At 39.8% G+C, this 144,179-nt stretch overlaps 4 protein-coding genes across 5 annotated transcripts; 2 read left to right on the top strand and 2 right to left on the bottom strand.

Annotated features, from left to right (window-relative positions):
- Window positions 1-37,027: 37,027 nt before the first annotated feature.
- FAM169A (family with sequence similarity 169 member A) lies at window positions 37,028-75,868 on the top strand. Of its 2 annotated transcripts, none has more exons than XM_066569364.1 (13): window positions 37,028-37,100; window positions 51,728-51,865; window positions 53,260-53,359; window positions 54,444-54,529; window positions 55,851-56,022; window positions 57,945-58,124; window positions 59,555-59,683; window positions 64,087-64,193; window positions 67,086-67,140; window positions 67,474-67,612; window positions 69,717-69,882; window positions 70,741-70,947; window positions 71,709-75,868. In XM_066569364.1, exons 1-13 carry the CDS (start codon window positions 37,059-37,061, stop codon window positions 72,240-72,242), a joined length of 2,055 nt encoding a protein of 684 aa, XP_066425461.1. In that variant the 5' UTR covers window positions 37,028-37,058; the 3' UTR covers window positions 72,243-75,868. The 2 variants fall into 2 exon arrangements, with proteins under 2 accessions (XP_066425461.1, XP_066425462.1); XM_066569365.1 differs by having other exon boundaries at window positions 37,051-37,100; window positions 64,084-64,193.
- Window positions 75,869-87,863: 11,995 nt separating this feature from the next.
- On the bottom strand, window positions 87,864-93,589 carry NSA2 (NSA2 ribosome biogenesis factor). The gene is made up of 6 exons (XM_066569009.1): window positions 93,539-93,589; window positions 93,128-93,315; window positions 91,316-91,466; window positions 90,802-90,981; window positions 89,536-89,728; window positions 87,864-88,132 (listed from the first exon to the last, which is right to left on the bottom strand). The coding sequence occupies exons 1-6, from the start codon at window positions 93,539-93,541 to the stop codon at window positions 88,065-88,067; spliced, it is 783 nt and encodes a 260-aa protein (XP_066425106.1). The 5' UTR covers window positions 93,542-93,589; the 3' UTR covers window positions 87,864-88,064.
- A 293-nt stretch (window positions 93,590-93,882) lies between these two features.
- Window positions 93,883-111,863, top strand: GFM2 (GTP dependent ribosome recycling factor mitochondrial 2). The gene is made up of 22 exons (XM_066568794.1): window positions 93,883-94,135; window positions 94,330-94,421; window positions 94,717-94,806; window positions 95,352-95,436; window positions 96,444-96,489; window positions 97,451-97,548; window positions 98,604-98,729; window positions 99,129-99,217; window positions 101,519-101,607; window positions 101,835-101,895; window positions 101,997-102,182; window positions 103,855-103,935; window positions 104,652-104,800; window positions 105,337-105,477; window positions 105,558-105,657; window positions 106,147-106,336; window positions 107,493-107,569; window positions 108,080-108,218; window positions 108,337-108,522; window positions 109,946-110,061; window positions 110,303-110,485; window positions 110,949-111,863. Exons 3-22 carry the CDS (start codon window positions 94,744-94,746, stop codon window positions 111,075-111,077), a joined length of 2,334 nt encoding a protein of 777 aa, XP_066424891.1. The 5' UTR covers window positions 93,883-94,135; window positions 94,330-94,421; window positions 94,717-94,743; the 3' UTR covers window positions 111,078-111,863.
- Window positions 111,864-111,996: 133 nt separating this feature from the next.
- On the bottom strand, window positions 111,997-129,583 carry HEXB (hexosaminidase subunit beta). Its single transcript, XM_066568795.1, has 14 exons — window positions 129,272-129,583; window positions 129,021-129,178; window positions 125,620-125,685; window positions 124,794-124,840; window positions 124,485-124,595; window positions 121,875-121,976; window positions 120,183-120,312; window positions 119,303-119,483; window positions 118,193-118,279; window positions 117,540-117,612; window positions 116,707-116,881; window positions 115,807-115,897; window positions 115,475-115,579; window positions 111,997-112,181 (listed from the first exon to the last, which is right to left on the bottom strand). Exons 1-14 carry the CDS (start codon window positions 129,562-129,564, stop codon window positions 112,118-112,120), a joined length of 1,683 nt encoding a protein of 560 aa, XP_066424892.1. The 5' UTR covers window positions 129,565-129,583; the 3' UTR covers window positions 111,997-112,117.
- Between the last annotated feature and the right edge of the window lie 14,596 nt (window positions 129,584-144,179).

Raw genomic sequence — 144,179 nt, 5'->3', positions numbered from 1 at the left:
ATGAAAATTTAAAAGGGCAAAATAAATATATTAGATTATCACTGAGGCATTTGTATATCATGTCCTGTTCAAAGCCCAGGTTATTTGACAGAACATGAAACTTAAGCCTCGGTATGAATGTGAACAGTTCTGCCCGTGGAGATGTAACTACAAGTAGCAATCGACCTGCTGTGAATAGAAAGGATAAATGATTTTCCAGGCAAAAGTTTCACAGACCTATGTGTGAATGCTGCATGGAAAAAAATTACCCATAGTTGTCTTTGTTTTCCAACAGAATAGTTATCAGTAATATCAAAGGTATGGAGCCCTAATTTTGGACCAGTCTTTGATGTTAGAATTTATGCCAGCTGTTTTCAAGGTCCAAGAAAGTACTGAAACAAAGAATGGAAGTAAAAATTAGGACATATAAATTTTCAGCCGCCAGAACTTGCATATCTGTCTGATTGCAGAGTCATAAACTTCTAAAATGTATTTTGACTCTTTACAGGAAAAAAAGTTCACTATTATCTCATTCTCAGACAACTTCCAATGGGGAAAATATTAATTACTTGCAACACTTGAATATACTGAGTTTTTATTAAGGGCTGCAGTTGCAGCAACCTCCATGCTCAAATGAGTTCTGCATTTAGCAGCCTCCCTGGGGTGCTGTCTGACCTCTCCTGAAAGCTGTCATACTGACATTAATTAGTGAAAGAACAAGTACAACAAAATCTTCCTTGTTCAATGACCATTCAGTGAGAGGCCATTAAAGTGAGCTGCATGTGCCCCTTTGCTGGCTGACATCTCCAGTTTGTAAATATGAGTCACCTTGACTCATATTTATTGTGGTTTTGTAGCGAGCACACAGGAGGTGAAAATCAGACAGAGAGAGAAGGGATTTACCACACCTCAGCTTATGGCTCAGGGCACACACAGGGACAGAAGCAGCTCTGGAACATGACATGGTATGGCAGCACCTGCATTGCCAGGCCAGGCCTAGGAGAAAACACAGCAAGCTGTAGCCAAGTCAGAGAATGAAAGGGATCAGGCCAGAAAAATGGCATGGCCTCCTTTTAGTCTGTTCCAGATAACTGGGAAGCTGGGCTGGGGGGTGGAATTATACCCAGGAAAGGTCTGTGCAGAGCTTGTGCTATGCAAGTGGCAACACATCTCTTCCCAAAATCTCTAACAGCTGATGGTAAAGGAACATAAAGACTAACTGTCTACAATTCCTTCTTACTACCTCTTCCTTTCCAGGGTTCTCAACAACATGACCTTGGTCCAGCCCCAGCCTTTGTTTCTGATGTTGCCAGAGAAGCCTCAAGGCAGCTCTGCAGCAAAAATGCACAGCTGAACCTGCAGCACTGGTACTCCCAGGCATGGGGTGGGGAACATTTGTGCTCTCTGAAAGGAAAAAAAAAGTGAAATACATCTCTTGTGTTCAGGCATAAGAGAGAGTAATTTTGAGACTCTCTTCTCTATTCACATGACTGGTCAGAGGAGATGGAGGTATCTTCACAGTTCCGAGGCCATTTAGTTAAAGAGAAAGCTTAAATCTGCCTATTGTTATGAGTATTTTGTTTTGCTGGAGTTTTCATTTTGTCCCTATCTTCTGCAATTCAGGCCCACTGGCATTAGTACAGTAGGCTCAGTTAAAGTCTGTAGCTGAAGAGATGGCTGCATCCAGGAGAGCTGACCTCTATTTGCCTTCAAACTTTTTGGAGATACCCTGTATTGCACTGTGGTGTGAAACAGGGCAGTGAGCTCTGCCTCTGTCAACAAATACAACCTACTCACTAAATCAGGAAAAAAAGAAACCAAATCAAAACACCACTGAATAAGACAAATCAGAACACTTGGGATTACTGGATCCTATTTAGGCAGCTAGTCTCAGGCAGGCAGGTTTGTCCCTGTTCTCTCTCTTGGGAACATAGGCAGTAATTTTAGGAAGCTGGCTTTCCAACTTACCTAGACTTCAGGTGTGACTTCATTGTTTCTGTCAAACAGAGTAAAGCCTTCCCTGGAATCCAACAAAAAGTTGGTTTCTTCTGGCCATTAGCCAGATTAAAGTGTATTTAATGGATCTTCTGTACTGACTTGTGGATAAGACAATGCTCACTAACAACCAAGAAGAAAAGGAAATGAGAAAGAGACTGCAGTCTGGGATGGTTACTTCTTTTGACAGAAATGTCCTGGATACAAATTAGGTTCCTACTTAAATCATTTACAAGTAACTTCCTTTTACATGCCCTTGGGTGAGAATTGCATGCTCTGTGACACACTGTGGACTGGTATCATTACAACTTACTTTGTCACCTACGAATATGTGTGGTCTCTTTCCATCAGATTATGTCCAAGCCTAATGCTCAGTAAGTCTCAGGAGGGTTTCTCTACTTCTGATGTTTTACTATCCTCTTTCTTTTCTACTTTTTTAGAGTCCAAGATACAGAAATATTTGTCTTGGTCTGATTCTCAGTAGTTTCTGCATTGATACCAGTGAAACAGTATCATTATATGACATAAATATAAGATATATATATTATATATGTGTTATATGTTTTATGTATATATGAGATGATTATATTTTTGTAGATATATAGATATATAGAGATATAGATATATGGATATGTGATGGTCTCCAGTGAAGAGAGTAGCATCTCCTCTTGTGAGAATTACGTTGCAGCGATACTTCATTGCTTTTTGGTTATTTTTAATTTCCTGCTCACTGCTGAGCAGGATATGGTAACGTATAACTGGTGTGGGCAAAGTGGTTCAGAAGAGCTGGGAAAAGAAAGCAGATAGAACATGTGCAGGGCAGAAATTGCTGTTGTACATTTTGAGTTTTTTGGTAATTAGGACATTACATTTCTTTGACTCTTGCTACAAAAGCCACAAAGTTAGATTGTATTAAAAGGTTTCACACCATGTGAAAAAATGAAACTCAGAATTTTTCTGGGCATCAGGTCAACTGTATGGCCACATGCTGGGGGAGAACAAAATGCTCTACAGCTTCCCTACTTTACTTCTGAGTCTATGGGCAAACATTAGACAACATGTAACTTGATTAAGGAAACAAGCTTCATGTTTCTGCAGCACACAGACAAAAATCATACCAAATCAAACCAGTACCCATTTTCATACCCAGTTTTTACCTCCTGAAGAAAGCCAGCTTTCAGTATTCCTGAGGGCAGCAATGTTAAAAGGAAGGAATTTTCATAATTCATCAGGTTTCTTCTCTTCAGAAACTGGTTGGTCAGGTCTCTTTTTCCCCCAGGTCTTTCCCAGCCCTGGAGGAGAGGCTGCCCTATGAATGTGTGAGGTTTATGTGCTGTGCTTTGGGATTGACAAACAAAGCTCACTAACCCTGTTGTAATCTATAAATGCCATGCAGCTCAGCAGAAAAGAACAAAGCTGGTGACTCTCCTGGACTGATGTATTTGGCAGACAGGCAGGGCAGTAAACACCAAGCCTGTTTGGGGTTTTTGTCTCTTACTGTTGTATTCTGTTGACTCTAACAATCTGATCAGACAAACATTAACTACTGCTAAAAGAAAAAACAGGAGTTGAGCCTGATACGGTGAGAAGTCAACGTAGTTTGTAAAGAAGGAGCTCATCTGGAAGGTGAAAACTTTTCCAGCAGTAATTTTTTTCCTAAGGGGGGGAATACTTGAAGACATTCATACTTAATTGATGTTCACTTTTTCTAAAAAGACAGCAGGACAAGATAAAACCATGTTTTATTAGTTCTTTTCTTTTTCTCTCTGGTGTCTGTGTCCCTCATCATCAGGAGACTGGTGCAGAGTTTTCCAAGGCTGAGTATCTGTCTAAATCTTCCTTTTATTTCCTCCTCTCTCTGGGTAGTGATCTGGGAAACACATCTTGAACTTATATTACTGTTATTTTATATATGTTATTTGATCTCTGTGTGCATCTAGTCTAACTACCTCTATGACTAAGTTAAATGAAAAATAATTTGTTCTAACCAATTTTTTCTAACCAACTCCTTGCCTGCAGTAAAGTGCAGCATCTGGGAAATAATCAGCTTCAAAAGGCAGACATCTATCACTTGCACTAAAAAGGGGACCCATTAGCTGTGAGCAGCAGGGTGCTATAGCTGTTGAGATCAGGCAAGACAGAGACACAAGATCAAACACAAAGCTGGAATACAGCACTCTGCATTCAGAAATGTGGTTGTGGTTGTGAGAGCTGTGAAGCAGACCTGTTGAGTTCACTGAAGAGGCCTTCACTGAACCTGACAGAAACAAGATCTAGAAATATGAGCAAGAGGCAAGCACTAGTACTACAGTGGTTAAAATCAGCTTTAAAGTGTGTGTGAAACCGATTAAAGCAAATTTTCCTCTGAAATATTTGCTTCTTGATGACAGGCCTGTGAGGTTGGGTGGCCCCACCAGGGCAGAGAGGAACAGATGTGTGCTCTGCAGCAGCACCATCAGCCCTGCTCCTGCACAGGCAGCGCCCGTGGGTGCCCTGCCCTGGGACATGGTCAGCACGGGCAGCCACAGGGTTGGCACTGCATGGCTGGCTGCACCACAGCCCCAGCTTGAAAGGCACTCCAGTCATCTGGCTGCACAGCTCCTCTACCCCTACCTCATTTCAAGTAACAACATTTAAGAAGAGCAGATGGAGACAGAACTGCATCCATGGAGAAATTGCCTCTGAGTGTGGATACAGACTCTTCCCTCAGCTCATCACTGCAGGAGCTTGGGATGGTGATGATGCCAGGTAAGCCAAGGCTTGAGGCACAGTGATAGGCTAAGCCTATGCTTCTCATAGGGTGCAGTGCACAGTACAGGTGCACAAAGCCAGAGATCTTTATTGTTTGTGTATAAGGACTTGTTGGAATTGAAATGATCCTCTGATTTCAGTAGGATATTGTCAATGTTGCCCTTCCAAGGAATGTTTATGTTCTACTGGGACTTTGCCAAAGCATGCTTTAAGCTCCATTCCAGACTTCTGATTTGTTAAGTTGGTGTCTATATGCACAAGTTAGTTTGGTATTAGAACTTAAATGTACTTCTCTTTGAACGGCATATATGTACTGAGGTAGGTATAAGCAGCTCATCATTGTTGGCTGGAAAATTATCTTAGCCTAGATGAAACACCTTTCTACTTTTTTCCATTCATTTGATATTCACTTGGCATTTCTCAGGTCCACGCTGGGAAATTTTTTGTTTTAAATTCTAAATATGAAACCTCAAATTCGCAGTTAGAAGGTCAGACTCAACTGGCTGGATAATTTAATATTTAGTTTTGTTAGTGAAAGAGTAGTTGTTGGATAGCCCTCTGGGATGGATTGGGTGAAACCAGTATCTGGAAGACAGTGTTAGTGGTAGGAGGTGGCTAGCAAAGGAAACTGGAGAAGGGTTGGTACTAAGTCATAATGGGAGATATGGACAAAACTTTGTGGTCTGTATAAAATACCTTGGATGGGAAATGTCATAATGTCTGGTTTGGAATGCAAATGGAAGTAGACAAAGATAGTGCTTATGAACCTGTAATTGCCTTACGTTGTGTGTGTTAGGTTTTAATAAAACTCTAATCTTGCAGTGTTGTTGTGGTTTAACCCCAGCCAAAATTCTTTTACTGTGAAAGACATTAACCCTGCTCCAGCCAAAACCAGTACGAGTGTACTGTGCTTCATATTACAGGACCTTATTTTTGTTACTCCAACTATGATCCTTTCAGACCCACTATTTTTCCATTTGCTGCAATGCTGTTTTTCTTATTCAGAAAATACATGAATATTTTCTATGCCTTCTATGTTTTCTTTGCTCACCTATTCCTCTGAAATGAAGAAAAACTTGACATGCTTGAAAACTGCTCCTGCTGCAGAAGGCCATACACACTAAGCACGCAGTCGTGGCACTTTCTGCTCTATGTCTCTTATATCCCACAGGTCTCCTCCATCCCAAAGCACACATGTGGCATTTGTCAGTGCTATTGGAACCTGCTGTGGTCTACCCCAGAGCTGACTGCTTGTGACTGCCATTTTTCCTATAGGGGCAAAATTATGTGAGTTTATTTGACTGGCTATTTTTTCCCACATTAATTTCTATCTCCTGTGCCATGTGCCTGATGTGACTAGAAGTAGATGAGAGGTATTAATTATACAGCATGTTGTGAAAGAAATGCATATAGTCCTTTTGAGGGGCTTGCTCTCTTATGTAACACTGTGCTATATATTGTAAATACATAACTTGGTTTTGACCTTATTAGTAGCTTAGTTTTGTGTTCAGACAAATCAAATCCTTCTTAAGTATCTGCAAAAGAAATGCATAAATTGTTAAATAATTGGGTTTCCAACTGTCTTTCTAAATGTACGGAATATTTCAACTGTCTTGTCACATTATTGAAATTGCCTTTCATTGGACTCAGCAGAATGTATCTGGTCCAAACTTACAGCAGCTTAATATTAAAATGCCTTTGTGCCGACACTGTGATTTGCTGACTTTATGAATTATTAAGGCATCTGGGTGCAGGAATATATTTCAGAGACAGCTTTGCAAGCCTTTGCCATTAGCAATATTATGACAAAATAATCTGGGAGTTTTGGTACCTTGAGGAACACAGCCTGCTTGGAGAACCCAAATGTGTCCATTAGCTGAGCTGCAGTCAAGCCCTGAAAGACATACAGGAATAAGGTATGGAAATTATGTGAGGTTTTCAGATTTGTGCACCAACACTTGCAGTGTGCTAATGGAGGGCAGTTCATGATACATTTAGGAGAGAGTTGCTTCCAGCCCCTCGGCCCCTGGAGGTGACAAGTTCATCCAAACCTTCTTCTGCTCTGTCCAGCTGCTCCCCAGGACTAAGGGAAGCTGAGAGCCTCCAGGTCCCGACAAGATGAGAGGGTGTTCCCAAAGTGTGGAGATATGCAAGGTAAGGAAGGAGACAAGCAACACCCAGGGAAAGGGACACAGAAGGCAGCTCCCCAGCTGGGGGTCATGGGGCTTCCAGCAATTCTGAGGTGGTACAAGATCTTCTGATATTTAAGCTGTGGTTTGCAGCAGGATGTGTGTGCAAGAACACGTCATTGGCAGCATACAAGCAGGAGATGATTAAGATTTCTCAACAGAGCACAGCTGTTCCGAGGAGATTTGGATTTAAATCAGCCCAGAGCAGCTCATGCCAGGCAGCAACCTGCTGCTGGCTTGGCAGCAGCTTTGCTTTGCAGTGTCTCCCAAGCCAATTTTCAGCCACTGGGGGCCTGTGCCAGGTGTTGTAAATGCCAAAAGAGATACAGCAGCACATCTTCATCTGGGCTGTGGCCAAGCCTTCCTGTAGATTAAAACCATTTTGTCTGTTAAGATGTATGAAGGGAATTACAAACACCTGAGCAAAAACTGATACAGATCCTAAAAGAAAGACTCTGAGGTGGAAAATATTGAATGCTTTGTTTTCAGTTTCATATTTTGAAACATGATTCCATTAATATACTGATTAAATGGCACATTAGGTATTCTACTCCAATATTAAAATTTTAATTTTATCTAGATTAGGTATGGAAGATATTTAATTTCTAAATTTAGTATCTCTTCCCTGTCACACAACCCAGAAGGGATTGTAGATGTGATGTGCAAGTTGAATTTCCATCTTACTCTCTTACAATTGGACTATGTTTTGGAATGGTGCATGTAGTCAAGAAATATATCAGTGCAATGCAAAGGAAATAGATTTTTCCCTTTTGTATATAAAAAATAATGAAGTTAGATGGGATTTGAATAAAAGAGGCTGAATACCAGGAGGCTTGGAAAAGGATATGACAGTGAGAGTGTCTGTTCGCTGCAGGGCTAGGAAAATGGAGGAGGGAATGCAAGTGAGAGATGATATGCAATCAGACAAAAAATCCCCCAGAAAACAGAAAGCCAGTCAGATCCAGAGGGCATATTTTGTACTTTGGAGAGAAACGTCTCAATTTAAATATTAGCCAGAGAGTTATGAAAATCCCTCTGAATATGTAGTGCAGTAAGTTTGCTTTTTGTAGTAAGAGATACTTGCGCCTTTTTGTAATAAGACTATTTAGTATATTCCTATTGTTTCTGTTTTCCTCAGAGGTGATACTGGAAGATGCTTCACTAAGCAGCTGTCCAAGCAAATGTTCTACTTGTCCTGCGTCCAGAAGGCAACTACTGGCTCAGTGTAGATCATCACTAATTTTAAGAGGTATATTTGGTGACCCACAGTAAAAGGTAAGGTTCCTGGGTCTATTATCATTTTCTTTATGACTTGAACTAAAGCCTGTTGAAGTTACTGAGGTCCTATGATATCAGTAGAAATAAAAACTACAGGTTGGTTAACCTCCCCTTGATTCTTGGGATGGTGATAGAACAGATAGCTCTGGAAACCATTTTCAAGCACATGAAGAACAAGAAAATCATCAGAATGGATTCACCAAGGGAGTATTTACAAATTGAAACACAGGATTCACTATTCTTTCTGAATGTACCTGAACAGGAAACACATTTTTCCTGTGAAAGTGCCAGAGCACTATCAGAGGTTGCTCAGAAAGGTTGTGGAATTCCTATTCCTGAGCTCCTCGCTGTAGGTGGCCCTATTTGAGCAGAGGGTCTGGGCAAGATGACCTCAAAAGGCCCTTCCTGTTGGGTTTGTGGGGGTCCCCAGGAAGAAGTGAGAGATGAGAATCTGACTCCATGTTCTCAGAAGGCTGATTTATTATTTTATGATATTTATGTTATATTAAGGAATACTATACTAAAGAAAGAGAAAGGATACAGACAGAAGGTTTAAGAATGATAACGAAAACTCGTGACTGACGTCTCAGAGTCGACACAGCTGATGATGATTGGTCATTAAGTAAAAACAACTCACATGTTTGGATAAACAATCTCCAGACCACATTCCAGAGCAGCAAACAGGAGAAGCTGAAGCTTTTCATTTTCCCAGAAGAAGAAATCCTGGCGAAGGGATTTTTCAGAAAATATGACAGTGACACCCTCCCAGTCCCAATCATGCTGTCATTCTGTAAACCATGGAGCAATCCATCATAGGCAAAAACCAGCATGTCAGCATCTCAATGTGTTTATTTTTAAAATAAACACGTTACACACTTTGAGAGTTGTTGTGAGATTAGGAGTACCAAGATGCTGATAATCTATTCTGTGAGCTAGTAATATTAAACCAAAATGTCAGTGTGAGATTAAACCCTGTTGACTTTCACATGATTATGCTTCTGTTCCTTTTGGGTCATCTTTGGCAAGTATTAGGCAGTATCTAGAATTTTCTGGGAATGGACATAGTGGATGTCTGATAGTGTAGTTCTTCTGAGTGAATTACCTCATAAATGTGCTCGTGTGTGGCTGGCTCTGAGAGTCTCCTCTGATCTTGCACTCTTCTGTGATCTCCCTGGAGAGGGGGGAGGACCCTTGTGCCCTTCTCTCCCAATACATTCATATATCAGGTCAATGTCCTCCACTGAAAAAGGTGACATGCCCTTTCCACTAAACACATCCATAGATGTGATGGCCAGACAGAATGACCAGAATGACCTAGGGGACAGATATCTTTAAAAAGCCAGTATTTTGGCATTATTCCATAAGATAGGAGGAAGTGGCAGGTTGTCAGCCTGCAAAAATGAGTCAGAGACAAGGAGCTGGCTATCGGGAGCTGGACACTACATACAAACTACACTACTATACACTACACTACATACTGCAATGTGTCTGGGGACTCACTGCTGACCTGTCATTTGCTGATGCTCTGATTTACTGGCCCATTTTTTCAGATCTAGAGAAACTGCACACATGGAGACATCAGAAGCATTTGGGGGATTTATGGTCAGAACATAAGGTTTTCTGTAAGTCAGTAGGGTTTCTGTATCTAGATCTTTCATCTGGCTTTAAAATTCAATCCTGAAAGCTGTAAATGACTAGGGTAAAAGGAATTAGGTCCTTGGCAATTGTATTAGAAGGTCTGCAATTGTACCACTAAGAGGAAAAAACCACATAGATTGTCTGGATGTTTCTCCTCTGTTTGTTTTTTAGATTATTTTCATTAATTCAATTTCTCTTCTTCAAAAGTATGTGCAGAAGTGGTTCTTGAGCACAGATAACACAGCTGTGCTTTCTGAGCATGGATCCAATGTGATCTCAATGACCTTTGAATCACAATTTAACTGAATAAGCTTCATAAAGAGGTAAGTAATAATAAAATTTTAAGTCCATTTGAAATAGAGATAATACTCAACTATTGAAAAATGTTTAACAGAAGCCTGCCTTTTGTAGTCCTTGGAAATGAACAATTTTCACTATCTCACAAGAACTATTATTTAGACACTGGGACAGGCTGATCTCTATTGAATAATTACTCAAATCTTGAGTACATTAAAAAAATTAATTTTGAAACTGCAGAGAGGCAGAAAATGAGTCACATGCCTTTAAAGAGTCTATGTCAGGTTTCTAGGGAAATGAACTCTCTTCATAAGGAGATTTCATATGTTGGTTAATAAAAAAATGCAATAAAGACATGCAATGCAAGTCATGTGATAGAAAATAGATTAGCATTATCAAACTTGTCTAACAATTGGAGCAGGGTAAGGGTTTAACAGCCAGCTTGTAACAAGGGCTGAAATAACAAGGTCTGAAAGTGAACATCAAACATCTAGGAAGGAGGGGAGGAAAGAGGAGGGAGGACTGATGGCTTGCAGTTTAGTACAATTAACTGTTAAATGAACCTAATGTAATCCTTTTCTCTCCCCATGGAATTTTTTATGCCCATCTGTGAGCTTCAAACTGAGATGGGATATGCTTAGAAAAATATGCAATGATTTAGTGAGGAATGTTTGTGTTGTTAGCAATTTGTGGAACCCTGTATTGTAGAAGAGATCATATAATAATTTTTGAACCTGTGCTTTTGATTGACGTTTAGGATAAGAGTTTTAAAAATATAAAAAAAGTTTTGTTTTTCTTGGGTCCTGCCTAAAAATTTCACTGGTAAGGCCACCTGACATAAGTTTTGCCATGAAGGTAAAAGACAAAGATGAATTTTTTAAAAGAACTTTTCTATTGAGAGTTTGAATGGCTTTCAGACATTAGATGAGAAGATAGGAAATTTCAAGTAAAATTTTGGAAGCTGATGCAGAGGAAAACACAGAAAAAGGGGTGCATGAACCATTGTGATATGCCTGACTGTATCTCATACGTTAATGGGAGAGATTTTCTGTCAATTTTCTTCTGTGTAAGAAAATCAAAGCTTAAAGGAAAGCATATCTGGGCTTCACATACTCTTTATAGGCTAAAAATATCTTGAGATATTCCACTTAAAAATTTAAACACTTTTCTGACACTTCAAGACTTTTCTAGTATCATTCATACTATATTTATAATAAAGAAATAGTTGATAAATGAAATAGGTAACCCCAAAATAAACTTGAAAGAAAGCTGAGTTAGGATGAATGTTTCTTGTAAAATCATTATATTTAGGATTGAGTCTTTTACCACACTGATGGTCATTCTCTTTATTGATTTTTTAAGAGCAAGGCTTAATGGTTGACTCACATGCACAGTAAAATCTTCAGCACTATAACAAAGGAATGATGCTTCATTTATCAAATGAGATTGGTTGCTAGGAACTTCTTAGAGTGTCTTAACTGTAGATCATGATGTGAAGTAAATTAATCCTGAACAGTTCAAAATTTTGTTGTGTTCACATGTGGAAAATTATTCAAGCATTAGAGGTTTACTCTAGAGTCTGTCTTCCAGGAATGTGCTTGTCTTAAGAGGAAAAGCTCTCAGCATAAATATCTTGAAAAAGCAGGAAGAATGCTGCCAATGTCCCAACATGTTCATCACTGCAGAAGAGCTTGAGGTCTGGTCTTCAGCAGGAGGAGCATAGCCAGAGTTTTCAAATGCCCTTGGTTTCATTTTGATACCACAACCTCTATTCCACCTCCCACATAAATGCTCCTTGCCGCCCAATACCTCAGTGCATATATAAGCCACTCACTCCCTTTAGATGTTTCTCACACCCTTCCTGTATCCTTCTCCCATGGTTATGGTGTATCCAGTTGCTGTTTGTGTCTGTAGGGTTAGATTTTGTAGATCAAGAAGCTCTTGGTGTTCATGTTGCAGCCTTCACATCTGAATTCCCATTGCCTCTTCCAAATATAGTGAATTAGAGCTGCCTAATATCCTTGGAGCTAGGAAATCTTCCTGTGCTTATTTTCTGGATGATGTAGATGTTTTCAAAAGCACAAGGGAATTTAGGAACATTGTATCTCTCTGGAAAACTATTCACAAAAAGTACAAACTTTTATGAAACTGAGATATTGGTTAGGAGGATTATTTACTTCATATATATTACTTCAGCTTTATGCATGTTTATTGCAGTGAAAGCAAGTTGTATGGAGGCCCCTAGAACAATAAAAAATATTGCCTATACAATTTATTTGAATGAGAAACAGTAGTGACCCAAGGAATTTTTTGGCAATATTTTGCCATATACTTTTTATTCAGTTGGAGAACCTACCTATGTCTAAACTAGCAATAGTTACTTGCTTTCAGTATTTCTAGATAAATCTTTGTCCCTGTTTTTGGTGTCACTTTGTGCCTCTGTGAAAACATCAAAGATCAGTTGCTGTGGCATCTAAGGTTCATTTTCAAGATCAAACATTTCACTGAGATTAGCCTTATATTATATGTAATGACAAGTTTGCAGCAGCAGCAGCTGTCACACAGGTGTGGGGGATTTATAAATAACAAATTACTTGGGAGCTGCTGGGGCAGGAGCAAGGAAGATGGCCATGAAAATCACAGTCATGGAATGGTTTAGATTGGAAGACACCTTAAAGATTATCTAATTCCAACCCCCCTGCCATGGGCAGGGACACCTTCCACTTGACTGGGCTGCTCAGAGCTCCATCCAACCAGAACACTGCCAGGGATTGGGCCATCCACAACTTCTCTGGGTAACCTGTGCCAGGGCCTCATCACCCTCAGAGTAAAGAATTTCTTTCCTAATATCTAATCTAAATCTTCTTCTCTTCAGTTTGAAGCCATTTTCCCTTGTCCTGAGCACTGGTTTCAGCTGGCTAGGGTTGAACCACACCATGCTGTCACTGCATGCTCTTGTAAAAAGTTCTGCTCCATCTTGCTTGTAGGTCACCCCTTCAGGTACTGAGGGCAGAAAGTAAGTCCCTCCAAACCCTTCTCTTCTCCAGGCTGAATAATCCCAATTTCTTTGGCCTTTCCTCATAAGAGAGATGGTCCATCACTCTAATCAGCTTGGTGGCCTCTGCTGGACTCACTCCAACAGTCTGATGTCAAAATAGTCGAGCTGCAGTTCTTGCACCTGTCAATTCCCTGCCTTCAAAAATGTCTTTAAGGTCAGCATCATATCAGGATTTTGTCAGAGATTCCCTACTCATTACCATCTGTCTGGTAAGGTTAAGTTCATACTGTGATACAGTATACTGTGATAAGATTAAATTCATACAAGTATGATTATAAGAAAAAGTGATATTTTTAAAATATATTCAATGAAAAACTTAAGATTTAATTTAATTACATATTAGTATGCACTCTATAAAATTTTTAAAAAAATTTTTGAACTGTCATTAATTTAAACTGATAGCAAAATTGGTCATTCACTGCTGTCCTGATTAAAGCCCCAAAGGTGTTGAACCTCCTCACTTTTGTAGGAGGACTTGAAATACCAAAGGTTGAGGGCCCTCACATCAGAAAGTAGGCCTAAATATTCCTTTTCTTGTTTTTTTCTGTCACCATTTATTTAAGCCATTCTTCTTGTGACTAGGAGGAACCAGGTATGCTTTTAGTCTTGAACCTGGTGGTGGGCAAAAAAACCTTGTGTTTATTTCCTGTCTTTGCTGACATGTTTGAACAATGCCTGGTGAGTGTCCTCCGCTGTGCTGTTCATCAAGAGCTGCCTGCTCAGACTGGGCAGCTAAATTTCCTTGATAAAGGAGAAACTGTCCAGACCAGACCATCCCTCTTCCTCCATTTTGCATAGTACCTCTTCATGGGGACTAAATGAATGGCCAGGAAGTCTAATGGAAAACTGTAAAAGCTATTAGATTGCAAGCCAATATCTGATAACAAGAGCAGCAATAGATTATTTATCGTCTGTTGGTTTCAGACTATGTTTGTGGTATTGTCTTGGCACTGATCTTAATATGCAGTTGCAAAATGCATTAGCAAAGCCCCCACTGTTTAAACATTCATTACATGGAAATGAATCATTTCATCAATTAATGTGAACCTTGGCCAGTGCATATCTTTGGAAAGAGCCTTGAAGAGCCCCAGACCAGCTCCTTTCTGGAGGAAGGGACCTGGACAGTAGCAGTAAAACAGATTTGCATTAGCTGGAGAAACAGAGTATATCATCTTCTAACTGCACTTTTGTACCATGTCTCTTGGACCTGTGTCCTTTTCAGGTGTTCTGCTCTGATGGATAAAAACACATCTCAATTCTGAACATAGAATCAGGTAACCTGCTGAAAATTTTTATCAGGATGTTATGACCTCGTGTATTCCTATAAAAATAGCATGAGACAACTGAATAGAGGAATGACTCTTGTAAAAACTCTTCAGTCCACAAACATCTTCAGATTATTCTGTTTAAAGCCACTAAAAATTCTCACTCTGTCTGGATAATGTTGATTTATTTTCAGCAATCCAACTCTAGCTCCCATTTCTGAGAATTTACACACTAATTTAATTTACACTTATTAGTTTACAGTAATTTGTCTCTTTCTTTAGAGGTGGTTAGTGAGAAAGAATTTTGTCTCTGATTAAATTAAGCACAGTTAGTTTTTCAAGTTATTTTGTAAAGGTTTGTAGCATTCATTATTGCATATTTTTCCACTATCTTAAACAATTTTTAGTTATACCACACAAATAACTAAATTTGATGGGCAGCTCCCTGACAAAATGAGAGATATCATAGTCCAAAGAGATACAACAATGTATTTGATTTTAACATCTCTTCGCTCTGTTACACTAAATATTATTTATTGTAGGCCATAATGGTAGGATTTCTCCTGTCCCCTAGTGGCTATTTCATTTTCTGATTTCAGTACACTCATTACCATTTCTGTCATCCTCTCAGAAATTATGACCTGACTTGTGGTTTGATTTTCATCAGAGAAAGCATATAAAAACAAACTCACTTAAAAATATTTTCTGCTATAAAACATGACCCCTAATAGGAGTCCTATGAAATTAAGAGAAATTGTAGCTGTTTTGCTCTAACTTTCCAGGAAGGTGCCAGAGACTGTGTGGTGCCCTTTCACACAAGCTCGCAGTGAAAGATGAAAGCAATGAAACATGGAAACAGCTAGAAAAGTAGCTTCTGTTTTTATTGAAGTAAATAGTTGATATTTTGACCTAGTGCTGAATTTGCTTAACTTGTGAAAACAATGTTCTGAGAGGGCAGGAGTGGCACAGAGACTCCCTCTCCCCTGCATCCTGATGTCAGGCTGAGCTTGTGCACTCAGACCCCTCCATCTGCTGGCTTAGAACACTTCTGCAGCAGCAAAGCTGAACAGACGGCAGCATTGCCTGACCTGCAGCCTGAGCACAGCGATAACTTCATGAGGTGAGATTAAAAGGAGCTTTAAGACTGAGTCTTCTATGATATTCCTGCTGCTAATGAGAGGAAAGGTCTGCCCAGCTTCAGTAGGCTAGAGATGGGGAAAATGTGTGATGTTTGTAAAGTACCTGAAGAACAGAGGTTGTTGTTGAAATGTAGTTCATACATTAAAACTCAGTTCAAACTGCTTGTGTAGAATGATCAAATCTTTCCATAGAACTCTACAGATTGAACAAATCCAAGAAGAGAATTTTGTGATCCTTATGTCTCAGAGTGTTTTATCTCCATCATATTCCATTGCTTAAAGACTTTTTTGATACTTCTACCCTATATAAGCATGGTTTGAGCATCCTCAAACATGTATCAGGCATTCTGGGCTCCAGAGAGCATCCATAATGTTCTGCTACACTTTTTCCAGTCATGCAATAGTTTGCATGACTTGACATAAGCTGTATTGGAGCTTCAGCTGATGTGAGGGACAGCCCTACAGCAACTTTTTGTGTTGAGCTTGGAGCCAGCAGTACAGTTGTCTTGGGAGCTCTGCTCTGGGAAGCTTCAAGTGCAGTCAGGGCTGCCAAACCTCAGCATTTCACCGCAAGCTGACAATATCTATTGCTTTTCATGAAGCCTTTGTCTCCTTGCATAACATTACATTCAAATGCTGACCATCACAGGAGAGTGCTGGCATCCATGCCTAGGGAGCAAAGGGTTTAGGGGCAGGGGTGGCTCCACCCTGACAAGCACTGAACAAGGCAGACTGACAGGACTTTGAGTGCCTTGGGAGAAGACTTCCTTCTAGGCCATGAAAAGACTGTTAGCTCAGACACAGCACTAGTCAGAATGTCTGTGTTCAGTTTTGAGTCTCTATGTGCAAACCTGACTTAAGGAGCTAATAAACAGGATCCTGTCAGGACTCCATAAAGATTAATAATTAAAAATACAGACTTTTTTTTTAACAGCTTGGCTGGCTCTGATTTAATTCAGGTGCACAAGTATTCAGCTTACCCTTGGGTTAGAGGAGTAGTGGATTTCGTGAATGGACATTTTTTTGTACCTATTTTCTTTTATGCAAATCCGCAGTTTAGAAAATGATTTCCACTATCAGCGGAAAAATCTGAAATTTTCAAAGTATCTTAATTATATTGAAGTTAAATGGATGAGCCTGAGCCTCTATGAATCTTCAGTGAAAACAGGGCCAGTTTTGCAAAGATATTCTAGCCTAAAGGATAGTACCTGGCATAAAGGGGAGATGTCTTGGTATCTACCACATCAGTGGATATCCTTATTTTAATAAAAGTCCTATTTAATTATTAAACCAATATATAAATTGGCACAAACTGGAAAAAAATTCCCAGTCAGAAGGAAGAGGTAGGGGCCATAACCTGGGCAGGCACTGTGCCTTTCTTGTGCCTACACACTCTCCAGGTGCAGTGACCTGAGAAGTTTGTGCAGCTGCAGCTGTTCCCTTTAGTCTTGTGCTTTACAGCACTGGAGCTGCAATGCTTGCATGTGAATGTTATATATAAGATTTAACAGATGTCTGCTGCAAACCTTATTTTTTTTGGTACAATTCTCATTTTTGTAGAGATTCTTTGACAGAGACATTAATTGTTTTTTATTACTTCTTAGTACCATAAGTGGACTTCATGCACAATGGCTATAATGCTTTCCATCTGCTAACTACATCAATAATAAACAACCCACTCCATACAAACATGGAAAAAAAACCCCAAAACTCTGCTCATTTACTCACTTCTCTGTTGTTGATACACAGCCAAATGCAGTCCTTATTTTTAAGTCAACGGACCAGCTATGTGGATAAATTTATGCATGTTGAACAAATTACACAAAACAATCTTATAGTTTGTTTGCACATGCACAAATGGTGTAAGGAGTCATGGAGCAACATAACATATGCTTCTGTATCCTTTTTTTTTCAGTAAGAACTTCAGCTGAGCAGGGAAACTATTCTTTTACAAGACTAAAATGTAATGTAGCTAATATATTAATAATGGATTCTTATGATCCACTCTTTTTCCCCAATGACTCATTTTCAGAGCTTAATTCAATACTCCAAAAGCTGAAAAATGTAATTCAGAGCAGCTTCCTGGTCTAAAATATTGATTCACTAGTTCAGTTTATAGCTTCTTGTGGCAGACTTTCCTGGTAAGTAAAACACAAACCAACTGAATATCCCAATTCTTTCACTGAAATCATCAGGGAAGTGTTTGATCACAACTCCAATAAACCCCAAATATATTTTAAAACTGGAGTGTATCCTTATGTGTCTTCCCAGAGCAAAGAGGCTTTTCTAAACTTGTACCAAAACCAGAAGGGTTTGTCTAGAAACCAAAAGAAGACAAATTACAATTATAAAATGTATTGAATTCTTCGATGTGGTTTTATAATTAGGTGAACAGAAGCCAAGAATTTCTCTTACACATTCAAAAGAAGCAGTTGCAAAAATGCAGCAAATATAAGAAAAAACTGACCATGAGAACACTACAGCTTCTGTTTGTTTATTTCTCCAGAAATGCTCAGCCATGAGTGCCCATGAACCACAGTGCATATTTCAGAATTTTGTTCTAATGTTTGGGCCCTGTTAAATCTCAGCTAAAAAATTACAATTTAGCCTGTTTTAAGTACAATCATGAATTAAACTTCTCAGGCTTTTATTATAAAAAAATTGTTGGTGTTTGATAGTTGTGGATTTAGAATTTATAGTTTTCTTTTAGCAAAACTAATGCTTGTGACTTTTCATCTTTGCTAGTGACTACATTCTATTCAACTTCAGAACTTGAATGCTGTTGGCAAGTGAAACTCCTGGGTCTCTGCTCCCCACCAAACCCAGAATCTGGATCCAGTTCTGGCACCTCATTCACTTGAGCATTTCAGTGACTTTGGTAGAATTAGAACACTATTCAAGCATGTCTTGCAACCCTAAGATAAACATTACTTTTGTTTTTACAGCCAAAAGACCAAGTGAGAGATCAGAAGATTTAAGCAGTACTATCCAAAGTCTACCTGCCCCCTTGTCTGCTGCCTGAGCCTCCCAGTGTCTGAAACTTTGAAGTTGAAATTCCCTTGATGCCTGAAGGACTTGTCCTGGGCACATTAGAGGTTCTTTGTTCCTGCTGCTGCATGGATCATCTTGCAGCTGAAGACTGATCCTGTCAAGATTCACAAACCTGCTGATTCCTCACTCAGCCTTTTTAAAGGACCATTTGTCATGTGTGCCCAGAGACCTGCTGCACAGGCCTTCATGTTAAATGAAGTTCCTCTCCAGAGCAATGGATGAGGCAAGACCTTTGTGTTCTTCACAGCTTGAACCAGGAGGTTTGACCTCACTTCCCCCATGAGCCTGGCAGATTTGCTGTAACCATCAGGACACAGGTTCCATGGAGTTGAAGGACAAACTGGGGAAAATGACCTAGGTCTCCACATGAAGCCATGCTGCTAACAAAAAACAAATAACATGTAGAGTGATGTAGGACTACAGCCAAATGTAGATCTTTGGGATTGGGCATCCAGACTCTTAATCCTACCTGTACAATTTTGATAACTGAGTCTCTAATTTCCAGTTGATTTCCCTAACCTTTAGTTTTAGTTTCTTTCACAACTCTTGCTTGGCATACAAAACCAGCTTTTCTCCTGAAAAACGGACTATTAGGTGTCTAGAACACTTTCTGGAGATATGTGAGTTTGAGCATTGTCAGGCAGAAGTGAGAATAGGAGCTGTCTCTTCTGTAGCCCGTAACTCATCTGAGCAGTAGTCATTTGGCATTGAAAGAGGGGTGCATCCTGGCCCCAGGAGCTATGTTGGAGGCACAGAAAAGACCTATAGAACAGTATGGTGGTGAAGGTTTAATGTGGGCAAGGTTTTGAGAGGCATTTCTTTGCACAGGCATCACCTTTTCAGGCTATTTTCAGCACTCCCTTTTCTTTACTGTCTGTAATGGTTTCTAGTTTGAAGCCATTTATTCCCACTGATGTTTGTTTGGGAACTGAACAGGGACCTGAGGAGGCAGCTCTCTGCAGAGGTGATGCTGTGAGACTGAGTGGCCGACTCACATTACAGATCTGGGCTTAAATTTCTTGTTTAGAATAAGACCCAAGGGCTTGATTCTAGAAAAGAGAAGCTAAAAAAACCCCGGAGGCTCATTACCTTAAGTCTCCTTTTCTAGTGAAGACTGATTCCCTCCATGTGGGTGCAGGAAGCTTCCTCCATCCCCTAGCTGATGGCACAGGGCATTTCTTGAGGGGATTTCAGCAGTGTAGACACTTCAAATTCAATTCAGGAATCAAATAAACGTATTAATTGATATATTAATTGATAAAATCGTTATTTTAATTATAAAATATCTGGATGTTAGCAGGGGAAGGATAGTGATTCTCTGAGTCTTTTCTCTGAGAGTCAGAGGCTCAAGCAAAAGGCTTGAGAATAGCACCATCTCCTGGAAACACTTCATATGGCTTGGCTTTTCAAAGAGGTCTGAAGGCGCTTTTTTTCCTAAAACTGCTATAATTTAACTGGTACTGTAGTTAAAGTATTCTTTACCGCTACCAAAGTGTTTCTTCAGCAATAACTGAATACTACTCATGCACGCTTTTTCATGTATCCCATGTTAATTGTGAACCAAATATGACACCAGCATAGGGAAGTTTGTCAGTGTAGAAGTTGTGGGTACACCATGTCCACCACAGGGACATGTCAGCATGCTCTGAAAGCCAACTGGGATAGTAGCCCACAACCCAAACTAAACTAATTTTTCATTTTCTCTGAAGCCTTCATCTGAAACCTGATTTTTCTTAGAGCTAACAAAGAAAATAACAGAAAAACAAAAATGTATTTTCTGTGCAAGGCAAGACTTTACAGCAGGGGGCTGTGGGGGTGGCTTACATGAGATGCTGCCAGAAGCTTCCCCTGTATCTGACAGAGCCAGTTCCAGACAGCTCCAAGGTAAATCTGCCACTGTCCAGGCCCATCAGCAATGGTGGTAGCACCTCTGGTGTAATCTATTTGACAAGGGGGAAAGCATTACTGGACAGCAGTGACTGCAGCCAAAGAGAGGAGTGAGAAGTACTCCATGAACCTGCCCACCTTGTATCACAGAAAGTTTTTTCTTAAGAACAGCACTTGAATGCTTATTTCAATTGAACACATGTAAGGAGATAGCAACTAGGTAGTCACATGGTTTAGATTAAGCCTTTGACAAAATTTGCCATACCAGTGAGTTACCACATATAAATTATCAATTAAGCACACACAAACCTCTTATTAAAATTAGCTGACAACCAGCTTATTATTAACCTGAGAGGATAATTTGAATAATGAAATTAGAAATGTTATATTTGGCATTATGTAGAATTTCAATATAAATATAAATATCTAGATTTGCCTATACTGTTCTTGTCAAGTGTTACATTTTGCCTTTTGTATCTGTACCACATTGAGGGCTAGCTAATGCCCACTTTGCTCAGTGCTAGAGTGATTTTCCTAGTAGCAAAATTACTTACTGCAGCCTTTTATTTTGCAGTTACATAAATTTTTTGATTTAATGTTTTTTCCCATGCTCTAATTTGAAGACCTCTCCTTATATTACCTGCTAGATTTTTTAATGCTTTAGACATGACTAATTTCTTTTCTTTCCATATGAAACCTAGCCTGAGGATGAAGCAGCTGACTACAGTGATTGGACAAGATGCTCTGCTTTCTTAGCTTTAACTCATCAACCAGGCTGTGTCTCAAGAATTAAGTCACGCAGATCTCCATGTGGGCTTTGCTTTGCCTTAAAATAGTACCTTGAAAAAAACAGATAATCCTTCTGTATCTTAAGGTCTATCACTAAATACTGTCGGCTCTTTACTTCTTTTACAAATGGGAGGAGATTGTGTAATTCCCAGTGTAACTTCTCTTCCCCATAAGTCATTATGGGAAACCATAGTTATTGTAACTGTGTATCAACTCATTTAGAATCTCAGCTGACAGTCATACCTAGCTTTCAAGCCTGTTCTTTGATGTTGCACTTTTCTTTCTGTTTTTCTTCTGAGTCTGTGACTCTCAGCCTGACCTTTCACAGAAGAATTTTATGTGCATTCCATTCCCTTGAATCTCTTCCACAAAATGTTACACTACTGAAGACAAAGAAGGGACTTGCAACAAAACTTGCTTTTGTTTTCATTCAGGGACAGAAGAAGCAGTTTGGTTTAACACTTCAACCAGTGTCACCCTTTTATTTTTTTTCTCCCCATTTTCCAGTCTAAACTATCTGTCTTTGTTAAATCTGATTAAGACTAAACCCAGGGTCAATCTGATTTCAACTAACACTTTTACTGCTGTCAGTCATGTGTGTTATGCTTGCTTCACCTAATAAACCATGGCATACAGAATTAAGAATAGATTGCCTAAAAAAACAACACCTTTCATGTTCCACTGGTGATGGAATATAATCTTACATTTCACAATATACTAATGCATAGTGAATTCAACATGGACTTCAGACAGAATAAGAGACTGGAGCTCGGTTTTGCTGTAGCTGAAGCAAAAACATTTTGAAGGAATCATATCTAATTGTCATGCCCAACCCAAAGATTTTCCAGAAATAATTGCCCTTTCTTAGGTGGCAAGATGTATAGTTACTAAGTAAATAATTATTTTTTATAAAAAGCAAGAGAGTAATCGCAGTGGCTCACTGGCTGCAGAGGAGAACAGTTGTTAAGTAGCAGAAAGTGACCTGTGTGACTTCTGCCCTGCGCCCAGATGACAAAATGGTCCTCTGACAGTGTCTGTTTTGCATGTCTTCCTGTGATGAATTTGTTATTCTCCTGCTCAAGCATACTCATGGCAGCGTGCCCATGTCAGGCTTAGAGAGACCTGAAATGGGGGCACTAGTCCCATCAATATACAACGAGATATTCAGGGAGATAACAAGCACTATAATGTGTTGCCTTTTATTGGTAACTTCTTCCATGATTTTTCCATTAGCAACCACTCAGGCTTTTTACAGTTAGGGGACTTTCAGTGTGAGTGATGGTGCATGGGGTGCAGTGCAGTACAGCAGAAATTCCTAGAAGAGAAGCAAGCAGAAGAGTGTGATTAGCAATTCTGTCTGGCTTCTGTTACAAGGAATGTATGTCTGGCTTGCTCTGAAATAGGAGAAGCTATTGAAAAAGCAGAATGAAGGCTGCAGCAACTTCCTTCTTGCATGCACTTAGCAAGTTCATCTAAGGAAACTGAGCAAGACATAGACAAGGCCTCTCCATGAGCTCCCTCCTGCCTTGAGACAATGGAGTGAGGTGGAAGGTGATTGCTTTTCAGACCAGTGCAAAAAATTATCCCCTCGCCGTCAGATGGCAAACAGCCCAGCTTGTCTCTTGGGCAGTGAAAGGCAGTCCCAGAGGAAAGCACTATGAAGCACATATCCAGGTACATATCCAGGGGTGAAGCTGGTGGTGTAAACAGGGAGCAGTGCTTTCTGTGTGGTAGCTGATCTGCAGACTCTGAAGCCACAAGGCTGACAATTGAGAAACATAAGTTCAACAGACCTCCACCCAGAGCCTCTGCTGGGGATAGGAAGAAACAATGAGCAGGAGAAATGTGAAAATGTCATTTCCTCCTTTCTGTGTCACTTTTAATTTCTTTCTCCCTTTCTACTGTAAAGTGACCTATGCAAATCTGGAGTGTTTTCACAATTCACTGTGCTTTTATTTTGGTTTAGGTGCTGATGACCATAATGGACCACCGTTGCATTTCCAATACATTAACAATTTCAGTTGTCACACTGGTCAGATTTACATTTCATGCTCCTTCCCCTCTGCCAGCCAAACTGCTTTAGTCAAGGTCATTGCAGGAGTCTGTCACAACATGACACAAAATGAATGATACTCACACACTGAGATGTCTAAGGTAAAAAGGGCTTATTTCTTTTTGGACTTTGATGTTTATAGAATTTTAAATGTGACCATGGATTGGAGGATGAAATTGTTACTTCTCCAACCACACTGGTCAAACTAACAGTCTATTAATTTTCTCTTCTTCTAGAAAGGAATGCAAAACAATCATTATTTACATGAAAAGTGCGTGAGAATCTCCGTTACAAAAATGTAAAAATCAGAATGCTTAGAAGAACTTTAGAAGAACAGGGTGACAGGAGTCAGCTGGGAGATGCAAAACTCAGTCTCTGGCTAGTGGGCACAGTGTGAGCTCCAGCACAAAGGTGAACAATCCTGCATAGGTTTGCTCTTCTTAAGAAGAGAGGGACCAGGGAGCTGTGCCTCAGGAATTTCATATAACATTATCACACTACAGGCATTGCTGAATCCTGAAACTCTGGAAATTTCTTGGGAGCACAGCAAAGGAGATAGAATGATCAGCAAAATACTGAAATGAAAAAAATCTATATGCAAGTATTATGTCAGATTTATTCATAGGTGTTTGAAAGCCTAGGTTTAGATCTCAAATTGTAGTGTTGAGAACACAGTACATTCAAACATAAATAAATGTGAATCATAAATAAAGTGTCAATATACATGATATGGACCTACTTAAAAAGATCATATTTGTTCATGGAGTCAAGCAAGGGCAGTATTTTGTATTAATAGTTACCTTTGACTTTTTGATTTTGAGGATTATTTTGGTCTACATTGAACTTTCCATGCTAAATTTAAGCTTATGACAGAATTTATTGCTTATGAGGTTGTAGAGATCTGATTTGTAATATACTTTAATTAATAAAATTATTATTATCTTCTTGAATAAGTCTCTTTAGACAGCCTACTTTGACTTTAAGATGAGCTCTAGATGCAGCATTAAGTGGTAAACTCAAATTGTTAGTTTACCACATGTGATTTTTGTGTTTTATGCCTGAATTAATTGTAAATTCTGTGCAGTACCTCAGAAAACTAAAATGCCCTGAGAAAAATCTAAAGTCTACAAGCAGAATCAAAGCTCCACTTTTTTTGACAACCTTTACAAAAGCTTTTTAGATGTCTCTGGATCTTCCATGGGAAGAAAAAAAAGAAAAAAGAAAAGCAAGCTGGGATATTTTGTTCTGGTCCACTCTAATACCAGTCTGGATGGCTGATTTTGCCTTTTTAAATTCTGGCATACAATTTCAGCAGGACAGGACAGGAGACACTTCTTGTCCTAAACTGCTGCTTGTGTTCTCAGTGGCTTAATCCTCCAACTCCAGCAGCACCAGGAGGATATTGGGCATCCCATTGTGTATCAGTGCCCATTAAACAGGAATACAATACCAGCGCAGTCTGCTCCTCATTTATTATAGTACACAAGGGGTGTTGTAAGAGAAGATATTTTCACTGGGACTAATGAGCAGAGTTTTAATTGCAGTGGAACTAGGACAACAACTTTTCAATTGCAGCATAACTGACTGAGGTAAAATGAGGATATTCTCCTCAGGTCATCCTGGGCCTTTTGAAATTATTGTCAATGTAGATACTAGTACTTGGTAACTGTACCATGGAATTGTTTGCTCAGTTCAACCTGTGGCAATTCTTTTTTTTATTTCAAATACAGCTTAACAAGTATATACTAATGAGAAATTTCTAGTAATTTATTTACCCTTTCTGGAAATGCCAGAGACTCTCAGAAATGCATGTAATGAGGAATCCTTTTTCCCCCATTAATTATTTTGTATTTGGGGTTCTTGTTCTTTTAATTTGAAACAAGAAGCCAAAATATCTCTCTCCAATTTGAGCCTGGGGTGAGATTTTATTATTATAAACAAAATAAAAACTCTTTGCAATGCAATTGTATTCAGATGACATCAAAACCTAGTAATGGAGAGGGTATATTGGGTAGTCCAACAGAGGTAGAGCCATTGCAGCTCCACACTGCCAGGCCCTTCCAAGACTACACACTCACATATTTATGATACTTTTATACTCAGATACTTGTATACAATACACACACACATATATATACATATGCACATAGCTAGCCACATTGATGGAGTCAAACACAAAAATGCACTACTCACACAAACTGCACCGATGGCCTTGTACTGCTGCCTTCTCTGGCTCATCAGGATGAAGTTCAATTGATGCGAAACATATCTGTATGTTCAAACAAAATATAGATTGCTCCAATAACTGAAATCCTCTCTAAATATTCCTGGATCCTTAGTTTACAAGGTTACTGGCATGTCTGCACACACGCTCCCTGTGCCTGCAGCTTTACTCATGGACATAAGCACACTATGGCTCCCCAAGTAAGTGTCATCTGGATTCTCTTGTCTCCAGCTGTCTCACACAGACACAGACACACAGACAGATAGAAACAGGTCTTTCAGTTGACCCCAACCCTTCCTTTCTGGCATGGCCTCCCAATGCCTACAGTGGCCAGCTTGCACACCTGCACCCATGCCAGTCCCTGGCACTGTGGATGGAAAGGATTCCCGTGACACATGGTCCCTACTCCATCCTGATGAGCCAGAGAAGGAAACATTGGTGCAGCTGGCCCTCAGACACCCATGCCTGCATGTGCACACAGAATAGACAGTCCTTCACCCAGGAAATTGCTTAGGAATGGATTTTAGTGGGAAGACAACACCACCTGAATGTGGTGACCAGGCATATGGCACGGCCAGAGAGAAGCAAGCAGAGCAGCAATGGACATGTTTGAATTGTCAATATGCCTTTTATCCTCTTATCCTTCCATTTCCCGTACCTGTTCCTCCCTAAAACATCTTGATCTCTTCCTTTCTCCCTTAACCAATCCTAACTCAGTATTAAATAATCCCCAAATGCTCTTCCCAGTACCTTTATCATAGTTTATGGTTTATCTACAGCAGGCAGAAAAGCCTGATACAGCTGCTCACTCAGATGCCACCCTCCTCCTCCACTCTGACGCAGGAGAATCAGAATGGTACAAGTGAGAAAATGCAGGGACATAAGTAAAGACAATTTAGTAGGCAAAGCAAGAGCTGTGTGTACAAAAAAGCAAACCAAGAAATCATTACTTTTCTACCTGGATAATGTAGCTGTCATTCTGTCATTTATATAAAGAATATAACATCAAAAATGAAAACAAATATAGCTCCTGGTCCTGCAGGAACATACACAAGTACTAAATTTCTTAACAGTGTTCAGTCTGAACAAGCAGAATGCTGAACAAGCAGAATGCTAAGTACTACCTACAAGTATAGGTAGTAATCCTATACTTGCTTCTAGTAATCAAGAAAGAGGTTGGGTGTTTTGTTTTCTGTTTTGTTTTGATTTGATTTGTTTTGTTTTGTTATAAAGGTTGAGTACATAACACCTATGACTAAAGATTATCTTTGTTTTAAGGAATAATCTCTAATTCCTTTGTTTGTAGACAAATTGAGGTTTAGGGCTCATGATCACAATTGCTTCTAAGAAGAACAGTTCTTGCAGATCACTCCTCTCAGAGACTTGAAATGTTTTCTTTGGCAGGTGTTAAGATCTGCCTTTGCCCAGGTGAGGAGGTTCTATTCAAACTTTCTCAAATGTTTATCCTTTAAAAATGAAGACCTGAATTAAGGTTACAGGTATTGTAGCATTTTAAGGTAATACATGGTCAGAGTCACTTAGCCAACATTTCATTTTATTCTACATTTACATTTGCTCGTTTTCTTGATTTTTCAGGATGAAAATCTCTTGTGTTTGGAAGTGTTCAAGGCTGTGCATAATTTGAAGAGAATGGAACATGAAAGTACATTTGAGACTGGAGTTCAAGTGTCACTTTCAAGACTAGGTCACTCACCCCATAGCTCCTACCTATCTGGGCAGACTGCTTCTCAGGAAACCCCACAGGACACCTGACACTGAAGTATCCCTCTTCCTCACACAGAATGCTAGTTGATAGTGACTGCAAGAACTAAGACTTGAGATTTGTATATATTCACTTCAGAAACACACAGCAGAAGCATGGACATTCCCTCTGGAGTGTGAGAGTATAGGCACAGCCACAGAGCAGTGAGAGCCAATGTCACCACTGTCCTGTGCATCAGGATGAACAGGCACACCCTCTGCACCAATGGGAGAATCAATGTATAGAAACATGGTGCGCAGGGAGAGCTGCAAGAGAATTTTAAAAGCAATTTTTGCTGTGAATTTGGGGAGTAAAAACTAAAATTTTTTTTCTGATAAAGTAGGTAAGGTCACTGAAGTGCTAACAAGTAAGCAAATTTATGTTTTGTAGCAATAAATATACATAGATAACCTGAGGGTGAAACCAAGAGTTTGATGTTTTCCAGCTCTTTTATATTAAAAGTATGCTCTGTTAGAGCAATTGTTTTCATTCTTACCCATGTCAGACTTCTGCATTGCAATGCCTATTTCTGTATGGTAAAATTAAGTATAACAACTGAAAATTGCCTTTTATTTAGTTATATTTCAATATTCTTTAAAAATTTTTCAAAAACCCACACACAAACTTACCCATGTTAAAATCACCATATTAGGTGAGTGAAAAGTAGAGGTAGTGAGACATTGTTATCTTCAAAAACACGATGTAAGCCACATTCCTGCCACATGCACAACCATCTATGGGTCTTCTGGTTCTGTTGAAGCTACAGGATAAATCCTGGCTTTGGGGTTATCATTTGACTGTGGTAATCTGTGTGCAGTATTTTAGGGCAAAGGCAATCCTTCATTTTTTCTTCTCTACCATAAAATGTTAATCCTCTCATAAGTGAATTTTATCAATGACCAGAAGATGGTTTCTGTTTAAAGAATTGACAGTCTCATGATAGGGAAGGAAATAATGGGGGTTTATGGGCTGACAGAAGCAGCATGAGGCAACAGGGACACAACAGTGTCTGACAAGGAGTGGCCAAGGCTATGAGTTGTTTGTCTTACCCATCTTCTATCAGGTGTTTGCGGCTACCACAGACAATAGATGCATTAAGAAAGGATTTGAAGGAAACCATGGGGAACTGATTTGGTATTTACAAAAAAAAAATCATGTAAGTGCAAGGAAAATGTGTGTATTTCTGCAGAAGTTAGGGTAACAGCACCATAGTTTGGTTTGGGGTTTTTTTATGAAAAGGGTAACCCTGCAGTCACCTTATTCAAACCGGGGTAAGGCTAGTGTCCTGGGGTGACTTATGATGCTTGTATTTGTCTGTTTATCCCAGAAATAAGTTTTGCACATTTAAGACTGGTTCCAAGATCGAAGGGGGGGAGAGAAGAAGTGCGCAGTTTGTGACCAGAATCTGCACCTGCTCCCCCACATCCTGCTCCTGGACTGTGTTGTCTGCTGACAGACAGACAGCGGGACAGAACTCTCCTCTGCTTCTTACTTAGTTTTTAGCTAGCTGAGGCAGAGAAGTTCCCTAAACTGTGATTTCTCTTTTTATTGGAACTGTTCAAACCTGCTCTGGACTGAGCACCCAGCAGAGCACGGGCAGCTCGTACCTGTGGCCACCGGGCCAGGCCTCGGCTGTGGCATTTCCAGTGCAAGCTACAGCCCACCAAGGGGACTTTCTGAGTTTGTCATCTCTTCAGATTGGCAAGAGGTTTTATTGTTTAATATTGTTCTGTTAATATTTCTTGTGCTGGTGAATGCTTTGCCTGTTAAATAAACAGGTTTTTTTCACTTTTCTCCAAATAAATATTTTCCCAAACCAGATGGGGAAAGGGCCACTTAAATCTGCTTTCTAGAATAACACCTTTGAAGGTTTTCTCCCAGATTTGACCTAAACCAGGACAGGTAGTTTCATAGGTAGTTGCTATAGATTATTTCAACCTGCATGAAGAATTGTTTGAGATCAGCTTGCTCCTGTCATTGCTGCAGAATATTCTGAGTTGGAAAATGCCCTCAAGGATCATTGAACCCAGGTCTTAAATGAATGACCCATACAGGGATTGAACCTTAGTGTTATTAACACCTTGCTCTAACCCTCTGAACTCAATCTGAATTTGTCACTCCATAGTGAGATAGGTTGACCTTGCTTACTTTAATGCTTTCTGCTCTTTACCATTTTAATAATGTATGGCAAATTAGATCCAAGTTTTTCAGCTTACTTTATTTTTTTTTCATTTTGTGTCTTTTCCCTGATTCTTCCCGTTTGTGCCCTGATAAGGGCCTCTCTAACTCTCAAGGACTGCAACTACTGAATGACTTGTTGACTTTCTCCTGCACAGAGCAGATGGGACTGCTGCCATATTTCATTTCACATGAGGAAACCTGTGAGGGGCCCTAAGTCTTGCAGCCAGAAGGAACAGTAAGTCATGGGGCCAGCAAGAGGGCAGGAGCCACAAGGCCAGGTTTCAAATTAGGTGCATAATAAGACCTTTGTACTGGGAGAGTGGGGGAGTAGGGCATATAAATCCTGCAGAAGTCAGGCTGCTGATTGCAGGCAGTCCTAATTGGAAGATGTGGAGGATGAAATGAAAAAATGAACCTACATGTTTGAGTAAAAAAATTTGACCAGTCTTAGAATGGTAAAGACATTTTAAAGGCTTTGTGAAGTGTCTTCTCTTGGATTGCACTATGATGGAGCTCTCCTAGAGACACTGACAATTCCATGTGGCATCTTTCAAAACAGTCACAGGTCTTTGCATTATTAGTGCCCTCTTGCTATGAATAAAAGAGCTGTCCGGGTTAAAGGCCTGCGCACTGTGCACATTAATGTGTTTGCCTTTGTGGCAGCCACACCTCTGGCTGCAACACCAACATGGTGCAAGAGGGAGTCTCTGTTGGTGACTTACAGTCCAGTTCCACTTGTGTGAGGTCAGAAGACCTCCAAATGTATGAAGTGACTCCTCAACACAAGATAAGGAAGAGCTGTCCAGATTTTATTCTCAGCTTCACAGTTTTTTTTACAGGAGAAAGCTTTCTATTTGGCTCATTTAGAGAACTTTGGTTCACCTATAAATGTCGATTCTGTACTTGGGAAATAAGAAGCTTTTCTCAAGAAATGGAAAATGCAGACAAAAGTTTATGAAATAATTAAAAAATGCTTCAAAATTTTCACCTCCTGGTAAAACTTGTTAAAATCATGCAAAAACGTTCTCATACTAGAAGACAGAATATGGAGTCTTTGGGAGAATGGGGGCTAGGCAAAATAAGGCCAGACTGGGAAAGCAAAACTCCTACAGTACTTGGAGGGAAAAGGGAGATTTCAGACTATGAAACTGGAAATTGAAAAGAAGTGTTAACTGAAGTACTGCTATTTCTATTGCATGCATTGGATAGTGAAACTTCCAAAGACACATAAAAATCCTTTCGTGTATGAAATAAGGCTGACCAAAAAGGGAGATGTTTCTAGCCTTGCTAGAGGACTGTAAGAAGAGAGAGACAAACTTTGTAGTGTGGTAGTGATTGTATTGGGTTTGTGTGGCAAGGATTTGGTAGGACGATGTTGCTTCTTTAGGAAGCTAACAAAAGCTTCCCTCATGTCCAGCCGAGGCAGTTCTAGTTGGCTCCAAGATGCACCCACCAATGGCCAAAGTTGAGCAAAACATCAGTTGTGTTTAGCTGTAATCACAGTGCCTCTGTGATAGTGTATTTAAGAAAGAGTAACAGCATATATATGAGGGGAGTGAGAAAATGTCAGAGGCTCTGCAGACACTGAGGACAGTGAAGAAGCAGGGACAGGAGATGAATCTCATGCTGGAGCTGAGATTCCCCTGCAGCCTGTGATGAAAACAATGGTGAGGTAGCCCATGGAGGTCCCAGGCAGAGCACACAGCAGCCATTGGAGAACCCTAGAACGGAACATGCTGAAGCAGTTCATGAAGAACCCCAGTTCATGGGGAGGACTTACAGTGGAGAAATTTGTGGAGAATTGCTCTCCCAAGTGTGAGACTCCACACTGGAGCCAAGAAAGAGTGGGAGGAGGAAGGAGAAGCAGAGACGATGCATGATAGACTGACAGCAACTCCGGTTCCATGTTCCCCTGTGAGACTCTGGGAAACAAGGTAGAGAAATTGTGAGTGAAGTTGAGCTTGGGAAGAAGGGAGGGGAAGGGGAAAGGTGTTTTTAAGATCTATTCTAATTTCCTGTTATTCACCTGTGATATGCTTGTCAATCAACTAAATTAAATACCCCAATCTGAGCCTGTTTGTCCTTGACAGTGATTGGTGAGTGATCCCTCCCTGTCCTTATCTCAACCCACAAGTCTTTCATTATATTCTCTTTTCCCTGTACAGATAAGAAGGAGGGGTGGTAGAGTGGCTTGGTGAGAATGTGACAGCAGCCAAGATCAATCACATGGGTGGAAATATATCGCCAATAAAGATGAAGAGATAACATCACTCCTTCTGGAATGAACACATCTGTGCAGATGCTGCATTTGTTCTTGCTGTGGAGGGTGGTGGGTGAGGATAAGGAAGAGAAAGGGTAGTTGGACCTGACATAGCTGCTTGATGTGCTTTCAAAGAACTTGTTAGTAAAAGGAAGTTGCAGATGCATGCTTCTTTCTTTAAACCTTTCTTTCTTTCCACAAAATTTATTAATATCCCTAGGATTGCCATTTTCTGAGGATGAAAGGAAAGAAATACAAGTGGTCAGTAGCTATGATATTGCATGCTTTGTATGTTTGTTTTGTTACATAAATCTTGCCAAGAGCAGGGTTGTCCTTTTCCTACATGGGTGGAAAAGGATTTTAGCAGTTAGCAATTTCCTATTGCTAATGACTGAGTCATTAGCAATAAATGACTTGGCTGCCAAATCCTGCTAGCCCTACCTGTGTCCTTCAGCAGGAATATAGACATCAGAGCCACCCAGCAATATCTGCCAATGATTCTTGTCTGACCCAGAATTTTGCATGTTAAATTATTGATTTTTTCTATTGAGAAGTCTCATGATCATTAGCTGTAATGTCTATTATTTAATATATTTCTATGACTTTGTTTTGGGGTAGGGTGTTTGTTTGTTTGGGGTTTTTTGTTTTTTTTTGGTTGGTTGGTTGGTTTGGTTTGGTTTTGGTTTTTGTGAGGGTAGTGAGACACTGGACCAGGCTGCCCAGGGAAGTTATTGATGCCCCATTTTCAAAACGCTCAAGGTCAAGGCAGACAGCTCTGGTTAATCTGGTCTAGTGGAAGATGTCCCTGCTCAAAGCAGAGGCAGTTGAACTAGATGATCTTTAAAGCTCCTTTCCAACCCAAAAAATTCTATGATTCTGTGTTTCCAAGCACCTGTGTCACTTGAATGAATGTTTGGAGTACAAGTCACAGGAGTTATGCTGAATGCATGTTCAGATGCATGTCTGGTAGCTACACTGGCACGTTCCTATTGAGCATGCTGCACAGTGTGCTTGCCATTTAGAAGACACTGTTCATGACTGTGGCTAATTAGAACTTGCTACCTTTCCTTTTAGTTGCTTTTACTGGAAAAACCTTTAGTCTGGAAGTCTCCTTAGGCAAGCTGCAGGCATCTTGTCACTAGAGATGAAAAATTAGCCTAGAAAAACATCTGACAGTGAGATGTGCCAGACAATTTACTGAGGTTTCTTCCAGTCTGACATTCCTTGGAAGGTATCAATTGTGCTAAGATACCAGAGGCAGAAGATGTGAAAATATAGGGTAAGATGTAAGACCTTCCATGTCTACATCCATTCTCTTTTTAATGCTAAGGTTTGACAAACTTTTTAGTTGTGGGAGCATAACCTTCTTCTATATACTACCACGAATGTCATGGTGTATGGTCTTCCAGGTAAAAATTACCATGGGAATCCAAAATGTTGAAAGAGATCCAAAGTCTCCTTGTGGCAGATGGGAAAGTGTGTGTGTGTGTGTGTGTGTGTGTGTGTGTGTGTGTGTGTGTGTGTGTGTGTGTGATCTACAGCACATATATTCAGAGGATCATCCTAGCACTATGTACTGTAGTCTGTAAGGTCTCCCACTGCACTTACTTAATGTTATTGGTGTGGGTACTTGTACTAGTGAGGTTGAACATGCTTCTAAAAATTTACAATATAAGCATGAGGGAAGGGAAGGGAAGGGAAGGGAAGGGAAGGGAAGGGAAGGGAAGGGAAGGGAAGGGAAGGGAAGGGAAGGGAAGGGAAGGGAAGGGAAGGGAAGGGAAGGGAAGGGAAGGGAAGGGAAGGGAAGGGAAGGGAAGGGAAAGGGAGAGGGACAAACCCCAGTGAGATTAATTTGATAAAAGCACTAGTCTTAAACAAGAATCTTTTGTCAAGATCTCTGTAACTCTCACAACAGTAGAAAATACATTATTTATTTGAGGGGTTTGCATGGAGATTCTTCCAGATACAAGAGGTGGCATGATATAAATAATAATAGTTTAAAACCAAATTTACATGCAAATGTGTTTCTAAGCAATATTGGAGATGACCTGTAAAGGCAGTAATTTATTGGAGAATTTCTGCATGAATTAATTTTTTTGCCTTTTATTTCCTCTCCTAAAAGGTTTTATGAGAGGATTTTAATAGCATGTCCATATCTCAAACAACTGAGAAGGCAAATACTTTTATTAAATTACATTGTGCATGTCCAAGTCTCCTTTAAAATGTCTAGTAAATGACCATGGACAAAAAGTTTTTCTCCAAAGAAGTCCAAAGGTTCTTGGTTCTTTGATGAAACTGTTAACAACAATTCAGGTAGAAAACTACCACCAATTTCTATGTTCTTTCATTCATTTGTTGTGAAAGCAAAAAATACAGGAAGCAGAGGAACTTATTTTAGGAATTTCCTGCCAGGTTTAGTTTGTAATCTTATTCCTTTAAGATATCTTATTTTGCATACTACATATTGCAGAACAATTTCCACTACATAACGCTGCACTAAAAAAGTTTTCCTTTGAAATGCAAGTGTAAAATATAATCAGTATTACTCTAACTAGGAGAAGAAATTAGGGGAGCATAAACATTGACCATTTTATCTAGAAAAGAGAAACTTTGAGAGAGAGAACTTTGTCAAAGCTTGTCATAAATGGAGTTTTAAGATGACTGCTCATTCAAAAAAGTTCTGTTGATGCTTCATCCCAGCCCCTGACTTGTAATCTGTTTCAGCAAAGTTACATCATTTTAGTTTGATGGGTTCACCATGCCTGGATGCCAGGTGCCCACCAAAGTTGCTCTGCCTCTCCCTTTCTCATCTGGACAGGCAAGAAAAAGTATAACAAAAAGGCTTCTGAGTCAACATAAGGGCAGGGAGAGATCACTCACCTATTGCTGCTATGGGCCAAACAGATTCAAATTTGAGGAAAATTAATTTGATTTATTAGCAATCCTGTCAGAGTAGGATAATGAGAAATAACCCCAAATCTTAGAAGCACTTTGGCCACATCCCATTCCTTCTTCCCAAACTCAGCTTCACTCCTGATTTTCTCTACCTCCTCCACCCAAGCAGCACAGGGTGACAGGAATGGGGGTTGTGGTCAGTTCACCATATGCTGTCTCTACTGCTGTGTCCTCAGGGGAAGGACTTCTCACACTTTTCCCTGCTCCAGCATGGGGCCCCTCTTAAGGAATACACTCCTCCCTGTTTTGCAGTATAAGCTCTTCCCATGGGTTTCTGTTCTTCACAACCTGCCCCAGCATGGGTTCCTTCCTTGGAGTTCAGTCCTTCAGGAGCAGACTGCCCCAGGCTATGTTGTCCCTGGGATCACAAGCCCTGGTAGAAAACTTGCTCCAGCATGGGCTAGTCTCTCCACAGGTCCACAGATCTTGACAGAAGTCCACAGATCATGGCAGAAGCTCCAACATGGGTTTACCATGGGGTCACAGGCCTTCTTTGGGCATTCACCTGCTCCAGTGTGAGTGATCCACCACAGGTTTCAAGTGGATCTCATGTTCCACCATGGGCTGTAGGTCTTCACCACACATGGCAGGGGAACATCTGCTCTGGTGCCTGTGGCACCTCCTCCACCTCCTTCTTCACAGTCCTCAGTGTCTGCAGAGCTGTTTCTCACAGAATCACAGAATATGCTGAGTTGGAAGGGGCCCACAAGGACCATGGAGTCCAACATATGGCTCTGCACAGGACCATACCCAAGAGTCCCACCATGTGCCTGAGGGCATTGTCCAAACCCTCCTTGAGCTCTATCAGATTTGAGCTATGACCACTACCCTGGGGACCCTCTTCCAGTCACCAACCAACCCTGGGTGAAGAACCTGTTTCTAATATCCAACCTAAACCTCCCCTGACACAACTCCAGGCTATTCCCTTGGGTCCTGCCATTCTTCACCACAGAGAAGAAAGCAGTGCCTGCCCCTCCTCTTCCCCTCATTAGGAAGTTGGTAACCACAATGAGGTCTCACTTCAGTCTCTTCTCCAGGCTGAACAGACCAAGTGATGTCAGGTGTTACTTATAAGTCTTCCCCTAAAGGCCCTTCACCATCTTAGTTGCTCTTCTTTGGATGTTTTCTAATAGCTTTAGTCTTCTTCTCTCGTATGTTTTCATTCCTCTCTTGGGCTGGAGGTGTGCAGGTTGTTTTCTCCCTTCTCAAATATATGACCCCTGAGGTACTACCATAATCACTGATGGGCTCAGCATTGGCCAGTGGCAGGTCCAACTTGGAGTCATCTGGCAGGGGCTCTGTCAGACACAGGGGAAGTTCCTGGCAGCTTCTCAGAGAGCTCATTCCTGCAGCCTCCCCATGACCGAAACCTTGTTACACCAACCTAATACATTTGGACAAGCATATAATCATAAATACACTGAATACCTGATCCTCTGGTCCCTGGTGTTACAGAGCTGTCTTTGGTAAATAACACTTAGAAGCCCTTGAAATGACTGCTGCCTCTGGGCAGTGACCCCAGTTTGGACCCAGCCTCCTTTGTTCCATGAATGTTATCACAGATGTGCACCTACTACTTCTCATTCTCAGAACAAATCATCGTACCTATAAAACAAGGGTACATTTTACAGCCAGAGCCAAGGGCAAGTGCTGTCCTCTCCTTCATTTGATTTTGGTGTTCTTCAGTTTCCTGGCATACAGGTCTTCTTGGAGGTGGATACTCAGGTGCTGTGGCCAGTGGTAGTCAGTGCTGGGGAAGAGGGATTAATGTTTCTGTTTGGAAAATAGGCTTCTGAGTAACTGAGTAACTGAGTTTAATCAGCACCCCAATTTGGTAACAGGAGGAGGTGTGAGGGCTCGGGCTGGTCCACGGTGAGTTGTTGGAAATGCGGAAGCAATCCTTACTGCCCGAGTCCATGAGGTCACCTTTCCTGCAAAGGGGATATTTCACCCCTAGCTCGTGGTGAGCTACCCAGCACCAGGAGACGATGCATGGCCTTTCTCCGTTCTGCTTGCGAGTACCACAGATCTCTGAGGCAGCTCCGGGCTCCCTCTGTATGCCAGGGCCCCAGGACAGGTGTCACCAGCCCAGCGGTGCTGAGCGATGGCGTGGGTACCCCGCCTGCCCGTGAGGCTGGCCGTGGCACACAGGGAGGGGTGCCGGGGTACCACACCCCGCCGCGGCCGGGGGGGCGATGCGGGGTCCCCGCACCCGTCATGGCGGGCGGCGCGGGGCGAGCGGCGGCGGCTCCAGGCGTATCAGCGGGAGTGCGTCAGCGGCGAGGGGCGGGGAGGCCGCCGGGGGAGATGATATCAGGCGCCGGGCAGCAGGACCGGGCGAAGCCGGAGGTGAGTGGGGGTGTGCCGTGAACGCTGTTAGGGAGCCCGGCCGCCTCTGCCTCCTTCTCCGTTTATCCCCGCGCCGCCGCGGCAGGCTGCCCGGCCGGCTGAGGTGAGGCGCGGCGGGGTGTCGCGGTGACCTGCCGAGGCGTCCCGCATCTCCGCAGCCTAGCCGGGCCCGGCGGGGCAGGGCGCGGGGGGCGCTCGGCGGCGGCCCGGGGGCGCTCGGCGGGAGGCGATGGGCGGCCTGGGCTGGCCGCTGCCCGCGGCCCCTCGTCCGCCGCGGGCTCCAGGTGTCCGTCCGCATCCCCGCCCGCGCCGCAGCCGCCGCCCCCCGGGCGCGCTCTCCCGCCCCGGGGCAGTGCCCGACCCCGCCGCTGCCATCGCGGGCGGGCAGGGCCGCGCCGGGCCGGCGGGCGGTGGGCGGAGGCGGCTCGGCCGGGCCGTGGGACCGGCCCGGCTCCCCGCGGCGGGCGCTGGCCGAGCTCGACCCCCCGAGCTTCCCCTGGCCTTGGCGGAGCTTGCGGCACGCCGAGTTCGGTGTGAGTTCTGGCCCAGGCCACTCCGTGTTGGCCAGGACCAGCCATCTTTTGTGGGGTCTTCTATTGTAGTGTTGAAATTTACATGTTATAGCCACGCACACGTGTAAGAGCCATTTATACATCTATACACCTCTACGCATGTATGAAAACAGTAATTGCAATGCTACAGTTGCTGTCTCCCACAAAGATGGCTGTGTGTACGTGTGCAAATACATGTGGACACACGCAATTGCACACACACGCGCGCTCTTCTGTTTTCCTACATATGATGTGTAAGTCTTCTGCAATTTTATTTTGAGGTAGGGTTGGTTCATTCCTCTTAAAACATAGGGAAGCATCTTGCCTAAGATATCCATTGACGTAGCACTGCTATCCTGCTTATGAGTGTTAAATGCAGCCTGAGAAAGTGGATTGCACTGAGAGCTAGAGCAAAAGGTTTTACTAGCATTAATGGAAAACAAAATATATTAACTCACCAATTTAATACATGTATTAATGCTCTATTTAGAAGAAAAGTTTATCTAAAAAATTATCTTTCACCTCTTCTGAGCTGTGGAGTTTTCAGTTATTAATAATCAGAAATTTAGAAACATAACCTTTGGTGTGGAGACACTGTTCAGCTGATACTTGCTTTTTTGTGTACATGCAACACAGGAGGAGGGAACTCTTTTCTTGTTCTGCATAATTGCATTTACTCATTTTATACATTGGGCTGTACCATTGGTCATAGCCTAGTACAAAGCTCACCAGTTTGTATGGGGAATAAGTATTGTGTCAGAGTGATCATTATAATAAAATCAGTGCTACCTCACTGGATGACCTATAAAAGATTGCTGCAGATTAGAGTGACCATGGTTTTCCTCTTCCTTCAAACTCTATAGGAACTGAGTGCATCTTCTCTCTGTTTCTTCAACCACATTGGTACCTCTTCTTGTTTAATTGACCTCCTCTAGGTCCAAAGAACTTCTTGTTTTTTCTCTTGGTGGCTAGTGAAAAAAACATTCATCACCTATTTCATAGTGGAAAATGTTAGGGCAGAGAGTGGTTTATAAAATTAATGTTCGAATTCAAGTGTTATTAATGTCAGCGAGCATCTCAATTTCAACACTGTTTTTTAAGAGCCGCTAATATAGGCAGGTTTTAAGTCCTTTCCTTGTTTCTCCTTCTCCAGTCTGATGTTCGTTATAATTTTCTTTATGCAGAATCAAATGTTTTACAGTGTCTTTCTTTCCTGTTGTGCAGGATGCATAATTAAGATGGGATTCTACTGTACGTTTACAATATCTCTTTAGCAGTGCGTGATCCAGAACTCTTTTTGGAGTGTTACATAACTAGACACTCTACAAAATGAATTGGAAAATACTCAATTTATTCAGTATGCACATCAAGGTAGATAATATTTCTTTGATTTAATAATAAAAAAGGTGGAGGTTTATGTGTTTGTGCAGGGTTTTTTTCCTTTTTTAACGTCTGTTAGTCTTGTAAAGATAATACCATTCAAAATTATCTTAAAACTCTTCTTATCCGCAATTCATATAAGCAAAATTTGTTTTAAATAGTTGTACTTGCATATCTAGTCCAGTGCAGAGTCTTTGCCAGTGAAAGACAGAGGAACTTCATTTCTGGACTAAGGCTAACACTTATTAATGCTTTTTTTTTTTCCCCATGTTTGATGCAAAATCACTAAAGGACAAACATGAGATTTGATGATTCTAGAGAAATTTACCAGAGTAGAAGTGGTCTTCCATTGTTTTACGTTCTTAGATATGATAATATTTGATATCAGTCTGTATTTTCTGTCAAGCAATGAATATCAAGTAGTGGTGATCATTTAAAACTGTTGCCAATTATGTTTCTAAACTGCAAGTATAATGTGGCATTAGAGCTGAAGTGATGTCTACTAAGGCTTATTTTCACATGGGCATTCCTTAAATATTTTTCCAAGCAAAATACCGGCTTCTTGTTTCCTCGCAGATAAATACTTTACTCCTGACTCTCAAGGTTGTAACTTATCCATCACATTGTATCAACTATACATTCCAGAAGCCACTGTCATGTGTTTTGTCTGTGAATGTTTGGGGCCGCAGTGGTAGAGGTGTGCGCTTTGGAACTGCTTTTGTCAGTCAATGTCTCTCGGGTAATCATTTTATAAGCTGTTGAAAAACAACAAAAATAATTTTCTTACAATAGAAACAGATTAAAAAAAATAAATTATTCAATCAAAATTCAACCCTCCTCTCAAACTTATGCTTCCAGGTGGTGCAGCATGGATTAAACAAGTCTGAGTGGAAAAGCCTGCTCTAATGTATTTCCTCTACTGCATTGTTTTAAGCATAACCAAAATGGCATAAGCAGTGTCTTTGTAGCTATTCTCTTGTACTCTTGCAGTTTTGTCTGCTATTGCTGATTTTTTTTTCCTGAACAATGGGATGTGACAGCATATATTTATTTAATCATTATAAATTTAGTTGGTGTTCTCTAGTGACTCTGAGATTTCAGAGAAGCTTTTAAATAGCTTGCTAAAGTATGTAAAAAATCCTGTCCCAAAAGAGTCATGAGCTTTCAAATCTTTACTAAAATCCCAACAAAATTAGTGAGAACTATCAGGACTAACATATCTGTTTCTTTGCCTTCAAAGTGAACTGGAAAACCTACTATTGTTTTGAATGATAAGTCTATAAGTTCCAAATGATTCCTTGAATTGAAAATCTAGGAAAATCCATTTCTCTGAATTGTATACTGAACTGTATGTTGTACAGTTATTCAAAGTAATAGTTATGATTTTTGTTTTGTTTTCAAATCTGAGCTGTCTCTCTCTTTGTCTTTTTTTTTTTTTTGTGTACATTAACATTTTGTGTCAGAATACTGTAGGACAGGGCATCTCTGTAATTACATCTCTTGCCACTGCTTATGATTAGAAATTTTTTATGGACCAGGATGAATTGAATTCACTGTTATCCTTTTTTCTAAGCTTCATCAAAACATGTAAAATAAAGGTGGTTAATTAGGTTTCTTTAATTCTGTGGATTACTGAAGGGGAAGAATAATCAGTAAAGGTGTGGTCTCTGCCGAATCAGTAGCCCCTGAGGCAGTGCTAGAAGAATACACCCAGTTCAGAAGTTCTGGTGTGGCAGTGGCTGTGAGCCTGCAGCTGCACCAGCCTTTCCCCAGCACGGAGAATCGGTGAACTTCGAATGGTATGAAATGCTGTCTTCACCCTAACTGCCTTTGTGCTCCTAAAACACCGGGTGTAAAAATGTGAAGTGTGCTTAAGTTAGCGAGTGCTTTGCTGGAAGACCAGCTCTTGTCTAGCTCTTTTGCAGCCAGCATATTCTGCAAATAGAAATGTTTCCTAGGTTGAATAATACTTCTCACAGCTGTTGTAGGGTTAGGCAGCAGTAACCATAACTGGGGAATTTGAATAATTTGTGAGTTGATAATGATAAAATAGTGGGGGATTTTAACAGTAGCAATGTAAATGTTACTACAGTGCAGCACAGACAACTTTATAGGATTTTAAAATGTTAGAATAATTTATTTCTTTTGATACCTCAACACTGGGAGTTTATGTTGTCAACATTTAGTCTGAAGCTGCAGAAAGGAGTTTTTTGAAGGAGCAGGAGATAATAAGCTGATTCCTGGCAACTCCTTCTTAAGCTGAGCACTGATTTAAGGTAGTATAATGTGTCAGCAGTATGAATACTTTTTTCTAGTAATACTAGTACTTTTTGTTGTGAGGCGTTTTTTGTTGGGTTGGGAGTTTTGTTTGCTTTTTAACAAAGTACAATAAGGTGGTATGTTCAGAAGTATGAGTAGCTTACTTTTGTGTTTGTGGTGGGTTATCCAAACCCACCACAAACAATCAAGCAATGTCTGCGTTTCCAGAGAAGGCAAGTAACTGAAGCTTTTAAAACACTTTGTTCATTAGTTTTTATTTTCAAAAATTCAAGTACACCTGTAACAGGATAGCCTAGGTACTAGAAGATATAGCTTAAAAGTTCCAGTCTTACAAGCATGTATTACAGTGAGAAGCAGGGGAAGTGCAGTGTGCTGACAGAAGTTTGTGAGTTCTTGGAATGTCAGGATGATTGCTGATGGAGATGAGGACAGATGACACCAGGGAGAAGGTTGTGTGTGAATTCCTTTCTGCTATTAGAGACATTCTTGCTAAAGTTTGCAGACATAGATCTGGAGTCCTGTAGTAACATGTTTAGTGATACCTTGTGGATGCACATTAATGGATGGGTTTTTATAACATGGCTGTCATGGGTCGAACAAAACCAGCAGTGGCTATATCCAGACAATTGTGGGAAACAAAAATTAACCATCCACAAGTATAAGACTACTGAAATAAAAGGCAAACACACAGCTGCTCAGGAATCAATCTACTAAGAATTTTGTTAAATATTTGTTTGGATGACAAGGAAGTATGAATACTGGGGAGAAGAGGTTCATTTTGAGGAAGAGAGACGTAAGTCAGTTGATTCTGTCAGTCAGAACAGATTCTTGATTCTGATTTTGGGCAATGAAATATTCTTTTTGATGTTTTATTCTTCCTTTGTTATGGGAGCAGGATTTCTACACAAACAAATACCAGACCTTCCTAACCTTTTTTTTTTTTCCTACTAGCTAGAGCAGCTTACAAGATGTCTGACTCTTTCCTAGCTTTTTAATTGTATTGATATGAGGCTTGCATATTATTTTACTTGTTTATTTTTCAGAGGACATGGTTTACTTCTAATTTTCTAGTTTTAGTCCATGTGTGCCTTTTTTCCATCCTTCTGAAGATGGGATGAAGAAGATAAACACAGTCGCTGCAACAACTGACAGAGCTAGACAGAGACAGTCAGTTTTTGTGGCCTTTGTAAAGCTGAGGAAGTAAAGGTGCTGTTTTGTATGGACATATGGGGCCGTTTACAGCTATTGCTGTTTTTGTGAGAATTGTCTCTGTCACCTGGGATGATAACTTGTAATATCTTCCTATCATGACTGGGCTCAGACTGGGACTCAGTAATGACTCCCTATCTGGTCTGTGACCCAAGCGTGTTGTCTAAAAGCCCTTGTTTTTAGACAAAAATGTTTTTGTTGTGTTATAATCTTGACATATGATTTTCACCTTAGCTTTCCTTTGAGAAAGGCAAGTTAAAATTCTTTCTAATTATCTGTGTCTCTAGTTATTTTGAAGCGCTCCCACACTGTTTTGGTAAGTCCACAAACTACTTTGTGTGCATGCCTGTGAAGTTCATCACTTTGTTGTAGTTTATCATTTGTTGTGCAAAGAAACTGAAAAACTTGCTATGATTGGACACTGAGCACAAGTAGCAGGTAAAATTCAGAACTTGCTCATATGAAACAGTAGTTTTTTAGGCATCTGTCATCTTCTGAAGATAATTGTAGTATCTTCAAAATACTAGAGTTGGATCAAGAATTTGGAGATAGCTGCCTCTTCACTTTCTGGGAAAAATAGAAATTTTTAATCTACTATGAGGTTTAAATACTTGCTGCTCCAAATGTGTTATATTTACTGTCTTACTGCTTTCAGAATTCTGATGCTCAGGCAGTTGTAAATGGCCCATAGGGCCATACAATGAGAGTCTGGAACATCTCTGGTTTGCAAGGAAGTTTTATGGTTGGCTGACAAGGATCTCTTGTTGCAGCCTTGTTTATTTGCAATTCTGTGTCCAGTAACATCTCATGTTAATTCCTATTCCCCTTTCTGCATTTTCATTTGAATCCCCTGCAAAACCAAGGTGGTTGCTGCTTTCTTAGTTGTATGCTGTTTTCTTAGTTGTAGGTCTCCTGCTGCAAACGACATTAAAAAGCAGGCAAAACCAGCAAAACCACCTACAGATAATTTAAACAAGAAAAAAGAGATTGCATACTACTTAACTGTTGAATTTTCCTACAGCTTGTCTGCTGAAAGCCAGACTTCATGTGGCATAGTTGTAGTTCAGACAACTGTTTTAGTAACTCCTTGGATATGGAGACTGTGATTGCAAAGATTAATCACCTGCTCCTCGTTGTTAGTAGCCATAGACACCATCACTTGAATTTCCATGTGGAATATTCTCGAAACAGCCAGAGAGAGTTGCTGTTATTGGGCTGATGAGAAGTAACTCATTAGACTTTGCTAACATGTACCTATGATTGCTAATCTAATCTGTGCAGCTTTGACGTCTGCCCCAGTTGTGGGGATAGGGGATAGGACAGTGCAGCCAAGCATTTTAAAAATAGATGCAAATGTGGACATAGGGTGACTGCAACTCCAGTCTCACTGTGGTGTTAGATTAGTGATGTTAGGTTTGATAGTCCACCAGCTGTCTACCCAGATTTGGTGGGTTTTATTGTTCCTTTCTTTTTTTTTTTTCCCCAAGGGTGTTAGAAAAAGAGCTTTCTTTATTGTCCTTATCTCTGAAATCACTAGATGTATTTATGAGATGGCCCTTGTAAACCAGTGGGATAATGTTAGAGAAGGATATGAAGGTTTGAAAATGGAAGGAGTTGCCAAGAAATGCAGGTTCCAAGTGGGAGTAAGAGATAATCTTTTGATATCAAGCAGCAAATTAAGCTTCAGAATGTTGCCTTGTTAGGTTCCTGGAGAAGCAGGAGGTAAACCTATGGAAATTATAGCAGATGAGCAGGAGTAAGAGTGGTGTGGCTGTGTATGTTCCAGGTGGCCCATCAACCACCTGTGGAGAGAGGCTGTGGGGGCTCTAAGTGATGAGTGCTATAAGAAGGTCATCAAGGGCTTTAGGAGCAGATGGTGTAAGGCCTAAACTGCAGAAGCAAAATTGGAGGGTACTGAGGGTGGAGCTGGAGAACTGCACACCAACACCTTCAAACTGCTAAGGCATGGAAGGGAGAAATAGTAGTGACCAGAGAGGAAAGGTGGGTCATTAGGGGTATCTGTGTGGAGTTTGGTGTTATTTTCCTAGCCCCTAAACAGGTTTGTCATGTAGTGAAGAAAAGGTAGAGGAAAGTGGGAAATTAGAAAGAAGAGTGAGTGCTGAGCAGTGGAAATATCAGATATGTGTCAGAGAGAGGCAGATTAATGAAGTAATAATCCCACCTGGCTGTATCTTTGTCTTGTTAATTGTACATGTTAATTATTTTCAATGATTAGAATGGTTTTAATTTTATGTATGGATATAGTCACCTTGAATTGGAGAAGTTGAAAGGGGAGGCATGAGAGGTTTCTTTAAGAAAAACTAGTTTTCCAAATTTATTAATTGTGTTTATTTTGATCAGTCTCAAACACAGAATTTTAATTTAGCATATGTCTGGCACATTTTCATTGTAGGAAACATTTGTGCACATTAGTTTCTAAAACTCCCTACTAAAGGAAGTGTTCTTCAAAAACCAGACAATCTCATTAAAATGTGAGACTGTAGAAAAATGTAAATAACAGGTCAGTAATTTGTATACCTAAGTAGCTTGTATACTTAGTTGTTGATTAAATAAGCTATCTAATATATTATCTAATTTAAATCACCTGAGTAAAATGCCAGTGGTGTTACACAGGTGGCTAATTTGGCATATGACTAAGAACCTTACCTGCCTAAGGTGGGTTTGAGAGAGAAGTTGCATGTCTTCTTGTGATACTACCCTGTCTCCTTTAATTAAAGAAATCAGATGCAAGATTTTTTGTTACTTTGTTTTTGGTTGGTTTTGTGGGTTTGGTTTTTTTTTTTTTTTGGTTTTTGTTTTGTTGTTGTTGTTGTTGGTTTTTTTTGTTTTTAATGTGGAGGACTCTTCCTCTTTCTGTCCTTGTTCATGTTTCATCTGACAAGAAAGTGCTCAAGCCCAGCATTTAGAACTTCTGACAATAATTCTTGCTGGGGAATTGAGTCCTGTATGTAGATTTCATAATTCTGTGCTATACATGTAAGTTACATTGTGTGGCTAATTGATGAATGGAAAGGATTTTCTCTTTTTGTTTGTTTATTTGTGTTCAAATCAACAGCTTTGATTTGTGTGTCTGATAGAAAACCAGAGTTGCATAAGCTGCTTCAGGGAGATTATGGGTAATGTGGCTGGCATATTAATCCAGAGATCCTGGTTGATGTTGACAGCAATTTCTAGACACTGCCGTGTGTTTCCTTAAGAACTTTCAATATGTGATTTTGCTGGGTATGAATAGATACTGTTTGGGGTTTATGTTACTATAAACCAAACAAAAAACCAAAAAAATCTTATTTTGTCTTTAAAGAAAAAAAAAAAAAGAAACCAGTGCAAATCTATCTGAGCTGTCAAGAACTTGCATTTATTAGCTTATATTCTCAAAAAATGTGAAAAAAAGCTATACTGCAGGGAAATATGCCTTAGTGCTAATGTGTGGATCATGGTTTGAAGACTTGTTGTCCAACCCCCAAATTTGTGATTTAAACCCCAAGAAAACCTACCTCTAAGTAAGTAGTTCTTTGAGTGAGAAAGACTTGAGTTGTCTATTCAATGTGGCAGATCAGTGTATTATTGTTGCTGCTTCAAGCTGGTGCAGTTTTCAAGAAATCCTAATAAAAATTCTGTTGTTTAAAATTTTAACACCTCTTCCCTAAAATGTGTTCCTTTTCCTACAGCCAATGTACATAACATTACAGATTAAAATTAATAGAGTTTTAAGAAATGGGAATGTTTATAAAACTCAAAATCTGTGTTACAATAGTGGTCTAAATAGGTAATTATGAGACAGGTTTTCTCTATGTATTTCAATTATGTTGGCTCATGATAAACCAACTACATACTCTCTTAGACATACTTAAATGACTAATTATCTTAGCACAGGTTTAAAATTTACTTATTTTTATAATAGAAAATTATGAACTTTTAAACATAAGTATTTCAGAGACTCTATTTATAGAAATAAAAAAAAATACTTTAAAACAACTTATCTCAGTTTAAAGTATTTGTTGTTGAACAAAGAAGAAACAACATTAAAATGGTGTGTGTATATAACAGCTGGTAGTAAAAGCAAAGAAACATTTATGTAATTTATCTGTTAATAGAATAACTGATAAGCTTAACAATTCTAGTAGCAGATGTGATGGTTTTGTTTTGTAGTTGAAGCCAGAAGACTGAAAAGACTACTTTTAAAAAATTTTAAATTTTCTTACAACCTTTATGTAGTTTCACAGCTTTCACCAGACCAGCAACTGGATGCTGCAAGGTAGGAAACAAACAAAGCAAAATGGAAATGATGCTCCTGCTGCTCTGATCAAGGTTGTTGCGGCTTTGGTGCATCGTCAGTCTGGGCCTGGAGCCTTGCCTGGGACTTCTGCAGTCCTGTCTTGGCTTTGTCTGGAACTGGTGTATGTGTGGACATATATATCTGTTTAGTTTGGTTTTTATGTCTCTTCCCATGATGTGAGCCCAGGTGTAGCTCACAGCTAGTCTGGGAGGTTGTGGTAGGATCATGGATTATATTTTTAAAGCAGAACTTGGTTTAAGGTGTGTGATGATTCATTGGAAATGCATGGCAGTCATTGAGGGATTTGGTCAACCGATGCTTCTGCACTCATTGAAATCAATCAAAGCGTGGGTCAGACATTACTGCAGGTTACTTTTTGTGTGAGTGAGCCGGTGCTTCATCACAGGACTGGACTTGTATTTGTATCCTGCAGGCTGGGTCTAAGTTGGTTTTCCTGGTTTAGCAGGAAATTTTGCAGGTCATGGCTTGAGCACCCTGGCACCTGTTCTCCAAACTGCAAATCACTATTTTAAAAAGCCCCAAACAACTACTTAAATTTTAATTATTTATTATTAAAAACAAATTTAAACCTGAAGATTGTTCACCTGCATGATTATTTGTCCCAGTTATTATCTTATCTTGAAAAGGTCTTGGATGATTTTTTTATACTTTTTTTAAAATTATTATTTTATTTTTTTAAGGAGAATGAGTTGTTCAGGTAAGCTGTGCAGTGTAAGTAACTGTGTATTTGTACTTGTCAAGTTTTGATACAATGTTCAAGTATCTCATGATCTCGGTAAAGTATTTCTCACGCTGGTCCCTCTGAGGTAATGATTATTTGTGTTTTGTAGAGGAGTTCAGGCAGATCACATAACATGTCTGTGTCACATAACATTAAGTCTGCTACAGCTGGAAATTTTTCTAAATCCTAATCTGTTAGCCTAACTCCACTTCCCCTGAGTTAAATGCACCCAAACCCAGTTTTAAGCTGTATTTAAGCCCTCTGACATACTGTAAGAAATAACATAGCTTTTGGGTTATTATCCTTCTGCAATTTTGTGTCATTCATTATTGAGGAACTGCAAGGAGATGAATAGATCTCTTGATTCCTGCTCAAATCCACATGTAAGCTGGAAGCTGTGTGCACTGTGCACCTCTCATGCACTCTATAGGAGTTGTAGATATAATTTATAATTAAACTTATTTCCAATGTTGCTCACTTATTCCATGGCTTTTCTTTACCATAGTACTAATAGTAATAAAGAGTTTGTGAATAAAGTGCCTGTGTTGCACAGGAATGTGTTCACTCATCCTGTTAAATGTGGTTTTTGTTGGCATTCCATGAATTGATCTGTTACCCTCTGGTGCTGCAGCTGTTCCTAAAAAAGGACGTGACATTCCTCGTGTAATAGCTTGCATAATGCTGACAAGGGTGAAAGTCATACGATTCCACATTAAAGCAAATATTTTTCATGTGAATTTATGACACAAAATCATTAATATTATTTTGTTAAATGTTACGTTTTTGAAGAGTGTAAGATTTATTTTCTTTCACTTGAAAAATGAAATGCTCAAGTTGTCTCATTTAAAAAATAAAATTAATTTTTCTTCCTTCCCCTCCAAACACATTCTTCTAATATGCTTTTATGTACAAATGTACATAAAAGCATATTATGTACTCATGATGAATTTGGTTGCTTAGGGCTACACTGCATGTGCTCAGTCAGCCTGACTGTGTGCTACCCAATTGGAAGGTTACCCCATGAGCAGAGCGTGGTCGTGCAATGTGTGACAAAGATCTGACCTGACAGTTTTACAGTTGTGCAGTGCATGGAGGTTTAGAGCAACAAGGGGCATGAGGAACTGCATGGTAGAGACCTGTGCTGTTCCTGCTGCCTCTGCAACAAAAATGTGTTAATGCTGTAGTCAAAAAACCTGAAAAGTGGTTTTCTCCAGCCCTTTTTCTCTCTCCTGTTTTACTTGAGACTGGCTAGATATGGTGCCATCTGTATTTTTACTTTGTTCAACATACATACTGTCAAACCAACTGTGTTTTAATGAGGGACTAATATTAATTCATTACTGTTGGAAGGCATTTCATTTGTCTTTGGTAGGTTATTTTGCATTTCAAATTTGAGATGCTTGCATTTTGTATTGTATCTAATTCCTTATGCTCTGCTGTAGATTGGCATGGACCATTCTTCTTTCATCACTTGTTTAATGCTTTTATTATAACTTGATAGCTTTGTGAACAATAACTGATTTCTTCAGGGATGTAGTGAACTTAAATGTGAACTATTTCTGACCTCTTCTGCACAGAGACAAAACCCATCAAGCAAGTGTATGAGAGTTTGTGACTTTACATATCTAATCTGCTGCGTGGTAAAAAAGATTAATGTTTATTTAGAAGGGGTGCTGACTAGGTTTTCCTTAGTTTAGTCTTGAAAATTTCTCTGTATTGCTTTCTTTTGCATAACATAAATGTTCTCTGTAAATGCTGCAAAGGGAAAGTCAAAAGTGACTACTGGGAGTTGAGAGTAAATAACATCTAAGTATGCCATGAGAAATCAGGTAGCCCAAATAGCAAACAGAAAAGAGGTCTCTGAGTGATTTTGAGGGTAGTTTAATGAATGCAGTAATTAGCCTTTTTTGCTTTTAAGCAAAGATATGGTTGCTGCTTTTATTTTTGTAGTGGTGTAGTGGTTGGAACTCAGATAATCTATTGAATTTCTTATTGCATGTTTTCTGCTTTGGTCCTTCATTGTTTTATTCCAAAAAAATGTCAGGAATTATTACCTAGAGGCTTAAAGTTGTAGCTTCTGGCTTGTTTGTCTGTTTGCCATGCAGTAATGGAACCTCAGCTCAATTTCTTTGTTAATAGCAAAGTTATCTAAGCACTTAGGTATTTGTTTAGTAATAGAGGGGGGGTTACCTTTTCTGCCAGCATACAGAAAATTAAATTTTGTGGTTTTCATATACCTGTATTCCTTCACAGCTGAATTTACCTTGCCTTTTGCAGTTAATATGGTGGCAAAACCTCATCCTCTTGTAGAAGTAGTCTCGTGTGATCTTATGCTCCTCCTTGTTTTGTCTTGCAACATGCTTATCGGCATAGTCTGTGCAGTGTTGCTGGTGTGTTTGAGAACTGTCATATCTGCAGTCAAGCCATATCTGCCAGAGAAATGAAGGCTGGTGGTGGGTGAATTCCACAGCAGCTCCTGACAGCAGCTCCTTCATCTGCTGTGCATTGCTGCTGCACTCAAAGGCATGCACCCCTCACCTTTGGCTCTGGAAATCAGTCTGCTCGCAAACAGGAGGAGCCAAACGAGTTGATTGTTAGCAACGGCAAGGGTAGCCCTGAAAACATGGGAAGAAACAGGTGGAGAATTACAAGATGCAGCAAAGTATCTGATAGGGTCAGTGGGCAATAATAGAAGGAATGTGAGAGACTGGAGAGCAAGGCAGGAGAAAATGCAAATAACAGTTGAGGAGAAGGAGTTACCTGAATTTGAAAGGAAATGGCTCTGAGGAATGCATGTGTATATCTGAACAATAGCATTCATGGAGAACATTAGTGTTTTCATCAGCAACAGTGTTAAGGGCAGCTGTTGTAGATGCCAATGAAGTCATGTCCAAGTTCCATTTTAACAGGGGACAAAAATCTCTTCTGTAGAAGGAGCAGCCTCTTCTCTCCAATCAACTTAGTAGTAGCATATTATTGCTGTTTAAAAGCCTTCAAAATGTACACTTAATTTCTAGTGATTGAGTCAGAATAAGATGTTTTTTCACCCTTGATTCACCTATGTCAGTAGAATAATGAATGATGGATTAAATAGGGGGACTGAAGGTAAAGAGGAAAAAAAAATCATTGCACATTAAGGTTTAAAATAAAATCAAAAAATAAACCTCCATAGTGAAGACTAGGAATCATAGAACTTGTATGAAAACGTTTGTGTTCAGAAACTTGTGTGGTGGGTTCATGGGAACTGAGAAAGACAGAGTAATATCCCTGTGTTCCTCCAGAACACTGGAGTAGGTTCTCATTAACTTGTTTTTGTGTTTGTTCATGCTTCTGAGATTGAGTCATATCTTCAAAGCAGCTCTGGGGTATCTTTCTGTATATAGAGCTGGAAGAACCTTACCTGAAGACCACACAGTGGATTCCAGGAGCTCTTGCTCATTTTAATTTCACACTGTTTTGACAAGGAAAATCTGAATCTAAGAGCTTTTAAGGAGTTATTGCCACTAAGGTTTGGCTTCAGTGTTATAGTCTTGTCTTGTCACCTCCTTTAAGTGTCTCTCTTTAGTCTGTTGTGGGCTCTTGTTTTTAATGAGCCTGTGTAAGTTTCTGTTCACAGCTGAAATGCTTTTGGAAACAACCATCTGTTAAGAACACTAACTGGCCAGTTGATGCGGAAAAACCCTGAACAATGTTTTGGTTTCTTCAGAGATGGATTTAAATGCAAAGTCTCAAATTAACTCCATCTTGTTGTCATCTGGGTGGTTTACTTTTTTTTACCACCTAGTTATAACGTGACTGGTGACATCATAAACATCATCTGGGAGGGAGATAGAACCAAGTCTTCCACCTCAAAGCAGCAGCATGTACTTGTGCAACAAACATGAGGCTTGTATGTTGGAAGTCTGCCACAAATGAGGTCTAGGGGGATAGGCTAATCTCATTCTTTTCTGCTTATGAGCACAGATTTGATTATTTTACAGACTGGGTCTTACTGGTCACCATCCTAATTAATTGTAAATGCTGGAACATTTCTCTTTTCTGTCATGGATATAGAGTCAACAGCAGAGTGTGCGTGTTCAACAGCAGTGTGGGTGTTCAACAGTCTTATTTACATCTACATTGTATGTCTCAAAGCACCCACATTAATAATGTTGCTTTATTTCTCAAGAGCATGTCATTCCCTGTGGATATATTGAACAATTACAGTCATGAGGACTTGGAGAACTCAGCAGAGGACTACCTCTTTGACCTTCGGTGGGGGAATCCAAACACTCCTGAATTCTTTTCTCTGCCAGACCACCGCAAGGTAAAAACCAGCAAATACTGTAGTACTGTTGTTCTTAATAGATCTAAAATTTAGAATATCCAGTCCTATTGAATTTCAGAATTATTTTATCAAAGCTTTCATATTTTCCAAATTCAAATTTTTTTCACTCTGTAACTGGGTTTAAATCTGGGTTTCAGTTATTGTCTGCTGCTTCTAGGCAATGGATCTGTATATAATGAGCAATTTTAAAAAACCTAAAAAAACCCAACGTCATGCACTCTCAAAAACCTGTCATCACTCAGGCGTTCATGATTTACTTAAGCTAACTGGCTCTTTTTTGTATCTCAGTCCTTCAGTGTTCTTTATGTTTGGGTTCAAGTTTTGATTAATAACTTCACTAATTTCAAAAGGTGGTTCTTTTTTCTTTATCTGAAATATTCTGTGCTGTTACTAATCTCTAGTAGAGAATAGCTGTGACACTTTTAAACACTTATGTTTTAAACACTTATCCCTTGTGATGAGTTGGTCAGTGTTGGTTCTGTCCAGACAAATGCTTTTATTAGAAATAGTACCCATAAAACCAGCAGCGTGTATAGTTTTAATGAAAAGTAAGTGAGCTGAGAGGATTTTCTGTGGGATCTAAAGGTCAGTGCCACAGATTCCTTGGCAGAATCAGAATCTTGATTACTTTTCTACATTTATACAAGTGCTGTATGCCTAAATGATTGCTTGTATTAATGTCCTCATTTGTGACAATGGCATGTCATAATCTTCTAAATTTGTTAAGCAAGTCTATCTACCACACCATTCATGTCTGTCAAGTTTTGTATACATTAATTTAATAATAGAAGCATGTGAATTTAAATATAAAAATGCATTTCCACAGAGTTACGTGATTCCTTAAAAGAAGATTTTTTGACCCTTCCCATATTCTTTTCTGAGGAGGAATATCAAGTAGGCAACTTCAGAATTTCTAACATGTGTATAACTTCAGGGAACAAAACCCTTTTGAATTTGCCTTCCCACTGTAGCACATTAGAACTTGTTAACAAACACAGTTTTGCTGTGCCAGCTGGTTTCAGTGCCTGACTGACTGCCTCATTCTTCTGTTGGACTATTGAATGGAACATAATGCTGGCTCCTTGCACACCTTACTTCAGTTGTGCACACAAATGCAAACTGTCAGCAGAAAAGAGCTGTGCAAATTACTGTAGCTAAATCTGCCACAGCTTGAGAGTCAGAGCTCTTTAGATGCAGTTTGTCTTTGTAGAAGATGTGTCTAAAGAAAGGGCTTAAGAAAGGCTTGTCTTTTACACCTAGCTGTTAAGGACTTGATTTTTATTATTCTTCTTTTTTACCTTGATAAACTCTCTGTATTTTATTACTGTTGTTTTAGCAAAAGTCTACTGTATTATTGTACATTCTTCTTGCAGGTTCCTATTACCTTGGCATCTGTGGGCTTTGTTTCTCTTTATGGTGAAGAGCAGACAAACAAAGTTCTTGCACTGTTTGCACCATGGGACTCACTCACAGGTTTCATTTGAAGTTTATCTCTGTGTTGCCTTTTTTTATTTTTGTGGAAAATGTGTGTAACCAGGCCCTTGCTCATTTCATGCTACTGTAGCCCATAACTTTTCCATTGTACATTTGTTGTTCCCTGTCTTTTTGTTCACATACTATTATTTTTTGTTGTATATTTATATACACAAGTGCTGGAACTTCACACACTAATCAGATCAGAACTGGACCCGTTGAATTCAAAATATATGTAGCAAAATAATTTGGTGCTTGTCTGGACCATAGTACAACATGTATCTCTTGATCTCTTTATGTATGCTTCACCTCTCCAAAAGGTATTTTTGAACATTCTTAGAATCCATCAATTTGCACATGAATTTAAATGTTCTTTATTAATAGTGATTGATCAGAATTGTGTGTAAATGTGTCTTTAGCTTGAAGTCCTAGCATAGCTCTGGCTGAGATTATGGTTTTTGTGATTTTCTCCTCCCATTCTTCCTCCCTTCTTCCTCCTCTTCCAGCTCTCTACATTTCCTTCTTCCATTTAATGCCATGTATATGATTGCCTAGTATGCCACAAATGCCTATATATCATACTCTTCCTGACTGCTGCTCAAATGGCTATCAGCCTTTTACATTCATCTAACTCCCTAAAACTTGCACAGTTTCAATATTAATATCTATTAGCCACCCAATAGTAAAATACATGTATGAGTGAGACTTACCTTGACAAGCAGTTTTTAGTGGAAGGAGATGTTAGAGCACAATGTTGAAGGGTAGTGCTTATGTTTGAAAAATGGTTCCTGTATACTACATCACAAAAAAAAAAAAAAAAAAAAACCAACCAAACCCCCCTAGTGTTTATTAGTCTCAGTAATCAAAAAAGGTTTTGGACTAGAGAGCATTTACATGGGTGGGGTGTACCGTGCCCCATTGGTTGTGCTAGGGTAGTAGGAGCTACATTAATATAGTGCCTTCTAGAAGATGCCTAATGTGATTACTACATTGTTATTCCAGGGTATTTAGCAACTTTAATGAAATATGATTATTTTGGAATGGTAAGAATCACTAACTTTGTATTTCCCTTGTTTCTTTCAAGCTGTAGCCCTGTATCTTGCTGACCAGTGGTGGTCAATTGATGACATTGTGAGAACATCTGTCCCTGCTAGACAGGGGCTTCATCAGGTAAAGCGCTCCAACATTCACCTAGTAATTAATCCTATACTCCAAGATAATGGCAAATAGATAGTGTGCAAGATATTACATGTTTTAATTTAATTTGGAAATGAGAGGGCTGTTGCAAGGGAATAGAAGAATAGGTACAATGGGGAAAGGAACTTCAGTGTGAAGATAGTCTGGAGCAAGCATGACCTTTGTAGAGCAGCTTCATATGTAGACAGCTTAGGTGCTAGCTGTGTTACCATTATTTTCTTTATTCTTTGGAATATTGTGATCTGGTTGTGTTGAAACATCTTGGTAGAATAGTGCATTGTACCATAGCAGTACCTATTGATCTTATCAGGAGACTAGTAAACCAAAAATACTGTCAAGAATGTGTTGACAGAAGCAAGTTGGAGCTGGTGGCTTGCAGTGGCAATACATGAAGTTTGGAAAAGTAAGTTGCCTGATATCTGCTTTATTGCCCATCATTGACCTTTACCATTATTTAACCCTGTGTAGCATCGAGATTTCTAAAACTGGAAATCTGTGTTTTTCCAGGAGTGTAATTTTTATCTGCTCATGGAATCTGGGCATTTGTCTTTGATTTTTGTGATTTTTAAAATTTTCTCTTGAGAGTTTGGCATGTAGCCTGGCTTTCCACATAATTCTTAATGGTAGGAAAATCAAGAAAGCTGAGTCTTTAACAAGGGAGGTAGCTGAGACTAAGCATTGGAACAGATAATGGTTCCTCCTTCCTTCACAATAAGTAGAACAGTGGTGAACTCATATTTCATATATAAAAGGAACCCTGTAGGATAGATAAAAGGATATTTAATTCCTTATTTCATGCCACAGAAACTGTTGTAACAAGTTTTTTCACTGCATCATGTCCTGTTGCCTGCCACTCTATCAGGATTGATTGAGTGTGCCAAGTCCTTCCACACTGAGGCTCATCATTTCTCCTTTGCAGGACTTCAGTTACTTGCTAGCCTGGGAATTCTGAGGCTGATGTTCTGCTGTTGTGTTTGGTGAATGTTTAAGTACAAGTATAGGTTTGAGTTAGATCATAATATTCTCACTCCACTGCCCTTCTCCCAGATTTTACACATTGGATTGGGAGTGATATTGAAGACATGAAATATCCTCTGTGGTTGTGATTTGTATTTAACGTATTGCAACTTCTGAGCATCTTCTTGCCTTATAACAAACCTCAGAGAGTCACCCTGCTTTAGCATTTACAGCCTTCCCTTGAAATCTGTCTGCAGCTGTGTTAAATAAGGTCTCTCATGTATGGGTATTAACTAAACTGACCAATCTTCTGAAATGTTTTTCTGTGTTCCTTTAGGTGAAGTCTGTTGGAGAGAGAGTTGTTCTCTATGTTCTAAATCGAATTATCTATCGAACACAAGAAATGGAAAGAAATGAGATCCCATTTCTCTGTCATGGTAGCAGCCATTATGCTAAGATCATGTGGAAAAAAGGAGAGGCTATTGGGTTCTATTCTGTTAAACCTACAGGTAGAACATTTGAGGATTGTGGGATTTGGGAAGTAAAGGGGAGGAGATAGTTTGTTTGAAGAATATTGTATTAGTAGGCTTTATAAGCCTTGCAGGCCTAATTGAATTGGTGTTTTCCTGCAGTCATAAGAGATCAGATGGCTGTTAAAATCTCTAGCTGAAATAATTACATGCTTTAGCAATATAAGCTCTTCATAATTACAAATTCTATTTAAAACTAAGAAACTTGATATACCCGACAGCATTTTTTTCTTCTCTAGCATGATTATTTACACTTAGACTGGACTTGAGTTAGCAAAATGGAAGGCTTGAGTTAGCAAAAATGGAAAGCTTTTCCTTCAAAAAATTTTCAAAATTTCACCCATGTTTGAGTGTGTGTTATACTCTCCAAACGAATAGCCTATGTGAAAAAGACCACTCTGTAAACAGACGTTATTAGGAGTGGTGGAGCTCTTCAAGCATCCCAAAGGGTACCCAAGTAATGTAACCTCTCTGCTCAAGTTTCCCTTGCTTGAAACATGAAAATAATAATAGAATCACAGAATGATTTTGGTGGGAATGCACCATTAAAGACCATCTAGTTTCAACCCCCCCTGCCATGGGCAGAGACACCTTCCACTAGACCAGGACTCCATCCAGACTGGCGTGAACATGAGGTGGGGCATTCACAACTTTACAGTTTAAGCACAGTTTGAACATCTCCTTTCAGGGATGGGGGGCATTCGCACCTTCTTTGAGCAACCGGTCCCAGAGCCTCAGCACCCTCACAGTAAAACATTTCTTCTTAATATCCAATCTAAATCTGCCCTCCTGTGGCTTAAGGCCACTGCCCCTTATCGTATCATACATGACCTTTCAAAAAGCCCCTCTCCAGCTCTCTTTTAGGCTCCTTTCAGGTGCTGAAAGGCCACAATTAGGTCACCCCAGAGTCTTCTCTTCTCCAGGCTGAACAGCCCCAGCTTTCCTCATGTGAGCAGTGCTCCAGCCCTCTGATTATTTTCATGGCCCATGAAATAATTATGTTCATGGATCCTAAAAAATACAAGGTTGCAAAGACTATCTAAAGCATTGCATAGACAACTTTGTTTCTCATTGGCCTTGTTAGAGAAGAGGGCAACTCTTTGCCATTGTTCACAGGTTCACTGAAGGGCCTGAAAACAGATTGGCTATCAATGGACTGTTTTAATGCCATTATAATGCCGTCCTTTTCTCACTGCTGAGTTTATAGATACCCCTGGAATCCTTTGATACTGAAGAACCTATGTGTTGCCACCATCTGTTCCATGTTTGTTTAATTTGGGATAATTATTGTTTAATAAATATTGTTTAAAGCAGATAAATATTGTTTAAGGGAGAATTTCAGTGTAAAATGTCCTAGCATTATTTTGTGTCTTCATTTGAAAAATTGGAATCACTGTTTCAGTCTTTAAGCAAGAACTGAAAACTACTTTTCAAATTTGTCCTGAGAAGTCATGTAATCAGCATAAAAGTGTAATTAAATAATTTTGTTTTCTCCTATTCCCTCCTCCATCTTTCAGCTCCATTTTTGCTAGTTTTCATATAGAACTGTATAGTGAGATTTCAAAGAGAGCCTTTCCTCTCTGTCACGTCTATTCTTTTCTGGTGCTACAGACTTTTGCTGTTAGTTTATTAACATTATTCTATTGATGTATCTTATGAATACCTTATGAAGCTTGCTCAAAAAAGCTAATAAATGACTATTAGAAATTACATATTTTTAATGAAGTTATAAATTTTTTTTATAACTTTACTTACTTTTACTTACTATTATATAGTTTGGAATTTTTATAACTTATAAAAGTCTTTATTTAAATATGCTTAAATCCATGCTGCAGCATGTCAGTCAGCATGCAGTTATATCATCCATACTGATGGATATTTTTTCCCTCTGATTATTTCAGGAAGTGTTTGTACCTCTCTTCCTCATCAGAAGTATAAGTTGCCAGTGCTAGACACAATGTTTGTTAGAAAGAAACATCGTGGGAAAGACTCTGGGTTAATCATGTTGGAAGACTTTGTGGATTCCTTTAACGAAGAGTCTCTTGGCCTACGATATCCACTGTCATCTTTCATGTATACAGGCAAGCTGTCTAATTTTTTCTTCTGATCTTCTTTATGATTTCTTTTCATATCCAAATGAGTATTGTCATTCAACCTCCATATCTGTGGACTTATCCTCAGGTTCTTCATTAGCCTTCACTTTGGTGGAGGCTAAAAATCCTGATTTGTCTAAGATGTAGTTCCTGATTCAATTTTTTATCCTCTATGTAAAAGTAGATTATTTGAACTCTGTTGGCTTTCTGCTGCTGTGAAGTTTACCACTGTCCCATTTCCCCCACCAAGCCTGTGGCATGGGCAGAGGTATTTCTCTGTGGGATCTAATGTCTATCTGCCTTGTTTCACCTTTTTCTTGCTCACACCTAAACCTCACGAGGTTGTTTAATTCATGCATTCTCTGAACTTCTGGTGAAGAGGACATACTAGGCTCTGCTTTCACTTGCGTATCAGAAGGGACAGTTCTAAAACACAAGGAAAACACATATGGTTCTTCCATTAGCAACCTAAGAGAACTATGTCATGCAGGAAATTACATGGAAACTATGTTCTTTGGGACTGTGTTCAGACAAGAAGCACATTTCTTTTGCCCTGTTTCTCAAGGCATGCTCCTTCTTAGGCCATTTGCCAGTATTCCTTCTATGAACATTTTTGTCTGGCCTCCTTAACCAGTAGAAATTTTCTGCTTTTTGAAGCACCACAGTCTGTCACTGGATCTGATAAGACCTAATTGTTAGGCTTCAATGAGAAAAATTACTTGAGCAGAATTTAATGACTAATTCATTTTTGTAGTCAAGAAGCAACAGAGTGGGGATCTTGTGCTCTGAAATTGTGTATCAGTATTGAACCCAGTGAAAAATGGTAGCTTTTTCTAGCGAAGACCAAAGAATAGTGTCAAAGCATGCATGCCTCTTCCCTTGTATGTTTGATACAGGTTATAAATAGAAAAAAGATGGAAGGACAGCAGTGCAGAAAATGTTTTGGAAATGAACAGTGATTAACCATTCAATGGTAACATATTAACACTCCCAGAGAGTGCTTGTCACAGATGCCTAGAGAGTGTGAGGGGACAAAAAGCACTTGATTACATCCTCTGCTTAAGAACCCTTCTGTCCTGAGTTTGGTTTTTTAGTTGGCAGGAACAGTAACTAGTGAGGTTGCAAAAATCTCAAGTGGGTACTAGGAAAAGAAAAAAATCCCATTCATCTTTGTTTGCAGATTAAGATAATAATGGAAAGTATTTAAACTTATATTCAGAAAGGGTTAATTAGGAAAGATGTGTAGGGTAAAGCAAAGTTTATTTCAGACTTGACTATTTTGTTTAACAGTTCTTTCTATTGTTGTTTGTGTATGATGGTAGATTGCAAAATAATTTTATTTCAGATAAACTTTAAATCTGAGATATAGCTGAGTATATGGTATCTATAATATAGTGTTTTTTCTTATGTTTGCTCAGCTTGTAAGCAATACCTTGAGAAGTACCCTGGGGATAAAAACCTTTTGTGGCAAGTGGAGGGAGGAGGAGATTGGTTCCAGAGAAAGTCTATTATGTCTATAGTGCAAAATGAAAATCTCAAAATTGCAGGTATGGATGCTTTGTTTTGTTGTTTTCTGACACTATTTAAAAGTTGAACAAATACTGTACAAGAGTGACTTCTGTGAACACTGTGTAGAAACTAGCAGAAAGATTTCTATTTGTCCTGAGACCTTTGAGATCATATTTGGAATGGCGTCGTATTTTAACCCCAGCTGGCAACTAAGTACCATGCAGATGCTTGTTCACCCTCTCCTCCCCCAGTAGGATGGGAAGGAGAGTCTGGAAAAAAAAAATAAAACCTCTGGGTTGAGATAAGAACAATTTAATAATTTAAATAAGATAAAATATAATAATGAAAAGGGAGACAAAAGCAGATAAATAAAACTGAAGAGAGAGAAGTGTTGCACAGTGCAGTTGCTCACTACCTGCTGACAGATGCTGAGGCGATTGCCAAGCAGCCCTTTCTAGCCAAGTGTCCCCAGTTTATGTACTGAACATGATGTTCTGTGGTGCGGAATATCCCTGTGGACACTTCAGGTCGGCTGTTCTAGTTATGGTCCCTCCCATCTTCTTGTGCACCTGCTCACTGGCAAAGCATGGGAAACCAAAAAGTCCTTCAGAAAGGGTAAACACCACTCAGCAGCAATGAAAACAGTGTGGCATCATTATTCTCATACTGAATTCACAATGCAGCACTGTGTCAGCTACTAGGAACAGTAATAATTCTATCCCTTCTGAAAGTGGGATGATATCCACTCCTTATTTTCTGTATCTTTTATGTCATACCCAGGTTTTGTTCTTTGCAGTTACCAGTTACTCTGACACTGTTACCTTTCCTGTCTTCTGATATATACACACACATCCCACACGTGTATCATTGCCTATGGGCCATCCCTCTAAAATGAATTCCTTTAGTCCATGACTTTGAGTTCTATCTGTTGTAACAGTCTTGCAGAGCAGAAAAGATTTTGCATCAAGTTGGATTGTTGCATGCTGGAGCCAGTTCTGCTTCTGTCACCACTGCACTTGTTTGCTTTGCAAAGTTAATTCTTCATTGGTCTGGGTGATTTTTACTGTAATACCCTTGATATGGCAATTGAATGGGAATCAGGTTCTGATCCCCAAATTCAGAATGGTGAAAACAGGCGCTGTGAGGTACCCAGTTGAGTGATAGGCATATAACAATGAAAGAGACAGTATAAAGTGTTATATGGCAATTAACATCTTGCAATTTAATTTATTGGCTACTCACACCCAAAACCAAATCCCCGTAAGGAATGCAATGGAATTCCCCATCTTCCTGTATTACCTGTTAAGTGGAGCCAAGTGCTTGAGCAAACTCAGTTCCACAAATTGTTTTGCCTTTTCCTGAAGCAGGAATAACCCAGACTGTTTCCCTCAACACACCACATTTATCTCTTTCTACAATGTGTAGAAGTTCGGACTGTGCTGTGTCAGACTGACTGTCAGATTCCCTAGTGTTTACTTAACAGGTGGCTTCTGCTAAATGTGTATCCCAATGTTTGAAGGTCCTGCCACCCACTGCTCCAGGATAAATGGATTGTTGTATCATTTCATTTTTCTGGAGGGTGGTACATGACAAAGAATGTTATATTCCCACTCAATGCCATGGTCTTTGGCCCAGTTGTCTATGATGTTGTTTAGAAAATTAGTTGCACTATCTCATTCTGGAATTCTGTCATCTTCTTAAGGTTTCCTTCTTAAGGCCCACTGTTCCTGGTGGTGGCATGGGGTTCAGGCTATGTTTTCTCCTCTCTAGGTGTTGGTTCCACCATTATAAGGACATGACATTTTTCCCTGGAATTTTGAGGGAGTGTGATATAGTCTATCTGCCCAGTCTCCCCATATTTCTATTTCAGTTGTCATTCTCCATACTAGAGAGGTTTTAACCACTTGGCTTCTTTAATTGCATGTTTCACATTCATGAATAATTTGTGCAATTGTGTCCATGGTTGAGTCCACTCCTGGATCATGTGTCCACCTATAATTTGCATCTCATCCTTGATTATCTGAGGTGTCATAGGTGCACCAAGCTAGAAATAATTTTCCCTTGTATTTACAATTCTGATCCACCTGAGTCACTTCAATCTTAGCAGCCTGATGCACTTTCTGGTTGTTCTGATGTTCTCTGTGGCCCATTTCTTGGGTGCATCAGTCTCTCTACATGAGGTACTTTCACAACCAGGTTCTCCACCTAGACAGAATTATCTTGTCACAATGTGGCAGCTCAGATGGCTTTACCTTTTTGCTGCCAGTTACTCTGCTTCCATCACTGCAACCACCCCACAGGACATTTGTCTCTACACAAGTCAGTATAGAACTAAAATGTTGGTCATTTTTCTCATTCAGCAATGTCTAAAGCCAGCTGGATGGCCCTCTGCAAACTCACTTGATTCACCTTCTCCTTCAGCATTTTGTTGTAGGAGACTTGATCTCTGATCCTTTCCTACAATGTGGCAGAACAATCAGTAAATAAGGCATATTTCTTCTCATTTTCTGGAAACTTATTACACAGTGAGTCCTCTTCAGTATGGGTCACCTCCTCTAGTGATATTCCAAAATCTTTTCAGGCCAGTCCTTGATCACTTTCAAGATTCCTGGACAATCTAGTTGGTGCAGTATTTCTGCTGGTGCACCATTGTGGTAGCTAGACTGGCACCTGTTATTCTTCAAGAGCCCCACACCAAAAGGGTCCTCTGAGAGAAAAAGCCAGGCAGACAGATGCTTAATTTCCCCTGTCTACAAGGCAGCTGTAGTGAAAGCCCAATGCTACCCTTTTGGGTCCCTGAAATGTCCTCTTCTGAAATGGTCTGTGCCAAAGGTGCACAGAGTCTCTGGGCCAGTCACAGTGACGTGCTTTTGCCAGTCATTCCCAGTCAGGCTAGTTTCAGCCTCCATTATAGTCAGCTCTTGGCACCTCCCTGTCACTCCAGAACTACATTAGGTTATTGCTCTCTATAGCGGGATGGCATTATGGCACACTGTGCACTAATGTCTATTAGACCATTATACTCTTGTGGGTTTGACTTTCTAGGCTACTGAATCCTCACATTCCTGTGAACTTAACTGATCATCATCTCCCATTGAAAGGAGAAAGGGCCCTCTAGTACTGGACATAGAATTCTCCACCCACTTCTTGTGAACAAGGATTAGAATTCTTTACCATAGAATCGGGGTAAGACTAGCCATTCCATTCTGTCTGGGAAGTTGCATGCTAGAGACTGGAGCAGCAATTTTCCTGGAAGAATCCACATTTGTGACTGTTTTTCCTTACAGTTCATGCCTCTAGGGTGGAGGTGGATTTTCCATATAATTTTTTCATATCCTTTCTGTGGTCCCACAGGATTTTAAAAACCATGGTGTGTACCCTTTATCCTCTTTTTTGAGCAAAAGAATGCTCTCTTAATAGCTGAGATACTTGTCTGTACAGGTGGGGAGTAGAACCTGTCTTCTTTTTGTTGCTGTAACTCCTGGACCTGTTTTTCATACCTTTTGAACAGATTTTTTCATAACTGAGAGGCAAGACCATAGCTAGGACAAGAGATTTTCTTTGTATTCCCAGAATTAGCAAACCACTTAATCCACTGCAGATATTCCTTCATCTCTCTAGGTCAGTAATGCCAATGAGTTGAGATGATGGTGTGCTACATATACAAATATCTACCATGTGGGTTATATGCATTGGCCTTTGTCTAAATCTGTGTGTGACTGCACATTCTTTGGCTCATAACAAATCATCTCTAGCACAGCTGGCTCCCTCAGGTACTAGACACCTCTCTGTCCATGGTAGTCCACTTGCCTGGCTGACATGGAATGTCTTCCTTGAAGGCCTTTCCTTCACACTTGACAAGCAACTAAGTGCCACATATCTGCTTGTTCCCCACTTAGTGGGGTGGGGAGGAGAATCTGAAAAAAATGAAAAACCACTGTATTGAAACAAGAACGGTTTAATAATTGAAATAAAATTAAACAGAAGCATAATATAACAATAATCATAATGAGAAGGGAGACAACAAAACCAGAAAAATGAAACGCACAAGAGAGAACTGATACACAATGCAGTTGCAGTGATTAGCACCTCCCAGTTTATGTACTGGGATTAACAATGTGGTATGGAATATTTCTTTGGTCGGTTGTCCTGGCTGTGTCTTGTTCCCAGCTTCTTGTGCAACTGCTCACTCAGCATAAGAAAGTGAAAAGTCCTTGAATTAGAGTAACCCTTATTTAGCACAACTAAAACATCAATGTGTTGTCTTACTCTAAATTCAAGACAGAGCACTGTATAAGCTATTAGGAAGAAAAGTAACTCTATCCCATGATAGCAAAGTAACTCTATCCATGTACAATGTCCTGAAAGCAGGACAAACAGTTGTTCTATAAAGGTACTAATTTTCTCTTGCGCTGTTTACTCTTTTAAATCTTCACAGCAGAGACCTCAAAGAAGGAAAATAAGAGTTTGCAAGCAGAGGACAATTTTTGTCAGTCTGCAGTATCTGAAGCAGGTGGACCAAGGACTGAGGTAGAAACACAGCTAAGTGTAGGTACACAGTCTGTTACCTCTTTTTTTGAGTGTATTGTTACTGGAAAAACAGTTATGAGAAATTATTTTTGCTTACTTTTGCTTACTTGTTACTTTCTGTGTGGATGTAATGCTTCCCAGTGATGTAATGCTAATGTCTAAGATGGGTTGGTGGTTTTTTGTTTTGGTTTTGTTTTGTTTGTTTTTTGCTTTGTTTGGTTCTTGGTTTTGGCTTTTTTGTTGTTTTTTTTGTGGACAGGTGGGTTTTCCCCATGCATGTAGAGTCTGTGCCGCAGCTGTCAGGGTCTGCAATTTAAGCCTTTTACCAGCAGATTATATAAAGGAGAGTATTTCAACTATTTCTGAGATTAAACTGTTTAGAGAGTTTTTAGAGGTACATATCCATGTCACAGTTCAGTACAGTGGCTGATGTTAAGTTTGCATGAACAGTTGGACATTGTCTGTATGAAAAGACCGCAGCTTTCTTTGTATGTATTTGATACAGCAACAAGATTACAGCTGCTCATGGACATGTACTTATGAATATGTTTGGGTCATTAAAAATTATGAAGCTCTTCCTTTATTTCATTTGTATTCTGAAGCCACACAGAATCTACTTGACAGTCATTCATAGCTCTAAATACTGTGAGCATGGATTTGCATGCTTTAAGAAATGTCTGTGTTACTGACAGGCTTTCATAGAAGTCAGTGCTTTAATTAAAAATGGGAAATAATGGCTAAATCAATACTCTCAGATATTAACGTTTAAAATTTAGATTTGGAATTTAAGTCAAGTTTTCCCAATTGAGAAAATTAGTATTTCCCAAAGCAAAATTAACAGGGAAAATAGTGACATTTTTAATCTCTCAATGACTGGAAGCAAAACTCTTAGTTGTCTTTCTTTTGTAACAATGTCTCTAGCCTCATCTCTGTGTTTTAGATAGATTCCAGTTATGATCATATCAGCAAAATTATCTAAAAAGTTACACGTTTTGGTTATAGAGCTATATGGATATACCTGGAGAAAATAGAAGAGTGACAGTAGTTCTTTTGATTTTTGTTGCTGTGAGTTAAGAAGTCACACCCTGCCTCTTGCCCTTTTCCAGAGGAAAAGACAGTAGATACCAAAGTGCTCCAACTCCTCATAGCTTGGTAAAACAGTGGGCAGCTCTAAAATTGGCATCTGCAGTATCTATAAGCAGTTCTGTAAAGGTTTGAAAATTATTGGACCACCCAAGAAAGTAAAATACCCCACCTTCCCCCAAACCATGAAAAAACCATCTCCCAACTTTAATTTTCACCTTTCCATTAGTGCTCCCCATTTGGTGCATTTTGATTCTAGAATAATTTGGTGTTAGTTTACAAATTCTTATGTATTTAGTTCTCACTTGAAACTACTTGTCTTGGTTTGAAAAGACAGGTGTCTGCTAAGGAAGGCAGGAGCCTCCCCCGAAGTGGAAACTGTAAACCCCCTCCCTCTGAATTGTTATAAATTTGAAATTAAGGGGCTCTCAGGCAAAGGTAGGGGAGCAGGAATAACGGTTCTTTATTGGGGAAGAAAATAAAAAATAAAATAAACAATGCAGTAATGCAAAACAACACTGACAGAGTCAGAATTCGACCTGACACCTTGTTGTTAGTAGTCCAATTGGAATTGTAGCTGCAGTCCTCCTGGAGTGACCGATGTGGTTCTATTGGAGCAGTGATCCTAGAGAAGGGTGTAGTCTCCCTCTGAAGGTCCTGTGGAAGAGGCAGCTGTTCCTCTGGGAATCCAGTGGAAAGGCTGTTCTGGTATCCCAGAATCTCAGGTTATATCCAGGTAGGAATGCTTGGCTCCTCCCTCTGGGTGGAACATCTCACAATGGTATGCTGTAATTTTATCAGTTGTGCAGTGACACTCAATGGACCATTAACAGCAGCTGTCTCCCCAGAGGGAAGATTGGTTTGTGGAAGAGATAAACTGCCCACTTAACATAAGATAACTGCCACACCACACCTCTAACTGATGGCAAATAGAATACGCATTGCTTTGCAATCTAGGACACTACTTCAAATAGCAGAATGTAGACATGGCCACTTTTTGCCAGCCTTCTTCCACAGTATTGGAAGTGAGACTAGAAAAGTGGACCAGGATGCTGGTAATTGCTGTTCCAGATTATTACTAGCAGCTAAGAAAAAACAATGTACATAATTTTATTTTAATATGTCCAGCTTGTACTCACTTTACTGTATCAAGTGCTGAATCCTCAGCTAACTTGCAGGAAAAAATTGAGATATTTAAGGGATGGTGTGGAGAAACAGGAGACAAAAAAAGCTCTAGGGAGAGGGAGCTAAGCAGCCTCCTGTGCTGACTGTGCATGTAAGCTGCATTACTGATGAATCACCAAGTTCTGGCTTTTCTTATTTTCTACATGGGTTGCCATATTCTGTTGGGTGTCAGGATAAAAATAAAACTATAGAATAGCATAAAAGTATAAAAATAAGACTTTGCAAATAAATTTTGCCAACCACTGCAGTGTAGTCCCTTGGGTTTATACAGAAAGGGGAAACAAACAGAAAGAGGCTCCTATAATTGAATTGTGTGGACGCTTATAATAAGTAGAACTGTTAGAAAAAAATCTTGGTGGTATTGTTGACAGGTCACTTTGAAGTCTTATCTTCTACATTGAGGCCAGAAGTAAAACACAGAAAAACTAGTCATCCATGACATAAAGATAACTTTTAAAAAAGATAAAATTTGCTGAGGTGAGACAGAAGACTTAGCTATAAATTAAGAATTATTTTAGTTGCTGTTTTATAGGATCATTACTATGAGTGCTTAGAAAGGTGCAACCATAGGTAGGATGATAAAGGTACTTTAATAAATTCAGAAAATTTTAGAATAACATTAGCTTTGCTTTTCTTCCACAGGCTGACTCTCAAAAAGGTAAAGAATCAACAGATGTTCATGCAAGCACATCTGAAGGTAAAAACTTTGATTATCAGTATTGCAGTTACTCTAGATGGATAGTTTTGCAGGCTATTTTACAGCTTTCCATTTTACTTCATTCATCTGTAAAATGGATATAAAAACATGCTTCCCTCCAAGGTGCTGAAATTCAACTCCTATACCTTTTAGAGGAATTCAGATAAAATTATGAGTCTTGATAAAGATACTATTTAGATAAAAAGTACCACAACAAAATGCTGTTTTAGTGGCACTCAATTTCTTTCATGAACTATTTTGGGTGGGGAGGTCATATGTAGATCTTAGACTGAATTTGTTCACTTGAATTTTTTTTTGTGTTATTCTTCTAAGACCCTAATACAACTCATGCTTCCATCTGGACACGAAGCAGTCATTTAAAACGTCAGAGGCTAAATAAAAATAGACAGGAACCTGGACTTGAAACTTCCCAACAAGATGAGGAAAATGCTCTTCAACTGCCCAAAAGCAGGTACCAGGAGCCCATTTTTACTGATTTCTTATTTTGTTGCTTGGGCAGCCATGAACTACATTGGTGTCACAAGATGTGCAACTGGTATTTCTTCTCCTTTCTCCCTACTTTACTTGCTTGATTTTAAGATTACTAAAAGTAAAGTCTAATGCAAGATGGGAAGAGAGAAAAGTGAGACATCATTTAAAGAGTGATTGCACCAAAATATAGTACCTGTGAAAGCTCAGTAGATAGTAGAAATAATAGGAAAAGAGTGAAGGCTGAGAGTGTCCTGTTGTAACTGAACCTGTACAATAGTAAAAATATTTGTATTTGCAGCACAGTTTCTTGAGGTAATATATCTGGACTTATATCCATAATACTCTGTGTGGTCTTTGAGGAAGTATCCCTTCCCCACTTCTTGTTACAGTCTTGTTATTTCTTTATTGCAGTAAAATATGGTCTGACTGTTCAGCTGGCGGGCTGGTTACTGCTTGTCAGCTAATAACAACTGTTATAGGGGGCCATGTCTTCAAAGGAAAGCCCTTTGCTCAGACAATATTTTAAACCATCACATCTGATCTAACATCCTGAAAAGAACCCAAAACCATTTCCAGTATAAATGATGTTAACCTGTGTAACAATCATCAGATGTGGATGTGAAGAGTCGTGTAACTTGTGTACCATAACAGTTCTTACAGAACAGGGCTTGGAGTAATAATTTCTACTGTCTTTCCATTCAGAATATCTATTTTTTGTAAATAAGTAGCCCCTTCCTCCCTCATAGACACACTGTGCCCACCCCACCCTGCTCCATGTGTATGTCTTCCTCTCATTCTCTTCCAAAGAAATCCACTTCAACCCCTAAAACCTCTTTAGACAAACTGAAGATAACTCGATTATCTTATAGGAAATCACTCAAGCTTGTGACATGAGGCTTCTTTAAACAGAATTTGTCATGAGGATTTTCTTTGTGCAGCTGAGGCCTTCCACTAGGCAGTGCCTAATTTTTGTTTAAATTGCTCTGTGAAATTACAGATATTGTATTGCTATGCTGCACTGTGAGTGCACTGCCCTAAGCTGGTTCAAACAGGTCAAGCAGCACACTTGATCTGCCACAGCTTAAGAAATGCTGTTACTTCTAATAATTGGCTAGTTCGTATGTAAGAGGACTACCCTGATATGATTGGTTACTAAACTAACCTAATTTGAATGTCAAATTTTGGACCTTGCAACATTTAGGCAATGAGGTGTTGCTGTTAGACAAGATGTGTTACATGGTATTTTTAAGCAGAGCTAAGAGGAACACTAAAATGAAGGCATCAGAACAGCATATGAGCTTGGTACTTTCCATGCATACCAACAAATGAATCAGGGTCTTCTATTGTGCACTTTCCTCTTGAGTCCTACTTTCATCTCCAGACTGGCATGTAGGATAAAACCCTCCAGTACTGCCTTTACTATGAGATCATAAAGTAGACTCCTGTGCATCTATTACATGCACTTTTTTTCTTTGCTTGTATGTAATAGTTTCAGTTCATCTAAACTTTATCATCTTGAAAATGAGAACTGAATATTTGAGTTTCTGTTACTATCCTGCAGTAGTGGCAGTGCACCAGCACTTCATCTTTAGATATTTGCTAATGTAACCTCTAGCTGATGGTAACTTATTCACTCATGATGTGTTTATTGCCTTGAGTTACTTTCCAGTCATGATCTTTTTAATATCTATATTTTCAGTGATTATATGAATACAGCTGTTTTCATAATTCCATTATTTGAAACTGTTTCTACAGTAGGGATGGGGGGAAAAAGAAGTTGCTGCATTTCTTAACCCTTTGTAGCTTTCAAATATGTAATACATCACTACTTTCTAAATTTAAAATAACAAACTTAGAGAAATTTCAGATTTCTTTCCCATAAAATGGAAGTGAGACAGATATAATTTTATAATTGCCAGAGTAGTTTTCCTAGTTATAATTTTTTTCCTAGTGAGGAGTTAGCCATTTTTAGATGCGTTTTCTAGATTTGTATTTCCTATGGCAAACATGTACTACATAATTGGTCATGAAAGAATTTCCCTAAATCATGTATTAATCTAAAAGAAATATCTTAATACCTACAGGCCAGAACTTGTTTCCCACGCATCTGAAAGCTCTGGAGACTTAGTAGAAGTGCCTAAGGTGGATACTGTTGAGAAGGATGAGGAAATAATTGTTGAAAACGAGGACCAGTCTGTATTAGAAGCCGAAATGCATGTATCACCCTCTGAGAAACAAAGTGAGATGGAGGTGAGCTGGATGGGATACCAATAGCAGATAGGTTTGGAATACAAGCTACAGTTTCTGTTAAATGTGGTCCTTGCTACCTTGCTCCATGTGATTCTCAGCTCTTTGGTTTTTTGCACCAGTGCTTCATTAAGAAGTGTATCTGAGAAGTTAAGGCTAGTACAGAAATAGTTTCAGGGAATATTTCACTGTACATATTTGAACAATAAAGTTTATAGGATCTTCAGTAAGATGAATTTCTAGCTTGTCTACCATCCTAATTTTCTTAATTGATTTCTCCTGATAAGAAATTCCAGAGAACTAGGATAAGATCAAGATCTGACCCAGTATCTCTAATCTTAAAGAAAAGCTTTTCAAGATATCAGTACCTGGTATGCTTCAGTGACTTCTATTGGTTCTCTTTACTTCTCTACATAAAAATTGCCTGTTGGATTTAAACATCAACTTTAAATCCAGCTTTTAGCTTCACCTTGTTAACAACTTGAATTTAAATTTCTGAATATTCTTTATGCCTAGCAATGCCTCAGGGGTTTTGTTCTTACTGATGGATGAGAAAGTGTACTTTATGTATGTTAGGTTCAAGGAATGATTGCAGGAGGCATGAGAGATGCATTGAAAACTTCTTGTCTTGGCTCCTAACTGTAAGCTATGGTCATATATTTAGTACAGGTGACAATAACAAACTAATACTCTGGTTAAGTTTGCCAATCTGCATTAAGTTCTGTCTTAGTATGCAATTCTAGATATCTCAGCTATCTGCTTCTCACATTAAGCTTCAAATTTAGATTGCATGTACATCCATTAGTGGGGAATAATAGCTGGGTGTAATTTTGACTTACAAATATGACTTTTTTTTTTTAGGAAATGCCATCAGAACCTCTTAATGGTGAGGTAGCAGAAGAAACTGGTAAGACCTCACTCATGGCTGAAGGGGAGATGGTAAATGAAGTTCCAAGTGGTGAATCAAAATTGCTGTCTGAGAATCAAGGAAAAGAACCTGTTACGCCATTTGTTCCATTAACCCTTGATGCTCCAGCAAAACCCCCAGAAGACACTGAATCAGAGAAGGTGAGAGAACTGAAACAAAATGTGAAGTCATTTTTACTTGTGTAAGTGTATTTACCCTGCGGGATTTTTTTTCTTTTGTTAAGTAACAGAAAGTAGCCCCTGACATTGTATGAAATTACTGGGAGAAGCAATTATTAGGCCAGATGATGTAAATGCGTAAGGAGAATACACTAACATTTCTGTTTCAATGTGCAGAAGTGGGACCTATATGCGTGTGATACCCAAAAGAAAGATATGTTTGCAGCAGTTTGCCTTGACAGTCATGAAACTGCTGAATCTCACTAAAATACTGGTTTGGTAAGAGTGAAAAGCCACATACTTTTTTGTCTAGCAATTTGTGCCCGATGAGGTGTACAAATAATTAACTACTGCTAAAATGCCTTTGCTTTCAGAACACAGGTTTTATTCATTTCTTGTTTATAGTGCAAAAGCAGATTATTATATGCTAGCAAAACAATATTTGTATTTGTGTAAATTATTTTTTTTCCCCTTGGGATTAATATCAGAGTGTTTTTCCTGTACCTCAAATTGTTCAACTCTTTTGAACAATTTGAAAATCAGAGACCAACTCTGGATATGAAATGCAGGTCAAAAAATAGTCCTGTGCAAAAAGGAGAACTGTTTTTTCAAGTTATGTGTGTAGAATTAAAAACCTGCTGAATGCCAAACTATCCTCTGATGTTAATAACTAGAGGCAGTAGTTGTTCAGTGTCTTTTACCTTCAACTAATTGTCTTTTTGATTGTTTCCCTCCACACATAGGTTTTAAATGAAAATGATTCTGAAATGCTGACTGAAGAAGTTGCATCAGTAGAGAAGGAGGGCACCGAAGAACAGCAAGAATCTGAAAAGGCCAGCACTGAAAACGCAGCTGCTGTGGCATCAAAGGAAGAGCCCTCTGACAATGGCCTGCCCAACTCTGTGGTAACTGAAGCAGCAGAAGAATCTGTTTCTGAAAACCTACCTTCTTCATTAGAAGATCAAAATGAGGAAGCAGGGCACAACTCACAGGAGGCCCCTGCTGCCTTGAGTCAGAGCTCCTTGGTAATGGTTGAACTTGAGGGTGTTTCTTTTCAGCAGCCTTCTGGACAGGAAGCACAGAAGAACCAGTTGGAAGAGCCCTCAGAAGAGTCTGCAGAGCAGCCAGATCACTACACGCAGACAGTGGCAGAGCGGGCTGCTGACAGCAGCTCTGAGGAAGCAGAAATTGAGGTACCCGTTGTAGATCGGAGAAACTTGCGAAGAAAGGCTAAAGGCTACAAAGGTCCACCCAAGAAAAAAGGAAAGCCAGCTTAAAAATCAAATAGTGATAATTTATCTATTTATAACAAGGCTATTTTGTGTAAAACATTAAGGTGTAACTGCACCATATCTGGCACAGGACACATGTGCTTAAAATTCTGTGTTGGATTTCCTCTTGGGTTCATCACCTTTCCTCAAGCTTTGATTTGTTTGTTTTTTAAATTTAACCACTAGAAATTGAGCTTCTTCATAGTATGAAAGTAAATAGCCAGTCTCCTCCCTTCATAAAGGATACATGATGAATAAATACAGTTGTGCTTTCAAAGGGAATAGTTTGTATATTTGAGGTGGTAGTCATGGAAGAAAAATGCAGTGTGAAATCCTGGCCCTGTCAAGGTCCCTTAAATTGCTATAGACTTCCTTGTCACTGGACATGACTTGAGATAATTTTTAAAATAACTTTGTGTTCTCTACTGTGGAGAAAAGCAGAACAAGAAAAATCCTTCATTGTTTCTTGTTCCCTTCCCACAGGCTTAAGATATTAAAAGAATGTAAGATTCTTCATTCTAGGTCTCAAAATCTACAAGAAGGTGTAGCTCAGTAGATCAATGCAACATGAGCAGCACTTGTCTTTCATGAGAATCACTTGAAACAGCTGAGTCAGTAGAGTGCAGTGCAGTGTCTGCCACAGCACTTCCTGATAATGGATTTCTTGAGCAAACATTAAGAGATGCCTACGCAGCAAACTATTTGTAGCTTCCAAAGCAAGCATTTTGGTAAGCCCAAGTTTTTCCAGAGTATATGGAATGGAGCCTCTGTATGGAATCATTTGAACTGCCTTCCTAACTACTTGCATGTGTTGAGTGGATAGCTGCTTCCTTGTTGCATTACAGGAAAAGGATATGACTACTCTTCATCTTGTTTTGGTCTGAATGGAAGTGGTTCTTTGTGTTTTCCAAATACTTGGCTGGTGCTGTGGGGTAACTACTAAAATGTTGTGTCTTCCAGGTGTGTGACTCCTGTGAGCACTGACATTTCAGGTGGTTGTTATATTCATTAGTGTATTAGTGGGTATTTCAGCAAATGCTTGCTTGCCAAACTTCTATGCCTTTAGGAGTTAGTGGGTGATACCTTGCAAATACTTCTAATTCCCACATTTGTTTTCTAACTTGAGTGTAATTTCTGGGATGACAGCTTCCCAGTTGGTGACTTTTCTTAAAAGCAGCAACCAAAATTCACTGTATGCCAACAGGAATAAACCCAGACTTTCCATGCTCATTTCCCTTCTGAGGTTCTCTTGGCAAACTGTGTATTTAACTTGTCACACATACCTAAGTTGGCCTTAGTTTGCTGTGTGTTTCTTTCCAATAAATGCAGATCCTTTTGTAATGGGCTAAAAACTCAGAAATAAAAGAACAATGATTCTGAGAACAGAAAATTACACCTTTTGTCCTGCATATGCCTTTTCCAAGATGTGTGAGCTAGTCTTTTGCAGTGTTGCAAAAACAGAGGTAAAAGGTTCACATGAATAGTTGCAATGCTGTCTTAACTTTTATCCCTTTATGAAGTTAATGTAAGAATCTGGTTTTGGATTTTATGCTTATGAAGTTTAACTCTATTTATATGATATTTTAACTATTTAAGATGCATTCATACTTTTTATTTTTCAGGTGATGAAGTACCATGCTCCTTTTTAATCTGTTAAGAGCAACTTACAGGAAAAAAAAAAGGCGGCTAAAAAAAATGTATTAACTTTAGATTCAGGCTATGTGAGATTACTGAGTTAAGTATGGGTTTCTTGAACTATTGCATGTAGCTGTAGTATCTTATCAATATACATACAGGTACTCATTATGAACCCCATGATTGATAAATATTCAAGATCTTTCCTGATTGTGTGTAAACATATTCAAGTGAACCTTAAGCATTTCTAAAACTCATAAAGCTTTTTATATAAAGCATATAAGACAAGACTTTTGATATTTTCTGTATGGTTTCTCTTTTACTCCTGAGATTGTTTCAAAAAAAGACGTAGCTAGAAAACACATCTATTGCATTGCTAAGAATTGGGGATTTTTGAGGACTGGTGGTCCTCAAAAAAAGAGTGGTTGTATACAATATACTGCAACTCATATTCCATTTTTAGGGCAAGCTTTACTGAAGATTCATCTTCTGAGTCCTTCAATTGATACAAAGGTTTCCACTTTGTAAAAGTTAAGTACTCTTTTACTTATGAGCCCCAGTAATTTCAATTACTTCTAGGTGGATTTTTGATATGTACGTTTATCACTTATATTCCTGGTGAGGTTGGAAAACTGTAATTTCACTCACCCAGATTTTACTTTTCATGGCTAAGTTGGAATTATTTCAATTAGTACCTTTCTTTTGAGGCATTTGCAGAGTAAATACATAAATATAATGAGATTATGATATTAGGATAGTTTTAATTTCTATTGAGAATGATAAAATCTCTGATTTCATTTCAGTGAGTCAGTTTTAAATACTGAACTTAAATTCACATATTAAAAGTACACCCTTGAGTAGATATCTTTATAAATCTGGGGTGCCTGGGATAATATCTGATGAGCAGACTTTTACAAACAGAATGTGGGCAGTTGTGGTGCAATTAGCAATTCCAATAACCAGTACAGTCATGAAAGATAGACACTGTTCTAACAGTGATCACAGCAGTACTTTGCACCAAAGAACACGTTTTATTTCTACAACTTCTTTGGCATCAAACTTTCTCCAGTAAATGCAGAGTAGCAAAATCAAAATACTGACTTTAACTAATAGTTTTTATTGCTGTACTGATTGTCCCACAGGAACAGTAGTTCAATATCTTATTAATTCTGTTATGTTTAACAACTATATTGACTGGAGTGCTTTACCTTGGGGACTATTAACTGTCTTATTAATATCAAACTCTTAAACAATTTTAAAGATCCTATTGCACCAGCAACGAAAGATTAAAAGATCAACTTTATACAAGTTTGTACCAAATGTTATTACAACATGCTGTGGAACTATGTGTGTACAGTGAAAGCAGGCAGTATTATTTTTGAGCTTTATTTAGTCTGGGAATAGAGTTTAAAGAACATTAATTTGTGACTTCAGCCTTGCACTTAAATGGTAAATGGTTTTGTACTTGAATCCAATATTTGTTCAAATGTCTGTCTTGTACTGCTTCTCCCGTATTCTCTCTTGGTCCATTTTAATTTAATGCAGAATTCTTGTTTGCTGTTCTCCTGTTTCACAGTCCTTCGCATGAAAGTGTAAAATCTTATTTCAAAAGCGCTTTAACTTATTTCAAATGATGTCTGACCTTGCTGCTTTTTTGTATCATTTCTTTTGTAAATGTCAGTAGTCAAATTGATCATTTACAATGTCATTGACACTATTAGCAACAAATTGGCCTAAGTTTCAGCTTCCTTGCTTCTACGTGACTGTTCTAAAATATTACTATGGGGATACACTTTAAATTTATTTCCACAAATGTGGTGTTAGATGTTTTCTAAACTGGTGATACCCTGTTTTTAAATCTTATGAAAGATGTATTGCTATTGCATAGTATTGTACCTTAGTCTTGTTACTGTGTTAATTTTTCCTTTTTTTTCTTTAGTACTGTCTTGGCTGCTTTTGAAATGTTTTGAAGTAGTAATAAACTTATTTTGTGATTATTTTTGGCTTGGTTCTTAATGTTTGAATCCTTTTCTGCTATATAGGAAGCACATTTTAAAGTGGTTCAATGCACTGGTACATGAATTTTACCTGTCTTCTACAAAGGAGTTTTTAAGAAATCAAAAATTATTAATTAAAAACCCTTGTATCAATGAAAATAATTTTCTTTAGCTTTTGCATCAGATTTTATTTTTAAAAAGCAGCAGAATCAGCTCTTCTGAGCATTATGGCATGCATTCTGCTGTTTATGTCAGTTCTGCAACATGATGTAAACCTGGAAGTTATTAACATAGCTTGCTATAGACAAGCCAACTAGAAATGCTGTAACACACTCCCCACAGTGTGGTACATTAAAATGTCTTGAGTGCAGTTGTGATATTCAGCCAACAAGTTATGTATTTATAGCACTAAATATAGTAAAGGTTTTCAAGACAGCTGTAGGAAATTAAAATATTCACTTCACGTTGTTAATGTTCAGCAAAGACTAAAGCAACAAGAACTTTACTTTATAAAAATAAATGGAGGTTTATCTATTCTGACAAAATGCCCTCTCTCCAAGCAAGTAACTTACTGGTTTGTTACCCTTTCTTACTTTCAAATACTTGTAAGTTACTAAGTCTAGAGTGGGGCAGTGTGTCAAACTAATAAAATAGTGACAGGTTGTGGTTACAGTTACTGTGTTTGTAGGATCCTGTAAGAGAAGTTATGAAGATTGTACAAAAGCAGCTAGCTTGACTTCCTGTCTGAGTTCCAGATCTGAAACCTGACAGGAGAAGCATCTGTGATTGAAGAGATCTCATCTCTGGAGAAGAGAAAGCTCAGGAGGGTCTTAACCTTGTGTACACATACCTGGTGGAAGGGAAGTGTATGTTACAAGTAGTTTAGGTTGCTTAATAAACCGCTGTCAAAGGTATTAGCAAAAGCAGGTTTAATATAAATTTGCAAATCATGACTTTAAAAAATTTGATGGCAAGACTCGCTCTATTACTTACTAGAGAGATGAAGCATAGAAAGGAAAATTGAATTAGAATCAATCTGAAATTATTCACAGAGATAGGGAATGCAAAAAGGTTAGGGAGACCTCCTGCTGAGTCATGACATTCAAAGAGGACCCCCTTTTGTAGAAGCATAGAAGATAACATTGGGATCTTATCTCAATATTTTGGTGCCCAACGTGAGGCAGCTCGACCCTGCAGCCTCAAGTCCTCTTGGTATCTCAAAACTTCGGAAAGACTTTAAAGGTAGCTTAGCATCCACTGGAAGAGTGCTGACTGCATTGCTCTCAGCAGAGACTTTGGAACTGAATCCACAAGAAGTCTCACGGAATGCTTTGCGCCTCTGGAAAGTGCAGCTCCTTTCTGGTGAGCAAATTTTCCAGAGGAGAATAGGGGAGCCCCTCCTGCCCGTGGGGTCCTATTCAGGTGAAGAGATTTATCCTGCCTGACCTTACCACGAAAAGCTTTGATTTCGCTGAGTATTTCTGCTCCTTAGGGGGGGTAGAAACTTGAATTACAGTCTCTGCCGTGAGATCTGTTCTTTTTCGCTCTTAATCAGAGCATTTAATAGGCTGCGCAGCCCCACGGAGCGGGAGCAATACCCTGTTAGGCATAGCTCACTGCGGCGTGGCTTTGCTGCTTTTCTAAATTCGCGGCACCGGCGGAGGAGCGGAAGAGTTCTGCCCGCCCCTCCTCTCTCTCGGAGCAGCCTGGGGTCTCTCCGGAGGTGGCGCGGGGTTTCCCTGGTTTCGGCTTGGCCGCGCAGCACCAGAGGGTGCTTTCTTGGGGCAGGGCGGCTCTGGTTTCACGTTCACCACGCGGTGCCGGCGGGAGAGGCTTGGTCTATCCCCCGCCGCGGCAGGGCAGGTCTCGATTCCATGCTGCTGCCGCGGAATTTTAAAGTAGTATAAGCAGATGCATTGTGAAGGGCTATCGTCTACTCGTTTTTGCTTCTCAAGCGTGGTTTTTTTTAGAGATCGGTAGCTGATTTGGCTTTGTTTTCGGTCAGCGGGAGTTTGTATTGTGCCTTTTACATCTAAAATGGGCTCTAAGTTTAGCACAGCACAAAAAGGAGTGTATTATCATATTGTTGGAATCTTAGTCAGTGGAGATGTTAAGTTCTCTAAAGGAAAATTGAAACAGTTTAATAAGGTGGCTTTTTCTACACTTCCCACGAATTTCCACAATATTAAATTTTGGGACAAAGTTGGGAATGAATTGATAACCTTGGGACAGTCTGGGAATACATCTTCAGCTAAATTCATGTTCTGGAGTTTATAAGTTCAAGCAGCCTTGCTCAAACAAAGGTAATTGGAGAAAAAAGCCAAATAATAAAGAATGTACCTCTGCTCTCCCTGTTTCTCCCCCCCCTCCCAGCTCTAAACCCTGTACCCCAAAACTTGGTATTTTAAAGAGAGCACACTCTGCTCATGCCCTGGGAAGCCGGCTCCCTGAGTACTTTAAAATGCCTGAGTTTCTTTGTCCACAACGTCCTGGCCAGACCGTGTGGAACCTTTCCCAAACCCCTGTGTCCCCTGCTCTGAAACCCAGAGCACGTGTCACCTTTTCAGAGAGCAGTGATCCCCAAAATGGCCCCCAGTCCCTAGGGAGTCAACAAGATGGAGGATGCCATGTGGCACCATCCCACACCTGGTCTTCTTCTTCCCAAGATCCTCTTAAGCATCCCAAAATTCCTTCCCCATCCCAAGGCTTACGATTCAAAGCATACGGGGCAGGGAACAGCAGACCCAATACAGGGTCCCACTTTGTCATTCGCTCCTGTTATGTATCAGCCGGCAGCTCAAGGGGGAGCCCCAACTGCTAATTGGAAAACTTTTGGATGAGAATTGATAAAGAGGTTTGCAAATCCCATAGGGAGTATGGCTCACACACTTCTGTGTCCTTTTAAATTCTGAACTAAGAAGGACTGTAGTTGTCCCACATGATTTGAAACAGCTTTTTTCATGCCTCATGACGTTTACAGAATTCAAATTATGGGAATTAGCATGGAAACAACTGCTAAAAGAAGCTCTCCCAGTCTTGCATGCTGATCCAAACACAGCAAAAGATATCAATGGCATGCCAATTAGCATTGAGCATCTCTCTGGTGAAGGCCAATGGTCCTTACCCTCAATCCAAGCTGCTGCAATTCCTGTAGAAACATTTGAGAAAGTCAAAGAAGCAGCTGAAAAAGCCTTCTTTTCCCTTCAGCCTGAAGGGCCATTTGAGCCTTATAGTAAGATCAAGCAGCTACTATCAGAGCCTTTTCTGAAATTTGTAGAAAGGTTAACTAGAGCTATTGAAATCCAAGTTAAAAAAGAGAATGCTAGGGAAGAAGTTTTAGAGGAAATGGCATTTATAAATGCAAATGAACAGTGTCAAGCGGCAATTTTAAGCCTACCTTTTAACCCCCACCCCACTAAAAGATATGCTTCTAGTCTGTAACAGGAAAGTGCCTCTGATGAGCGTTGCTGAGGACACCAGACCAAGGCTGCTGCCAAGATTACCTCAGCGTGTCGCCGTTGCCAGCCCTGTGCCCATTCCCTCAGCACAGCAGTACCCAGGGCAGCAGCGACGACCAGCAATGGTTGACCCCACAAAGCCATGCCTGCTTTGCAATGACCTTGGACATTGGAGTAGCCAGTGCCCCCTGAAAAAGCAATTTGATGAATTTAGAAATGGCAGGGGAGGAAAACTACAAGCACTCTCAGGGGGCCAACAACAACAAAAAAACTGAATGGGGAGCACTGGCCTGCCAGGCGTGCAGACACAAAAAGAGCAGGCCAAGGGAATAAGGGAACCAAAACAAACCAAGTGCGTGCTAATATTACTATTTCTGTAAGTGAAGCAGATGCTTCAAAGACTATGTCTGCTGGCCCACTGTTGAAAGTTAAACAAAATAACCTTTGTTATGATTTAGGTGAACCTATGTTAACCATGTCTTCTGTCAATGAGCCTTACAGGTTGCAGCTGACAGAATCACTCCACCTGAAAGATACGGACTGGTATTTTGTCTCCGTCAACCCAGAGCAGAAGGGTATTTGGCACCGAATTCGTTGTAAGTACATCGTCATTGGGGACACCAAACACACACCACAAGAGATTGAAATTGCTCCAGGAATGACAGCATCAGATCCTGAGCAATTCGTTCTCGGGCTGCACTGTTTCCACCAACCCCTGTTTCTACCCAAAGGACAAATTGTTGCACAAGCTATCCCTGTGCTGTGTTTACCTGAAGGCACCGAAAAACAAGGGCCCACAGTTGCCCTAGTCTGAGTTATTGGGAAAGACAAACCCAAAATCTGGTGTAATGTCAGTGGGGGTGGGGAGTCAAAATGCATTGAGATGCTTGTAGACACAGGTGCAGACTGCACAGTGATCCCAATGCAAGACTGGCCAGCACACTGGCCTTTGCAAAATGTTGCCGGTCATATTTGAGGTGTAGGGGGCATGTAATTGGCAAGACAATCCAAGAACATCATCCAAATCGAGGGACCAAACGGACAATTGGCAAATATCCGTCCATGTGTGTTGGATTATTCAGAACCTTAGTTAGGGAGAGATTTAATGGCCCAGTGGGGTGTCACAATTGATATTCCAGACTCCCCACAGGATTTTTGTACAGCAGTTGATGAACAGCGCTACACCCAAAAACTGAAGTGGAAAACAGACAAACCAGTTGAGGTGAAACAGTGGCCGCTCAGTAGACAAAAAATAAAGGCGCTCGAAGAGCTAGTAGAAGAGCAACTGAAAAAGGGTCACATTGTGGGCACCACATCCCCGTGGAACTCTCCAGTGTTTGTCATTCAGAAAGCTGACAAAAAGATATCGCGGCTCCTCCGTGACCTCCAACAAATTAATAATGACATTGAAGATATGGGCTCTCCCCAGCCTGGTATGCCATCCCCAACAATGCTTCCCCAGGATTGGAAATTGGCTGTTATTGATATAAAAGATTGGTTTTTCCAAATTCCACTACACCCTGACGATGCACCGCGTTTCACATTCTCAGTCCCCACCATCAACATGAAAGCCCCTATGAAAAGGTACCATTGGACAGTTCTACCTCAGGGCCTAAAGGTTTCCCCAGCGATCTGCCAGTGGTATGTCTCTTCCCTGCTTTCCCCAGTGCGTGCAGCCGCAGAAAAGGCCATCATCTATCATTATATGGGTGATATCCTTGTGTGTGCCCCCAGTGATGATCTACTCACACATGCGCTTGACCTAACGATTGATGCATTGATTGTTGCAGGGTTTGAGCTCCAGGAAAAGAAAATTCAAAGGATGCCACCTTGGAAATTTTTGGGCTTAGAGATTGGAAATAGGACCATTGTTCCTCAAAAACTAGAAATCAATCTAAAGATCAAGATCCTTGCGGATGTCCACAAGTTGTGTGGGTCTTTAAATTGGGTAAGGCCATGGCTCGGTCTGACTAACAAAGACCTTGCCCCCCCTTTCAATTTATTGAAAGGGGGAGAGGATTCAGGTGCTCCTAGGTCAATTACCCCAGAAGCACAGAAAGCTCTAGAAAAAGTTCAGATGGCAATGTCCACAAGACAGGCCAACCGATGTCGGCCTGACCTGCCATTCAAATTTATCATCTTAGGTAAGTTGCCACACCTACATGGAACCATTTTCCAGTGGGAGGAAAAACAAACACCTAAGGCAAAGGATACACCTAAAAAGGGCCAGGACCAGAGGGACCCTCTCTTGATCATGGAATGGGCTTTCCTCAGTCACAAAAGGTCCAAGAGAATGACAAAGCCTCAAGAGCTGGTAGCAGAACTGATCTGGAAAGCAAGGACCTGGATCAAGGAGTTAGCAGGATGTGACTTTGAGTGCATTCACATTCCAATTGAGTTAAAATCTGGTCAAAATTCTATGCAAATATTGGAACAATTGTTTCGAGAAAATGAAGTGTTGCAGTTCGCTCTGGATTCCTACTCAGGACAAATTTCTGTCCAATGGCCTGCCCAATAAATTTTCGAGCAAGATGTTCAATTTACTCTGAAATTGAGAATGCTCTGAGTAGGAGACCTTTAAAAAAGGCTCTGACCGTTTTTACAGATGCGGCCGGGAAGTCCCACAAGTCCGTTATGACTTGGAAGGATCCTCAAACCAGCAATGGGAGACAGACATTGCTGAGGTGGAAGGTTCACCTCAGGTTGCTGAGTTGGCTGCAGTTGTTAGGGCTTTTGAAAGGTTCTCAGAACCATTCAATCTGATAACGGATTCTGCATATGTGGCAGGAGTAGTGTCCAGGGCAGATCAAGCAATACTGCAAGAAGTGTCTAACATCGCACTTTTCGAATTGCTCTCAAAACTTGTAAAGTTAGTCACTCACCGAGAGCAACCATTTTATGTGATGCACGTCTGGTCACACACCGACTTGCCAGGGTTTATCGCTGAAGGCAACAGAAGGGCAGATGCTCTTGCTGCACCTGCAGTGATGGCCACTCTTCCAAATGTTTTTGAACAAGCAAAAATCAGCCACCAGCTTTTCCACCAAAATGCACCTGGCCTGGTTCGTCAGTTCCACATCACTCAAGAACAGGCCAAAGCAATTGTGGCCACATGCCCAAATTGCCAACAACATGCACTCCCTACAATGAGTGCAGGAGCAAACCCTAGGGGGTTGAACAGTTGTGAACTGTGGCAAACAGATGTAACACACATACAGTCATTTGGACAGCATAAATACGTTCACATTAGTATAGATACCTTTTCTGGAGCGGTCTATGCTTCTGCCCACACAGGAGAGTCATCTAATGATGCCATTAAGCACCTCTTACAGGCTTTTTCTTTCATGGGCATCCCCAAGGAGTTGAAAACTGACAATGGGCCTGCTTACAAATCCAAGGAATCTGGGAGCTTCCTGCAGCAATGGGGAGTAGAGCACAAAACTGGCATTCCCTACTCCCCTACAGGTCAAGCCATAGTAGAAAGGACTCACCGTGATATTAGAAGAGTCCTGGACCAGCAATAACAGGTTCTGAAGCTGGAACCCCCCCACATCCGGTTGCCCAGGGCACTGTTCACAATCAATTTTCTGAACTGTTCTTTTGACAGCCTGAATCCGCCCATCCTATGCCACTTTGGGGGGAGCAGTCATACGATGTTAAAAGAAAAGCCTCCGGTCTTAGTAAAGGACCCTGAGACTTGGAAGACAGTGGGACCTTACAAATTGGTTACTTGGGGACATGGATACGCCTGTGTGTCCACCCCTCTGGGTTAAAGTGGGTTCCTTCCAAATGGGTAAGGCCCTATGTTCCCAAGGTCTCAGAGAAATTGACAGAAGCACCCCAGGTTGCCAATGCTGCCTGGAGAAGGAAACGCCGCACGCATTCTCTGGAGGAAATTCCATTTAAGCCTTCTATCTGGAATAGTTTGTAATACATTTGTCTTAAGTTTCCTTGTACCAGTTTAGATCCCACAGTTCATGTGTAGCCTCAAGACGCCATGAGGCCAAGCCTGCTCCTTGTCCTACTCGTGATCTTCCCATCAGCGATCTCCTGGATAGTCCCTCAGCCCAAAGCACGTATGGGCTACCTTGGCAAAAGACCTCGGACATCAAGAGAGAAACTGACAACTGGCTGAGTGGACTGTTCAAAGGCTGGGGACTCTCAGGCTGGTTGGGATCTATTCTGAAAACTGTAATTTTAGTACTGTTTATCTTAGTTATTGTTATTGTAGTTGTTATCATTGTTTTCAGACTAATCAAATGCATGGTTCTCAAGTTAATTTCAGGCTCATCTCCCCCTCCTGGAGCTTACCATTTGGAAGCCCTTAGTGCTCCAATGGATGACATGAAAGCCTCAGTGGAAAATGCTGACTCTCCTGTAGAGGAGGAACCGATTTACCAACCATGGTTTGGCAAGCACTCAGCACCACAAACCCAGTCCTCTTCTTTTTAAACAAAACTAGGGGGAGATGTTGCAGTGTGATGCAATATCCTGTTTTAGCTATATCAGTTCCTCCCTCAGGTGTGCCAATACCTTCTCCCTTCCCCTCCTCTTGCCTCCTGCTGAGAGCTGTCCGTCAATCTCAGTAGGCCAGCAAGGCCATCGTCTGATTGGCGAAGTTCAAAAGATGCCTCTCAGCCCTGGGGACATTTGGGCCATCCAAGTGTCATTTGTCCCCTGAGCCTTCCCCCCTCCTACCTGGTTGGTGGCACACCTACCCCTTCCCCTCCCCCTCTCCCTGGGGCTTAAAAGACACAGCGACCATGCGGTCTGAATTCTGTTGGCGCTGTTACAAGATTCAGAGATCTGTGACCCCGGAATAAAACTCTGGATTAAACCTTCCAGCAGAATCTGTCTCCTTTTTCTCTTCACCATCACCTGAAGCCTTTCCACCAGAGGTAAACCTGAGTTCCTGCTTGCCTGGACTTATTCCAAGTGCCAGCTGCAACTTACAGCTAGCCAAAGGTGTCTCTGAGGTAAAACCCCCTCAGCTGCCACCTCTGGTCAGGCAGCAAGGGCCAGACGAGCCCAGGCATGTTCCGCCTGGTAATATTTGGATCTTATCTCAATAAGGTTTGCTGGTAATTACACAGTGAGCAAGAGCAGGACATGGATTGAGATGGGGACATACAAAGGTAGGGCAGCACTTTTTCAGGACAAACATCCTTGTTCTGGCTTCTGCAAATAAAGCACAACACAGTACAGTGCAGGCACAGGAATGGGGCTGAGGTATCCCCATGACTCCACAAAGCTCAGGTGCACATGAGCCCCAGGACCTGGACACCCCATCAGCTGGATTTTCCTTTCCCTTTTCCCCCTCCCTCATCTCTCTTCCTTTTCACCCTACCCTTTATCCAAACTCCACTGTTGAGTCTAGGAGATCAGGGACTAACATACCAATTTCCATGCTAAGTATGGAATTTTGAGGATCCTCTGACTTTTATCATTCTGTTCAACCACAAGCACATATGAATTTTGGATGCTTCCTTCTCCTTACAGATGGGATGCCACAGCATTCCAAGCTGCTGATAGAGCATGATTGAGAACAGTCATAGTTCTGGACTTCGTCGGTGGTTTATCTGTAAAGGACTTGGCAACACTCAATCATTGACTAGTTTAACATTTATGGAGAGATTAAATAGGATTTACTCAACAATATAACATAATTATAGATCTGAGATGGCAACGCTTATAGTGTACTTGCTACGTGTTTAAATCAACTCACACATGTGTGTGTATGTGCATACGTACAAAGATAAAGATACCTACTAAATTTCCCCTTAAGTTCAGTGAAATACTCATATTGAATGCCTTTGCATTTCTGAAGGAGTGAGGTTTGCGCCTTAAGCAATATGGGGAGCTATCAGTTCAGGTCCCATCTTCAGCTTTTTTTTTTCTTTGACATGGGTCCTCTGAGTATTGCAAACTCTTGAGTTGGTGAGCTGTGGGAAGTGTTCCACTCAGAGGAGCCTGCTGTGGCCCAGGACAGTTAGAAGGGCCTCACTTAGGAACATTGTTTATAGGATTGCAAGTTGATTGACTTAAGACATCAATTAATCATCATCCTGGCTGTAAGTAATTACTGGAATTCTTCAAAAGTCCAATAATAATAGTACCGTTCCACTGGCTATGGTTCAGGTAAGTAATGTTCGAAGCCTATTGGGGATGAGCAATCATCTCCGATGCCCCTCCTTGGTTAGGCATCAGAAGTTCCTGTTTATGGAGTGTTTCTGGTAAGCTCAAGAGAAGTTTAACTGTGCAGGAATCATTAATCAAGGCAAAAACCTAACGAGATCTATGGAGGAGGCAGAGGCCATATATCACTGCAGGATATAAAGATGGATTAAGACTCTGTGGTGCCCAGTTGGGGAAGAACTGGAATATAGGAAATTCTATTTAAATAAAAACTAGTATAAACTAGAAGCGGTCAAATGCTGGATCAGGTTGCTCAGAGGTGGTGGAATCTCCCCACCTGGATATACTCAAATCTGCTGTAGGTGACTACTGCCTGTATAAACTGGAAGAAATTTATTAGGGTTTGATTTGCAATTTGTGCTAAAAACTCTTTGGCTAGAAATACTATTTAAGAGTAAGAATATAAAGTAGTGAGTGTGGATATTTATAGTGATAAAATATTTCTGTTTGCCACTAAATCCATGACTGGAAGATTACCAATTCAGTTGCAACATTGCTGAAAGCTCCCAGTTTAGAAGTAGCCTTTGATTCTTTTATTTCAAGAATGCAAGCTAAATATATATTGATCAGCTAAAGCTTGTGACCTTTAGCTTCTCTTCAGTATTTCTTAAAGCCACCAAAATTGCTACAAATAATTGTAGTATCAAGACTGTCAAACCATTTTCAAAGTTCACATATTTAAGCCCTTTTAAATTCATACATTTTAACTTCTGAAACTGTTCTCTTGCTTGAAACTGAGGTGCTACACTCTCCTAGATTAATTCATTCCATTAATGCAGTCGTGGAAAGAAAGGGGAGAAAGGCAGGAGGTAAGGGGGCAGGTAGAGAGTAGCTGCCCTTGTGGTTATCTTTCACCCTGCTCTGTGGTAGTGCATCCCCTGCTCCTTTTCCAGGCACCACAGTGACCTGACAAAAGCTTGTTGGGCCTCAGCCGTGACTGAACAGCGCGAGGGCTCAGCTCCTCTAGGGCTCATCAGGAACACTGCCTGCTCCCAGAAACAGCTGATAACAAGCTCCTGTTTTCATAATGAAGAGCCTTGAAAACAGTTTCTCTTGCCTGACTGCCCTAACACTGTTGCTCTAACACTTTCAAATAAAGTGGCTGACCCAAACTATGGCCAGGATGAAACATTGTTATGACTGAAATTCACTCTCCGGACCCACAGAGGTCAAAAATAATAGCTCCTGAGCTCTCCTGAGCTGCAGCAGGCTGCAACTAGCAACTTCTGAGTGAGGCCTCTCAGAGCCAGCTAACCCTTGTTTATTGTATACACAGGATTGCTGAACAAGGATACCCTCACTCCTTGAGGCCCAACCCTTTGGCTGCTGAGGACATAAAAAGCATCCAGAGTGAGCATTTCTCTACCTTTGAGGAGAATGTTTCACAGGTACCTTGCACTAATTCTTTGTGTGTATGCATGTGCACATATTTTACAGAAAATCTAGGAGAAATTCTGCTTTCTTAGATGTTTAAGTATCTGAGGTATCTAACTAAGTTAGGCCTGTAAGGTAAAGACATAAGCGAAGTTAAATGTTGTCAAGTGTTGCTCTTTTGCTAAGCTGTTAAGCTACAAGTTAGGTTAAGTCCTGCTAAATGTTATTCCTCTGTTAAATTGTTAAGGCTAAGTTATAAGTTAAGTTATGAGTGAAGTTTAAGCTATAAATTAAGCTATGGTTAAGTGAAGCTTAAGCTATAAGTTAAACATGGTTACATTTGAGTGCTGCTGGGCTTTTAGACTGTTTTCTTTTTTATCCTTGCCCTTTCTATCCTTTTGTTACACACACACAGACACACACACCCTTGACAGTTCTTGGTTAATTTCTGTTTTGATTTACTAGATTTTGTTTTTTGGTTTGTTGTGTCACTTTTTCCTTCGTGTGCCTTAATTGTCTCATAGAAGTAGAGCAAATCTTGCCAATCAACTTCATTGTGCTGTTGCTTAATATTAAATGTATTTCTTTCAAGTGCCCTTGCCAGTGATTTTTTAAGCAATCTCAAACATTCATTTGTAACACACACCCCCATTGCTGCTCACATGCTCCCAAGCCCATGATTGTGCAGGGGCAGGTATCAAACTTGGTTTCTAATGTCAGTCTTCAGTAACATTCCAGCTGCAGCCTCCCAAGTCTTCTTTCCCAGAAGTAAAATACAAATTAGCACACACTACTGTATCTTTAGTTGTTAGAGCAGGACATTGTGTGAGATAGTGGCCGTATTTCCCATATGGGAAATTTCCCCTATGAGAATGTGACCTGAATTAGGTACAACATACTTAAGCAAGGAAACTGCTATTGTAAAAACACCAAGAAGGTTTAGATCAAATCCATATCACATGAAGAAATAAAAATTAAATCTTTTTATTTGGGCAATGTTCAACTGAGCAAACATAAATATAAAAATGTGAGCAGTTGTTTCTGGCTGAAGTTCCTCATCAGCTTGTAGGGTCACTCTTCTGGAATGGCTGAAGGTTCCAAAGATTTTCTAAATTTGGGTAAAGTCCACTTATTTTGTAGGTGTCCACATCCAACACTTGGTATCCAATTTAAACAAGTAGAATTGCATTAATACAGCCATCATTTTCTGGATTATTAGTTACTTGGGCGTATTTCCCTAGAGAGAAAAGGGAATTACATGTGTATAAAACCTGGAAGTAGTTCTTATAGATTAGATCTTTCTATATTTGCAAATACAATCAACAAGTCTCTAAAGCACAGGGACTCAAATGCATTTTGAAATCTAAATCTACCTTCTACTGAGCTGTAAACTTATGTTCTCAAAACATTATATTAAAGCTCTGTTTTTATAAATGAATCATTTAGAGTTCTGAGATTAAAAAAAAAATCTTAGGTTTCCTACTGTCCAAGTGAACTCCTCTGTTAAATGAAGTCTGTCTGATCCTATGAAGATCACAGAATATGCTAAGTTGGAAGCGATCCATCAGGATCATTTAGTCCAAGTTCTGGCCGTGCACAGGACACTCCCAAGAATCACACCATGTGCCTGAAAGCATTGTTCAAATGCCTCTTGAAATCTGTCAGGCTGGTGCTGTGATCACTTCCCTGGGAAGCCTGTTCCACTGCTCAGCCACAGCCTAGGTGAAGAACCTTTTCCCTGATACCAACTTAAACCTCCCTTGACTCAGCTTGGTGCTGTTACCTCAAGTCCTGTCACTGGTCACAAGAGTGAAGAGATCAGGACCTGCCCCTTGGCTTCGTCTTGTGAGGACACTGAAGACCACAGTGATATCTCCCCTCAGTGTCCTCTGCTCCAGGCTGAACAAACCAAATGCCCTTAGCCACTCCTCAAACAGCTTTCCCTCCAGACCCTGCACCATGTTTGTGGCCCTCCTTTGGACACTCCCCCATAGTTTTGTATCTCTCTTACACTGTGGCATCCAGAGCTGCCCCCAGCACTGGAGGTGAGGCTGCCCCAGTGCAGAGCACAGCAGGACAATCCCCTCCCTTGCCTGGCTGATGCCCCCCAAGGACACGGGTGGCCCTCCTGGCTGCCAGGGCACTGCTGCCCATGTTCAACTTGACATCAACCATGTTCCTTTCCATGGCACTGCTTTCCAGCCTACTGTTCCCCAGTCCATACATACAACCATGGATGCCCTGTCCCAGGTGCAGAATCTGTTAATGAGGCTCCTACACAAAACTTCCACTGCAAGTGTAATTCAATTGTTCATGGTTCACACGGTAACAGATTTGTGGCATTGCTCAATATGATATACAAGCAAGCAAGCTGAGTCTTTGCTCTGAACTTTATCTAATTTGATTTTGCAAGTGTGAATGGAAAGCGTAAGATTAACACTTAAAGCACATATTTTTAGAGTTGCTATTAGTTGCTTCTGCTACAGCCCAAACCTAACTTTTAACAATCCATCAATTATGACTAGAGGATGAGATCTTAACAACACATCACCATGTGATGTGAAGATTAAAAATGAAATGCAATGAAGATTAAAAACTTTAAAAAGTAGTTCAGCAGTATAAGTAGTTAAATTTACTTACCCCAGATAACTTTGCCCCCTTGTGTCACAAGGCCAAGCTCACTCACGTTCACCTCAATTACAGTACCCTTAGTAATTACTCCCAGCTGGGTATATAAAGGAGATGATGGATTCTTTTTTACACCAAGGATAGGCAGGCAAAAAGTAGCTTTAAGTTCAGGATGTGTCACATGTGCCTTCTTGAAACGTAAGCCCTGTTGCATTAAGAGTGTTAGAATGAGTTAATATTTGCTTTAAACTCTCACAACTGATCTAGTTAAACACTTTGGGAATTATGTCCTCATCTCTGTATGTTTAGAAAGACTAGGGAGAATGAAACAACTTAGAATACAGAATGCCATCTGTCTACTGTAGATTGAGAGACTTATTTTAAAATCTGGTTAATAAAAAGATAAAGCTTTCCATGTATGTTTTCAGGATGTCAATTTTTAGTAGTAGCCTAATAATACTTGTTGCCTTAGACAATTTCTGTTCCATGAAGAAGTATGACAAAATATGAAATACTCATCTCCTAGAGCAGTTTTTATCTAGTGACCTGCACTTCATAGAGGGTACTTGACAATTATGTACCATAATTTTTCTGTGCCAAAAAAAATCTTTCCAAGGCTAGTTTGTAAGACCATCAAACTAGCAGTGAAGTACAATTCAAAGGGCAGCCTGCACAGTGACTGTTGAGTCCTGTAAGGGAACAGGAAGGGCTCTTTATATAAAACCAATACTATCTCACTGAATCCAGCTCTTTTGCCTGTGTGCTGCCAGGCTGATTGAACCCAGGCACTGCTCCTGCAGCTGAGTGAGTAAAGGCTGGACTGGAGGCACAGCTTTTCCCTTCACAGTCACAAGTGTGCTTCAAGCTTATTTAAGCCAAAAGGAGGGAATTCTGAAGTCCTAGAACAGAGTGGGCTTCTGCAGTTCGGAGAATCAGTGCAGCTTGAAAAAGACACCTCCATCTTTAAAATATATGCAAAGTATTTTTGATAAAGATTTTCCTATGCTAATTCAAAAGCTCGTAGCTTTAACTTACTGGCATCACCTGAGTTATAGGAATAAAAGCAGGAATTTCAACATATACTGGGACTGTAGAGGCATCTCCCCGCCCCCCATGCTATTAGAGGTTTATATTTTGGCAAGGAAACTAACAGGAATGTTCTACATGAGTAATGATCAAGTGCATAATCACACAAGAAAGTTTCTTTAACACAGAAAATCAAAGCAGTAAGTCAAAAGAATTATTACTTAAATGTTCTTTAAGGCTCTAAAACATTACCATTGGTCGAATGAATCGCTCGTACTTAGGAGGCTTCCTAGTAAAGCCATCTCCAACAAAACAAACTTTTGTAACCATCCTCTTCCATGCCTTCTTTTTTCTCTTTCCTGTACGAATCACCTTTAAAACTTCTGTTTCTCCTTGTGCACGAACCTTTGGCACAGGCACCTCCCACTTCCCCTGGAAGGAGGGTAAAACAAACAAACAAAAAGGTCAATTTTCTTACCTGTCACATATTTAAATAAAAAGGGAAAAACCAAATAAAATCAAATTTCTGGAAAGCAAAGGGTTAGACCATAGCTGTTATGCAATTCATAGCTACTTATTTAATTAGCACTTAAAAGTTCCAAAAATCAAGATACTTCATATGCTCACGTTGTCCTAAACCGTTCAGTCACTCAAGATTTCAGGTTTTAATCAGTCTTTGCTTGAAGGCTATTACATAACCTTGGCATCAGCAATATAAAGTGGTTGTTGTTATTTTAGGTATCTGAACTTTGATACATTTACTTACAGCTTTTTCCTTTCTTTTTTGTTTGATCATGTTAGAGAGGACCTTGGCCCGGGACTGGCCCTCTCTGTCCAGCAGGTATGCTGGTACAGCTCCTTTGGGTGTTTTTTCATCACTCTTCTGCTTTGTATTTCTCTTCTCATGCATTTTAATGCTGCAAAGAAAGAAAACCAGTATTAACAGCACAAGAAAAAAGACTTATTTTTAGATATACCATTTTGAGCCTGTGCCTGCTCAAATTTTTCTTTAAGAGGTATTTGTGAAATATTATATATTTATATTTGAGGAATAATATATATATATATATTATATTGTTTTATACATATATATATATATAATAATACTAAATAATTTTCAAGGTAAACTACTAATTTCACTCAATCTTGTCACTTCCTACCAGGACAGGAACACAAGAAAGACATGCACCTCTTTTAAGGAATTTCTGTGTGACCCAAAGCAAACAGTCAAGCACTTTGAGAGAGGGTAGCCTTCCTCTCTGCTGACAAAAAAACCCCATTCTATTCCTCCTCTGAGATTTGATGGCAATGCTTACACATGTGAGGAATGTGTGTTTGTAAGAGGAGCCAAGTTTTGTTAATTTTGAGGTTGTTTACCAGGGGGAAGAAAAGAAGAATAGACCCACAAACTAACAACGGGTTAATAAACCCATCACCTCTAAAAGTAGCAGAGGAAAGCAGCTATCTACACTTTGAAACCAGCAAAAACTACACGGTGGATAGGTATGAAGTTCATTAGCAACTAATGAGAATGTTAATGATGCTGAGGCAACAATATAATGCTTGAGCTATGCAAAAAGCTGTAGCTATGCAGAAAGAAGTAGTTACTTTGTAGCAGAGTATGTGACTGAAGCGTGTTTTAATAACCTGTAAATTAAGCAGAACAAGCTAACAGCAAAGAGCTAACCACTGGCTACTTAAGCAGACAATCTTACAGAGCATGTGCAGGAACCCGGGTGAAAATTTCAAGGCTGAGGAAGACTAAGGAGCCTGCATCAAAAAACAACCCCCAGGAGGCTTGCGACCACCTCCTGTGAAAACCATGCATGTGCAACAAGGGCTCACATAATCATGTAGTTAGAAACTATGTTGCAACATGAAGGCTACGAAAGTGTAATGTGCACATTAAATAAGAAAAGCAGAAAAGCTAGTGCTGTGGAAAGAACGGACAGGTGAGTTTGTGGTGCCGCTATCCCCCTCACTCCCAGCATCAAATAAACAAAGACCTGCTCCACAGGCTTTACACTATGGAGTACTGTTTTTTTGCCTAGTTTTCAGGCATCATTTAACAGCTTTGATTTCAAGTTCTGGATGACAGAAAAAAATTACAGAAAAATGCTTTTATCGTCTATGTTTGACACTGCTGTTTATCCTTGAAGACAGGCCTAATCTTCTGCTTAAATACTTCGTATGCTACTGTATATTTGCTATTAACCACTAAAAAATACTGCCTCTTGCTACACTAACTTTATATCAGCTAACAGCAGCTGATATAAAAGCTCCAAAGGATTGCATTCACTTTTTTTGTCATGATTACATTAGTCACAGTTACTGCCCATCAACACTTGTCTCAGGAAGTACTTCTAGGAGCGAAATTGTTAACATTCATTTAAAAGAGAGGGACTCTGAAATGTGTCTGCTGCGGCAAAGCCCCTTTCCTTCTACAGCCCGATCGCTATTTAAGACCACAACATGTGACTCAAGCAATAGTGAGCTCTTTGTAACAATATAAGCGTCTCATCTCATCCTTCAAGAGTCAAGATGAAAGGACGGTATCAGAGAGGAGGCGGACACTCACGTCTTTTTCATCTGTATCTTCTCGGCATGCCGCTGCTTATGGTACAGCTTCGCCTTCAGCCCAATCATCTTCTTGGCCTTGCGGGACCGCTCGTGCGCCTCCCGGCCCTCCTTCTTCCTCCGCTTCTCGTGGTAGTCCAGCCGGTAGCCATAGCGCTTGCGGTGGAGCTCGATGTGCTCGTTCTGCGGCTGTGGGCACAAAGGCAGCGCGGTCAGCGGGCACGGCCGCCCGCGGGCCGGTGACGGCTCCTCCGCCACACGCGGGGAGGCGGCGGCCCGACAGCGGTACCCTCAGAGGCCCACCCGGCCTCCTGCAGCCTCCCGTCCCTCCCCTGCACCGCCGTTTGCATCCCGCCGCCCGGCCCCGCGCCCCGCGCCCCCGGCTGCCGTATCCCCCAGCGCCGGCTCCCACCATGTCGGCAGCTCCGCGGCCTCCTCCGCGACGGAAAGGGCGGGCCTTCTGGGAAGTGGCGCCGAATGGAAACGCTTCCGCGCGCCTCTTTAGTTCCTCCCGGCGGAGAGGCGGCGTCCGCGCCCCCCGAGGGCTTCACGCCGGGCTTGGTGAGGCCAGGAAGAGGGGGAGAAACGGAGCGAGAGAGGTCCAAGAGGCGCTTTTTGCTGCCTGGTCTGTCAGGTTGTGGCGGGAGAGCGGAACGCAGGAGGGAGGTGAGGTAGCGGGGGAAGGCAGAAGCAGGTTGCCTTCCGGCGGCTGCGCTGGCCGGGGCAGGTCCGGCGCGGTCCCGGGCTGGGCTGAGGGGGAGGTCCGGGAGCAGAAGGTGACCCGGAGCCGGCGCACGAAACGCCCCGGGGGTTCGGAACGCGGCCAGGAAGGCGGTGTCACTTTGCAGAGAGCCTCCGGGGGTCGGCCTCTGGCGGGACTCGGCTGGGCTCGGCTTGGGGACTCGTCACGGACAACGTGAAGGCAGCGCGCCCTTCTCGCTTCCCCGGTCAGCAAACTGCGCCGGCACCATCAGGAGACGTGTGCGAGTCGCAAGATGAGGGAGTGGAGGTGAGCGTGTGCGCTGAGCCCTTACTCTGCATTGTGAAACTACTCCGAAACATGAAAGTAACGGGAGCTGGACAGTGATTGATGTCTCCTCAAATAACCGGCAGCCATCTAGGAATGCTTTTGACGCTGCTGCACTTGGCTATGCTTAAAAGGTCATAGTACTTAATATTTTCTATTGTTTCTGACCTAAATAGGTATTTTGCCCTGCCATCCTTCGTTCTTCAAGACTAGAAAAGCTGTTTGCACTTTGCTCACCAGTAGTCGATGCTCTGGAGCTTATCTGAGAGTGAGTGTAAATTCTCTAATTTTCGTTATTCTGCTTTAATTTTTCCTGGAGAAATATATTATTTCCATGAGAAATATTTTTAGTGTTTGTGGGCATGCATTTATGCTGCATTGTTAAGACTTGATAATATTATTATTACAGATGTGACACTGATTTAACTTGCAAAGCAATAACCTGAAAAATATTAACCTGATTTCCCATGAAGAAGAATAAAGTTTTGTGATTATGTCAGAGGAACATGGTTAGCCTATCTCGTGTCATAAACATTTTATACAATGTTTACTTACCTTGCCAGGGAACAGCTTTAGAGACGGGAGGCAGAATGTTGAGAATTATGGGGAAATTTTCAGTGAATGCATTGAAGTCATCGAGTTTGTGCAATAAGGTAAGCTCTCCCCCAGTTTTGATACTTTTTCTGTGAGCAAGGGGAACACTTGTGTTATTCTGAGTAAGCTTTTTTTAATTGATGTGTTGGTTTTTGCTTGGGTTTTTTTTGTCTTTAACGGTTGGCCTCTGGACATTCCATACTTTCATTTAAAATGGGACTTCAGAATTGGGAACTGAATTTGTAAATTTTGTGTAAATTTTTTGACTGCTTAATTCTTGTTATTGTTGAATTATTTACACAAGTAATTAGATGTATTTAAAAATTTTTGGCTATTGAAAAATATTTTGATGTTGCCATAAATTTTTACTGATTATCCCAAATATTATTTGGATCAACTTTGGTTTAAACCTCAGTGTGGACATCAACTTCAAGCATCTGATTTTAAATAGATGTTTTTTTGACCTTATATAAATATCTAGCAACAATATCTGTTCTGGTAGATATTTTTTTTTTAGTTTATTTTTTTACAGCTGCCAGAAATGTGGCTGCAAAACAGCTAATCATAACAATTAACATTCTCTATGATTCTTTTTTCTTTTAAGTACATGTATTTCAGAAATACAAAAATGAGAGTCATGGGTGTGACACAGCGAAACTGCAGTCTGAGAAACTACAGTTCTCCACCAGGTATAAGTTTATGTGGTTTTCTTTATAGTAAGGATTAATTTAAAAGTGAATAAAAATAAGAAATTCTTTCTATTTCTGTACACTTTCTGTTTCGTTGTATTCTTTTGGTCATTTTTTATAAAATTTAATGCATGAAATATAAATAGAGCACTTAGCTCAAGGACTGAAGAGTTTTGTGTTGCTGCTCTTTCTCAGTAGGTTCACAGTATAAAGCCTTTAGAAAGCAGTAATAAGCTAAGGTACATATTATAAGAAGTCAGGTCAGTTGTGAAGTGTGCTGGGACCGCTCATTAAGGGTTCCTGTAAGATGCTACTCAGTCTGTCTCTGATGAGACAGATGATCTGTAGGTGGTAAAAGAATGTTGGCTTAATATGGTTGAATTCTGTGTGGCCTATCGAGGATGAACTATACTACTTTTTTCCCAAAACACAACTTCAATAGCTTGAAGAAGTGAATTTGGGTTAGTTTCATAAAAAATTACCTGACAACTTATTTTATAGTTAAGCTGTATGAGAAAGAATGTATCTTGCAAGAAAATAGCTTTTAAAACTTCCCAGTCCCATATTTTCTCAACACGGGTCAGCTTGCCTTTTATCCCTGAGAATTATACTGTATAGCTTTAAGGCTTAAAGAAGAAATAACTTTTCAAATTAATTATCTAATCACCAGTTCAGATGAATGTCAGCATTACAGTTGTCTTGAACTGAGGTATGCTTCTGCAGAGTAAGATGATGATACTTTCCTGTGTTGCCTTTTTTCTGTTCTTTCTAAGTTACAGCTGTTTTCTCAACCATTTCTCTTTTTTTGAGATGTGGAGAGGTTTGTTTAAAATTAGGTTAATATCTTTAAAAATTTGAGGTAGTAGAGATTACAGATTGTCATGACTTGTGGCTCTGAATCTTTTTTTTAAATAAGGTTTTTAGAAGTTTTCTTAAATATGTTTCTATATTGGGTTCTGTCTGAAAAGTTTTGTTTTGATTCTTTTTTTTTTTTTTTTTGTTTCCAGGAGATGTTAAGTCTCTGCATTCTGTCATTAATCCTCATATATCCAGGTACATCAAGCTAGTTTATTGTTGGGATGTAACTTCAGTCAGAACAGTTGATGTGATAAAGCATTGTAGGTTGTTGCCATGCCTGTCTGATGTGCATGTTTAATATAAAGTTAGTACTTGTTTACCTTTACCCTTGTGGCATTTTAATAGAGAGTGCCTGCTGGTGGCACAGAGGTCCTGTGTTGTCCCTTGCTTGCACCATCATAACCAAAACCAGGCTGTTAAGGGAAGCTCCAAATCCATGGTATTGCTGGGAGGTAGAGAAGGGGGAAGGATGTCTTGGCAGCTAGAGGGCTGCGGGTGGGCAGGGCTCTGTGCTTTGTTTTCATGGCATGTTTCATGAGGGCAAGGCAATTAGGGGCTAAGCTGCCAAAGTGCCTTAGGGCTGAAGTTCCCTTGGAAGGGTATTGTGTTCCTGAAGGTGAGGTCAAGGCAGCATTAGGGTGAACATGGGGCTGATCACAAGCTGTGCTGTGCAGAACAAGCAAAGCAGTTCTGGAAGCTACTGGCGAGGTACTTCAGGAAGGAAGAGTAGGCTGAACGGGATCAAGGACAACTTCATGGGAACTTGGGTGTGCTATATTTGGGGTGTAAAGCGTATCTATGCTATAGGTTGTTAAGGGCACCAGGTGTCAGGGATTAGGATGGACAAGAGAGAGGCGGGGCTGTTTCTGTTTGTTGGGAGGGCAGATGGGTGAGCATGATCCGAAGAGGGGGCCTTCCATGAACTGGAGCTTGGAAACCTGTTGCAACACTGTTCAGTACCGTTGATTTGAAGAAAATCGACCATATCAATACTGACATTTTTCAGTGTTAGAGTGTACACTATATCAAATATGCAGCAGAGAAACAATGCTATTAATCTGGTGTGCTGTTCTTGGGGAATATTAACTATACAAATAAGAATTATCACAGGCTTAAAAAATTACTGCACTAACCACAATGTTTTCACTTAATGCAGAATCCGAAACATTGGCATTATGGCCCACATTGATGCAGGCAAAACTACAACAACAGAGAGAATGCTGTATTATTCTGGATATATAAGAACACTTGGAGGTTAGAAATGCTCTTTGTATTTCAGTAGGTTTAAGAAATTTATAGTGTACAATTACATGCAGTACAGTTGCTGATGGAGTATCTCATGTAGGAGGCAGTTGTTCCTAAGTTGTGCTGCAGTTTAATTGAATTTTAATGCATGTTCCTTTTTCCACTAAGGTAGTTTTGATTTCAGATATCAAATATCATTGATATTTTTCTTTTACTTTCAGCATATTATGTTTTATTTAACATTTAATTACAGAATCTCCTTATTTTGCTGTTTGCTAATTGGCCATTCTGGTAAAGCAGTTGGTTGAGTTCTCTTTTGACCTGTGAAGAGGGCACAGTAAGAAAAAGTATTCATTTCTTTTGAAAGCCATGACACAGAAAGACTTCTTTGCTACAGCAAGTTTATTAGAATTCTTCAATATTGAAATGGTCACAGCAGCCTCTTTTTGTGTTTCATTTTGACATTTTAAGTTTTATACCCTATTCTCAACTGTATATGACTGATGGAAGATGTTCAGCTTGTCAAGCAGTTGAACTTGGGATCCCACTAATTTAAAAATGTGAACTGCTTCTCTTGTTATTAAAAAGTAAGCAAAACCCAACCTCTTTCTTGGTGGTTTGTTTGTTTGTACTTTACTTTTGATTTAATTACCTTTTGATTACCAAATTTCAAAATGTCAGTCACATTCCATACAGTGAGTGCAGCCAGGTTTTTTAAAGTTGTAATTTGTTCATGATTTTGGATGATTTTGGATTTTGTTTAGTTTTTAAGATGCTCATGGTGCTACTGGGATTAAGAACAACAAAAAGGTTGTTGAAATAGCTTGTCTTCTACTTGCAGGGCATTTATTCCTAGGAAAGGGAGCCTGGTAAATTACCCGGCATTGTAATGTTTCCAAAAGGCTAATTTTCTTAGCTTACACACACACACACACACACACATATATATATATCTATATATATATGTAAAAGAGACTATTTTCACATCTCTGTTGACATCTGTATTCAAAGACAATTTCAGATTTTGAGTTGATTACCTACCCAGTCCTGGTTTCTGTTTGCAGATGTTGATGATGGAGACACAGTGACAGATTTTATGGCACAAGAGCGAGAACGTGGTATTACCATTCAGTCTGCTGCTGTTACATTTGACTGGAAGGACTACAGAATCAATCTGATTGACACCCCAGGTACTGTTCTTTAGTTGCACTCATGTTATTAAGGGAGAGAGGGTGAGGTGGAGTGTCGCAGTGTCTTTGTCTTAAATGTCATGCAAAATTTAATTGGTTTAATTGCATCAATAAAAACACCTATACTAAGCTCTGTTCAGCTTTGGATAATTATTACTTGCTGACTCCTAGCTTATATAAAGTGAGCTCAGATGTTTCCACATTAAATCGTTCTCAGTTCTAGGATTGCTTTATAATAATCTTGTTTATTTCAAAAACTGATAGGTGTCTTTCCCTTCAAGTAAAGAAAAAGTTGTTTTGACTTTATTTAAAAGAAAAAAGATGTTGTTTAAATGTGTAATGACTTATTGATGGTTCCTGTTTCAATTATGATGGTATAAAAGGAAGATTGTTTTTTAGGCCATGTGGACTTTACAGTGGAAGTTGAGCGTTGTTTGAGAGTCCTAGATGGAGCAGTAGCGGTATTTGATGCTTCAGCTGGTGTTGAGGTAAAATCAGCTGTTACATTTTTTGTGTGTGTGTGTGCAGTCTGTCTGGTAAAGGGGAGAGATTTTCTCAAACCCTTTGTGTTTGATTAGTCTTTCAGTTCCCCAGGAAAGAAGAAATTCTCGTGACCAATTCAATCTCTCAGTGTTCTATTATGGGGACCCAAGAACCCTTCAGTGAACAATCCACTTGATCAGAGCATGGTTCAACTACCTTGTTCAGGGTCATATGCAAACAGAAAGACATCCTCCTAAGGGGTCCTTAATTGGTCTGTTGGTGCCTCAGGAAAGATCCAGGGAGACATGCCAGCAGGTTAAGAGAGACCCTGGACCTTCACATTGCAGTATGTTGCCTTCTGCTAGCGACTGTTAGCAGCCTTAAAGGACTAAGACTTAACAGTTTATGGAATAGCACTCCTCATTAATGTAATTGAATTCTGTGACTGGTTAAGGTTTGAAGACTTCTGGAGATAGCATTTGGTTGCAAAAGTGCCTTCAAAGCAATATGCTAACCAGCTCCAATCCTTAACCAAAGCTAGCTTGAGGTAGTCATTCATCATGGATAGAGTACGGTTCTTACCCAATAGATGTCGCTGTAGGAATGAAGACAAGTTCAGCCTGTTTTCTGATCCCAGAAGTTCCCAGGAGCCAACTTCTCTCCATTTTTAATTTACTTTAATACTATTTTTGTGTCTAGGTGGAGCTTCAGTGACTGTAGTCATGCATCATGTTCCGTGGGGGTGGTCGTACCTTCTAGCTGGGTAATAGTAGTGTTACATCTAAGGTCACCTTTAAGATGGAGGTGTAGCTTTAAGAAATTAAAGATCTTAATTAAAGGTCTGTGATCTTGCCATGGTTCCTGGTTCTTATTTTTTTTTCTCCCTTGGTTGACAGCTGCTATGTGACTTACCAGCCACAAGGTACCACTGAGTTCCCCCTCTTGCAAGGATTTAAACAGAACCTGGACACAGTGTCTTCACTCTGCTCAGCATGTATTGTGTGGGAAGTGAGGCATGCTGACCGCATCCTATCTGGGGAATAGCAACTGCATCTCACCCTGTCGTTTCCACAGTTACAAATTCTCTTAGAGGGTGAATGTGCCTTCCCAGTTTTCTGATTTTACCTCCAGTCACTCGTCATTAAACACTCCTGCAGTATTTAATGACTTTAATCAGGCAGAAATAGTGTAGAGAGATTTTTCTCTGTATTATCTCTCTCAATGCTTTTATAAAAACTCAGCTTCAGGAAGCTGAGCATTTAATTTTAAATCATGTGGTGCGCAGGAATTTCCATGGGTATGAACAGCAAGTGGGATTATCATTAAAAGTTTGGAATGGTTTTGTTATTTTGTTGCTGTCTTTTACAACTGTTGATTGAGGTGAATGCTTCTGACTAGCTCCACAAATTGAATGAAATTAATCTAGGCCAATTTCTCATTTTCACATTTCATGTAGAAAACAGATAATTTTCAAGGAGGTTTTCTGCCTCCCCAGTGGCCTTTTTAACAGAGTGAAGAAAAGGTGGAGGCAAGCTAGAACTGGACTTTTTACAGCATAAGATGTTTCAGTAGTTCAATCCTGTAGAAAACTTACATGTGAAGTCCCTCTTGCATGGGACATAGGTTTTTCCTGGATGAGGGATGAGTGAATTCTTAATCACTGTAACTCACATTATTTAACTTCCTACTGGAAAACATGTAGGTGCCACTAAATATGAACCTGAACTGAGTAATAGCTTCCACCCTCAAAAACAAAGCAATTAGAACTTCTTGTTTTTTTCTAAAACTCTGTAGCAAATTCCTGCATTATTCCTTGTAGTGGCAAGAGTCTATTACTGAATCTGAACTGATTTTTCTATATACCTGCTTTAATTTTCAAATAAAAATACATATGATAAATGGCTCAGCAGTGCACAAATTACTGTTAAAACCACAGTAGTTTTTAGTGTTGTATGTGTTGCCGCAGAAATGCTTGCCTGTGTGTGCCTAAGTAATTTGGCAATAAAACATAAAGTCACTACATTACAGAGTTTTCCCCATATATGCCCCCCATAATGCTTAGTTTCTCTTCACATTCCCTTGCCACTATGCCTGCATGCCTTTAGTGCAGAAAAGGAAATGACAACAGCTGAGAGACAAGATAAGATAAAACTACTTTTGGAGTTCATCTGTTATGCTAGATATGGGATTGTCACAATACACAGCACAGTTCCCTTCTCTACTCTCAACTCAGACCTTCAGTGGTGTTGGGGAGCATGTAGTGCAGCTGTTGACACTAATGTTTCCATTTTGTGTTTTGCTTTTAGGCACAAACTCTGACAGTCTGGAGACAAGCGGACAAACACCAGATTCCACGAATTTGCTTTTTAAACAAGATGGACAAAAACAGGGCAAGGTATTCAGGCAGTTATTTTAATAATTGTTAAGAAACTCATAAGAGAATGTCTAGCATTTTCTGTTAAGCATAGAGCAACCCAATTATGTTAATACTGTATACTTCTTTGGTTATGGAAATGCATATTTTTGTATAATTGTAGGAGTAATTTTTGCAGTAAATAGGGAATGGTGAGCCTATCATACTAATATCATAAAGTTTTGTTTAACTTAGTATCTTTTCTGTAGTTTTACATATGCTGTCGAGAGCATCAAACAAAAGTTGAAGACAAAACCCTTACTGTTACAGGTAAGCTTAGAAATTAAATGCTTGTTTCATTTCTTTTGAATGGAACTACTTTCTTAATTTTTTTGCATCTGTCTAAGACAAAGTCTCTGTTTGATTTGCAGTTGCCTATTGGGGAAGCCAAGACCTTCAGAGGACTAGTTGATGTTGTGACTAAGGAGCAAATAATTTGGAAACCTACTTCTGATGTGGATGATGGAAAAAATTTTGAGCGAAAACTGCTGCTGGAGACTGATGATCCAAACCTGTTCCAAGAAGTCCAGGATGCAAGAAATACCTTAATAGAACAAGTAAAGTTCTAAAGTAAATACATAATATATTTAAACTCATTACTCAGAGCAGTAGGAAAAGTAGGCTGAAAGAGACCTCTGGAGGCATCTGGTTAAGTGATCAGCTTAAAGCATTAGGTCGACTTGTTCAGGCTTGTTCAGTTGAGTTTTCAAGTCCAAGGATGATGATTCTCTGTAGACAGCCTGTCCCAGTGCTTGACCGTAATTTCTTTATGTCCAGTGGGATTTTACTGTGGTGCAAGCTGGAACTGCCAGGCTGGTGCTTTCCTTGTGTACCTCTGAGGAGAATCTGGTTCTGTTTTCCCTGAAGCAGGGCCACTACTGCTAGTTCAAATAGTAAGAAACAGTATTTGCATCCTGATTTAGCTTCTCCAAGCCAGACAAGCCCATCGCTCCGGGCCTCCAGCTGCGCTCCAGCCCCATTAGTGGTTTTGCAATTGAGTTCCTACAATTTGTCTGTCTCTTTTGTGCTGGGGAAGCTAAAAGCAGACAGTCTTTGTACTGTCTTAGATGCCAAAATATATTTGGTACATTGACATGAAATGTGACAGATATGACTTGAAACCTGCAGGGTATCCATACTCTTCTGAAATGACAGCTAAAAGCTGGATGGGATGTTGCAGCCTGGTCAAAATGGCACTAAATGCTGTATTAGAAGCAGCTCAATCCAATTATAAATCGATCCTTTTTGTTGGAAGGGCTGCCTTCCACACAACTTCGAATAACATTGTGCAAGTGCATAAACAGATTATGGTAGCTCTGTTTCCTTTGAAAGTGGAGATATCTATTTTATATTGCTCTGAGTTCAGTAGAACATGTACACAATCTGGTTTTCAAACTTAGTAGGTTTTGAAATGGCAGTGTTAATACCCAGCCTTTTTTCTTAAGAAATGTGTTGTCAGGTAGAAAGATTTGTAAGAACAGTGTTGTTTTTTTTCCCCTTTGTTTTCTGGGCCCTTCCTGAAGGAGGAAGGGGTGTACCAGAAGTGAGATAATTGAGATAACCCTGTATTTGTAAAACATTTTTTGAAATGCTTTCTATGCTGTTAATACTCCTTATCAAAACCCTGTAAGCTGTAGCATTTTGAATACTGGCCATTTTGCACACGTTACTTTCACTTAATTAAATGAACTGTTTCCTTTATCTCTCATGTTTTAACTGTTAACTTGATAAGACTTCTAATTGCTTATCAAGGGTTTATTTCAGAACTTGGCCAATTGGCGTGTAGCCAATAGAGAGGGCAAAGTGCTTTCCTGTGCTTGGGTGTCCTGAACCTGTGACAGTGCAGGGATGTATGTTAGATGTTTAAGGAGTTAAGTTACATGTCAAGCTAACTGGTACAATTTAAAAACAGAGACATGCTCTTGGACCTACAAACCCTTGACATGAAGAAGGCCAAAATGCCATGATGCTTGTCTGTTTCTTCTTCCTCAGTATCTGTTGGCTTGTAAAGGTTGCTTGCTGCTTACTTCAGACTTCCCTGGGTTTTTTTCCTCCATCCTTTCTTGAAGCCTTCATTTCCATAATTTTATATGATCTGAGTTTATAATTGCTGATGTCTTTAAAGGCTTTGTTTCTGCTCTGTTTAGCTATATATTCTAAGTAAGTTAGATATGTAACTTTTCTGTGAAACTGCTGTATGCCAAATAATAAAGAACTATTCTGTTGAAGGTTGCAGATCTGGATGATGAATTTGCTGAACTGGTTCTAGGAGAAAATAGTGAAAATTTTGACTTAATACCAGCTGACAAGGTATTTTTTTACATTTACAAGTGTTTACTAGTTCTTATTGCAAGGGTTTGGGTTATTCTTCCTTTGACACATGCAAATTATGATTTTGCAGATTTTTCAATAAAATGAGATCATACCATCTTAGGCAGTAAATTAACAGTAGTGTGGATGTAGAACAATATATTCAGAGTTAGTAGGAATTTTATAAAGATATGCTATGATTCTTAGGCATGCTAGGCTTTATTTTAAAAGTTGGGTACATTTATTTAGGAAGGTGGGGTTTTCTTTTTTTTGAAAGTTAGACTGCTACAAAAAGGTTTAGGGAAAGGTGAATGGAACTTTCAGGTAGACTCAGTGCAGTTTGTGACTGAGCTGCTGATTCTCACTAACAAAAATAGCATCTCAGCTACTTTGAAGTGGTTGGATCTTTAGACACTGCATGTTGAAAGCAGTAAGTTACAACATACTGAATTCAAAGGATTGTTATAACAAGAACAGCAGCAGATTTGTGTGAAATGTTTAGAAATCTTAAAACCAGTGTCTTCTGTTTTAGCATCTAAATGTTTGGGTTTATGGTTTGGAGCTTGCTAGAAGCAGTGAAAGGATTTTGGATGAGTGATGTTGTATTTACAAACATACTTTTTAGATTTTTGGAGATTGGTTTGCAGTATCTAATAGCTGGAGTGCAACTAAATTGTAGATCATGTAGTAACAGAAAATAACTGGTTTTTTTGCAGCTGCAGTCTGCTATCCGCAGAATCACACTAGCTCAGAAGGCTGTCCCTGTGCTCTGTGGCAGTGCGCTGAAGAACAAAGGGGTGCAGCCATTACTGGATGCTATTACTTTGTACCTGCCTGCACCTAATGAGCGTTCATATGAGTTTCTGTAAGTACAGGTAGAAAAGGAGATTCAGACAAAAAGAAGGAAAGATAAGTAGGAAAGCACAAAAGGAGAAAATGAAATATATTAACAAAGCATTCATATTTTTAAAAAATATTTACTGTCTTTAGGTATTAAATAATAGTAGAGATGTGTGGACAGAAAAATACACTTGAGTACTGAACCTGCTTTGTTCAGTTCTATTGGAATTGGATGCATTTATCTCCAGCTGTCAAACTTGCACTTTAGAGTTCTTTAGTCTTTTTTTAATCTGAGGACATAGTCATTTCACAAAAATGTGATCTAGGAATCCTGTTTAGTATTGTCTGAATCACATAACATCTTACATAACATATCCTATTGGAGGTGGAACTGCTTAGATTATTATTTTTTGGTACAAATTACAGTTTTTGAAAATCTGCCTCCACTAACATTGCAGTAAGAAGCATATCACCTCTTAAATGAGTGAAAGTTTAGATAAAAGTGCATGTGAGCAGATTAATCCTACAAGTATGCTTTTTGTTGTGCTTTTTATTTTGCAGACAGTGGTACAAGGATGACCTGTGTGCCCTGGCATTCAAAGTTCTTCATGATAAATGTCGTGGACCACTAGTTTTTGTTCGTGTTTACTCAGGTTCATTGAAACCTCAGTCAGCTGTATATAATATTAACAAAAGTTGCACGTGAGTAAGATAGAGGTGTGGTTCTATGTAGTATTGGAATGCCTGTTAAAGTCCTGAGTAACAGAGAATTTAATTTTCAGGGAGAGAATGAGCCGGCTGCTCCTGCCTTTTGCTGATCAGCAAATTGAAATACCATCACTAATGCCTGGCAACATTGCTCTCACTGTTGGGTTAAAACAGGTAATGAAGAATATGGATACTGTAAAGGAGCTTGTTTCACTAGTGTGCTTTCTACTTCTATGATATCATATCTCTGATGTTCTTGATTATGGTGACGTATGTAAACTTGCTTTATTTGAAGTACGTTTAGATGTACTTCCTCCTAAAATTAAATACCACAATCTACAAATATCAGTAATTGACCTGGAAACTGCAGTACTGATTGGAAAGGACTGATAGCTGAAGGTGTATTTTGTTAGGGTTGGGCTCGTATTAATACTGTAACTCTTAAAATACAGTGTAATATCACAAAGAGACCTCCTGTGGGGAAGGGGAATGTTGGTCTGAATCAGTTACCCAAAAGGAACAGTTTCAAGTTCAAATAAATGTGTTTTGTGCTTGCTTCATGAATCTATTTACACAGATTTTCTAAAATATAACCTGCTTTAGCATACATTTTGAATTTGGGGTTGGGTTTTTTTTCACATCACTTCCTTTGTTGATCTCTAGAGTGCCACTGGAGATACCATAGTGTCATCAAAGGCTTCAGCTGTTGCTGCAGCACGCCGAGCTGGAAGGGATGCTGGGGAAAAGAAGAGGTCTGGTAGTGGTGTAGACAGTCTTCTGCTGGCAGGTGTTGAGATCCCTGAGCCTGTCTTCTTCTGTACCATTGAACCGCCTTCAATGGCCAGACAACAAGGTACAATGCAGCCACCTAACTGGATGACTTAACAGACTTAACAGCCCATTGATCTAGTATGGTTCTTTCTGGTGTTTTTTATACTGAGGGTATACTTCAGATCATGATTGTCCATATCCTTTGCTATAACTACATCAAGCAGTAGTGGTACTACTACTTTTCTAGTTTTTGTTCATTTAGAAATAGAAGGATACTTATTCTGAGTTTTGCTGTAGTTACAGTGGTGGGCTGCACATAGTGTCCCAAGTACAAATAGCCTTAAAATGTGGGGTTTTTTTCAGCTGGCACTCTGAGTTTTACTCTATAAAGTCTTTGTATACCAAGAATTCTCTGTGTCTAGTTAGGGTTCATCTTTGCATCCTTACAGTCCTATAATCTTACTGTCTTTCTCAACAGTAGATGGCTTGGTGATATGAGACTCTTTTTGGAAATACCCTTTAAATTCTGTATCTTTGTTCTAACAAAGCTGAGCTTGTTTGGGGGTGAAGAGGAGGAGGGGAAGTACCAGTGTACTGTTACGGAATGGAGTGAGGTAGAAAACAGATTTGTAGCAACATGTCTGCAGGCTGAGCCACTGGGTTATAAGGTGTTATTGATTTTGTAGTGTTTGGATGTTTTAGTTTGCTTTTGTTTGTTTACTTTTGTGGCTTTTCCCCCCAAAGACTGTAAGGTATGATGGATGCAGTCTTGGCTCTTGATTCATCATTCTGCTGCTTTCCTCAGCAGTTAAGATAATGGGGAATCAGAAAAAAACCCAAAACTATGAATAAAAAGTGATTTACATTTTCATTTGGGCCATTTCATGTTATCTTGAAGTACTTAGGTAAATCATGTAACAGTTCACATTTCTCTTATCAGTTATTTACTGGCTTCATTAATAATTTGTAGGTTCCAGTCTGTCTTCATAGAAACACAAAATATCACTCTGAAAATAGCATGTATAATAATTAAATTCAAGCACTTTTTAGCACAGTTAATCTGTGGGATAAAATCAGAAGTTGCTGGTTACTTTTAATTTGACCTGAATTTTTTTGTCAAAATCTATGCTCCTCAAGGATTCTTTTGCTTGTTTTGAGGAAAGTGATATTTAGGCACTAACTCTGATCTTCAGATTACTGAATTTGCTTCAGATAAAATGTTTGATATTTCTGTACAGACTTGGATAATGCATTGAGCTGCCTTCAGCGTGAAGATCCCAGTTTAAAAGTGAAGCCAGATCCTGACACAGGACAAGTAAGATGAATCTTCTATTGCTCATCGTATAACATTATTTTAGAACATTAAGACCACACTTTAGTTAGTTCATTTGCATATTGATGTGTTCTTGATTAAAAAGAACTCTCTGAATGTTCCTATGATATGTGTATGAAACTAAAATAGAGTCTTTGTCACTTGTGCTTTACAGAACAGAGGAAGTCAGCCCATGCTCTGCATGTTTTTGACAATTCTGTATTTAAAAAGGTTTGAATTACATAGTCTTTAAGGTTAGGTAAGATTATCTTTTTTATGATGAGCACAGTACTGGTAATAACACTCTCACTTAAACGGTGTTTATGTTAGATGACTTAGAGCCATAATACTTCAAATTCTAAGGGTCCTTAGAATTTGAAGTATTATGGCCATTTGAATTAGAAGCATTTTTCAGAGACAATTTGAAGCATGCAAGTCATTGCTTAAAGAATTTGTATTAAAACCTGAATTTTGCATGTTTTTCCACTTCTCTCTTAATTATCTTCTCACCAGACTATCCTCTGTGGCATGGGAGAGCTACACATAGAAATTATTCATGACCGAATCAAACGTGAATATGGAATTGAGACTTACTTGGGACCTCTACAAATAGCATACCGAGAAACCATCTTAAATGCTGCCCAAGCTACAGGTAAAATGAGTGAATGCAAGGCACATCTTGCTTCTGGTTGTGTAGCTTGATTTACTTTAAATGATATATGAGTAGCTTTCAGATGAATTTTATGTATTATTTTTTCCTCCCCCTGCAGATATATTGGACAAAACAGTAGGTGATAAACGACACTGTGTAACTGCAGAGATAGAGGTGAGGCCCACGTCAGGAGAAGGGGCAGCAACAAAACCCATCATCAGCTATGCTGAGAATGTCAGTCAAGTACTGCCCAAAGAACTCCAAGGAGCTATAGAAAATGGAATCACAAATTCATGCATTCAAGGTAAAGGAAATGTTATGTCAGCTATACTGGTCTAATATTTTTTTAAGAATCCATTTTCTGGAAGGAAAAACTGCTTGGTAGTTTGAAAAAAAGATAGTACATAAACGTACAACTAATGTATATGTAAGGTACAAAGGAAAATTACAAAAACTACAAAAAATTCCTCTACAAAAATTGCCAAATGTCTTTTTCTCTTTGCCTGGAATGGAAATCAGTTTGCCTTTGGTTTGCTTTCAAGGTTGTTGTCTTCTCAGTCACTCAATAGTGAGCTTGGAGTTTTTTTGGTTTATTTTTTTAATGTGGTGTAAGAGAGAAGACATTTACTTCATGACATCATGTAAACCATAGTGATAAAACAGAAATGGTTTCATAGGCCAACATGTATTACACTTCTATTACGGTTACAATACTAATGCATTTTTTTAATTTTCAAATATGCTAAATCCATGAGTTTTCAGTAAAAAGCTTTACCTAATTGGAAAGTGTGTTTTCTAAAGAATTAAAGTGCCCTTGAATAAATTAAAAGTGTCCCTGACTTTTAATTAAAAATAGGAAGTCTTATGTAACTTGTGGACAAAAAACTGCCTTACAGTAATATCAGTAGGTTGTGGATTAACAAAGGAGATTTTAAGAACCAGCATGAAGTGATTTTTCATATTTGTTCTGTGGAACTCGAAAGCATCTCCTATCTTTGGCTGTAGAATGTCTTAACCATGTGCTTGCTTTACACTTCTTGAAGAAACTTCAGAACTGTGCTGTCTCCAGCCTAAAATTGATGCCATTAAGCGCTTTAAAAAAATAAAAATACCTGGCCATGTTCTTCATTAAAAAAAAGTAGTGTTTCTTTTCTCAGATGTGTTTCAAGCCTCATATGTAGTCTAAGACAGTTTGGTCTAGTTGAGAGTCCTGGGTTGGAGGTAATCTGCCTTAGGACACTAGTTTATGGAATTGAATTACCCCTAGAGTTTTGTTTATGTGTTAGGATCAGGCATTGCAGAAAATACAGAAAATATTGTCTTCTGGTTAAACAAAAGTTTTTCCTGCTTTCTCAAATGATGTCTTGTAAAAGAGACTTGTTTTAGAAAATATAATGTATTTAAAAATAACTTTTTGGTAATGGTTGTCTGGATGAGTATATAGCAGGGGGTTCTGAAAATTATCTGTGCTTTTGGTAGAGAGAGTTAAGAAAATATGAGGCTGCATTCCTTTGTCTCTTTCGGTAAAGTTAGGCAATGACAAAACCTCTAAATCAGGAACATGACCAGTAGCCACACCCCTGGGAGAGGACAGGAAAGGAAAGAGCAAAGAGGAAAGTGAGAAACTTCCAGTTAATTCTGAAAAATTTTTGCACATGTCCTAATGTTCTGAAAACAAATGAGCTTGTTTTTTTTCCCATTTATCTCTTCTTCATGGCCCTACACAGGACCTCTGCTTGGATTCCCAGTTCAAGATATAGATGTGACAGTGCAATCACTGACAGTGCACCCAGACACCTCGCACACAATGGTATCAGCCTGTGTCTCCCGTTGCTTGCAAAAGGTACAGTGAAACTGTAAGCTTCTCTGAACACAGTAGCGTGATCTACTGCTGGGAGAATACATGTGTATCAATATCTGGTCACTTTTCCTCTTTGCATGCTCTCCTAATGCCCTTGCTGGGGAATTTACAGCTTTTGCAAGTAGAGAGTTTGAGTCAGCTTCAGTGATACAAGTACTTATGTAAATTTTATTTAAAAAAGCCCATAGAGTACATCAGCATAACTTCTTTCCTTTCCACATAGGCTTTAAAAAAAGCTGGTATACAAATACTGGAGCCCCTGATGAACCTAGAAATCACAGTAAGTGAAGATCATCTCAGTGCAGCACTTGCTGATCTTGCACAGCGGAGAGGTAATATTCAGGAAATCCTGTCTCGTCAAGACAACAGAGTTGTGGTTGCTGCTGTTCCACTAGCAGAAATGATGGTATGTGATTACCTTACCAATGATAAAACCGATCTTTTTTATATGCTTTAACATATTTGGCTTCAGTTTACTTTTCCTTAGGTATGGATAAGTAAATTTAGAATGGATTTTTTAAATTGTATTTTAATTATTGAAGGTCAGAAGGAAGTGTCCTCAAATTGAGTAGCTGGTTTTTATGCCAAATTCAGATTGCTAAACCAGCACGTATTCAGCTGTAAGCTAGAGAACTAGTAAATACTACTAAACCAGGTTTTATGGAGAACAGTTTTTAAAAAAGATTATTATTGACTCATGCATGTGTTGCAATTCTAATACAGTAATATTGGAAAGTTAACTTACTAGTACACTGCAGTATACTTCTGACACTCTTTTTTTTCTCTCTCTGTGGTCTAAGCAGCTTCCTGTGCTAACTTATCTTGCCCTTATCCTAACCTGAGTGACGTGCATTCTCCATTTTGTCCAGGGCTACTCAACAGTTTTGCGTTCTCTAACATCGGGCTCAGCCACCTTCACATTGGAGCTTGCCAGTTATCAAGCCCTGAGCAGTCAAGAGCAAAGTGCACTTCTTCAGAGGAAGATGGGGTTGGTGTGATCTTTTCTCTCTAGGAACAGTGTTTTCTGTCCTCTTGCTAAATATTTTCGTATGTACACCAGTGTGTTCGTCTGGGACCAACTGGTGATGGCAAATAATGAGTTAGCAGCTGTATGAACAGACTGCTTTTAGCTGTCCAGGGAGGAAGGTTCAAGAGACTCTGCTCTGCTGCCATAACCTTATGATTGCAAAGCAGCAATGCAACCACAAATTGCTGCTCTGCAAATTCTTATCTTGCGGACATTTGTAATGAGAAGTGATGCAAATCGTCTTCACAGAAATGAGCACTAAGTCCACCTTAATGTGCCACTGGACTGTTTTCCTGATCTAGTAAATAAAATTTGTGGAAGTTTTGTTTATCACTGAAGTAACTTCACAGTTTTGGCACTCTGTATTTTGTTTTCAGCTGTACAAAGGATATGGTTAATAAGCACTTTACATTGTACAACTTACAGGTATTACTTCTACTGGTAGAAACCAGTTATGAACCAGAGTTCAGGACTGGGTGTAATTTTTACCTGAGTTTATCAAGTAAGAAATGGATACTTCTGCAAATCAAGTAAGATATATGTAAAAAAGAAAAATACAAGAAAGGCAGTTTTTCCAGATCAAATTCCTACCTACCACCCTGCAGTATGTTAAGAACAGATTTGTTTGTTTGTTTACCTTTTGGAATTAGTAAACTAAGCTGTAATCGTTCTGATTTGCTATGGGTTGCAATTATCTGGTTACCTAGAAAAGGGGCAAGTGATACTTTGAAATAAAAAAATAGTTTGCTCCAAATTTAAATAATGTCTTACCTTTATTTTCTTCAACCTTAGAGTATACGGAATTAGTAACTCTATGGTATGAAGTTTCATGATTTCACAGTGAAGAATCCCTACTTTTGAAAGGTTAATAATGATAATTTTTACTCCAATAAGGCTGTCAAATAATTTTATTTTAAAAGTGAAAATTTTAAGTCTTGATTCAGATATGAAACCACACATACATATCCCCCAGAGGCACTTCAGGCTGTTGAGAAGAAGTCTTTGCAGCAGTTATGGCCCTCTTGCTTCGTGGGCACAGTATCCAACAAACACCGGTTCGGCCGCTATGCCACGGCTGTTAAAATAAAGCAGAATGGGTATGGCTATAATCAAACAACTGGCTGCTTGTGTAGGCAGGAAGAGAGATACTGGCAATCTATTTTAATAACTATATAAACAAAACTACTCCTAGAAAACAACAGATGAACTATTTAGGGAGTGAAAAGGGCCCTATTCTACTTTTGATTATACTTTAGACTGAACCTCTGTTTCAATCAGAGGCACCAAGCTATTAGCAGACATGTTGAAAAGCTTAAATTCAGGGGCCAGTTCTTTTGATGTTTTGCAAAATCTACTGCTTTTATTGAAAAGAAGTCCTAAGAAAGGCAAATAAGAACCAACTGACATTTACACATTCTTCCCTCTCCTCTCCCAACCTCAATGTTTCATTCATATGCAGCTCTAGTTCCATAATTTTCATTATTTTGCGGGGAGTAGTCAGCTTCTTTCAGCTTACACGATCATAAATTATTCTGTTCTCATGCGGCATTACAAACAAACCAACCCCTGTGGCTTATGATGGTGCAGGTTAGATAGTATAAAAAACATGTTTCAGAATTAAAATAGTTGTAAAAAATATTCTATTTCTCAAATGTTTAAGATATAGATACTATTGCCACTAATGTTTAGTGGTGCAGTGGAAGAAATTGAGTAATAGCTCAGCTTAATGACTGCTGCCCCTAAGCAAGACATATTCTTAGTAAAGACAAGGCTTGGTTTCTAAGTCTCTGGAATATATGCCCATCTTACTGTTTCCTTCCTCCCATCATCATTTCTCTGCAATCTGGGTTGCTGTATCCTAGAAGAAGCTGATTTTGGATCTGCATAGTACCTACTGCATTCACAGTAGTATTTCAAGAGCAGTGGCCTCGATCTTCAATAGGCAGAGTTACTGTTCATCCAGTGACCGGGATCTAACTGTTACAATGTGCTAGCTACCCATTCACCTTGCTCCCTGGTAACCAACTGCAGAGCAAGCCAGATCTTTGTTCTCTTGGAAAAGCCCCTTGTCCTCCTACAACTGCCACTGTCAGTACATATGTGATAAATAAAAACATTAATAGGAACACAGTTGTTACATACATGCTAAGACTACAACATCCTGATACTAAGTCAGCTCTTTGAAGAAGCCCCATATACATGAATAACAACAACTGCAGCCCCATGCAATTTTCACTTCATCAAGGGGAAAGGAATTGTTCCTCTAGTCTTTTTCTGGTTCAAAGTCTGTATAAAAAGAGTCATTTTCAGGACAACATATCTTTTTATTAAGGTAGTTACTTTCTAACAGGAATTGTTCATCCTAAGTCAGCAAAACAGTTTTTCCTTAGACTACTTTCTGTTGCTAAATATATGCAACAAGTACAGGGAGTAGTCCTTAGTCTGCCCCTGCATTCTGCATCTCTCATGCCAGCATTAGAAGAGCAGCTGCTGTTATCTGGACCAGATCCTTTTACAGCTTTACAAGTACCAGTGTTAAGGAAGATGATGCAGATGCAGCAGTGGAGTCAACCAGGTCCAGGAACAGCACAGTTCACTGTAAAACCCTAATCCTAGTGGTACAGCCACTGTACACTTAACTGCTCAGTTGTAGCAGTGTTTTCCTAGGCCCCATCAAGAGATGCACCACCCTAAGTTTTGAAATCCCCTTAATATAGTTTTTAACATGTATTTGTCAACTCTCACTTAACGTATCTATTTTTTCTCATGACTGAGGGAAATAGCACAACTTACATACAGCTATTTTCCTCACAGGATTATTTTAAGCCAGTTTGAAATAACCCAGCCAAGTCAAAACTTTCAAGTCCTTCAGTAACTCTTGATTAAAGAGTGACAGCAAGCTAAACACATACTATATACTCTAAACTAAAGTGCTGTGTCCAGTTCTGGCCCCTCAGTTTCTGAAGGACCTTGAGACGCTGGAGCGTGTCCAGAGGAGGCAGCGAGGCTGGTGAGGGGCTGGGAACACAAACCCTGTGAGGAACGACTGAGGGAGCTGGGGGTGTTTAGCCTGGAGAAAAGGAGACTCAGGGGTGACCTCATCACTCTCTGCAACTCCCTGAAAGGTGGCTGTAGTCAGGTGGGGTTTGATCTCTTTCTCCAGGCAGCAATGGACAGAACCAGACGTCACAGTCTCAAGCTACACCAAGGGAAATATAGGTTGGATATTAGGAAGAAGTTTTTTACAGAAAGAGTGATAAAGTTCTAGATTGGCCTGCCCAGGGAGGTCACCATCCCTGGATGTGTTTAAGAAAATATGATGTGGCACTCAGTGCCATGGTTTAGTTGAGGTGTTAGGGCTGGGTTGGACTTGATGATCTTTAAGGTCTCTTCCAACCTAGGAATTCTGTGATTCCAACACATAATTATGCTAAGACATCTTCATGAACATGAGTAGAGAGCTTGAGTTTCAAGTGCTGACTATAACTGCTGTTGTATCCTGTTCTTTAAAGAAATTATTTGTATCTACCTTGAACTACTACCACACAGAGTTGACATTTTCTGTGAGTTATCATAAATTTCTGTAGAGAAATAAAATGGTATGTTTCATGCCTGTTGCAGTTCAACTATTCAGCTCTCTGACTGTATACTTCAAAAGTGGAGTCAAACTTGAGACTTACAACCTAGAAATCGCTCATATCTGCTGCTGTGAATGTACAAAAACAACATTAGCAATAAATAACCAGTAACTTGTCGAGGTACTTTTTAGCAAAAGAACTGGGAGAAGAATGTGTTATGACTACTGTAAACAAAGTCAGTACATAAATGAATTAAAATTTGTCATGGACTGCTTATCCACCCCTTTCAGCCCCTAAAGTAAGGCAATACCTGAAAGGATAGCTTGTCCAAGCTCAACTCTCGTGCAAACAGCTCCAACTGATTACCTGCTGCAGGTCTTTAATTATTATTTATAACAAAAAAGTAACACCACCTTTTTTTTTTCAGAAGTCTGCTCTTCCTTCTGTCAGTGTACTCCTCTCACATACCCTTTAATATAATTTTTGTCTGAAATAAGTTAATCGTGGTGTTAATTTTTCCTTTACAGGAAAGAGAAACTCAGAACAGTCTTAGTATTTCATTGAAAAAAGTGAGTTCTGAAAATTTTAGTTGCAAAACTGTCCAGAGCTCCTGTCTTAATGTATCTGTCTCCCTCTTCTGTGGATACAAAATCAAATGGGATTGCTTTTACAGTCAGATTAAACTGCTAGCTCTCTTCCTTATCTCCAGGCCAGCAGTTTATGCCTGTACCTTTATTCCATTTCTAATAAAACCTGAGAACCAAGATACACAGTACCTACTAAATCTTACCGGAGCATGCGGCATCGGTGATTAGTTAGCCTTTTGTAGGCATCCTGCAAGTTGGTCACATTGCTGCTGCTCCAGAGTCTTTCCCCAACAGCACTTGCTCGAGGCCTGTAAAGGTATACTAAGTTTTAGAGTAGGTATGGTCTATAACCAAGAATGGATAATTTTTTTTTAATACCAGGTCTAATATAATACTTCAATATCCAGAAGCGTTACTTTTCATAGCTGCTTAGGTTCAGCACAAAGCACTGTTAGCAATAGCATACAGTCTTGTGGGATTAATTATTGCTTCTTATAGCTGGCTTTTTAAAATCTAATGATAAAGCAGTCCATACCATAATCTTGGTGTCAGGTTAGTTGCATCCACAAATTCTCCCCACAGGCAAGCTTCTCCACCTATTAAAAGTTTCTTCTGTTCTTCAGATCCTGAATTCAAACCAGAAAGTCAGCATTGTTCTCTGTCCAGAAGATGGGCATATATCAACAATTAGATAGGACTGATGTTCAGTTGTTTTCATATAAAATACCTGAGCTATTCTGAGCATTCAGTAACATTTTGGTAGTCTTGTTACTGAATAGGAGAACCACCAAGCCATTTGCCCAGAGAAGCTATTTCTCTGCTCTGTCAGAAAGGATTTTACCTTTTATGCTCTGAAGAAATTCCTCAGCTTTTTGACATTCCTCAGAGATTTAAAACCTGATGGAAACTGTTCATTCTATCACATGGAGAACATTCCTTGAAAAAATTACTTAGTCAGGTATTGTGCTTAATGAGGTCTAAAAGTCTGAGAGCTCCCTTGCACAAAATGAAAGCCCTTGGAAAGCATAAGACGTTTGTATCAACTTTAGATACAAAATTGAAGGGAAGAGAACATGTCTTTTTCTAGACTAGTTTAATAATCAAGTAAATAACAACAAATTCAGTGTCTATCTATGAACAGCCATTTTGCACAACTCCACTCCTAAAGCATCTGCCCACCTAGTCCAGCATTCTATCTTATGCAAAACACTAGTATCAGATGCTTGAGGAAGGTAATACCTTTCCCTGTGCGAAGTGCAAAGTTCCTTTTTTTTTAAGAGTTTTTCAGAGTTCTACCTGACCATAATTCCTCTGATGATACTATAATCACAGTGATGGAATGGCCACTCTAAACAGCCCTATTCTTTCCATTTACGCTGTACTATAAACCCAAGGAGTTTCATGCACAGAACACACGTATAAAAAAGTGACAAACCAGGGAAGTTAAGTGGTTCAACACTGTAGTATTTCTTCCAGTCTTGCCCATAACTAATGTAGTCTAAGTACCACGGTGCTGACAGGACAGCAGTGAACCCAGCTCCTGTGACCCTACTCAGTTCACGAGCATAGTTATTTGCCATCCACACTTGAACTACAGTGTCCGGTTTCAGCTAAAAGAGGAAAAGACAAAATAAACAAACTAACCAACTTAACCAAAACTACTAATGGCAATCCTAATTGCTGTTATCAAGGAAAAGGATCATGACTTTCAAAATTCTCTTATTTTGTTTCAAAGAGGACCATTTTGGAAACTACTTGTCATCCCTCCCCCCTCCCTCCCAGCCTAAAGCTGATTAGCTTTTTGCTGGTTTTAAACACTCAGCTAGAGTGAAGCCTAGGTTATGCTACAGACAGTTAATGCTCTAAGAGGATTCCGACAAGCACCACGTATCTGACCAGCTGTTAAATGCTGAGTATTTGGTGTTACTAGACCAGACACATAGTTACATGAGACAAAAAAAAAAAGGAAAACTCATAGAAACTTCACCCTTTACTCAGATGTTTTAAACCTATTTTTTTAACTGTGTTCACCTTTAAAGAGCAAAAGAGCACTTCAATGCTGGTGTTCCTGTTTCACCTACTACATATTCAACAAATGATGATTTCAAGGGATTGAAATTACCCACAGCTGGAGAGACTTGCTAATGTCAGCAGGCTCTGCTTTAACTCTTAAGAGACAAAGCCAGATCTACTTAACAGTCTGCTCTGGAAGCCTCACACAATATTGTGGTATTTTGCAAGAGTACCTTACTAATTTTCCCATCTTACTTGCGCTTTGTGATCAAAGACTTCTTGCCAGACCATTTGTCCTTTATTGTAGGAGGAAACAATGTCCAAAATGCTAGAATTTAGAAATAAGATCAGGTTTGTTAACATCAATGAGATAATTAGAAGCACTCAAAGTAGCAACATTTTCTACCCCAAGGCATATCAGACCTTTCCCACCACTGCATAAGGGACCAAGAAAAAGCAGGTTGTTCTGGTTTCAGAACCATGCTTGCAGAGCATGTTCTACCATGTAGAACAATGGGCACATGCATTAACACAAACCAGCAATTCATGCAGTGACTAAGTGATGGGTGACTAAGTCCATTTTATTTAAGGAGAGAAAGAAGTGTCTGCAAAAGCTTCCTCCCCACCCTTGTGCTGACACTACTGCAGATACCTAGTTTAAGACACGCAATACATTCACAGTGTATGTAAAACTAGCTTACATAGCTAGCTTACGTGTTGCTGTGTCCAACATTTTAAAGCCATGAACTTCAGACCTGGTATTTTAAAATAAAGTGGATAGTTCCAAATATGTGGCAATTTTTCAAAATAATATGATAGATACTAAGTCAGCTTCCATATCTGCACCTCAAATCCACCCTCTAATAATGGCTGTGAAAAACTGAGCAAGAATTAAAAAGTCAACATACTTCTGAACATAGTAAGATTCCAGTTTAGCATAGTCAATGCCAAAACCTTGCTTCTTCATGAACTCTTTCACCTCAGGGTTAGATTTCCTTAAATAATAACAAGAAAACAAGTTTAAAAAAAGATTATTTTTTAATGTTTTAAACCAGATTTCTCAATCATTTCTACCTATGCACGGCACACTAACTGGTGCCTTAGCATGCCATAGCCTGGAACACATTGCAGAGCAGAAGCAGCAGGTTAACATGACTTAGATATTTTGAAAGAGTTTCATCCAGATTTGAAATAAAGCCAACAGACCTAACCTCAGGTAAATCTGGTGGAGTCCCTGTTCTGAAGTGGTCCCTGGCAGGCTGCCTCCTAATAGCTTTGGGGTTCCTAGCATCTCAGCTACTTTGTGCCAACATTATCAGCAGTCTGAGAACTCAACAATTTTGTGTTTCTACCACAAAAAGCAAACCAACATTTCTGTGCTACAGCATTTTTACAGCATTTCTGTGCTACAGCCAGTTTTCCTTCTCTATAAAAATTAAATAATGTCCTGAGTGTTTGAATTTGATCTTTAAAGAGAATGTAGAAATACTAACTAGATCAATTTGAATACTCATCAAAATGCTCCAAATCCTTTACTATTAGTCTCTCCAGAAGAAAGACTCCAAAATATTCAACATCCACAACTGAATTAAGAACACTATTAATACATGCTGTACTTCTAATACAAACACATATGAATCTGTTTGGTAATTCTTACTGTTACCTGATTTTCTGGTGGGCAGAACTCAATATAAACATCTACTTTAACACAAACAATTTAAATGTTAATTTTCTTATCTAATATTTTTCTAACATACTAGTCTTCTGTCCTGCCAGGGTAAGAGGACTAGTATTCTAAATCCTTTAGAATACTTGAATATTTATGAAACTACAAGTCAAAGCAAAATTCTGCACATCAGTTGCTTTTTGAGGATCACAAGTGATCTGCCTGTAAAGGTAGGAGTGAAGATCTTTTGGTTATGCAGTGAAAACTATCTTATGCAACTGAGTTCCATAACTGATGCAGGTGGACAGGTTTAGGAGGCACTAGGTATTTGTTCCTTGAATTGTCACCATACCAACAACTGAAGTCCACTTCATCTCCTCCCAAATGAATGAATTCATCTGGAAATACACTGCTGATCTCCTTAAAGAACTTAGTCATGAAGTCGTAAGTTGTATTCCAAACAGGATTTACAGGTCCAAAGGACCCAGTTGGCTGTCCTCCATTGTAACAAGGAGTGAGAAGATCTTTTTGACCTAATAAAAACAATTAATAGATGATATTCAGTTTCATATTGCTATGCTAACTTTGCTACCAGGGAGAAGCAGTTAGTCACATTAAAAAGGTAAATATTAAAAAGGTAAATATTCATTACCTAAATGCTCACCTATTTTAAATATATCCAAATAGAGGCAGGATGAAATAAAACAACTTGTAAAAGGTTGAGAAACCCTCTAACTGGCAGTCAGGATTCTGACTTTCAGATCTATGATTTAACAAAACCTAACATATGTAACCCGTCACAATACCTGGAAACAGCATTTGGATAACTACTTGAGCAAAAGAAAAAGCTTTTTCAATAAACATCAGAAGGAAGCCAGTTGGAAGAAAGCCAAACATAATGAGTATGCTTCAGAGGCTTCTTTTCTCTTTTTATTACTCTGGGTTTTTAACACCTAAGTCACTGTGAAGTGGTAGCTGAAGCTAGAATGATGTCTAAAGCAGAATCTGTACCCTTGCACATACATCTAGCATAGAACATGTCAACAGAACATGTTTCTTCATTCATTTTATTTCCTGTAACCTGTAAAGTCATGACATCACTTAATGCCTCTTCCTTGCCTCTCTCTTATCAAGGGCCTTCCAAAGCACTTTATTGGTTAGTCCTTAAAAAATTAATTTTTTTGCTACTACTTACCACAATTTCTTAACAATTAACACTTTCTTGGGCATACCTTTTCCCCAAGACTGTGTGTGTCCTGGTGTATCAAACTCCGGGATAACTCTGATGCCTCTTAACCGGGCATACTCAATCACCAGACGGACATCGGTAGGAGTATAGATGAGATTAGAGGAGTATGCCCCCTGTAAAATATTCAAATTTTGAGACAACACACTATACCAGCAGATCACAAAATTTGGACGGAAGTATTTTAACTTAGACTGGAGAGCAGTTTTTACAAGTAGGCTGTGGTTTATTAACTGCACAGACATAACTTTTCACTTAACTTGTGGAGAGGAAAAAAACCCTACCAAAACAACAAACTCAAAACACTAAGACAGATTGCCTTAAGGAGACCTTCCTTTCCTCCTTAGCTTGCAGTTACTGAAGAACACAGAAAAGCTAGTTTCTTATCCTTCAGAATTTTGAAAGATATGGTTCTCAATTCTTCTGTACAGAAGCAAGTTATTTTTGCGCGTTAGCTCTGAAATATAGGGCCCTCACTACATAACATACAAGACTAATGGAAAAATTCTGCCAAGTCAGAAAGAACTCCCAGCACCTCTGCTTCTCGGTTTTGTGCGTGACTGATTTAGCATCAGGATATGTTTCTTTTGTGACACTAAATTTGAGTGTAATTCCACTCCCACACAGCCAACAAATGTGACAATGACCCAGATTACTACAGTTTGGTGAAACAGATACTTGCCAAAGTATCTTCATGATAAATAGCTTCATATGATGATAAATGAACTTCATGATAAATAGCACCTTAAGCTTTTGCTTATCTGAAAATGGTTTCCACAGCTGAGTTACTCAAAAAAGGAAAGAGTAGACAATAAGCCTTTCAAAGAGAAGCTTGTTGAGACAAAGACCATCTCCCTCTCTCTAGTTGTCAGTGGGATATATGACAGAACTCTACTAGAGTTTGCTTTTACCACAAAAAATAATCTGACTGCACTATGCATCTACAATTTTTGAATTATAAAATTCTTCACAGCATCTACTCTAGCACTGCCAATATAGTTTTCAGGAGAATCAGATTCTAGCAGGCATTTTAAAACAGAATCACAAATCTTGTACTTAGGCTTAGTCTACTTAACTATTCTTAACTACATTTGATTTGGCTCCTATTGTACCATGACTGAGCAAGAACCTCATGGTGGCTCTCGCTCATGTAACAAAGCTTACTATGTGTCTAGAAATAAAGAGACACATTCCACTGTATTCACTTCAGGAAACAACCTTGCACTTTTGGATCTCTTACAGACATGATGTGTTTTGTAAGGATAATATTACTATTGCAGTGGTGCTAAGAGCTGGCAGGAAAATCTCTTACATTTGTTTGAGTGGCAGAAGTCAACCAATTTAAAGAAATCCATCAACAGAAATCCAGGCAGTGTTCACTACTTATTTGCATACCATTATGTTTGAAGGCCTGCAAACACCGAGGATCATTCAGAAAATTTGCACAGAAGAGTAAAGGTGGTCATTTACCCTGTATCCAAAAGAAGACTTAAAAATGACACACATAGAAACTCAGGCAGGATCCTAAATATGGACTTGCTGGTTATTTGTCTCATGGTACTGTTTCACAATCAGCCAGAGCAGATGTAGTCAAGCATTGGTTAGCTCTGCATGATATTTCCATTAAATATATGCCAGATTTCTGCCCTTCTACTCTGCTGCAATGATGTTCACTCACCTTATCACTTAATTCAGGGAAATAAATGCTCTGGTAAGGGAAGGACTGATCATCTACTATATGCCAGTGGAGAACATTGAACTTATTAAAAGCCATGGCATCCTGTAAGAAATAACGCAATACAGTCTAGTTAAACACTTCATTCTCATAGAAAATCTATGGAAAAAAGTGGTCTTGTCCCAGCATATCCCACATGCCTAGAGCAACAACTAAGAAAGAAAAAAACCTCAACCAAACCAAACCACTGGAAAAACCAACCAAAACTCACCAATCCCCCCACCAACGAACCAAAAAAGCATTCTATGTTTCATTTAGTAGCACATACCTCTACTGCTCCACCCCTCTGCGATCTATTTTCACCACTGCTGTCAACAAACTCTTCATTTGATCCCCATTCTACCAGCCTGTGTAGTATGAACTGCCATGAACACTTAGGAATTTTTTCCACTTCAGAACACGTACCCTGGGATTAGCTCAGTGCTTACAGCACTGTGCCACTAACACCAAGGTCACAGATTTGAACCTCATGGACCATTCATTTAAAAGTTGGACTTGATGATCCTTCTGGGTCCCTTCCAACACAGATGGTTCTGTGGGCTATTTTCTATGCACCATCAACTATTTCAGCTTACCGAAAAGCTTATACTTTTATAACTAAATACCTTGGACTTGAAAACAGAACAGCATGAGAGTTTCCTACTACATAGTACATCCCTTTTCACTAGTGACTTCTGCAGAATCCTTTACAAATGCATGCAAAATAAACTAAGCGTCTTCCCTGCAAAAGGCAGTGCTTCTTTTATGTTTTCATTCATAACAGTGTCAGTACTTCCTTTTTTTCATCTTGAAGATGATCAAGATCAATGTTTACACACTTATTTTAGAATTATGACTCCAATTGGACAGTTACACACATACCTTGAGTTATGCTGGCTTGCTAGTCACTTGAAGGGTGTGCTGTGAGCAGACTAAATAAGTGTTTACATCGTTCATGACTGACAGCAACACAGCTGCTCCCAAACCCTTGCTACACTACAGTTGTTTTCCCCACCCATTCCTCTCATTATTTCTTCACCTAGGTGTATTTAAGGAGGTAATAAAATCTCTTCAGGAACTCCCACCAAATACAAAGGAAGATTTATATCTTGTCCATTTCCTAGATTTATTTCATCTGTTTCATTACACTGCAGAAGTTTTAATTTCCATGTCTTCATGCATTTCTAACCAATATCATCCTTCAACATAAAAAATTACATCTCTGGACCTTCAATGCACCTACTCCTTCCTCAAGAACAATGCCGTTCCTGGAAATACAGTGCAGTAGTTGAACACAGACAAGAAATCAACTTGAACTGCTGCCCTAAGTATCTAATCACCACATGTCGGAGAAGACATTACTGATGCTTTTTATTAGTTGGGATTCAAGCAGGCACAGAGGTGGGAAGAAAAGCATACTTCTTAAACCAGCGAACATCATGAAATGTAGGTCTGATAATGTATTAGAAACAGACATGCAATTTAAGGAAAAAAAGCAGAACAGCAGCAGTTATAGAAACACAAAAATAGTTAGAAATGCAAGTCTCTTTGGACATCTCTTTTAGACAAGACAAAAAATATTGACACAAATATTTGAGGCTTTGAAGCACCCTCTGTCACAAATGTAACACTACACAAGCATTACTTGCTGAACAGGTGTTGACCTTGAATGTGAAAACAAGGTGGTAAATACCTAAAGGACAAGTTCTGAGCACAGTTCAAGAATGACCTCAGAAATTAAGGACTGTTTTTATCTGCACTCTTTCTTGCTATCTTATATCTATTTTTCAAAGTTCTGCAACATGGAGGGGAAATTTCAAGTATTATTTCATCTTGGAGAAGCAAGACAGAGACAAGATGGGAAACTGCCAGTTCCTTCACTTTAACCAGCTAAATAATCCCTCCCACAAGGACTTCAACAAAAAAAAAGGGGAGTGCAAAACAGTAAACACCCCATCTTTGGCTGCTAAGCTTATACAAATACATCACCTTTCCATCAGGGCTGGAGCACATTAATTCTTAATGTACTTGCTTAAGCTTTTTGGAGGAAGTTTTGTTTGGTTTTATTGGTTAGTCTTATTATTCAGTAGCTTCCCCTCAACATTTTGAATTTCCTCCCTTGCTCTGTAATACTTAATGACTGGCTTGCACTTAGCAGCCTAAGAAAGGATTACCTAAGCCTGCTGCTGGATTACCAAAGTCTGCTCCAAAAGACTGGAGTTCTCCTGAAATCACTGGCACTGAAGCAAGGTATCCCTTGTATTGCTTGATGACAGTCAGACATCTCAAAACATGCTTCCAGGATATAATGCATAAGCTGGTTTAGGCATCAGAAAATACAGAGAATCTGAGGTACCACAAATACCAGTCCCCTTTAGAGAGCCAATAATCACTGTGTCTGCCCACTTGACTCCTCTCCAGTCTATGTTTGCTTAGCAAAGTTCACTCTGTCCTTTTACAGTCAGTCAGATGAGATGGGTTCTTCTTTCATACCATCTCCAGTTGCTACCTGTTTCAGGAGCCAAAACACAACAAAAAGCCTTTATTATTAATGATATAAAACTGCCTACTTACCAGGTTTGTAAGAATAGATTTCAATGGTAAATAATGCCTTGAAGTATCTAATAAGACTCCTCTATGAGCAAATCTTGGGAAGTCATTGATTTCAGATTCATTGACAAGAACCTATGAGAACAAAATTTAAAAATTAGAATTTTATATTAATTTCATATTAATTTCAAACAGGAAGTACTTTTTCTTTTTTAAGAAATGGTTCTTGGAAATATGTAACAAACTGAAATGTTGCTGAATGAAACTGATCTGCTCAGTCTAGAGAAGCACTCAGTTACCAGGACAGTGGATTTAGTTAACAGCCATACTTACACTTCCATAGTCATCTTCATGAACCAACTGGCTGAAGGTTTCCAAACCTGGAAAAATATCCAAGAAAGGGATCTCAATTACAGCCCAGCACTTGCCCTTAAAATTTTAGTTACAAACAGCACAACTATGTACAGGCATTCATCTAGCTAGAAAGAATGCTTTGTAGCTGAGTTTCTTTCTCTTTAGCACAGTTCTATTAATTGCTCAAGCATCACCATTTAAAAATTCTGGAGAGAATCATTCACATTCTCTATTATGCACAGATACTGAATACCTGTGCTACTGCTCAGCTGCAGCAGATTAATCCCTAAATAGTAATAAAGTTACTGAGAGTGAGGTGGGAATCTCTGGTCTTGTTGTACATCTATTCCTGTAATTTCTGGAACTGGTGAAGTTTCTAATTCAGCATGAAAAATCTGTTGATTTATAGGTAACTAATATATAGACTTAACATTCCAGTAAAAACAGCAGACTAAAATGTCAGGATTGTTATTCTTTGTGATTGTGATGCATTCAGCATGTCCACTTTATAGGTGCAGTGAGAAAATAATCTGTTCACAGTATAGTTTAAAAAGCTTTTTGCTTGGTCTGGCTTATTTCAGGTACAGCAAGCATGTACTCGCAGTATGCCACTGGATCTGAGATGCTGAGCATCTGGACCAAGGGTCTAACTGATAAACATCTGAATATCCTTCTGGCCTGACTAAGCTTACTTCCAATGAAGTAATGAATGAGGGCAAGCCTCAGTGATCAGCTGGTTCTTGGTCTGCCATGAAGTTCGTATAAACCCTAAACAAATAGCTCAATGTGAAAAGCATCAGCTTACCTCTTAAAGCACCCCATACCTCAGGAGCTTTCAGTATAGCCACAGGTTCAGTTACAGTTAAATGATCTAAAGAAAAGAAAAAAAACTGCTTACTCTTTAAGAAAGAATGAATTGCAAGGACAATGCCAAAAGGTATTAAAAAGATTCTCCAAGTGCAACATCTCCCTTTGTGTATTAAATTCCAATCAATCCTGCTTTTAATGGTGATAGCATGCAATTATTTTTCATCTCTGTTTTCCTGTGAAGCAAGCTGTTGCACTGTTCAGAGAGTCAACAGCTCATCAGAAAGAAGATAAAAGAAGTAAGGTGCTTAGTAAGAGCAATGCTAAAATATTGTACATGAGCCAGAATTCCAGCAAAGTTTAACCCAATTGACTTAAAAAATAACACACTCTATCTAAGACATGATAAAGGTTGGGTGGCTAAGCCAAACTTTTCATGATTATGAAAAATTTACTTCTCCTTTTACCTCCTTTCATATAGTTTATGGTTTCATATTTTTTAAAGATATAAGTTGTCCTATAATATTGTCAGGTGCTTACTATTAAGGTCTTATTAAAAAAAATTACTAATCAAAATACAGAATCACAGAGTATGTTGAGTTGGAAGGGATGCATCAGGATCATTTAGTCCAACTTCTGGCCGTGCACAGGACACCCCCAAGAATCACACCATGTGCCTGAAAGCATTGTTCAAATGCCTCTTGAAATCTGTCAGGCTGGTGCTGTGATCACTTCCCTGGGAAGCCTGTTCCACTGCTTAGCCACAGCCTAGGTGAAGAACCTTTTTCCTGATATCCAGCCTAAACCTCCTCTACTCAGCTTTCTGCTGTTACCTCAAGTCCTGTCACTGGTTATGAGAATGAAGAGATCAGGACCTGCCCTTCAACCTCCCCTTGTGAAGACCACAGTGAGGTTTCCTCTCAGTCTCCTCCAGGTTGAACAGAACAAATGACCTCAGCTGCTCCTCAAAGAGATTCCTCTCAAGCCCCCTCACAATGTTTGTGGCCCTCCTTTGGACACTCCCCCATAGTTTTGTATCTCTCTTACACTGTGGCACCCAGAGCTGCCCCCAGCACTGGAGGTGAGACTGCCCCAGTGCAGAGCACAGCAGGACAATCCCCTCCCTTGCCTGGCTGGCCATGCTGTCCCTAATGTACCTACAGGATGCCAGGTCACCCTCTTGACCTGAGCACCAGTATGGAGGCAGGTAAGATGAAGTACAGTAAGTAAAATCAAGAATGGTACCTGAAGGAATCCATAAGAATCCTCCCTGAAGCTGAGTACTGCAGTACAGTACAAAATACTAATGAAAAAAGAAAGCTAAAATAATTTTGGCCTCAAATTTAAGGTGATTTAGTAGTTTTTTGAGAAGAAACAAATATATTTTAAGTATTTTTTAAAATCACATACATTTATATGCATAAAAATATACTACATCTATAGATTTATATTATTATTCAAACATCAAAGCAATAATTGCACATCTGAAAGAGCAGAGAAAAAAATCAAGATGTTGAATTACTGTACAATGACTTACATAATCTGTACCAGTATGAAAGAATGGTTGGCTACAATTTACACAGTTCATACATTTATCTAAACTACCAGAGAAAAGGCATTTAGTGACATGAAGAAAGTACCTCAAGCATCCCTGTTAACCTAAGAACCGATTACACGTACTGGATGTTGGGGGTAAGAAAGAAAATTAGAAGACTACTGCAATTTCCACAGGTAAACTGCAAGGAAAACGTTTGTTTTCCCTAAATAAAATAAATAAATTGTCAAGGATTTATTTCCAACACAGCAGGTTTGTTTCGGTTTTGTTTTTTTTTCCTGAACAAAACCCAAACAAAGAGGAACTTGGAAAGTGTTATAATAAGCTACTTGAAACATTTTGCACAAACAGGTAAGCAGGCAGGAGGGGAGATAACCTGTACTCTGATTACATATCCAATACTCTTGCCACAGGACAGTGACTAACTGGTCCATACTACCTTTATTGTTAAGCCACACCACCACAACCAGCAAGTCACCAATAACAGCATTTTTCAGAATCTGTACCCTCAAAAAGATAGCCCATTAAAAACCAGGAAATTAAAACTTACAGCTGAGCCTGGAATGCTCAGCTTATTATACGAAGAAAACACATTATTTGTAACAGAAAACTTATTTCTTAAAGCAGAAGGAAAAAAAACTACTTGCTCTAAAGAATGCAACCTAAAAATCACATGGTCTGACAGATTCCATGACAAGAACCACTTTGATTAAAATCTTAAGTTCACAAACAAGCTCAAAGTTCAAATAATAATAAAGCAGCACAATAACCTGACTGGCAGAACAATGTCAAGAACATTAGCATTTTTGCTCCTATGTTTAATTTGCATGGAAATATATTATAAGTTTGCACATAAAAACCAAACTCCTTGGCTATATGTTCCAAAAGGATTGACTAAATTTAATATTAGTACATTCTTTCACAAGTCAGGTGGAATTAATCCTGCTGCAGGATGTATGACTTGAGATTAAAAGGATCTTTTTTCTAAGGATCTGTATCCTGGATACCAAACAACAGAAGATTATCTTAAAACAGGTCTAGATTAACAGAGTATGTTTAACTGAATATGTTGATTTTTGTGTTAGCCTGTCTAGACAGAAAGCACTATTACTGCTCAATCTTATTTCTGTTAAGGAAATTCTCTGGTGATTAGTAGTTTAATACTTAAGAGTACTTCTCCACTCTGGACTCTAGTCACAGAACCAAAGAAGCACAGGAAACTAAGTCCAATATAAACATAATGTTTTTAAATCCTTTCTTGTATCTACAGATAGAAAGGAAGTGGATTTATAGGACTGCAAGATGAATAACAAGTTCAACAAACGCTTTCTGGTTTTCCTGGAAAAACAGGAAATACCATGTACATATCTCAATGTAAGTAGCTTCAATTTAAATGCAGTCACTTCTTAGAAGATGGTAAGCAGTGACAGCCTTCACTCAATAAATACCCTGTACTGAAAGGGATCATCTCCTGACTATGCACAGATCTCACCAAAGATAACTGGCTACTGCATACTATAGTATCTCTAATTCCTAATGACAGCTGCTAGAAAAGACAGTAGCAGTTAAGTGATCTATACGATAGCTGAACTGCAAAAATCATAGGCGAGCTTCACGATTCACTGTCGGCTGAGATTGCCCACAGTATAAAGAGCAAGAATTATCTTCTGGTCGCCACTGTTGTGAAATGTTTTTGCGGGCTTCCGAGAGCCTTCGCTTTCCAGTTCCTTAAAAAAACCACCCCAAAACCTGCTGACTTCTACAGCGGACACGTGATAGGAAATCAAGCGCGTAACGGTGCTGCCGAAGCCGGGGAAAGAGGGGCGCGGCGAGCGGGTACTCACAGGCCTCGCTGGAGGCGAGCTGCGGGTGCCTGTCACAGCCAGGGTCCCCCGCCTCGATCACCACCTGCAGCTGGAACAGCTCGGGCTCCGCTCGGGCAGCCAGCGGCCTGCGGCCCCACGTCCGCCGCCAGGAATGCCCGAATATGTACTCATAGTACCTGCCGGGGAAGCAGAGGCGCCGGCGGGGCCCTGAGGCGGCTGCTCCCGTCCCCGGGCCGCCACTACAGCACCCCGGCCCCGCCGCCGCTCACCTGCGGAAGGCGTCCTGCAGCAGCCCGCAGCTCGGCCCCGCCGAGGAGCCGGCGCCATGCACCAGCTGGAATCGGCTGGGCGCTAGCTGCAGCTGGCGAGGATACGTGCGGACCCACTGCGGCAGCGGCCACAGCGAGTCCTCGGGGACGGCGCCTGCCGCCAGCTCCCAGCCGGACGGCTCCGGCTCGGCCTCGTTCCGCGGGACGCCATGGCGGAGGCTGGTGCTCACCAGCACGGCGGGGACCACGACGAGCCCCAGCAGCAGCCCAGCCAGCCCCATGGCTCTGCCCATAGTGGGGCAGCTGCCTCAGCCCGCCCGCTCCACTGACAAGGCAGCCCGACTCCGCCTCCGGCGCCACGGGGCGGTCAGGGCGGGCTCGGGAGCCTCAGTGCCCGCCCGCGGTACCGCCCGCCCTGCGGCCCCTCGGCGGGAGCGCGGTCCGGTAAGGGGCCCGAGGGACCCTCTGCTGGCGCGGGTACGTCCTTCATGCTCCTCTGAGGGGTTTTCTCACATAAAACCCATTAACTGTTAGCGTCTAAAGGACAGCCACGAGGATGGTGAAGGGTCCGGGTGAGAAGATGTATGAAGACCGGCTGAGGTCACTTGGTCGTCCAACCTGGAGGAGACTGAGGGGAGACCTCAATGTGGTTTTCAACATCCTGGTGAGGGGAAACAGAGGGGCAGGTCCCTATCTACTCAGGTAACTAGTGACAGGATTTGAGGTAACAGCATGCAGCTGAGTTACGAGAAGTTCACGTTATTACCAGGAAAATGTTCTTCATACAGAGGGTGACTGGGCACTGGAACAGGCTCCCCAGGGAAGTGGTCACAGCACCAGCCTGACACTGTTCAAGAGGCATTTGAAGAATGCTTTCAGACACGTGGTGTGATTCATGGGACTACCCTGTTCAGAACTATGAGTTAGACTTTAATGATCCTGATGGGTCCCTTCCAGCTCAGCATATTCCATGACTTTCCATCAGCCAGCACCATAATGTCCTGCACATGGCACTGTTCTACAGAATAAGAGAGTGTGGCAGGGCCAGCTTAATTTCTGTATGGAAAGGGTGTGATGCAGACCACACTTTTATGAAGCAAAGATTCTGCATCTCTTGTACTGCTACAAAACAATTTCAGTCTCAGCAGAAAATACTTTTTCACAGGCTTTCTACAGAATGTGCTATAAGCTATATGGTGAACAAGCCAGAGTCTGAGTTGCAGTGAAGTGTTTTAGCCTTTAACCAAACAAACCCAGTGTTTTGGCCAATCTCGGTGCAAACCTGGGGAAGTTGTGGTGAAGTGTTTGTGAAGAAGGCAAATCAAGCATTTCAAGACTTGAAGTCAAAGTGGGGAGGAATTCAGGCTTCATGCCACTTCTAATTGAATGCTTAATGCAAACACTGAAGTGTCATCATTGCTGCTTTGTCTGATGCACCAGTTAAACCCACAGCAATGATGGAGAGCTGATATCTGCAGTCTGCTCCTGGAGAGTAATGGAGGAGCTGGTCAGCCATCCTCAAGGGGATGGATCACAAAACATGCTAGTTTTGCCATTTGCTGTCCCTGACCATGCAAGTGGAGTGGAAAGGCTTAATGGAAAGTGTTTGATGCAGGCTATCCACAGCAGAATGTTATTTAATCTTGTAATGCTATAAGTAAAAGGAATTCTTTATTAGGTGATTTCAAAAAGGCACAACAGGACATGACACCTGCAAGCCTACCGTCCTGCCCCTGCATGCCAGGAGACACATGGAAATGACGGTGCTGTCTTTTCTGGTGCTCTCAAAGGGAATTCAAGCTGTGGCTGAGGTTTCCAGCTGCCTGTTAAATATACCTTATATATCTTTCCTTTGCCTGGTGTGATTGTGTCCTCAACTGTGTTGATTCAACTGTTCCTGCTGCCACCCTCTGTTCATCTTTTTAGACATACTTAGAAATTATGGGTTATTCCATAGTTTCCTTTGACATATCTTGATCAGTAAGCTCTCAGGGAAGGAGAGTATAAGGATAATTAACTGTAGTTGAAGGGGGCCTGTAAGATACTGAACTAAATCTTCTGTTAACCAGCTTGGCCACCACTAATGTAATTCTCAGACACACTGAGTATTTTTTCTTTCAGTTGTTTTCAGTGGCTGTATCTTCTGTAGAGCAAGTCTGTTTTATACCAATGAAGTGCACTTATTCATTAGTCATCTAATAAATATTCACCTAATAATTTATCATAATCACACTTTAAAATACTTATTCTGTGCACAAAATAATAATTAAATGAAGTTTGCTTTTTTATCTTCTCTGGATAGATTTTCTGATGATGAATAAAGAAATCAGGTAGTCTTTCCTTGTGTAAGTCTATGAGTATAGTTTCTTTCTTTTACCCACTGGTATACCAGACAAAAGTTGTCCGGTATACCAGTGGGTATATACCAAGTTGTAGAAACTTGGTATCTAGGCCTCTGGCATTTAACAATTACTGGGTGGAGTACTCAGACATAAACATGCTATCCTCATTTTCTGAGGAAACCTTGCTGTAGTGTCTTTGGTTACCACAAACAATCTAAGTCTGCATTGACATTTTCAGACACTTAGGTTTGAAGTGTTATGATGTAATCCAGTTTTATGTTGCATCTTAGGACTGGTTCTAAGCTCACAGTAGAGGATAAGCAGGATGCATAGAATTGAAGAGTATTGGACTGCAAGCTGTTGTTGTTCTCTTCAGGGACCAGGTGATTTCAGAGGGATTTCCACCAACATGGCAGAACAATGAAACTGCACAGCTAGGACTGTAATTGTTTCCAGCATTGTGCACAAGCAAAGAAGACATCAGTGTGCTTCATGCTCTTAAAAAAAAAAAAAAAAGAGCTCCAGTATCAACTCTATCAACTCAAAATCTTGAATGTGAAAATCCACCATACTTTATTCTTAGCCTGTTCTGTAAGTTTGATGTTGTGCTTCTGAGAGGAATGGATTTTGATCTTTCTTTATTGTTGATGTTTTATTGATGAGCCTATATTGTAAACTGTGTTGGAATGGAAATGTACTCTTATCTAGGGTTGTAAAGACTTATATGGTTTTATAGATTACACATACCCATTGAATGAGTACTAAAGTACTATTTTGCATTTTTGTAGAAAAATTGAAAAGTGCAATCATGAGTTATTCTGATCATGAACTTTAATCCCCTGGTTCTATCAGAGATGTGTTTTCCATTCCCCAAGGTGAAAGTTATGTGTTATTAAGTTGCAGACTAATCCTTTCTGTAAAGGAGAAGAAAATTGCTGCAGTAAAAATACATGGTAAATGTAGCTGAGCTTGACTCCTACAAGAGAACTGTGCAGATTCCTTCATACACATTCCTGTTTTAAATAGGAATTAAAAAAAAAACAAACAAACAAAAAAGGCAGGCAGTTTTGGGCATTAGGAATCTCAAAAGTTCACCTTGCTAAACAAAATGGTGCAATTGGGCTGCACACCAGTAACTTTTACAGGAAGAAGGTCTTCCATTTGTGTAGCTCAGTTCTTGCAGTTATTCTGTGGCTACAGCAGTCACTACAAAGTGGCAGGAGATCTCTCAGCAGTGTTTCCTGGTGTGCCAAGAAATGTTCCATATAGTTTTGCTGTTGACTCCGCAAAAGAAATGTCCCATATAGTCTCTGCTGTTGATTTCTTATTTGAGAAATAGCAAGGCGGCATAGATGAAACAGTGACTTACTACCACTGAGTAATATTTTATGGCCACTGTAGTCTGGTCAACATATGGGAATGTTACTACCCAGTAGACTAGGGTGTGAATTGAGACCTGACTGGGGATTGCACATCAGTGTCTCACAAAGACATTTTTGGACTATGTTAAAGGTTCATCCATTAAATTTTAAAAGACGTTCACCACTGATAGTGAAAAATATGACTTCCCCATTATTTGGAAACCAGGTGATATTTTATTTGCTGCATTGCCAAACTAAGGTAAATTCTTAAGTTACCTGAAACGGACAGATCACAAGGAAGTGTTTTTTACCATGATTGTAGTAAGTTCTGCTGTTCCACTATCTGGATAGTGGAGCATATGAGTAGTAAATGGTACATATCTTTTGCAGATGGGACTGAATCTTTCCATTCAGCTAATTACTTGCTAGGTACATAGCATAGGGTATCTCAGATGAAGGTCTTGCCTATAAGGGGGTGTTGTGACTGGATAAAGCAGGAAGATAATTTCATATTACATATAGCTGCTGACAATAATTTTGTATAGGGAAAGATTGTGAAGATTCTGCAGTTTGGAAATGAAATAAACTTCTATTGGGGGCTGCAGTTTGGAAATGTAATAAACTTCTAGAAGGGAATCGCTGCACTGTAAGTTCCTAACCTAGCTTGTGCATAATTTTCTGTATGGTTATTGTATGTCCACATTTTTCCAAATATATGTTCTTTTTCATCCTGGCCACTTTGTATAGCTATCTTTTTATGGATGTCTTTTATAATATCAGGAGCATCCAGGCACTAATTACATCTAGAAAGCTGGAAACCTTGACAAGCCTAGAGATCCTGTGTGTGACCAATGAGTGCTTGAATGATGGGTTTAGAACTGTCTGACTTTAAGTATGTTTGTTGGCTGAAGAGAGTTTCCAAATGGATCATAATACATGAGCTGTCTGTGAGCTACATGCTGGGAATGTTGGTATTGATGTTGACATACATAATTAGGGATAAGAACTAATGAAAACAGGATGTTTAAATGATGTAACTTCAAGGAAACTCACAGGCTGAAAATATTTCAAACAATAGCAAGGGCAGTTTGTGAATGGATGCACATGTCAGATGCATGATTAGTGTAAGTAGGTGAACCAGCTAGAAAGAAACTGTGGACACATATATATAATACACACACGTTTTTTTGTAAAGGGAATTGTGGTTTAGGCTGCCAGCCTCATTGTGTGCTACTGTCTGACTACTTTTAGTCTTTGTTATGTTGTTTGGATAGAAAGAAGTCCGAATGAATCTAGTACTGGGTCAGGTCTGTGGCTTCAATGCCTAAGCACCTAGAAACTGTGAAAAACATGCTGGGAGAAAGTGCTAATGTATGCCAGATGCAGAAAGGTTCTAGGCTACTGGGTGGCTATAAAACTCCTCATGGTCTTTTGTTAATTTGTCTTTTTTGTTTCACAGCTGTCTGGGAATTCTGTGAAAGTGAGGTCTAGAGTAGTGCTGCCTCTGGGCTTGGGGACTTCAGACTCATGGAGCCTCCTATTCTGATAGAGATCCACTGCTCACAACCACTGGTCACAACCACTGGTCTTTGGTTTCATCAGCACTGTTTCTTTGGTCTGCAGCAATGCAATGAGATATCAGAGGGAGAAAAAGGCTGAATAAAACCTTTTGTGCAGTCTTTTTTGAGTAATGATTTGTGCCTGTTCATTAACTGCTGATTTCTCAAAGTGCTTTGGTCCTCATGGCAGACACAGTTTGTCAAGTAGGATATAATAGAGCTGTTCTCGATTAGAAGTGTGTGGAAAAATTCACAACACCAGAGATTTATGTCCAGAAAGGAAACAGAGGAGTTCAGTAACTTTATTCACTTTATAGAACTTTATATAAAGAGAGAGACCATGGGGCATTCCCCTGGCATCTCTCATGTTGCTGGGGGACAGAGCCCCCTATTTATCCTGAGTTCCTGGTCACATCACTCTCTTCATTTCCCCATTGGCTGAGGTTCTTGGAAGATACCGACTACCTGAATCCTACTCTATGCCTCCCTTTAATATACACTCAGTTTTTTTGGTTGGTGTTTTTTTTTCTTTCTTTTATAACGGAACACTAGGAGTGTCCACACAATATCTGAGCTGCAGAGCCCTTGCAAGTTTTATATGTTGGAGATTTCTTTAATAATCAAAGAGGATAAACTCTATACAGAGAGGTTTGATTGATTGATTGATTGATTGATTGATTGATTGATTGATTGATTGATTGATTGATTGATTGATATCTAACTATTATGGGGAAAGATGGCAAAATCCTTTCCTCCCTTCTGAAGCCAGGTGTTCACCAGCAGGTGGTGCTATGCTCTCACTGCACCAGTGTCTCTCACTCCTGGGGCCTTCACCCTGAAAGGGTAACTACAGGCGTGATGGCAACAATTGGTCTCTTTTGTGCGTCTTGTTGGCTGATTACAAACCATCCTAGGATTCCATGCTCATAGTTTTTTGCTGAGTTTCTCCATGCTGTGCTTATACAGCCAAATAAATATTACTGCATTTTGTCACTGAAGAAATCCATGCAAATCAGATGCCTACTTAACAACTATTTGTATTCTGTGTATTTAACATTCAAATACAGTGATTACAGATTACAGGAAAATAGGAACCCTTATTTTCCTGTACCCCCTGTGTACAGGGATAAGTCTGTCCCGTTTTTAGGGACACTAGAAGAACTTTCCAGTGGCAAAAAAGGCAAAATCAGCTATATTTAGAGAGGAAAGAAATAAAATTATTATTTCTCAGGGTCAGAGCAGATTTTGTTTTGTTTCTGCCTCCTTCCTTGCTGTCAATTAAAATGTTAAACTTAGAATGAATTTAACTGTTGTGGCCTTGGAAAAGTTTTCATCTTTTTCTCCTAATTTTACTCTGAAAACTAAGTCCCCACTAAATAGACAGTGTTTTCAAGTGGAGACCCATTGGTCTGCTGTGATGAAATATCCAACTTATGGACATTACAATTTAGTCAGAAAGGGTGACATGCCTGCAGGTAGAACTTCAGAGAGTTTTTGAGAAAGTTAAGGGTCAGTGCCCTGTGCATCAGAACAGGGTGGTTGGCAAATTCTTCAGTGCAGCACTGAAACAAGATCTCTGGAGAGGCTGTGGTGTTTCATCCATAGGGTGTTTGAGCTTGGCCAGGTAAGACTGAAGCTGACCTCATCTGGTGTTGCTGTTAATCCATTCTGTGCAGAAGTCCTTTCCTGCTAGTACCCCTTCAGCTGTGTTACTTTGGCTTAGTGCCAGCTGCAGTAGATCTATGCTACACACTATACTTATATTAAGAATATGCACTGATTAATGTGGGAAATTTGTATGACATAAAAGTTTCTAGGAACAGTAACCTAATGATATTGTCTTCTGTTCACCTTGGGTAGTTGAAGCAAGGTTCATCTGCTCTATGTCACCTGGCCTCTCTCAGCTGTGCTGTGCCTCTCTCTGCTGCAGCTGAACAGAGGGACCCGATAGCTTCACTGTTGTGTGCTGGGGTAGGTAGGGTTTACTAAAGCTGATCTGGACATGGATAAAAGCTATGGCTGCAGTTATGTTGTCCTGAAAGAGAAGTAAGTTTTGTAGGAGAGCAAAAGAGAAGAACAAAAAAGAGTGCATGTGTTACTCAGTGCTCCAATGTTTCTATTGAGATAAAGTCCCATACATCAAGTTCTGGCTCAAGGGCAGTGAGATCACCTAGCAAGAAAAGGGTTAGTAAAAGGTAAAAGGAAGAGGTGCTCCAAGAGCGAGGTGCTTGTGTAGCTCCTTGTGTTGTAAAGGACTCTGTTCTATATGACCTTTGTCTCTAAACTGGGGAGAAATGGATTGGATGGGTGGGTCACTTGGTGGATGAAGAATTGGCTGGATGGTCAGACTCAAAGGGTTGCAGCCTATAGTTCAATGTCCAAGTGCAGACCATTGATGTGTGGAATTCCTCAGGGATTAGCATTGTGACTCTCCCTGTTTAAAATATTTTTTGGTGACACGGACAGTGGGATTGAGTGCAATCTCAGCAAGGCTGCCAACAGCACCAAGCTGTGTGTATGGTGCAGTTGATGTATTGCAGGGCAGGGATGCCATCCAGAGAGACCTTGTTAGTCTTGAGAGCTGGGTCCATGTAAATCTTACGAAGTTCAACAAGGTCAAATACAACGTCCTACATCTCGTAATCCCAAGCACAAGTTACCAGGGGCAAGGAGAAAATGCTGTAGAGAATGGATTGATAATAGATTTGAGTCAAAATACTTGGGGGTGCTGGTGGCTGAGAGGCTGGACATGACCCAGCCATGGGCACTCCCATCCCAGAGAGCCACACGTGTCCTGGGCTGCATCCAGAGCAGGGTGGGCAGCAGGGCCAGGGAGGGGATTCTGCCCCTCTGCCCTGCCCTGCTGAGACCCCACCTGGAGCACTGGGGCCTCCAGCATAAAAACGCATGGCCTTGTTGGAGTTAGTCCAGATGAGGGCCATGGAGGTGATCACAAATCAGGAACACCTCTCCTCTGTAAGACAAACTGAGAGAGTTGGGGTTGTTCGGCCTGGAAAAGAGAAGGCTCTTGGGATACCTAAGAACACCATCCAGTACATAAAGGAGGCTGCCAAGAGATATAGAGGGACTTTTTACAAGGGCATGTAGTGATAGGACAAGAGGGAATAGCTGTAAGATGAGAGAGGCTGGGTTTAGATCAGACATTAGAAATAAATCCTTCACTATAAGGGTGCTGAGACACTAGAACAGGTTGTCTGGACAAGTTGTGGATGCCGCATCCTTGGAAGTGTTCAAGGCCAGCTTGGATGGAGCTCTGGGCAACCTGGTCTAGTTGTAGGTGTCCCTACCTGTGGCAGAGGGTGGAACTAGATGATCTTTGAGGACCCTTCCAGCCCAAACTATTCTTTGATCCTCTGATTTGGGATTTTTACATCCAAAAAGGTCAGATGGTGTTGCTGACCAGTAGTGTGAACTAGTATATTGTCAAACTAGATCTGGTGCATTGTTCACTGCTGGCAACTTGTTACTGATTTTTTTAAAATTATTTTCATACAGCATTATGTTCCCAAAGAGCAGCAAGCTGCATGCAGTCTGCATGCAGAAGATAATCCAACCCTTTTTTTCTGCAGTGTCAAGTACACTATTCTTGATGCAGATGGCATGGATAGGGAAATATAGAGGAAGGAGATATAAATTATCCTCCTTAGGCTCATTTAATTTTTAATATGAATTTTGATTACAGAAGAGTCATGCTTTATGGAGCAGTAAAGAAGTCAGTGCATACAAACTCTTCCACTGGTTCTTATAAAATGAAACAAGAACATGTGTTAGGGTTACGGCATGTATGCAAACAAGACCCAGAGTACATACAAGGAAGATGCATTTTCTAGACCAGAAAATCAAATATATATGTATATCTTTTTTTCCTTGGACTTCATGAGAACTGTGAAAGGAAAACCCTATGCTTTAGACAGTAATATAGGTAACAGTATATTGAAAATCTCCAGAGAGGAACACTTTGAGGGTACTGGTTTGTTTTTAACAGCACTTGTTTTTCTCCAGAACAACAGTGTTGCAGTGAGAGCTTGCAGATGCTTTCAATAAAAACTGATAGTAGATACAGGTGAATGCATTACTCTAAAGGGTGAGGATGAGGCCAATTCTACCTGCCATGAAATTTGCATCTGTTATAATTTAGCTTGTGATTGTTCTGTCTCTGACTTGGTTAGTGTGGTTTTGGCTAGCATGTTACATTTAGAAAGCAGTGTCCCCTTTGCAAAGTGTTTGGAGACCTCCTAAGAAACAGTCCTAGCAGTATTTATTATCTTTGTGTTCTTAGCTTTGGAGAAAAAAATAAATTGAGCATAAATGTGTAACATAAATGTGTGTAACAAGCTGCTTGTTTTAAATTTTTTCTGTTATGTGTTTATACTGCTGTAATCAGTCAATTTTAATTTCATTCTGTTGGATACATTATAGACATATTCTAAGTGACATATTTGATCCCTAGAGGTGTCAGGATATTTAGCAGTGCAGATAGTCTGAGTAGTTTTTATTTTCAATAGCAGGAGTCATGCAGAATCTCAAGATTGATTTAACCAGGCCTTCTTTGTGGGATCCAAAAAGGAATAATTAATTTATGTTTCCAACTCAGAAACATTACAGGGAATGTACAAGTTATTTTCCTTCCAGTATTGCACAAGTGCATTGTTTCTCTCTTCTTGCTGGTGTTCATACACAGAATATTTCAGTGTACTCTGTCTTCCTTGAGCAATAAGCAGTATCAAGTATGCTCTTGGTCCAGATTGCTTTCTCTTTACAATAAAAGAACAAAGAGTTTCTAAGAGAAATGCATGGCAATTCAGCTAATACATACAGTGAGAAATATTAATTACCTCCTTAGTCTTGTCACAGCTATCTCAATCATTATACACAACCCGTTAGACATGGGATGTAAGGAGTCTTTGGTCTGAAAACCCATTCAGCTGGCTATTCACAGCAAGGCAAGTGAATAGCCAGCTTTGTGTTTACCAAGGATAATCTTATGTGCTGTGCTACTCAATCTTTAATTCTAAATGTCCTTGTCTGTAGTTGGTAGTACACTAAGCCCCAAGTTTTCTGACTGGTTTAGGGGGCCTGCTAATGCACAACACCCAGAATGCTAACCAATCAGAAAGTCACTGGAGCTGTCTTTAGAGAATAAAACTGATGGCTGCAGCAGGACAGGTCTTAACTTGAGAGTAGGGTAAATTATTGATCATCATCTTAGCTCAACTTCTGACAAATTATCAGTGATAGTGGATCAACCAGCATATTTTTTATGGGCAGAATGATGAATGTTTTCCCATCTTTTACTGCTGTCTAAAACTTTGGGACATTTTTGTAGTCTTTGTTAGGTTTCTGGAAAAAACAACTTACAAGGTTAGGGTATTCATAGGACTGAAATGAATTATACCCTCCCAGCCATTATGTATTTCAAAAAAATTGGGGTTTTTAATGTTTTTTGTGGATATAGCTATAACCCTGTTTTAATGTTTTTTGTAGATATAGTTATAACCCTGTTTTAAATATTGGTGTTTAGTAAATTTGAAGACAGGTAAACAAATTAATCATTAACTATGAAGTCCACCCTCGACTGTAGCCTCCAGGTTTTCCTGAGACCCTATTAGGTCTGCCTCCCTTCACCTGAAATGTCTGGGTTTTTTTTAATGGCTGTGCTCCTGCTTAGGACTTACAAAAAAAAGAAGGCTTGATGTGAGAAGTAGTCGGTAATTTGAAACAGGACTCACAATTAATTGAGCACTGAACTTGGAGGTTTTCAGTGCCAGTATAGGAAATATTATAGGACAGAAAAGACCTTGGGGTGAATGTTACTTTTTAGAAAAGAGAAGTTAGGAGATCTGTACATTTTGAATAGGATTGTGAGGTATATTTGCTGTAGTCATTCTAAGATTGTTGCTTTTTTGTTTGTTTGTTTTCAAGGATGAAATCAGAAGTGTCACACTGATACATCAATTATTCTAAAAATGTGTGTTTTCACTTGGTAACCTTCACATCTCTGTATATCTTGTATTTCATTAAACCAAGCCCTGCATTTAATAAAATGTACTTTCATTACAAGGAACCTAGTCGTTACTGCCCAACCCCTATGTTAGTAACTCTTTTTTAGTGGCATTCTTACAATTCTTCATTTCTACTTTGCTGCGCTTAAAGTCTTTTGTGACCTGTGTCTTCAGACATCTTGGTGAAACAACATTTTTATGACATAGTATCTGCTGCTTTTCCTTTATATGCTCACCTACATGCCTTTTCATCCCCTTCCCTACGTCATACTTTAACTATTGCACTAGAAATCTGGCTTTTGTGAAGGACTCAAACAAGCTTTTCAGATGCCATATGGTTCTTTGAGAACTGTCACCCTAATACATTACCAAACATATTTGATAATGTATTTCTGTTCTTTAGAGATTAAAAAAAACCCCAGAAACCAACAACCTCCCCAACCCAAGAAGAATCCCACAGCCCAATTCCAAATTGGAGGAATCAAAAGATACTAGTTTTCAATGTCTTCAAAATTTTTAGCTAACTGCTTGATATGTTGTTGGATATGGTTACAGTTACCAGCAATTTTTGTACTAATAGTTTCCATTTCATTTTTATTAGTTTCTTGCTCTGTTTTTTGTAAATATTACCTACAATTATGTGCCATTTACTGCTGGAAGAATAAGTAAGTGCATATTTAAAATGCAGTCAAGTGAAATCTTAGTCCGAAATTGAATTTCTAAGTGCATTTCTTTAAACATGATAGCACTGATGATTCAGTCACATGATTTGCCATTAACTGTATCACAAACATTTCCTGTAGCTTAACTTGCTAGCCCTGTCCCTTGCCCTCTTGAAATAAATGGACTTTGAACAACAGTTTTGACAATACTCCTGTCTACAAATAACAAAACATCTGGAAATTAGGCTAGATGGATAAAACAGTTCCATGTAATAATATGTATCTGGCATTCATACAACCTTTGTATAATGCATGTTTTTTATGGGCCAGATGTGGTATTTATGTGTTATGAGGAACAGAGGCATGTTCAGTCATGCTTTTTACTGCATTTAAATGCAAGGTATATTTTAATAACTCTCAAAGGGAATTGTCTCCTATTGATTAGAAACTGTCAGTGGGTTAGACATAAACCTCAAAAAGCAAATGAATCTGTCAGAAAACTGTAGATGTAATTTAAGTTGACACTAAACTGTATACTTATTGTGAGCTGGCTTCAAAAAAAAAAAAAAGGGAAAAGAAAGCAACTAATAAATTTTTACTTATTCCTCCAGTGAAGGTGATCTTTGAAGTCTTTGATCCAAGAGTTGTTTATTTCTTCTCTAGGACTGTGTTCTGTTAGATTTGCAGGTCTATGAAATTATTGTTCAGCCTTTCACATTTTCTCATTAGGACAACAGCTTTGCATAAAAGCCAGCTGTAAAGTCTCCATTTTACAGTCTTGCATGACATTTTCAAGTAAGGTGAACTGAACTCCTATCAAGTGGAGAAGGGATTCCACTGAATCATGCCCACCTTGCTTTTGCCATTGTTAATTTCCAAACAGCTCTGAAAAGCAGGTAACTGAGCAGTTCTCTCCTCTACACCTTTTCTTTGTCTAAGGTTTTACTATTTTCACCCTGAAATATCATGGCTTTTTCAAAATGCTACTTTCAACTTTCTTTCATTTACCATTGCCATTTCTGTTGAGCACTTGAGCTTTGTTTACATGACATTCTGCATTTCTTATAATCCTTTGTTCCATGCCTTTTTAACATGTTTATTATCTGTAGAAGAGCTGTCAACGTCAATCTCATACAGTTTCTTTAGTTTGGTTTTGTATTTTTTTTCTTTAACTCTGCAGAATCTCCTCAAACAAATAAATCCCCTACATGTGTATTCCCAAATATGTTACAGATTGTTTAAAAGCAAGTGCCAGCCTTGACAGGTGTGAGTACCAGAACCCCATCAGAACCCCTACTTCCATTAACTTTTATTGAAAGGGAACAAAAGTCTGTAGGGATGCTGGTTTGGCAGCTATGAAATATGTTTTGTTTTTTTAAACTTTGTAAGAAGACTGCAACTATTGCAATAATTTGCTTAATTATTTTCTGCAGTAGTGAAGACAGGAAATCTTGAAGCCATCCTTGAGTCTGACATGATTTCTAAACCTTCTATCCTCCTTACAGTTTGCTTGTGTGTCACTGACCTTTCCCAATCCCTACAGCACTGCGAGGCTTCTTCCTTGATTCAGCTCTGGCTGTACTGAGATTATTATTCATTCATGAATCATTTCCATCTCAACTTTTTCCAGCTCTTCTTTTTTTATAGTTCTTCTAAATCCCTATAATTACACTAAATCCCTATAACAGACTTCAGGAGACACAGAGTTCTGTGCTTAGATTACTTTTTCATGTATATTCTCCATCTATCCTTCCAGTCAAGCATCCTTGAATTCAGGTTCAATATTAAGCTCCTGCTTTTTAGAATTCTCACTGGATTTGTATCTCATTTTCCACTTTTGAGTCTGTGATGAACAGAATGGGTATATGTGCTTCATTCAGTAACAAGATTGATGAAGGCAAAAGAAAACCATGGTGTAGAGAAAAAGGCCTGACATTCAAGTGCAAGATCCAGTGTTCCTGTTGACCCTTTCATTACAGTAATAAACTGTCACATATGGATTTATTCATAGTCTAAAGCCCTGACAGAGAGGGATAGCATGTTTCAGTCTTAATGTATAGTTCAGATATGAGAGACATAGAATGGTTTCACCAGGAAAAAATAATTCTAAGCCAAAATATTAGAATGCTCCAAAGTCCAAATTGGAACAATTTTTTTTTTTAATTTGTCCATCCCTGTAGACACAACCCACAAAGATTGAGCTTTGACTCAATCTTTATTGGCCACTGATATCTCATCAATATTCAAGACATACAGCGGACACCACAGGAAACCAGTGCGGTCAAACAGAGATCATGTGGCTGATCTCAAACACAAGAAAGGAGTGTATGAAAAGCAGAAGATGGGATATACTACCAAGAATAGAAACACCATATGGGGATGCAAGGATGAAATTAGAAATACCAAAGTTTGGCTGGTACTGCAAGGCATGTGAAGTGCAACAGGAAGGGCTTCTGCCGTTATATTGCAGCAAAAAGAAAACCAGGGAAATCACAGACCTGGTGGTGAATCAGGTAGGTGATCTACTAGTGAAGGGCATGAAAGATGCTGCCATATCTAATTCGTTACTTATTTCAGTCCTTACTAGCAGGATCTCCTGCTAAGCCTTCCAGGTTCTGCCAGTTGTGTTTGATCTTTTCCTCAGTGATATGGATGCAGGAGATGAATGCACCATTATTATGTTGATGATACTGGGAGGTGCTTTTGACTCTCTTGAGGGATGAGAGGCCTTGCAGAGGGATCTAAATAGAGCATTGGGCAATCATCAAGGGCATGAAATTCAGGAACAAATGCTGGGTTCTGTATGTGGGACAGGATAAGATTGAACACAGGTACAAATTGGAAAAGGAGTGGCAGGAGAGCAGTCCTGCAGAGAGGGATGTGGGATGCTGGTCGGCAGCAGATCAGTGTGAGTCAGCAGTGAGCCCTGGCAGCCTGGCAGGCAAACAGCATCCCAAGATG

This window comes from Molothrus aeneus, chromosome Z (assembly GCF_037042795.1).
Source record: "Molothrus aeneus isolate 106 chromosome Z, BPBGC_Maene_1.0, whole genome shotgun sequence".
Classification (NCBI taxonomy): Eukaryota; Metazoa; Chordata; class Aves; order Passeriformes; family Icteridae; genus Molothrus; species Molothrus aeneus.
The sequence above is the reverse complement of the archived record's forward strand: the minus strand, read 5'-3'. Positions and strand labels throughout refer to the sequence as shown.

Excerpts from the sequence above, each read along its gene's own strand:
- FAM169A (XM_066569365.1), top strand. The coding sequence starts at position 37,059 with ATGATATCAGGCGCCGGGCAGCAGGACCGGGCGAAGCCGGAG. Across the intron at positions 59,684-64,083 it reads TGAAAATCTCAAAATTGCAG|CAGAGACCTCAAAGAAGGAA; the intron begins GTATGGATGCTT and ends AAATCTTCACAG. Across the intron at positions 67,141-67,473 it reads TCATGCAAGCACATCTGAAG|ACCCTAATACAACTCATGCT; the intron begins GTAAAAACTTTG and ends TATTCTTCTAAG.
- NSA2 (XM_066569009.1), bottom strand. Across the intron at positions 91,467-93,127 it reads AAGATACAGATGAAAAAGAC|CATTAAAATGCATGAGAAGA; the intron begins GTGAGTGTCCGC and ends CTTTCTTTGCAG. Across the intron at positions 90,982-91,315 it reads AAAAAAGAAAGGAAAAAGCT|GGGAAGTGGGAGGTGCCTGT; the intron begins GTAAGTAAATGT and ends CCCTCCTTCCAG.
- GFM2 (XM_066568794.1), top strand. The coding sequence starts at position 94,744 with ATGTTGAGAATTATGGGGAAATTTTCAGTGAATGCATTGAAGTCATCG. Across the intron at positions 101,608-101,834 it reads ATGGACAAAAACAGGGCAAG|TTTTACATATGCTGTCGAGA; the intron begins GTATTCAGGCAG and ends TCTTTTCTGTAG. Across the intron at positions 110,062-110,302 it reads TCTCCCGTTGCTTGCAAAAG|GCTTTAAAAAAAGCTGGTAT; the intron begins GTACAGTGAAAC and ends CTTTCCACATAG.
- HEXB (XM_066568795.1), bottom strand. The coding sequence starts at position 129,564 with ATGGGCAGAGCCATGGGGCTGGCTGGGCTGCTGCTGGGGCTCGTCGTG. Across the intron at positions 120,313-121,874 it reads TCCCTGAATTAAGTGATAAG|GGGGCATACTCCTCTAATCT; the intron begins GTGAGTGAACAT and ends AATATTTTACAG. Across the intron at positions 119,484-120,182 it reads CACACAGTCTTGGGGAAAAG|GTCAAAAAGATCTTCTCACT; the intron begins GTATGCCCAAGA and ends TGTTTTTATTAG.